Here is a 144,179-nt window from a genome sequence, read left to right on the forward strand (position 1 = left end):
AAAGCCTATTTGTACTTAGAACTGATGACAGGGCTATTCTCTAGGATTTGAAATGATGTGGCTTTTAAAAAATTCATTGGTATCTCCAGAAGGTTTCATTTGAGCAGATGGGATCATCAGATACTAAGCTGAAAAACTAATGATTGGACTAATGAGTTGCATTAATTGGGAGAAAGGCTGGCTGGAAAAAAGAAATGAGGCAAATCTGCCTGATCTGGGCCAGAGCTGCAGGTGTGGGTGATTACGTAAACAAAATGGAGCTGGGGGTCCAGGCCAGCTGAAGAAGAGATGCTGGGGAATCTCCTCACTGCACAGTTCTTATTTTTTATATTAGATTTTCTCGTGCCTTGCAGCATGAGGCAACCCAGTCTTTCCACCTCTCTGTCTAGTGCCACCTTTCTTGCTCCGTTATAAGCCAGTTTCCATGACAGCAACATCTTTCTCAATAGCTCTCTTAGGGTATGTCTACACTACAAAATTATGTCAAATTTATAGAAGTCTGGTTTTTTATAAATCGTTTTTATATAGTCGATTGTGTATGTCCCCACCCAAAATGCTCTAAGTGCATTAAGTGCATTAACTCGGTGGAGTGCTTCATAGAATCATAGAATATCAGGGTTGGAAGGGACCCCAGAAGGTCATCTAGTCCAACCCCCTGCTCAAAGCAGGACCAATTCCCCGTTAAATCATCCCAGCCAGGGCTTTGTCAAGCCTGACCTTAAAAACCTCTAAGGAAGGAGATTCTACCACCTCCCTGGGTAACGCATTCCAGTGTTTCACCACCCTCTTAGTGAAAAAGTTTTAACTAATATCCAATCTAAACCTCCCCCACTGCAACTTGAGACCATTACTCCTCATTCTGTCATCTGCTACCAGTGAGAACAGTCTAGAGCCATCCTCTTTGGAACCCCCTTTCAGGTAGTTGAAAGCAGCTATCAAATCCCCCCTCATTCTTCTCTTCTGCAGGCTAAACAATACCAGCTCCCTCAGCCTCTCCTCATAACTCATGTGTTCCAGTCCCCTAATCATTTTTGTTGCCCTTCGCTGGACTCTCTCCAATTTATCCACATCCTTCTTGAAGTGTGGGGCCCAAAACTGGACACAGTACTCCAGATGAGGCCTCACCAATGTCGAATAGAAAGCTAGCATCCAAAGCTAGCATCGACTTCCAGAGTGTTGCACTGTGGGTAGCTATCCCACAGTTCCCGCAGTCTCCGCTGCCCATTGGAATTCAGGGTTGAGATCCCAATGCCTGATGGGGCAAAAAACATAGTCACGAGTGGTTCTGGGTACATGTCGTGAGGCCCCCCCTTCCCTCCATGAAAGCAACGGCAGACAATTGTTTTGCGCCTTTTTTCCTGAGTTACCTGTGCAGACGCCATACCATGGCAAGCATGGAGCCCGCTCAGCTCACTGTCACCGTATGTCTCCTGGGTGCTGGCAGATGTGGTACTGCATTGCTACACAGCAGCAGCAACCCATTGTCTTCTGGCAGCAGATGGTGCAATAGTCCTGAAAACCATCTTCATCATGTCCAAGGTACTCCTGGCTGCCTCGGTAAGGTCGGTCAGGAGCGTCTGGGCAGACATGGGCACAGGGACTAAATTAGGAGTGACTCAACTAGGTCATTCTCTTTAGTCTTGCAGGCAGTCCTATTGTACCATCTTATGGTGAGCAGGCAGGAGATGAGGATGGCTAGCAGTCCTATTGCACCATCTTCTGCCGAGCAGCCAGGAGATGTGGATGGCTTGCAGTCCTACTGCACCGTCTGCTGCTCGCCAAATATGTAAAAGACAGATGGAGTGGATCAAAAAAAGAAATAGACTAGATTTGTTTTGTATTCATTTGCTCCCCCCTCCCTCCCTCTGTGAAATCAACGGCCAACAATCGTTTTGGTGAGGTCTGTCAGGGGCACCTTGAAAACTTTAATGGACATTCACTCCTGCATGAAATACCAGAGGGAGGGATAGCTTAGTGGGTTGAGCATTAGCCTGCTAAACTCAGGGTTCTGAGTTCAATCCTTGAGGGGGCCAGTCTGTGTGACAGTTGTTTTTGTTTCTCCTTGATGTAAAGCCACCCCCTTTGTTGATTTTAATTCCCTGTAAGCCAACCCTGTAAGCCATGTTGTCAGTCACCCCTCCCTCTGTCAGAGCAACGGCAGACAATCATTCCGCGCCTTTTTTCTGTGCAGACGCCATACCAGGGCAAGCATGGAGCCCGCTCAGATCACTTTGGCAATTAGGAGCACATTAAACACCACGCATGTTATCCAGCAGTATATGCAGCACCAGAACCTGGCAAAGCGAAACCGGGCGAGTAGGCGATGTCAGCGCGGTGACAAGAGTGATGAGGACATGGACACAGACTTCTCTCAAAGCATGGGCCCTGGCAATGTGGGCATCATGGTGCTAAAGGGGCAGGTTCATGCGGTGGAACGCCGATTCTGGGCCCGGGAAACAAGCACAGACTGGTGGGACCGCATAGTGTTGCAGGTCTGGTACGATTCCCAGTGGCTGCGAAACTTTCACATGCATAATGGCACTTTCATGGAACTTTGTGACTTGCTTTCCGCTGCCCTGAAGCGCAAGAATAAAAAGATGAGAGCAGCCCTCACAGTTGAGAAGCGAGTGGCAATAGCCCTATGGAAGCTTGCAATGCCAGACAGCTACCGGTCAGTTGGGAATCAATTTGGAGTGAGCAAATCTACTGTGGGGGCTGCTGCGATGCAAGTAGCCAATGCAATCAAAGATCTGCTGATATCAAGGGTAGTGACTCTGGGAAATGTGCAGGTCATAGTGGATGGCTTTGCTGCAATGGGATTCCCTAACTGTGGTGGGGCTATAGATGGAACCCATATCCCTATCTTGGCACCAGAGCACCAAGCCGGCGAGTACATAAACCGCAAGGGGTACTTTTCAATAGTGCTGCAAGCTCTGGTGGATCACAAGGGACGTTTCACCAAGGGACGTTTCACCAACATCAACGTGGGATGGCCGGGAAAGGTACATGACGCTCACATCTTCAGGAACTCTGGTCTGTTTCAAAAGCTGCAGGAAGGGACTTTATTCCCAGATCAGAAAATAACCATTGGGGAATGTTGAAATGCCTATAGTTATCCTTGGGGACCCAGCCTACCCCTTAATGCCATGGCTCATGAAGCCGTACACAGGCAGCCTGGACAGTAGTCAGGAGCTGTTCAACTACAGGCTGAGCAAGTGCAGAATGGTGGTAGAATGTGCATTTGGACGTTTAAAGGCGCGCTGGCGCAGTTTACTGACTCGCTTAGACCTCAGCAAAATCAATATTCCCACTGTTATTACTGCTTGCTGTGTGCTCCACAATATCTGTGAGAGTAAGGGGGAGATTTTTATGGCGGGGTGGGAGGTTGAGGTAAATCGTCTAGCCGCTGGTTACGCGCAGTCAGACACCAGGGCAGTTAGCAGAGCAAAGCAGGGCACGGTGCGCATCAGAGAAGCTTTGAAAACCAATTTCATGACTACCCAGGCTATGGTGTGAAAGTTCTGTTTGTTTCTCCTTGATGAACCCCCCGCTCCTTGGTTCACTCTACTTCCCTATAAGCTAACCACCCTCCCCTCCTCCCTTCAATCACTGCTTGCAGAGGCAATAAAGTCATTGTTGCTTCACATTCATGCATTCTTTATTAATTCATCACACAAATAGGGGGATAACTGCCAAGGTAGCCCGGGAGGGGTGGTGAAGGAGAGAAGCACTGGGAAGGGTGGTGGAGGAGGGAAGGAGTAGGCCACACAGCACTTTAAAAGTTTAAAACTTTAAAACTTATTGAATGCCAGCCTTCTGTTGCTTGGCCAATCCTCTGGGGTGGAGTGGCTGGGTGGCCGGAGGCCCCCCCACTGCCTTCTTGGGCGTCTGGGTGAGCAGGCTATGGAACTTGGGGAAGGAGTGTGGTTGGTTACACAGGGGCTGTAGTGGCAGTCTGTGCTCCAGCTGCCTTTGCAGCAGCTCAACCATATGCTGGAGCATATTAGTTTGATCCTCCAGCAGCATCAGCATTGAATCCTGCCTCCTCTCATCATGCTGCCGCCACCTTTCAGCTTCAGCCCTCTCTTCAGCCCACCAACTCTCCTCCCAGTCATTTTGTGCTTTCCTGCACTCTGACATTGTCTGCCTCCATGCATTCATCTGTGCTCTGTCAATGTGGGAGGACAGCATGAGCTCAGAGAACATTTCATCGCAAGTGCGTTTTTTTTGCCTTCTAATCCTCACTAGCCTCTGGGAAGGAGAAGACCCTGTGATCCTTGAAATACATGCAGCTGGTGGAGAAAAAAAAAGGGACAGTGGTATTTAAAAAGACATTTTACAGAACAATGGGTACACTCTTTCACAGTAAACCTTGCTGTTAACATTACATACATAGCACATGTGCTTTCATTCCAAGGTCACATTTTGCCTCCCCGCACCGCGTGGCTAGCTTCTCACCCCTCCTACCTCGCCGTGGCTAACAGTGGGGAACATTTCTGTTCAGCCACAGGCAAACAGCCCAGCAGGAACAGGCACCTCTGAATGTCCCCTTAATAAAATTCCCCTATTTCAACCAGGTGACCATGAATGATATCACTCTCCTGAGGATCATAGAATCATAGAATATCACGGTTGGAAGGGACCCCAGAAGGTCATCTAGTCCAACCCCCTGCTCGAAGCAGGACCAATTCCCAGTTAAATCATCCCAGCCAGGGCTTTGTCAAGCCTGACCTTAAAAACCTCTAAGGAAGGAGATTCTACCACCTCCCTAGGTAACGCATTCCAGTGTTTCACCACCCAAATAGTGAAAAAGTTTTAACTAATATCCAATCTAAACCTCCCCCACTGCAACTTGAGACCATTACTCCTCGTTCTGTCATCTGCTACCATTGAGAACAGTCTAGAGCCATCCTCTTTGGAACCCCCTTTCAGGTAGTTGAAAGCAGCTATCAAATCCCCCCTCATTCTTCTCTTCTGCAGACTAAACAATCCCAGATCCCTCAGCCTCTCCTCATAAGTCATGTGTTCCAGACCCCTAATCATTTTTGTTGCCCTTCGCTGGACTCTCTCCAATTTATCCACATCCTTCTTGTAGTGTGGGGCCCAAAACTGGACACAGTACTCCAGATGAGGCCTCACCAATGTCGAATAGAGGGGAACGATCACGTCCCTCGATCTGCTCGCTATGCCCCTACTTATACATCCCAAAATGCCATTGGCCTTCTTGGCAACAAGTTTCAGAGTAACAGCCGTGTTAGTCTGTATTCGCAAAAAGAAAAGGAGTACTTGTGGCACCTTAGAGACTAACCAATTTATTTGAGCATGAGCTTACGTGAGCTACAGCTCACTTCATCGGATGCAACAAGGGCACACTGCTGACTCATATCCAGCTTCTCGTCCACTGTCACCCCTAGGTCCTTTTCCGCAGAACTGCTGCCTAGCCATTCGGCCCCTAGTCTGTAGCGGTGCATTGGATTCTTCCATCCTAAGTGCAGGACCCTGCACTTATCCTTATTGAACCTCATCAGATTTCTTTTGGCCCAATCCTCCAATTTGTCTAGGTCCTTCTGTATCCTATCCCTCCCCTCCAGCGTATCTACCACTCCTCCCAGTTTAGTATCATCCGCAAATTTGCGGAGAGTGCAATCCACACCATCCTCCAGATCATTTATGAAGATATTGAACAAAACCGGCCCCAGGACCGACCCCTGGGGCACTCCACTTGATACCGGCTGCCAACTAGACATGGAGCCATTGATCACTACCCGTTGAGCCCGACAATCTAGCCAGCTTTCTACCCACCTTATAGTGCATTCATCCAGCCCATACTTCCTTAACTTGCTGACAAGAATACTGTGGGAGACCGTGTCAAAAGCTTTGCTAAAGTCAAGAAACAATACATCCACTGCTTTCCCTTCATCCACAGAACCAGTCATCTCATCATAAAAGGCGATTAGATTAGTCAGGCATGACCTTCCCTTGGTGAATCCTTGCTGGCTGTTCCTGATCACTTTCCTCTCATGCAAGTGCTTCAGGATTGATTCTTTGAGGACCTGCTCCATGATTTTTCCAGGGACTGAGGTGAGGCTGACTGGCCTGTAGTTCTCAGGATCCTCCTTCTTCCCTTTTTTAAAGATTGGCACTACATTAGCCTTTTTCCAGTCATCCGGGACTTCCCCCGTTCGCCACGAGTTTTCAAAGATAATGGCCAACGGCTCTGCAATCACAGCCGCCCATTCCTTCAGCACTCTCGGATGCAACTCGTCCGGCCCCATGGACTTGTGCACGTCCAGCTTTTCTAAATAGTCCCTAACCACCTCTATCTCCACAGAGGGCTGGCCATCTCTTCCCCATTTTGTGATGCCCAGCGCAGCAGTCTGGGAGCTGACCTTGTTCGTGAAGACAGAGGCAAAAAAAGCATTGAGTACATTAGCTTTTTCCACCTCCTCTGTCACTAGGTTACCTCCCTCATTCAGTAAGGGGCCCACACTTTCCTTGGCTTTCTTCTTGTTGCCAACATACCTGAAGAAACCCTTCTTGTTACTCTTGTCATCTCTTGCTAGCTGCAGCTTCAGGTGCGATTTGGCCCTCCTGATATCATTCCTACATGCCCGAGCAATATTTTTATACTCTTCCCTGGTCATATGTCCAACCTTCCACTTCTTGTAAGCTTCTTTTTTATGTTTAAGATCCGCTAGGATTTCACCATTAAGCCAAGCTGGTCGCCTGCCATATTTACTATTCTTTCGACTCATTGGGATGGTTTGTCCCTGTAACCTCAACAGGGATTCCTTGAAATACAGCCAGCTCTCCTGGACTCCTTTCCCCTTCATGTTAGTCCCCCAGGGGATCCTGGCCATCCGTTCCCTGAGGGAGTCGAAGTCTGCTTTCCTGAAGTCCAGGGTCCGTATCCTGCTGCTTACCTTTGTTCCCTGCGTCAGGATCCTGAACTCAACCAACTCATGGTCACTGCCTCCCAGATTCCCATCCACTTTTGCTTCCCCTACTAATTCTACCCGGATTTGTGAGCAGCAGGTCAAGAAAAGCGTCCCCCCTAGTTGGCTCCTCTAGCACTTGCGCCAGGAAATTGTCCCCTACGCTTTCCAAAAACTTCCTGGATTGTCTATGCACTGCTGTATTGCTCTCCCAGCAGATATCAGGAAAATTAAAGTCACACATGAGAATCAGGGCATGCAATCTAGTAGCTTCTGTGAGCTGCCGGAAGAAAGCCTCATCTACCTCATCCCCCTGGTCCGGTTGTCTATAGCAGACTCCCACCACTACATCACTCTTGTTGCACACACTTCTAAACTTAATCCAGAGACACTCAGGTTTTTCTACAGTTTTGTACCGGAGCTCTGAGCAGTCATACTGCTCCCTTACATACAGTGCTACTCCCCCACCTTTTCTGCCCTGCCTGAGAGTGGACCAGATGATATGTCTGGGGTGAGAAAGCAGAAGGAGACTCCGCTGGTTGGAAGGCATAAGATGCGATGTCCTGAGGTTGGGAGTTCCACGACCACCACTCCCAAGAGGAGAAGGCGGGTGGTGGTGGTCAGGGACTCTCTCCTCCGGGGGACTGAGTCATCTATCTGCCGCCCTGACCGGGAAAACCGAGAAGTCTGCTGCTTGCCAGGGGTTAAGATTCGCGATGTGACGGAGAGACTGCCGAGACTCATCAAGCCCTCGGATAGCTACCCCTTCCTGCTTCTCCACGTGGGCACCAATGATACTTGAGCGGATCACTGTGGACTACGTGGCTCTGGGAAGAAGGATAAAGGAGTTGGAGGCGCAAGTGGTGTTCTCGTCCATCCTCCCCGTGGAAGGAAAAGGCCTAGGTAGGGACCGTCGAATCGTCGAAGTCAACGAATGGCTACGCAGGTGGTGTCGGAGAGAAGGCTTTTGATTCTTTGACCATGGGATGGTGTTCCATGAAGGAGGAGTGCTGGGCAGAGACGGGCTCCATCTTATGAAGAGAGGGAAGAGCATCTTTGCCAGCAGGCTGGCTAACCTAGTGAGGAGGGCTTTAAACTAGGTTCACCGGGGGAAGGAGACCAAAGCCCTGAGGTAAGTGGGAAAGCGGGATACCGGGAGGAAGCACAGGCTGGAATGTCTGTGAGGGGAGGGCTCCTGCCTCATACTGGGAATGAGGGGCGATCAACAGGTTATCTCGAGTGCTTATATACGAATGCACAAAGCCTTGGAAACAAGCAGGGAGAACTGGAGGTCCTGGTGGTGTCAAGGAACTATGACGTGATTGGAATAACAGAGACTTGTGGGATAACTCACATGACTGGAGTACTGTCATGGATGGTTATAAACTGTTCAGGATAACACAGAAAGATAAAGAACGGATGTTGTTTGAATGCCAGCAAACATACACTGCAATGCTTTGTTGTACAATGATTCCCGAGTACGTGCTTGGAGTGGTAAAGCGTCCTACCATGGTGGACGGAATAAGACTGCCCTCCCCAGAAACCTTTTGCAAAGGCTTTGGGAGTACATCCAGGAGAGCCACATATGCCAGGGTAAATTAATCATTAAACATGCTTGCTTTTAAACCATGTATACTATTTTAAAAGGTATACTCACCAGAGGTCCCTTCTCCACCTGGCGGGTCTGGGAGGCAGCCTTGGGTGGGTTCGGGGGGTACTGGCTCCAGGTCCAGGGTAAGAAACAGTTCCTGGCTGTCGGGAAAACTGGTTTCTCCGCTTGCTTGCTCTAAGCTATCATCTTCCTCGTCCCCAAAACCTGCTTAGGTGTTGCCTCCATCTCCATTGAAGGAGTCAAACAACACAAGCTGGGGTAGTGGCAGCTGAACCCCGTAAAAATGGCATGCAGCTCATCATAGAAGTGGCATGTTTTGGGCTCTGACCTGGAGCGGCCGTTTGCCTCTCTGGTTTTCTGGTAGGCTTGCCTCAGCTCCTTAAGTTTCAAGCTGCACTGCTTTGGATCCCTGTTATGGCCTCTGTCCTTCATGCCCTGGGAGATTTTGACAAATGTTCTGGCATTTTGAAAACTGGAACGGAATTCTGATAGCATGGATTCCTCTCCCCATACAGCAATCAGATCCCGTACCTGCCGTTCGGTCCATGCTGGAGCTCTTTTGCGATTCTGAGACTACATCACGGTCACCTCTGCTGATGAGCTCTGCACTTACCTGCAGCTCGCTACGCTGGCCAAACAGGAAATTGAAATTCAAAAGTTCATGGGCCTTTTCCTGTCTACCTGGCCAGTGCATCTGAGAGTGCTGTCAAGAGCGGTCACAATGGAGCACTCTGGAAGAGCTCCCAGAGGCCAATACCATCTAATTGCATCCACAGTACCCCAAATTCAACCCAGCAAGGCCGATTTCAGTGCTAATCCCCTTTTCAGGGGTGGAGTAAGGAAATCGATTTTAAGAGCCCTTTAAGTCGAAAAAAGGGCTTCATCATGTGGATGGGTGCACGGTTAAATCGATTTAACACTGCTAAATTCAACCTCAACTCCTAGTGTAGACCAGGGCTTATATGTCATCTGTCGTCCTCCTCTTTCCTGTCTTCTGCCAGGTGGTAGCCCGTCAAAGGCTTGTCTAGGAATACAGGGTTTTGATATTCCGGCATCATGTCATGGCAAGTGGAAAATGTTTGTTGATTCCTGCTTTGTCAAAGAGAAGAGGATCTCCAGATTTCTGGGGGAAGGTGGTTTACTAACCTTGCAACAAGTGTGCTTCTTCGAGAGCTTTTGTCCACGTGCCTCATGCGTGAGAGATCAGAATCTCTGAACAGCAGCGTCTGTTGGGCCTGCACCAGGGCCAACATGTCCTTGGGACCCCAGCCAACAGCCCCGATTGCCCCTCATTTCCCTCTTACCACCCATGGCCACAAGATGGCACTCAGCAGGGTTGCCTGCTACCCCATAGCAATACTTTCTTCACGCACTTGTAAATAGTATTATACGCAGGGCTGCCAACACAGCCTATTAGGCTAACCTGGCACTTCCCATGAGAGCTCGTATTTCAGTTGCTTATAACTTTGTCACTCTCTACCCATTTAGGCTGAAATTTTCCATGCTGGAGATCTGCCTCAGGCTGATGATATATGATCTCAGCCAAAATGGTTCAGTAATTTTCGAGAAGGCAGCTAGAGGAAAATACTTTGTTTTGCCCACGTTAAAAAGTTCTGGGGAACTTTTCTTTGAAAAGCTCTACTGCCCCCCTTTTTTGGAGCAGGGATGTGAGGTTTGGACTCGGGGTGGCCTTTCTATCCAGGATGTGCCTTTTGCCATCCCGGTGAAAATCTGCCCAACTTTGGCCAAGTTATAAGCCTTTTGAAAATCACAGTTTGCACATGCTCAGTAAAACTTAGATTTTAGCAGCTAAACTCCCTGAAGATCCCATCCCCACTGAGCATGCTCCAGCCCAGGACTCAGTAGGGCTTCCCCTGCAATTGCAGCTCTGGGCTGTTGCATGAGCACCTGAACTGAGAGCAGAGAGTCTGTCTCTCCTGTTTTCTCAATAAGCCCCCTGCTGGCAAGGAGGGGGATGAAGCTGTCCCATTCAAATGTAGACAGGGCAAACACCAGACCCATTGGAAAAACAGGAGGAGTCTAATAGGGCCAGTAAGCTAAAGGTGGGGGAGGCAGAAACTGGAGCTGGCTGGGAAAGGACTCGGGGACAAGAATCCATGGGGGGGTGTCAAGGTTCCTTCCCCACTCTGAACTCTAGGGTACAGATGTGGGGACCTGCATGAAAACCTCCTAAGCTTACTTTTACCAGCTTAGGTTAAAACTTCCCCAAGGTACAAATTGTTTTACCCTTTGCCCTTGGATTTCCACTGCCACCACCAAACTTTACCTGGGTTCCTGAGAAAACGTAGTTTGGACATGTCTTTCCCCCCAGAATCCTCCCAACCCTTGCACCCCACTTCCTGGGGAAGGTTTGATAAAAATCCTCACCAATTTGCATAGGTGACCACAGACCCAAACCCTTGGATCTTAGAACAATGAAAAAGCATTCAGTTTCCTTACAAGAAGACTTTTAATAGAAGTAAAAAAGGAATCACCTCTGTAAATTCAGGATGGTAGATACCTTACAGGGTAATTAGATTCAAAACATAGAGAATCCCTCTAGGCAAAACCTTAAGTTACAAAAAAGACACACAGACAGGAATATTCATTCTATTCAGCACAGCTATTTTCTCATCCATTTAAAGAAATCATAATCTAACACATACCTAGCTAGATTACTTACTAAATTCTAACACTCCATTCCTGTTCTGTCCCCGGCAAAAGCATCACACAGACAGACACAGACCCTTTGTTTTTCTCCCTCCTCCCAGCTTTTGAAACTATCTTGTCTCCTCATTGGTCATTTTGGTCAGGTGCCAGCAAGGTTACCTTTAGCTTCTTAACCCTTTATAGGTGAGAGGATTTTTCCTCTGCCCAGGAGGGATTTTAAAGGGGTTTACTCTTCCCTTTATATTTATGACAGGGGGATATTGAGATTGGATGAGGAGTCTGGTGAGGAAGACTGGGACTCAGATCCAGTGGGGACAGGAAACATGGTTGGGACAGAGACAAATTGGAGGGGGCAGGGTCAAGAAGGTGTCATGCTTGAAGTAAACAGGCAGAAGGGTCTGTGCCCACTAGAGCCCACACCCCTCCAGAGTCATTAATTGAACCCAAGGTCCCCGAGTGTCACCATTCTCCTGCTGGCAGCTATCTGTGAAACCCACTGGCAAAGTGTCCCACGCCCTTCTAGTGTTGGTACCCAGAGGATGACAACCTACTAGTGCTATCAGTGACCCCATTAGTTTAAGTGGCAGAGGCCCGTGCGGTGGATTTAAAGGTTGCAACCTCGTGGGTGACCCATGTGGGTGTCAATATGATGCCACATGAAGGAACTTCTCTTTTAACAGTTTTCTGTTTTTAGAAAGAGAATTGCACAGGAAAAAGAACCTATATTAAAATAACATTATTAAGGTTACAAAGTCAAGCACTCGAAAGTTAGGAAATGCCAGAAATAAGGCTGCCTGTGCACCCTCAATTTGGTCCCCTGGTGTGCGTGCATTTTTATACAGCCTTTAATTACACAATCACACACTTGTTTTTCCTCAGGACCCCAGACAGCAGAGTTCAAAACATGTGACCAGGCTGGTCACTGCATGGGGACAGTGGAATTGTGGGACAGTTGCCAGAGGACTGTTTGCACTGATACAGACAATGCAGCAGATACACATGCATTGTACTGGTAGAAGAATGATGGTGGAGGACTTCTGCCACTCGCAGATGCCGCCCCCGCAGCTCCCATTGGCTGCAGTTCCCAGCCAATGGGAGCTGTGGTGCTGGGGGCAAGGGCAGCACACGGAGCTTCCCTGATCACCTCTGCAGCTAGGGACCAGACATGCCGGCCGCTTCGAGGAGCAGCGCGGAGCCAGAGCAGGCAGGGAGCCTGCCTTAGCTCCACTGCACAGCCGACCGTACTAGTAGCAGCTGCCCAGTCCCCCTTTTCGACCAGGCATTCCGGTCAAAAACTGGACACCTGGCAATCTTACCACTCAGTGAGGTGGTTTAATTTGACGGGCAAAAGTTCAGAGTTTTGGCAGCAGGGCTCAAAACTGAGTGTGGAGGCATACAAGGCTGCACCAACAGAAGGCAAGTTTTACTAGTAAAACATTCTAGGGTAGGCCACATCTCATGCTTTGCTGCTTCACTTGATCTGCAGTATGTTGTTGAAGGATGAGTTGCTGCCTAGATAACTACATAACATAGTAGTGGGTTGCACACTCTGTTGCCTATGTAGACCGAGCTGCACACTCAGCTGGGCCTTCACCCCCTTCTGGCCAGGCCTTTCGCTCCCGCCTACTCCCCCCATTCAGAACCCCATTGATCTTGGTTAAAATGGGAAAACCAGAAAAGCCTGTTTTTAGTAAAATCAGGCTTTTCTGGGTCTCTCAGAATCAGAAGGGTTCTGCCCACTGATGCCTAGAACATCTCCTGAAATGCTGGAATTGACAGGATGTGGTTTTCAAAAGTTAATGCATTAAAGCCAGACAGACAGAGAAATGCCACTGAGCTGACCATAGGGCCTCATTTTAGTTGGCCAATGATTCTCATGAATAATGTTTGCTTAACAGAGCCGTACAAAGTATATAAACATCCTGCATTGGGGGGGCAGATAAACATTATTACGTATGGATCTAGAGTTGTAAAAAATACATATGGTGTTGTAGTACCTGAGAAACACTATTTGATTTACCTAACATGTATTTTGCAGGGTATTGGTCTGAACTAGGAGACCTAGCTCCTAGTCCCAGCTCTGCCACCACCATAAGCTGAGACCTTGGGCAAGCCATGTCACCTCACTGTGCCTCAGTTTCCCCTTCCACACTTTTTCTTAGCTACTTAGCCTGTAACTTTTCAGAGAGAGGGGAGTGTCTCTTACCACACTTTTGTAACAGGCCTAGCACAATTAGACCCTGATCTTAGCTAGAGCTTCTAGGTGCTCCCCTAAATACAAATAATTAATCAATAATAATGATGCACAATGGAGCAGAGTTAAGGTGGCACATATGGCCCTAATTTAATCATTTCCTGGTTTCTGAGTGCTCAACAATGCAATGTTTATATCTTTTTAACATTGTTTTTCAGTTGCTGTTTGAAAACATTTGCCAAGCACTTGGTGCACAAAAAGCCTCCGTTAAATGTCATATATTTATTATTAATAGTAATGATGCAGGTGCAAGAGCAGACAAACAAGTTTGCCTTTTCAACCTTCCCAGCCACTTCCAGCCAATAAAGAAACAGCAGCTAAAATTAATTCTCGCTTAGCCAGAGATAATTAACCTTTTCGTGACTGAACAAACACCTAACGCTGTGCAAAGTGCCAGGGAGGCCGAAGAGGAGTAGGCTGCCCTCTCATGCACCATGCATATGAGAGATGCACTGGTTCCTGGCAAAGCCAGCCCTCTCGCATGGCTTGCCTGTGCACTGGCGGCTGCATTTCTCAGCTCTGTGATGGTGCATGACAGTGGGGAGTGCTGCATTGGTGGGGCAGATAAACATTATTACATATGGGGCTAGACTGTTATGGCACCATCTGTCCTCAGTAAGGGGCAGCGTGCGTAGCTGCCCGACTCCAGGAATAGAGCTGGTCAGTAAAAGTGGCTCCATGTGTCTTCTCTGCAGCAGTTAACCCGGGTGATTGGCACAAAGACAGAGTGCACAGGGTAATCTAGCCCAGGCGTAAGCACCCTCACAGCAAAGCATTCTCCCCCCACACACACATTACTAGGTCTACACTGTCTCCACACTCCCCCACGGGCATCTGGGGGCACAGGCCAGGGTTCTTTGTGCTGAGCCACTGCAGAATTCTTTCCACACCCCCAGCTGGCACAGCTAGCATGGACTTAATGCACCTCCGAACCCCGGTCAGAGGTTTGTGTGTGTGGAAGTTGGGGCTAAAAGTCAAGGAAGAGCCTGGGTTACCTGTGCAGTGAAGACATTCCAAAGAAATACCAGCCCCCGCTTCATGGAGCACGTTGCTCCGCCCTGTGCGCAAAGCCAGCTGCTCAGCATAGCAAGTAGGAGGGGCAAAGCCAGGGCTCCTCCCACTCCTGGCCCCTTGTCCGCGGGAAGGGGAGCGCATTGTGCAAACGGCCCCAGATGCACGGGGTCACGGGGGCACACCCTGTATTGCATGGGCCTTTGCAGACAGTTACAGAGATCAGATCAATTCAACCCCTCTTTGCAGGGTCTGGTTTATTCGCTCGTTCTAGGGAGGGTAACTCACTTATTTAGCCGCTCACGTTCATGCCCACTCCGGGTCCACAGGTCACTTTCCTCCCCTGTTCAGGAGGTCCCGGCCCTCCTGCCAGGGCTGGGTTGCACTTCGGACAACCCCTCTGTCCCTCTCCCTAACTCTCCTCCTTGGAAGTGGATTTTTGCTTCTCCAGCTGGCCCTTGGCCCAATCAGTCCTTGCACCCTCGGGGGGAGGACACAGCAGGCAAACCTTTTCCTGCTGCTGTCTTCTCCCTGCTACCCACGGCCTGAAGAATCATAGAATCATAGAATATCAGGGTTGGAAGGGACCCCAGAAGGTCATCTAGTCCAACCCCCTGCTCGAAGCAGGACCAATTCCCAGTTAAATCATCCCAGCCAGGGCTTTGTCAAGCCTGACCTTAAAAACCTCTAAGGAAGGAGATTCTACCACCTCCCTAGGTAACGCATTCCAGTGTTTCACCACCCTCTTAGTGAAAAAGTTTTTCCTAATATCCAATCTAAACCTCCCCCACTGCAACTTGAGACCATTACTCCTCGTTCTGTCATCTGCTACCCTTGAGAACAGTCTAGAGCCATCCTCTTTGGAACCCCCTTTCAGGTAGTTGAAAGCAGCTATCAAATCCCCCCTCATTCTTCTCTTCTGCAGGCTAAACAATCCCAGCTCCCTCAGCCTCTCCTCATAACTCATGTGTTCCAGTCCCCTAATCATTTTTGTTGCCCTTCGCTGGACTCTCTCCAATTTATCCACATCCTTCTTGAAGTGTGGGGCCCAAAACTGGACACAGTACTCCAGATGAGGCCTCACCAATGTCGAATAGAGGGGAACGATCACGTCCCTCAATCTGCTTGCTATGCCCCTACTTATACATCCCAAAATGCCATTGGCCTTCTTGGCAACAAGGGCACACTGCTGACTCATATCCAGCTTCTCGTCCACTGTCACCCCTAGGTCCTTTTCCGCAGAACTCCTGCCTAGCCATTCGGTCCCTAGTCTGTAGCGGTGCATTGGGTTCTTCCGTCCTAAGTGCAGGACCCTGCACTTATCCTTATTGAACCTCATCAGATTTCTTTTGGCCCAATCCTCCAATTTGTCTAGGTCTTTCTGTATCCTATCCCTCCCCTCCAGCGTATCTACCACTCCTTCCAGTTTAGTATCATCCGCAAATTTGCTGAGAGTGCAATCCACACCATCCTCCAGATCGTTTATGAAGATATTGAACAAAACCGGCCCCAGGACCGACCCTTGGGGTACTCCACTTGATACCGGCTGCCAACTAGATATGGAGCCATTGATCATTACCCGTTGAGCCCGACAATCTAGCCAGCTTTCTACCCACCTTGTAGTGCATTCATCCAGCCCATACTTCCTTAACTTGCTGACAAGAATACTGTGGGAGACCTTGTCAAAAGCTTTGCTAAAGTCAAGAAACAATACATCCACTGCTTTCCCTTCATCCACAGAACCAGTCATCTCATCATAAAAGGCAATTAGATTAGTCAGGCATGACCTTCCCTTGGTGAATCCATGCTGGCTGTTCCTGATCACTTTCCTCTCATGCAAGTGCTTCAGGATTGATTCTTTGAGGACCTGCTCCATGATTTTTCCAGGGACTGAAGTGAGGCTGACTGGCCTGTAGTTCCCAGGATCCTCCTCCTTCCCTTTTTTAAAGATTGGCACTACATTAGCCTTTTTCCAGTCATCCGGGACTTCCCCCGTTCGCCACGAGTTTTCAAAGATAATGGCCAATGGCTCTGCAATCACAGCTGCCAATTCCTTCAGCACTCTCGGATGCAACTCGTCCGGCCCCATGGACTTGTGCACGTCCAGCTTTTCTAAATAGTCCCTAACCACCTCTATCTCCACAGAGGGCTGGCCATCTCTTCCCCATTTTGTGATGCCCAGCGCAGCAGTCTGGGAGCTGACCTTGTTAGTGAAAACAGAGGCAAAAAAGGCATTGAGTACATTAGCTTTTTCCACATCCTCTGTCACTAGGTTGCCTCCCTCATTCAGTAAGGGGCCCACACATTCCTTGGCTTTCACATTCCTTGGCTTTCTTCTTGTTGCCAACATACCTGAAGAAACCCTTCTTGTTACTCTTGACATCTCTGGCTAGCTGCAGCTCCAGGTGCGATTTGGCCCTCATGATAACGTTCCTACATGCCCGAGCAATATTTTTATACTCTTCCCTGGTCATATGTCCAACCTTCCACTTCTTGTAAGCTTCTTTTTTATGTTTAAGATCCGCTAGGATTTCACCATTAAGCCAAGCTGGTCGCCTGCCATATTTACTATTCAATCGACTCATCGGGATGGTTTGTCCCTGTAACCTCAACAGGGATTCCTTGAAATACAGCCAGCTCTCCTGGACTCCTTTCCCCTTCAAGTTAGTCCCCCAGGGGATCCTGGCCATCCGTTCCCTGAGGGAGTCGAAGTCTGCTTTCCTGAAGTCCAGGGTCCGTATCATTCCGTATCAGGAAGAAACCATCTTCCTCCCTGCAGCGTCGGCAGATGCCTGGCCTGCTGTGTGGGAGGAGGCAGCATTTATTCCCACCCTTTCTCCCTGCTCATTGCTTATTGGTTAGGTGAGAGGGGAGTCCTGCCCTGCCCTCTCCGCAAGGCGCTGGGTGCCAGGCCTTTAAACAGTAACAGGATTCCTACCAATGCCGCTGCTTCCCAATCCCCTTTCCTCTCTACCCACAATTCCTCTGGATCTGGGTAGCTGACCTCCCCAAACTCTCACAAGCCATGTGGCGTCTGCTAGACACAACTACACCGGAAGGGGCAGGCCTGCTCCTCACACCCTGCCTGTGGGCAGTCACACTCCATCTTTGCCTCGTATCAGCACGTCGGTTACTCTGATTCCACAAGGCCAAACAGGCTGCAGCGCTGTGGAGCAGTCCTCTCTTGGAGAGCGCTCGTTCCTTTCGAGCCCTGCAAATGACCTGGACCATGTGTTAATCTCTCTCTCTCAGATCACTCCTACAAGGCTACACCTCCAGGATCTAAGTATAGGGATTATGTGGGTAGTTTATGGAGGTAACATAGTGATCACTAAAATGTGTTCCTCACCAGGGTGGTAATTAGTCTCCTACATCTGTGCTGAGTGCCCACGTTAAAGACAGATATTCGCTCTGTACTGTATTTGCTCCCATTGATACCAGAATCCAAGGGCAGATGCCGCCTCCTCTCTGCCATGGGTATGTGCTGCCTCTATGTCAAATACAGCTGTTGCGTGACTGATGGGCATAAAGCACAGTGCACCCACGCTGGCCTGGGATCAAGGATCTCCAGCAACATTTTGCTCTGGATCCAGACTGCTGCAGGGCTGCCAAGTTAAGAACTGGACAGATTCAGTAATAAAGTGTGTGGCCATTCTAGAGGGACTTTGGAAAGCAAGGCCCATGGGAGCTCTGTTGGGAAGGCCAGCTGGCATATAGAGCCACTTTCCGGATGTGTTGCACTTTCTCAACACCTGCTTACTTAGGGCTTCTCCACACACTCTGCACAACTTCCTTACAGCTACTCCCATCGCAGGTAGGGTGCAGGGGCAGAGAACTGCATGCCCTGCACAACTGGGAAGGGAGTGGGTAGAGCCATGGACTCTGTTTCCTTCCTTCTCCCCATGCACTGGCCAAGAGTGAAAGGAAGTTGCCCTTCCAAGAGTGCGGAAGGGACTTATTTTCCTCCTCTCCTGGAACAGGAGCAGAATTGTGACTCTCAAAGCTGAGCCTAAAGGCTCCATCTAGCCCCACATAATGGCCTCAGAGACATTTGTATATTTTTTCTTGCTCACTAAAATCCTGCGGTGAATGGATCACATCCTCTTTCTAAACATGAGGAATATTCCTGCAAAAGCCAAGTGCTTGAGTTGGACTAGCCCCTATGCTGGTGCAATCTGCATGGCAGACAGTCTAGGCTGCCAGTCACCTTGACATCACGCCATGGGATAACGGCATAAGAACATAAAAACAGCCATACTGGGTCAGACCAAAAGTCCATCTAGCCCAGTGTCCTGTCTTCCCACAGTAGCTAGGTGCCCCAGAGGGAATAAACAGAACAGGGAATCATCAAGTGACCGATCCCTGTCACCCATTCCCAGCTTCTAGCAAACAGAGGCTTGGGACACCATCCCTGCCCATCCTGGCTAACAGCCATTGATGGACCTATCCCTCATGAACTTATCTAGTTCTTTTTTGAATCCTGTTATGGTCTTGGCCTTCACAACATCCTCTGGCAAAGAGTTCCACAGGTTGACTATGTATTGTGTGAAGGAATACTTCCTTTTGTTTGTTTTAAACCTGCTGCCTATTAATTTCAGTTGGTGACCCCTAATTCTTGTGTTATGAGAAGGATTAAATAACACTTCTTTATTTACTTTCTCCTCACCAGTCAAGATTTTATAGACCTCAATCATATACTCCTTAGTCATCTTATTAAAGTCCCAGTCTTATTAATCTGTCCTCATATGGAAGTCGTTCCATACCCCTAATCATTTTTGTTGCCCTTTTCTGAACCTTTTCTAATTCCAGTACATCTTTGAGATGAGGTAACCACATCTGCACGCAGTATTCAAGATGTGGCTGTATCATGGATTGATATAGAGGCAATATGATATTTTCTGTCTTATTATCTATCCCTTGCTTAATGATTCCTAACATTCTGTTCACTTTTTTGACTGCCACTGCACATCGAGTGGATGTTTTCAGAGAACTATCCACAAGGACTCCAAGATCTCTTCCTTGAGTGGTAACAGCTAATTTAGACCCCATCATTTTATATGTGCATTCCTTTGCATTTACCAACATTTAATTTCATTTGCCATTTTGTTGCCCAGTCACCCAGTTTTGTGAGATCCTTTTGTAGCTCTTTGCAATCTGCCTGGATCTTAACTATCTTGAGTAGTTTTGTATCGTCTGCAAATTTTGCCATCTCACTGTTTAGCCCTTTTAACAGATCATTTATAGATATGTTGAATAGGACTGGTCCCTGTACAGACCCCGGGGGGACACCACTATTTACCTCTCTCCATTCTGAGAACTGGCCATTTATTCCTACCCTTTGTTTCCTATCTTTTAGCCAGTTACCAGTCCATGAGAGGACCTTCCCTGTTATCCCAGGACAGCTGATTTTGCTGAAGAGCCTTTGGTGAGGGACCCTGTCAAAGGCTTTCTGAAAATCCAAGTACAGTATCTCCCCTGGATCCCCCTGGGCCATGTGCTTGTTGAGCCCTGTTTGAGATCCAGGGAGCGTCACAGCCAGAGGCTCTGAATATACTGGGAGGGCTCACCCATTAGTGACCTGTCCCATAGAGCCCAGAGCAGGGATGCTTTGCCCTCTGTTTCTGGGAATAGACCATGCCTGCCTTCGTCACCCACCATTGGCCTTTAACTCAGGACATATCACTCAGCACTGAAGATCTGCCTGTTCTGGGGAAACTCCTTGAGAAGGCATTGCCCCAGCTGCAGCAGAGTGCCAAGAGAGTCAAATAAGAACCCCCTGATGGAGGGAGAGGAGACACCCTGACACCACCATCCCCCCAGGGAGAGATTGTGTGGGATCTCCTCCCACCCCGCAGAGGGGACAACTGTGGGTAGGGAGAGGTTATGAGTACTGAGGAGAGACAGGTGGCTGTCTGGAAGGGATGGGGTCTCCAGGAGTTCTGGCTGTTCATCTGAATGCCCACCCTTCTGTGATAGTCCTATTAAAATCACCTACAATCCCATAAGATGCATACAGACACGAGACACATCCTGGCACAGCCCTGCTAGCTGTGGCCTCTCCTCACAACTGGCTCAGCACTAGCGCTGGGTGGGAACCAAATTCTCCATTGGGCAGAAAATTCCTAGTGTTTTGAAAAAAAATTCCATTCCTCAACCGAACAAAAGCAAAACATTTCAACATTTCCAGCAAAACTGAATTAAAAGAAAAAACAAACAAACATTGTGCGTCAGTCGAAGCATTCTGTTCTAATATAAATGGAAATTAAATGTTTTGATTTGTAACTTGTCTACATTTTGTATTATATAACATCAATAAAAAAATGGAACTGGCTTTTCATTTCAGAATGGGAAATCAAAACACTCCAGTGGTTTCTGGTTTTCTTCCTAAACAAAATGTCATTGAAACAGACACGTTTCCACAACGTTTCACTTTGACAAATCTGCATTTTCCGACAGAGAAGCATCACTGGAAAACTTCTGACCAGTTCTACGCAGGCCCCTTTTTTTTTTTAAAGTGCATCTAACCCCCTAAACAGCACAAAACAATGGATGATCTCATCTCCATCTGAACATCACAGCCCTTTGCTTATCAATCAGAGATATGAAAAGTTTGACCAAATCTCTTGTTTATTCCCCTTGTCATCCTGTGAAATCTAAGGACAGGATGCTGCAAAGGCATCTGCATAGGATTCTTATACCCAGACAGATCCCTGCATGCTTTCATGCCCCTAGGTAAGTTCAGCTGCCATTCATCGCTACCCTTTGAAGTCAGCAGTCAATAGGATACCACTCCTTTTTCTAGTTTGTTTCTTTAAATGGCTGAATGTAACCAGCTCTGAGCTTTTCTCTGTGTTCCAGGTTTTGAGCTACTTGGTCCATGTCCCTGCGGTTGTAACTGGGCAAAGGAACATTTGCTCTGCGGTGGAGTTGTACATATTGCAGGTTGCATGCTCTTCCACTCTCTGTTTATGAGGTAAATGAACAAGAAGGCAGAGCTCTGCGGGGCTCTCTAGGGCTCCATGCACATTATGATCCCAATGCAAGATCTGGGCTTTAGAGATTGCAGGCCCATTAGCCAACTGGAAAAACTGAACAGAGACATCTTGGATGGTACAAACTTACCAGGCCACTGATTTTTTTTTGCCAGAGGTCATGGGTCAAATTATGCTCTCATTTATACCAAGATAGTTAAAGAATCACTCCACCGACTTCAACAGGAGTCACTCCAGTTTGTTTTCACTGATGTAACTGACAACAAAATATGGCATATAGTCCTATGAAAAACTGGAATATCACAGGCCAAGAAAACAAATGTCTTCAAAACAGGAAAAAGTAGACCTCCAGCTGTTACTGGTTACTAAGGCTAATCTCATTCCTAGTCAAATAATGGAACAAATATTAAGCATCTAGAACAGTGATACTCAGACAGAGGCTTGTGAGCCACAAGTGGCTCTTTTGTGTGGCATTTTGCAGCACAACTTAAAGCACTGTGATTTAATTATTAACCAATTTAAGTTATTAACCAGTCGGGAGGCTTTTACAATGTTATTAATCAATTGTAGTTGATAAAATAATAATACTTGGTCAGTCATTTCCTGTGAGAATAATATATTGTATTTTATATTTATTATAATATATATTATATTGTATATACATACATACATATAAACTACATATTTCCCATCATACTGTTTAAATATGAATAGTACTGTAGTAAATGAAACAATGAATTCCCACTGTGGTTCTTTTGGGGAATGGTGATTGTTAATTTGGGTCCTGAACCACTGAGGTCTGGGTATCACTGATCTAGGGTAAAATTCACCAAGTGAAATTTCACCTCTGAGCAAAGGGCCAACACAAAGCTTATATGCCACTAAATACCCATTTAAACCCTATTTTGAGGACTTAAGTGGAGCATAAACAATATGCAGACTCTACATAGAGGTGATTTTCCTCCCCCTACAGAATAACAAAACCTTTCTTAATGGACAGCATGGGCGTATGGGTCTGATCCAAATGGATCTGATCCAAAACCTATTAAAAGTCAGTGAAAGCTTTTCCATTGACCTCAATGGGCTTTGAGTCCAGACTATTAAAGAATAAACGATGCTTAAGTATATAGCTCACTCTTGTGTTAACAGTCTGGTACTTGAAGTAAATGTAATATACTTGGATCCATTTTTGCCATTAGTTACACCCATCAAAAGCCATTTTTCTGTGGGGGGTTTCCAGGGTGAAGCTAAGGGAGGAACTGGTTCCCAGGTTTGGATGCAGGGTGTCCCTTAAAAATCTCACTTGAAATGTTTAATTCAGATTAATTCACTTTCAGAAAATGCAAGCTCCTCCAGCTAGGAAAAAATAACTGAACCCTTTGCTATTCAGTGGGAAGGGGTTTCTTTTTATGGGGCAGTGCTGTAAGTAAGTTTGTAAGGGCTTATCTTCACTGCAAAGTAACTTGAGTTTAACTCCCATGTTGCCTTTAACTCAAGTGCTGTCTACACACGAAAACCCTTCGCTCAAGTGTGGTGGTGCTTTGAACAAGTTGGCTGACCCCTCAGGGGTACAGGCTACAGCTCAAGGTAGCACAATTCGTCAGCTGCCAACATGACCACTCTGCAGTGTGGACGCAGGCTAGCTCCACTAGAGTGCCACTAGTCCTCCAGTGCCTTCCCACAATTCCCCCATGTACCAAGAATGGACAGACCAGTACTCACACAATTCACTGGAAAGAATTCCCAGAGCTTCTCCGGTTACTGCAACACAAAGAACCAGGGGATGTGCCCCCAGAAGTCTTAGCGGCATGCCCAAGTCAGCGCAGCACCAGCGTGCGCACAGTAGACCCCATGTTATTCTCACTTGAGCTTGGCCAACTCCAAGGGAGTAACTGGAGCACGGGTAACTGGAGTTAACGCTGCAGTGAAGACAGGCCCTAAGGGGTGATGATGAAAATGAGGTTCTATGAGCAAGCCACGCAGCACCTTGGCTCTCCCCTCTGCCCTGCCCATGCACCCGCAAGTGTCTCTGTGACCTGGCCAGCTTCCTCCACCCAATGTGCGTCTTCCAGTGCTTTGGGCCCATTCCCCTGGAGAAGCAATCTCGATTCCCCCTCAGCCACTCTCATGCCCAAATGCTCTGCAGGGTTTTGCCCCCTTTGTGTCACTGCTTAAACTTCCATCATCTTTTCACTTCTGTCCCCAGAATCTTAGGCTCCTTTAAAGGCAACACTGACAGGACCTGGTGAAAGCTCTCCAGCCCCTTTGTGGTAGGTGTCTCTGCACCCTACTGTGAAGTCTCCAGACTTGCCTGCCTCCCCACGCCCCTCCACTTGCCAACTCAACCCCGTCCCCTCTCATCTCCTTCATTCTCTGTGTCTTCAGTTGTTTTCTCCCCACTCCAACTCATTTCATTTGGCTTTCAACCACACTACCCAAAGGAAATCCTCACTTGGCATTCCCCACTGCTCCCTCGCTCTCCTCAGCGTCTTGACTTGCTCTTCCATTCTCCTGGCCTGCTACGCTCTACCAGAGCTGTTCTCACCAAGGTCTCCAGCATGCTCTTCCACGGCCAGACAAAGGGTCTCTTTCCCCAGGCTCATTCCTCTCAATTACTCTGCTGCCTTTGGCACCCGTCAGCCCTCAAGACACCCTCTTCTGTGACGCTGGCCATGGACACGTCCCACCTCTGTGTAATGAGTTCTTCCACAGCCCCTTTTCCTCCACCCTGCTGGGGTTCCTATGTAGACACAGTGTCTAACCACTGGACTGTAGCCTCACTCTAGAACACCACAGTGTGCTCTGAACAACGTTAATGCATGCTCTGTGTAAAGGACTTCACCACTGAAACAGGGCACACTTGGGATATGCCTATTCTCTGAGCTGGATGCTTAATTTCCAACTGGAGACACACCTGCATTACTGCCGATTGATCTAGTGCACTACAAAATAGAGAGTAGCTGCAATGGCATGAGCCATGGAGGGGCTAAGCCACCCAAGTACGATACCATCTGGAGACCTGGGCAGGTACTTGGGCAACTGGCCCTCCTGCGCTATGCTACAATGCTCAGCACACTAGCTAGCACAGGTGTGTCTCTATGAGCTGGGGACTATTCTTCATCCAAACATCCTCAGGATCCTCATTCCACTGAACACAGCTGCACTTCAGCAATCATGACACCTGGATTACATTTACAAATCAGTGAACCAGACTTGCCTCCTAGGTAACTGCATTGACCAGGGGTGAATTTAGTTCACTGTGGGAACCGGATATGGCTAAATTTGGTTTCGAACCATGCTGAACCTGTGCTGCATGAACTTCACACGGCAGGCGTGGTTAAAATCTGGACACTTACCAGACACACTAGTACAATTTCCAGCAGTGCTTACACAATTTCCTAGTCTGTGTGCAGGGAAACAGGAAATGTGCTTACCTGAAAATGCCCTCGCTCTGAGTACCGAGGGCCACAGATCCACTAACAGGGGTGCTTCTACCAGCTATGAGCAGCGGAGCCAGACCTGGCACTTACTGGCAGCAGGGGTAGGCCCCACCCCTGAAGTTCCTTCGCGGTGAGATCACTTGAACAGATAGCACTGCAGGATGCCAGCAGTGGATGCGGGTGGGCAGGTACCTCCTTGCATCCCTCACAGAATCCAGTAACAATGGCCAAGCACAGCAGCTGGGAGTTTGCACTGCAGCCGTTGTCAGGGACATGGATTTAATGTCGACATTTACATTGTTTCAGTGTCAGTGCCCCCAGCAGAGCCCCCACCACCACCTCGCACACCAGTTAGCCAGGCACAGGGGCATGCATGACAAAGTGGACTGGACAACTCCTCCTCGTGCTCCAGTTTTTGCCTCTGCCATTCTCGTACACTCCTGGATTTTGTTTTATAGCAGCGTCTTCTGTTTCCACGCACACGCCCTCCAAGTACAGTTTTGGGAGCACTGAGCTTTTTCAAGGCCCTGTTGATCGATCCTCCAACACAGCAATGAGCTAACCCCAGTTGTGCACCTCGCCTTTCTGAGCTTGCTTTGCTTAGAAATTGGCTCTTTGGGGGATTAATCAATAACCACATATCCCAGGAAGCTAATTCAGGCAACCTCGAATTACACCAAACATTCTGGAACCAAGTCACATCTCGGTACTGGGGGGAAATGACATTGTGTAAGATGCCGAAACAACAGCCCGGTGAGGTACAATCAAAGCTCCTACTGTTTTAGTGCAGTTTCAACAGAAACGCAGAGAGATCTGGCAGATTGGCTCAAAGAAACACTGAACATTCGAAACAAAGGTCATCATTTTTGGTGTGTGTGTGTAACCTACCAAATGATCATTTAAGAGTCAAAGCAAGTTCAGACACAAATGTGCTGGAACAGAAATAATGCTTGACAGCCACCATGGTGTGAGGACTAAACACAAGGCTTTTCACTCCCATTGAGGAGGGCTGCTGGATTTCTCAAACAAATATCTGCTATTTACAGATGGGCACTTCACTGAAGAGTGATCTCTTTTCGTCTCACATTAAATCTAAGATGTTTAACAAGTGGAGCACAATCATTAACCTCCCCCAAACATGTTCATAACCCAGTTATGGAGCAGCTCCCAGCCTTGGCTCATGAATCAGAATTAGAACAGAAGCGAGGTCCCTCCAAGGGGCTGGGCAGTCTGCCTGTGGGTATGTCTTCATACTCCCAACTCTGACAGCACCTGGCACTAGCCTCAGGGTGGGGAGGAGGAGAAATGGTGAATACAAGTGGTTATGCCACAGCTAATATTCTCACAGCTACCAGATGAAAGAAAGGATAAAGATGGGAACACACCATCATGTTCCCCACCCAGCCTCCCCCACCCTCCACATTTCAGGCATGAAGCAGAAGGGCATCCAGAACTATACTGTGTGCTTCATTGGCCCACCTGTCAAATGTACGTCAGCTTCGCAGTCTTGGTCAGGTGTGATCACCTTGGAAACTCACAGTGAAGTGATGTTAGTCGTTATGAAAGGGTCCTGCAGCCATGCTATCACAGAACTGATTTCTTACTATGGTCGACACACAGCTGAACAGAAAAAAAACCTCGGTCCACTGCAGGTGTTTGACTGCGGCACCCTTTGCAAGGACACATCTGATGTCTGTGAGGCTCACCTGGCTTGGGTCAACTGGGACACACCGTCCACTCCACTGGCAAACCTTTTGCCTGGGACACTGGAGATCTCACTTGGTTCTTTCAGTGGGAATTAATGTGCTTACTGGAATGTCTGCCTGCTGGTCCTGATTTCTGAGAACCGGCATCCACCATGGGCTCCTTGTCACTCACCCAGCCTTGAGCCAGCTCCAGGTTGAGCAGACACTTATGGGATGTCAGAAGATTAGGGCTCATCTCCCTCCCCAGCCATGACCTGGCCTTCCCTTTCCAGAGCACACCACCGGGTGTCCACTCACTTTCTTGAGACAATCCCCTTTCACCTCTTTGTCAGGCCCCGGCACCGCTGCCTAGCTATCTACATACATATAGATCATGTGCTTGTCTCTGTAGCACCTCAGCACTTAGAGGAACCAAGAAGCTGATTGGAAAGAGGGCAGCAGCAAGGAAATAAAATTAAAGAGGAGAGAGGAGGAGGAGAAGTGGAAGAGTACTAGTAGCTGCACTGTGGCAGGCGGGTCAGGTGGGAGGCTGCCAGGCTCTGAGATTCTCTGAGATTCTTGTCTCTGTAGGGTCTTATACCATCCTCATCACTGTCGTATCTGAGTGCTGTCCAGGAACGCACTGAGCAACGTGCCTAAGACCAATAGCTGAGCAGATGATCTCTTAGGCCTATGGCTTCCACCAAGCAGGTCTGGCAAGAGGCCCTGAATGACAGCGTTAGTACCTAGAATGGGCTCCCGTTGCATTTGGTGCTGTACAAATGTATCATGAGAGAGAGTTTCCAGGCCAAAGGGTTTTACACTCTAAACTGGCAGCCTCATCCAAGGGTGGGCAGGGAAGTAAGCATAGAATGGGAATGGACTTGCCAAAAGTCCCCTTGCAGTTCAGTACCAGAGCCAGGAATAGAAGCCGGGTCTCTCCTGGCCCCCAGTCTAACACCCTGTCTGCTAGAACACTTACCTTCTCAGAGCTCATATTGCCGTTGTGGGATTAATATGAAAACCTAGTTACGTCAGATGGAAGGGCTTAGAGCAAATCATTTATCCTGAGATTTATGACTGTACTACACCCTATTTCTTTATTTTCTATTTTCCAATTTCTGCAGAACTACTACTTTTGCCCCATTTGGTTGCACTCAGCACCTCCTTACTGTGACATTTCCAATTAAGTGCGGTATCCACCACACTATTAAAACCCATCACAGCTTCCTGACTAAGAAGTTGGGCTGTTTATTCCTAGAAGGGAAACAACTCACACAAGAGCATTATTATTTCCATTGTATTTCCAGTCACATAGGCCTTATGGTTTGTGATGGATTATTTGGCTGGTTTGTTGTTTATTCCACAGGTAGCAAATATAAGCTTGGCTGAACCCAATTCAGCAAAGTGAAATCTGACTAAACAAGGTTTAGCTAAGCAGAAGCAATCACTGAAATCTGCATTAAGCCAAGCTAAACTGTTTTTCCACAACATTGCATGAATAAACAAGGGAACTAGAATCTGGTTTGTATCTCATTTCCTCTCTCTGAAACAGGTTTACTGGATTTACCTTTGATTTCTTCTCATTTCTTTCCCCAAAAGTAACATTTATAATGGAGATTAGTGGAGCTGAAAGGGTGCTGGATGCAGAGATCTGGATGGATTGGAAACTGAAGAACGTCTCAGGAGGACAGAAAATGCTGACGCACTGGCAGCTTATTAGAATTACAGATGCATAGATAAAGCATGCACTTTTCACTCAATACTTTTTAAAGGGAATTGAAGCCATCTTGTTTAGCGCAGTAGAAACCCAGATTATAATTCTTTCTATGTAAGCAGCTAGTAGTTAAAAAGGAAAGCTATGAACTATAAAGCTAACTCTGCTGAGGAAGTGACACAGGGAAATTGTGTGGCAACAAGCACCAGCTCTGAGTTCAGATATTCAGGCCAGACTACCAACAGATTCCAACCAGTGGTGGCTCCTAGCACAACAGCGTGGTCTGCACTAGAGAAATCAAACCAGTTAAAGCCCCTAGAACACTTTGATTCATGCCCAGCAAAGGGCCCAGCACCTGGCTAGAACAGATACCCTTTCAGGAGGTTCAATAGCTGGTTAAAGACTAAGTGGTTTATTGCCCTTGTGGACTTAGAAAGGCTGAAACCAGTTTATTGAGGCCTCCCGCTACTATCCCAGAATGCACCATCAACCTTGCAAAATTTCCCAGAATGTACTGCCCCTGGAGTTGAACTGGCAGTTGGGAGATGGGTACCCAGAGGCGTAGGCACTGAGTCCCTGGGTTCAAGCAGCCGCTGGGAAAAAATCTTGGATGCTCAGCACCCAGAAGCCAGAGCTTGAGTGTGAAATGTGGTGAGTTCTGTTTTGCTAACAATTTCAGCTCTTGGGTCAGAGAGTTTGTTTATAAATAAAAAGAATGAGGAGTACTTGTGGCACCTGAGAGACTAACAAATTTATTAGGGCATAAGCTTTCGTGGGTAACCACTTCTTCAGATGCATGGAATGGAAATTATGCGTTAATACATTTGTTAGTCTCTAAGGTGCCCCAAGGACTCCTCATTCTTTTTGCTGATACAGACTAACAGGGCTACCACTCTGAAACCTGCTTATAAATAGAGGCAGGATGATTAAGATAACAAAAGGCTTGTCATTAAATTAAATTAAGGATCATTAGATGATCCTGAAAGCATTCCCAGGCATTCCAGTTAAAAGAGAGGAAACAAAGGGTAGGAATAAATGGTCCATTTTCAACATGGAAAGAAGTAAATAGAGGTGTCCCCCAGGGGTTTGTACTGGGACAAGTGCTGTTCAACATATTCATAAATGATCTGCAAAAAGGAGGTAAACAGTGAGGTGGCAAAGTTTGCAGATGGTAGAAAATTACTCAAGATAGTTAAGTCTAAAACAGACTGCAAAGAGTTACAAAGGAATCTCATAAAACTGGGTGGCTTGGCAACAAAATGACAGGTGAAATTCAATGTTAAATGCAAAGTAATGCACATGGCAAAATATAATCCCATCTATGCATACAAAATGAAGGTACCTAAATTAGCTGTTACCCATAAAGAAAGAGTTATTTGCAGCACTATATTTCCAGAGTACTGCAAATATATAAGAATCCTTCTCACTGTGCCTGTATCATCCTGAGCTCATTCTTCAGCTTCAGAAGACTTAAAATTACTTCCAGTCATCAATGGGACAGACACAACTGAATAATGTAGCTGTTCTTCACATGCATCAAGACAATACCAGGGAACTAGATGTAAATAAGGTTGCTGACAGTTATCCAGAAAGCTACAGTGGGACATAATGTCTTTAAACTGGGACGTTAGTGAAGACAACTTGTAAGTGACTGCAATGATTTTAATACACTGTAATTCATAATAATGTAATTATGTTGTTCATAACAATTTAATCATTATTTAAATAGTAAAGATACCAATGATAGACACGTTCAATAATTAGAATATGAAAGAAGTGTATAAATATGCTGAAAATAGCCTTCCCCCAAAACTGGCAGAGTGCCCCCCCCAAACACACACACACCTCTTCAAAAGCACCCGCCAGCAAAAACAAAAGTCAGCGCCTTTGCCCAGAGGGCATTGCAACTGAAAAGGTTTCGAATGGTGAGTGCACAGAACCACTGGTGATCACACCGGTGCAATTACAAGCAGGACTATTCTCTAACAAAGGCTTGGCCAGCAAGTCATTTCACTTCTACTAGCCACAGACGTAAAAGTCACGTGAAGAACAGGAACGTGGCTATTGCCAGAGCTGAGAATGGTCCCGTGGGGTCTCCCTTCCCCAGCTATCCTGGCTGTAAACACAGCAGTCCTTGTGCACACGGAGGGTTCAGTGGTGGATAACAGCGCACTTGTGACCATGCTTTCTCAGATGACCCATTTCCATGGGGTAGACAAGCCCCTAGGCAGCCTTCTCTCGGGGTTCTCTCACACCAGCTGCTGCTCCCCATGCCCTATGTTCCTGTATCACCTCTCGCCTGGCTGATGCCTCCCACCCCGTTGCCAGAGTCCCCTGCGCTAGGTGGACTTCAGGGCAACACTCACTGGGTTTGCTGGGTTTGCTCACTTGGTTGATCACAGAAGGGATGGGAGTGAGCAGCAAAACACCAGCCTATAGGGAGCTAGGACTCCTCCCTGAGGAGGGGCTCTGCCAGGGCACAAAGCGGGAGGCAAAGGGGGAAGGTGGAAACGGAGACAAAACCAAGAGGGGGACATTGGGGAAAGAGAAAAAGAGGAAAGAAGGAAAGCAAGGAAGGGGAGATAGAGAGCAAAGGGACAGTTTGTAAGGGAAATGGGCCAACAGCAGCAGCAGCCAAATGCATCTAGGGCACACCCTTCATTGGGTTAAATGCACGGCAGGTGCCTCTTACATCTCAAGATATACCCCACCCGTACTGCCCAACTACATAACCGCGTGGATCAAACCCAATACAGCCACTTTGTAATACAGCAAATATAGTCACAACAGCCAAGATTTTCAAAATCAGGAGCCTAAAACTAAAAGCTTTCCTGGGGCTCCTGAACGAGAAGCCTTGTTTTCAAATGTGCCAAGTGCCGATCAATCCCATTAGTTCAACGGGCTCTGCCGGGAGCCAAAAACATTTGGTGGCGGCTCAGTCATCCATTACGGAGGTTAACTTTAGGCTTCTGTTTTTGGAAACCTTGGCCAGCATAAAGAATAAATCCAACAAACGCTTCCCAACAGCCACCGACAATCAAGGGGGGACTAGGAACAGAGATGAGATTACTTCTTAATTCAGTCCCTATTATACATTAGTGTAAAGACGTGTTTCTACTTTCCTTGGATCCGTTTCAACTGCAAGGCACATTTTTGCAATAGACCAGCGGTTCTCAAAGTGTGGGTAGGGACCCCATTTTAATGGGGTCACCAGGGATGGCGTTAGACTTGCTGGGGCCTGTGGCTGAAGCCCAAGCCCAAGCCCAAGCCCTGCTGCTTGGGGCTGAAGCTGAAGCCCAAGGACTTCAAACCAGGAAGGGGGGTCAGGCTCCGCCTTCCCCCTCCTCCTGCCTGGAGTCATGCAGTAATTTTGATTGTCGGAATGGGGTCGAGGTGCAATGAAGTTGGAGAACCGCTGCTATGGACTATGCAGTCTCACTATTTAGAATTTTCCAGCTCTCCAAGGCAAAAACCGGCACCTAGTCACCATTCATTTTAAACACAGAGAACTATTTATAAAGCAGTTGAAAATAAACTATTTGGAAATCATTTCAATAGCCACTTCTCAGACAGTCTTTTCAAATCTGGAAACGTACCCCAGAGACGTGCACTTTCAACTCATTATTGAAGTTCAATTCAACTAAAGCTCTCAGAAAGCAGAGTGGGTTTCCCACATTAAAATTATTAGCTGAGTGTTAAATTTTTGTGCCTGATTACACTGTGTAATTGTTTCCGTTTGCCTACACTGATGTGATGGAATATGACAGAACTGTGGAAATGCCAAGAATAATATATTTCATTGGATTGGGAAAAAGATTGTAATGGACAGTTTGCAACTGCAGAATTGGAATTCGTATGATTGGGTCATGTAGCAGTGTAATAATTAGGAGTGAGTCCCCTTCCCTATACAAAAAGAAAAGGAGTACTTGTCGCACCTTAGAGACTAACCAATTTATTTGAGCATAAGCTTTCGTGAGCTACAGCTCACTTCATCGGATGCATACTGTGGAAACTGCAGAAAGAGTGAGTTTGTGTGTGTATGGGGGTGCGGAGTTAGAAAACCTGGATTTCTGCTGGAAATGGCCCACCTTGATTATCATGCACATTGTAGGGAGAGTGGTCACTTTGGATAAGCTATTACCAGCAGGAGAGTGAGTTTGTGTGTGTGGTTTTCGGAGGGGGAGGGGTGAGAAAACCTGGATTTGTGCTGGAAATGGCCCACCTTGATTATCATACACATTGTAAAGAGAGCGGTCACTTTGGATGGGCTATTACCAGCAGGAGAGTGAGTTGGGGGGGGGGGGGGCGGAGGGTGAGAAAACCTGGATTTGTGCTGGAAATGGCCCAACTTGATTATCATACACATTGTAATGAGAGTGATCACTTTAGATAAGCTATTACCAGCAGGAGAGTGGGGTGGGAGGAGTATTGTTTCATGGTCTCTGTGTATATAATGTCTTCTGCAGTTTCCACAGTATGCACCCGATGAAGTGAGCTGTAGCTCATGAAAGCTTATGTTCAAATAAATTGGTTAGTCTCTAAGGTGCCACAAGTACTCCTTTTCTTTTTGCGAATACAGACTAACACGGCTGTTACTCTGAAACCTTCCCTATACACTGACTTCTGCCCTTACATACAGAACATTTCAGTCCCTCCTAATGAGACCCGCTGACCTGAGAACCCCAATTCTAGAGTTAGTGCATCAATTACTTCCCCTCATCCTGCATCTGGCATCGCCACCTGAGGATTTGCATTGTGTTCCTTACCAAAATGGAATTAACAGAATGACAGTAGCAAGCACCCATCCTATTAAACTGTGGCCATAGACCTGAGTTTCTCTGCCCTCTCCAGTTTAATGAAGTTTGTTCTTACACAGTTGCAGAATTGCACATCCACTGACAATACCTATGAGATCTGGAAACAGCAGTCAACCAGACAGGAAAGTGAAAACAAAACTCTTTCCTTATTCTGCCCAGATGTTCATTTTTTCAATGGTCCTTCCAGAATTTTTGTTTTGTTTTTTTGTGTACAGAATCGTTTGCTGATTAGGCAAATATAAAAGAATCTGTTGCATTAGCCACAGAGCAGGTGTGCAGCTGGAATGATATTTAATTAGAAGCACAAGCTAAAGCTGAAGCTGTGAGCCTTTATCATCCCTTTTTTATTTTGATCCATTTCTTGCAGGTCTTTGCCACAGGCAATGCCCATGACCGGAAACATTTGAGAAAGTGAAAGGCTACATATTAAGAAACCCTCAATGGTTAGGGCTAGCAAAGAGACCACAGCAAACAAAGCAAGTATGTCAAATGGTCTGAATACATCAGGGAGGCAGAGGGAACCAGGCAGTTATGGTGCCCACCCTACTGCAGTATGTTTAAGAGGCAACTCCGATACACCATGCAACATTAACGTGTGGGGTGCTAAGTAATGACATGAAAAATAACATGCCCCAAAGTGGCAAACTTTTCTCTGGATGGAAACATCCCTCATTCTCACTGCCATTATTCAACTAAACCCTACAGATGGGCAGCCCAGTTCGAATTAAGTAAGGACTGGCCCAAACCTTTTCCCAGAATTTCAATCAAATCCCTTCCAAGGGGATTAGCACATGCACACACACACCCTTATGCTCTGACCCAATAGAAGGACTCTCTCTGGTCCCATTATTGCTGCAGGTGACCCCAGACAATGGCAAAGAAGAGCCAGGCCACTCGTGAGACTGATGGAATTTTCCAGGGCCTCAACTGCTGCCATGTTGCTCCAGGAACAGTTCCACCACTCCTGGAACAAAAGAGAAGAAGCTTTTGCCAGACTGGTCTCTCTGTACGAGTGAAACCCGACTGCAAGGACGTAAGAGCTGCAAATGCCAGATATTGGCCCTCCACACCATGGTGAATTTCACCCATTGTTATTTAGGCTGAGCCACTTCAGAAATGCATGGATGATTTTGTACCAAAGGGAACTTGCTCCTCTGTGGAGAGGAGGTGGGCACCCGTGGTGCTTGTCTATCACTCAGCCATCCCCAAATCTCAGGGCATTTGTGTCATCCATTCAAATGAGCACAGATGAAATTTACCATAAGAAGAAGCCCGTAACATGCTCAGCCAATTTTTCCTAGACTCCAGAGCCATTTCCAATGGCCTCTGATAACGAGAGACATCACATTGCCAGCAACTGCGGAGGAGCCTATAAAGGCTAGCCTAGGGTTTAGTGTGATGTGATTAATTAGTAGAAGTGGGAGTGATGCAGATTTGCACAGATCAAAGATAGTTTTGTAAGGACTGTGCTTGCTTCTGCCTTGAATTCCCTTGCTTCCACATTCGAGCTGTGCCCAGTCGCTGTGCTGATTAAAAACCTTGCCATTCTATTAGTTAATGGCAAATGAAACATGCTAAAAGCACTCCAACCCTCTCCTCACTTCCTAATCCTACACCAACCGACATCAAATATCTGAAGACAAGTCTTGTCAGGATTCATTGATTTGACAGGATGCAAATTTCATACTCCTTCTCCTGCATGTCCCCCCAGAAAACAGTGAGATGGCAGCCAGGCTGTGTAGGAGGAAAGAAAACGTCAAAAACAAACTGTGAGTAGGACAGAATGCTGCAATTAGTTTACATCAGTGGCTACCTTTTAGAGACCAGTGAAATGGATAGGCCAAGAGATACAAAAATATAATGGGCCTGATCCAAAACTCGTTGAAGTCAATGACTCTGCCTGCTGGACTTCAATGGACTTCAGATAAAGGCCCTACATTCAGGTCTGGAGGTGGAGTGGTTTAAACCTGAGGTGTGAATACACACAGAACCCTGTACACACACCAGTTTAACGTGCTGTAGAGATGACACACTATACAAATGGAAAACACGCTTTTGCTTTTAGTGCAAGTCTCATATTCTCATGAGCTGCTGAATGATGTCTCCTACATTCTTAGTGTAGTGGTCTGAACATAGGGAGAGGAGACAACAACTCCTGGATTCTAATCTGGAATCTGACAGCGATTTCCTTTGTGGACTTTGGCACCTCACTTAATTGCTTTGGTTCAGGATCCCAACCTGTAAACCTGAGCTAATATTCACTCTCTATTTGCAGATGAGTAGCATGGTTTGTAAAGGGTTAGCCACTCCTTACATCCCCCACTTTGTTAAGGTGATGTTAAAGATGCAGTATTACTACTAGGGTTTTGGTTGCATATTACACTTTCCAAAGGGTTAAAAAAAAATATACACCCAAATCTAAGAAACCCAGGGAACAGAGTTAAGGTTGCATTTCTCAAACAAAGCACCTTAACTCTGCCCTTAGTAATACCAGACTGCCATCTTCCCATCATTGCCCATAGAGCAGGGATACTCAGAATGAGGCTCGGAAGCAGCAAGTGGCTCTTTAATGTGACTCCTGCGACACTTTGCAGCACATGATATTAAAACATGGTGTGATTTAATTATTAACGAAGTTAAGTTATTAACCAATCAAGATGCTTTTACAATGTTATTAACCAATTAAGTTATCAACATGCACTGAGTTATACCACTGAGGCCTGAGTTTCACTGAAAGAGTATTGAATACATGAATCCTCCTTGACTTCTCTGCCTTTATCCAAAATGTCCTGTTATCAATATGTGGCCAACCAACTCCTCAACTCCTTTACAGACATGTTGGCATTTCTTTCTCCTACCACTTGGTTTGTCTTTTTAGACTGCAAGCAGGGAGTAGGCCTTCCATTATGTTTTTACAGCACCTAGTACATCGAGGGCATGCCCCAAAACAAATCATTATTAGTGGGAACACAGAGCTTGAGACAAAATGGGCATGTTCACAAGAGCCAGGGGAGAGGTTCTGTTGTTGTATATCAGTGGTTCCCAAACTGGGGTTCATGAACCCCTGGGGGTTCACGAAATGTTACAGGGGGTTCTCGGGAAAATTCCCTAATGGCTGACAAAGCTGTCCATAGGGACCCTCGGCAGCACGGGGCCAGCAGCCCGGAGCCTTGGGGACTTCCAAGAGCTAAGCAGATCAAAGCAAGCCTATCTATCACACTGAAGAGTGATGGGAACACTGAGCCTTGGGGTGGCTCTGGGGGATCAGATTGTTGCTTTGGTGGGTGTGCATGAAAACTCTGTGGGCATGGGGGAGGCAGTTACACCTTGTGTAAAATTAATATGGCTAATATAATGTTATGGTGGTTAAACTATACTGAAGGAATGTGCATTTTCCCAGGACGTGTGCAGTGTATATTGGAGAAGGGGTAAAAGAAATGCAAATAAAACATGGTACTTAATTAAAATCCTATTAGGGCTCCAAAAGGGGCCACAATAGGTTGTGCTTTCTTTTTCAGATCTCTGTGTTTTGGAGCAGGAGATGAAAGTGGAAAGTAATCAGAACTCTAGTGGAAATGGAATATTTCCCTTTTAAGACACTCTCTAAACTGCTAACAGCTTTGGATCCAGAAGCAAGCTAGTAAGCCTCTGTGTGTAAAATGCAAATTACCTAGCTGATGGGCACAAAGGAGCTGCAAATAATGAATACATCTGGTCAGCAAACAAACTACTAGAAGACTCAGATTATGGCCCTCCAGGAAAGGGAGCTGTAAAAACAAGTCAAGCCTGAAAATAAGGGGGACAGGTTAACCTTAAGGGTGGGTGTGTGTGGGGAAAATGGGAACAGGTAATGTGGATAAGGAAATTGGAATCGTGTTTTGCTAAAGGGGGAAATGGGAACAGGGAATAGGGGTAAGGAAATTGGAATCATGTTTTGCTAAGGGCAGGAATGGGAACAGGGACACAGGTGTAAGGCTCTGTGGTGTCAGAGCTGGGAAGGAGGATACTAAGGAAGGAAACTGGAATCATGCTTGCTGGAAGTTCACTCCAATAAACATCGAATTGTTTGCACCTTTGGACTTTGGGTATTGTTGCTCTCTGTTCATGCGAGAAGGACCAGGGAAGTAGGTGGGTGAAGGAATAAGCCCCCTAACAAGGAGATTTTAAACTTCAAGAATCCTTATAAGAAATGGAAAGGGAGGTGGGTATTTTTGGCTGTTTTTAAAATTAAATAGGCTACTAGTGTTGTTTTTAAATTATTATGAAGAACAAGTTTAAGCTTTGTTGTACCGTGCGTTGTTTTCCTGGACTGCTCAAGACCTGAATGCTTGTGTAAGAGGAACTCTTTGAGTTGGCTTCTTAAATATCTTCATGCTGTTTCACATCTGATACTCCTTGATGAAACACAGGAGCCAGAGGCACCAGTACAGGGGGCAACGAGGTTCACGTGGCACCCCAGCGTCAGCGTGACCCCCCACCCTGCAGGTCCTTCCCCTTTTTTTCCTGGCAGTGCCCCCCCCGGTCCCTGGGTTTGCCCCCACACCCATTTTTTCTACTGGTGCCTCTGATAGGAGCCTTGTCTTATAACAAGCTTAATCAAAAGTGATACAAGCTAGAGACAGGGAGAGGATTTCCGTCATCCCCCACTGATCTTCCACAACCCAGGTTAGCAGGCGGCCTTTGCTAACTAAGGATCAGGCTGTTTTCCAAAGGACTGTCCTTCATAACCAGGCAAGACGTTCAAGGAAGCCCTAGAAATAGTGCAGCTGCCTTGTAGCTCCTCAGCCGTAAGAACACCTGCGTGATGTAACAAGCTCTGCGGCAGCATGGAGAACTCTAGCTTCCGGCACGGTGTGGGGTGCTCCTTGCTGGCCAGAGGCAGACGCGACTATGCATTCACACAACAGGAACCGTAGGAGCAAGCATAACAAAAACTAGGCACAGCAGGGAAATATGGCTTGATAAACCTAACAAATTAGAGAGCCTGCAGTGACAGCGGCACATCCTCCCCCAGCGCTCTCAAAGAAAAGCCACTGAACTCCTGCTTGAAAAAAAGAGCCGCCATGCAGCCAGCACAAATCAAAAGCTAGTTTGACTTCTCAGACGTCTTGGATTAAAGGCAAAGCCTTCTACACAAGGCCACATTTGAGTCACGTCCTCCATTCTCCAAAATACAGAATTATTCCTGCATTCCCAGTGTGTCTCCTCAACAGTTCCACATGCCCACCAAAAAAAATTAATCGGAAAACACCAGTGTGATAACTGCACAGTCCTCTGCACCGAGAGTGTTCTCATCACCAGCTGAGCAGACTTGACAGACAGGAGGAGCTGCAAACCACTAGAGCTGAAACTATCCTCAGTGCTTGTCACTCTAGCCACCCAAATCCAAATCCCATTCTCTTCTTGTACACAGACAGAGCTAGAGCAAACTATGAAGGCGACAAGCTTGCATACATCCCCAGCAAAGGAATTTCAAAACTCGTACAGGTTCCAACAGAAAAAGATCATTCTGCCGTGCTAATATAAAGCAGTGGTTTTCAAACTGTGGGTCATGACCTAGTATTGGGTCACGGAATGTAAGGCACTGGGTCGCGGTGGCTCTAGTCAGCACCGCCGACTGGGCCGGTAAAAGTCCCGTCAGCGGTGCTGCCCAGCTAACGCAGGCTAGTCCCTACATGTTCTGACACCGCGCTGCACCCCAGAAGTGGCCAGCAGCAGGTCGAGCTCGTAGGCAGGGGGGCCACAGGGCTCCATGCACTGCCCCCCTGAGCACCAGCTCCACACTCCCATTGGCCAGGAACTGGGAGCTGGGGGAAGGGGTGATGCCCACAGGCAAGAGCTGCGCAGAGCCACTTGCATACCTCCGCCTAGGAGCTGGACCTGCTCCTGGCTGCTTCGAGGGCGCACTGCGGTCCCAGGACAGGCAGGAAGTCTGCCTTAGTACCCGCACCGCACCGCTGACCGGGAGCTGCTTGAGGTAAGCCCATGCCCCAACCATGTGCCTCAATCCCCTGCCCCAGCCCTGAGCCGCCCCAAACCCAGAGCCCCTTCCTGCACCCCAAACCCCTCATCCGCAGCCCCACCCCAGAGCCTGCACCCCCAGTCCAGAGCCCTGACCCCCTCCCACATCCCATCCTCCTGCCCCAGCCCAGAGCCCCCTCCCACATCCTGAACCCCTCATTCCTGGCCCCACCCCACAGTCAATTGGGTCGCGAGAAAAAAAGTTTGAAAACCACTGCTGTAAAGTGTAGTTCTAACCACACATGTGGAAACTGTCCTAATGCAAAATAAAGCTTACCTTTACAATCCCAATAATATAGGGTGGAGTTGTGCTGTCTAAAGAACTTCATACTGTTAAACTAACCCTGTGTAAAAGTACAAACAGGAAACTTTGCACATAAATAACTGTATAGCTAAAGAAAAAAACACCTTGATATACAGCTGTGAGAGACTTCACCTATAATAGACCCTAATCAATAAGCCTAATTAACACATTTATTCATCAAAATATAAATTACCAGGAAACTAATACACTCTCCCTTAACACCTGTTGGACTTTCTAGCACAATGTGACTTTATAGTTTTTAATTTCATCACCCAAGGCACAAAATGCATTATGATTTCCTGGACTATATGCCATTCCTGTATAATGCTGTGGGATGCTGCTGCATGTTAATACACTCACCACTCTGTAAAAAGCCTATTCTGCATACCATTACTATATTATTGCATTTCCCAGTGGTATCTAGGAGAATCAATAAAAAAAAATGTTACAATTGCTTTGCAAAATAACTAAAAAGTTTTCCACTATTTCAGTCAAACTTAATTTTGTCCCCTTGTTTTACTCTGTAATGGAAACACGGGGTTGATTTCACACGCCGATTATTTAATCTGGAGTAAAGATTTTAAAGGGTATTTAGTCGCAAAGGGCTTCAAGGTCTGTCAGAGCTCTACAACTTAGCAAACTAGGGAAAGGTAGTCTAGAGGAAATTACTATGAAGGTGGGTGTGTAACTTGGAAGATCACACTCAGAGTAGTTACCAATAGTTCGCCGTCACGCTCGGAGGAGGACGTAGCTAGTGGGCTCCGGCAGAGTTATTATCTAATATTTGCATCAATGACTGGGATAATGGAGTGTAGAGTATGCGTCTAAATGTAAACCCCCCTTTCCTCCAGGGGTTACTTGGGAGCAGGCAACACTCTCCTATGTGCCTGGTACCTGGTGCAGATGACAGTAAAGGAGATCCTGAGTATCCCCATGGTGATGTTGAATAGGTGGGATTCCTCTTTCCACCCCTCTGCTGCAGTCCTTTTGCTTGTCAAGGAAATTCATCTTGGTGGCACTTTCATCTGGCTGGACCCTGTGCACACTCACAGGCGAGCCTGGGACACCTCCTTGAGCTAATCTGGACAATGGGTCTAACGCAAAAGTGCCAATTATAAACAGCATGCACCCAATATACCCTTAGATTAGAGCTAACACATCTTTATTTAACAATTTAAGAAACGAGGATGTAACAGCCTGAAATTAATTAAAATGTCACAACCAATTTCAATCAGCAAGGGGCACTTCAATAAATCAATTGGTAAGTGAAGTTCGCAGCAGTAAATTAAACTTAACCAACTTGCATTTACGCTGGCACCAGTTACCCCACCCCTGAATGTCAGAGTTACAAACACTGGCTTGCAATAGTCACGAGTGAAGATCTTGAAGCTGGGGACAGTGCTCTGTTGGTCCAGCAAAGCAGTCCAGCCCAGGCAACAAGGGTCAGAGTAATTCTAAGTTAGGATCATTCCAAGCTGCACAACCCCTCTGGAGATAGGAGTTGTTATAACCAGAGGTCAGTAAGTCTGGATCCTGGTTAGCTGATAAATAGGGCCTACCAAATCACAGTCCATTTTGGTCAATTTCACAGGCAGAGGATTTTTTTAAATTATAAAGTTCACAGTTTCAGATATTTAAATCTGAAATGTCAGTGTTGTAACCGTTGGGGTCCCAACCCAAACGAGGATTGTGGGGGGTCGCAAGGCTATTCTAGGGAGGTCACGGTATTACCACTCCCACTTCTGTGCTGCTGCTGGCAGCGGCGCTGCCTTCAGAGCTCGGCTGCCAGTCAGAAGCCGTAGAGCTTCCTGCAGGCAGGGAAGGTTCCCGGAGGTGGGTCTGACCCGACCCTAGGATCGGCCCCTGCAGGGGTAGAGCAAGTTCCGTTCCTCGCCAGCCCAGCTGAGACTAGTATCTGGGGCACAGCACACAGTAAGAGCCCCGAGCCCTGCCCCTACATTAGCCAGATTTCATGGGTGAGATCAGATTTCACAGTCCATGGCGTGTTTTTCACGGCCGTGAATTTGGTTGGGCCCTACCGATAAGACCACTGCATCTCTTCCCAGACTCTTTCACTGTCCCCCTTCCCTTGCAAGCACTTTCTCAAACAACACTAGTGGCGGTTACTCATTCACGCTGCCTTCACTGCCGGTCAGCCTCAGTCAGTTCTGGGCCCCACATACATCGCTCAGACTGAAATCCTCCATGATCACACAGCATTCTTCCTACATGTTACAGATAGGTGCTTAAGGGGCCAGCCACCATTACCTAGCATGATTTGTTGGTCTGTGGCAGACACTGACAAGAACTGCACCTTGTGCTTTATCTGTTCAGATTTTGATCCATAAGCGTTCATGATCGTTTCCTTCTAGGTTGTCAGTGACTTGGAATTAGATCATGCCATTTTTGATGTAGAGTGCCACTCCCTCTCCCCTTTTGCCCATTCAGTCCTTCCTGAATAGGTTATACCCAGTGACTTGAACATTCGAATCATAGAATATCAGGGTTGGAAGGGACCTCAGGAGGTTATCTAGTCCAACCCCCTGCTCAAAGCAGGACCAACCCCAACTAAATCATCCCAGCCAGGGCTTTGTTAAGCCTGACCTTAAAAACCTCTAAGGAAGGAGATTCCACCACCTCCCTAGGTCACCCATTCCAATGCTTCACCACCCTTCTAGTAAAAAAGTTTTCCCTAATATCTAACCTAAACCTCCCCCACGGCAACTTGAGACCATTACTCCTTGTTCTGTCATCTGCTACCACTAAGAACAGTCTAGATCCATCCTCTTTGGAACCCCCTTTCCAGTAGTTGAAAGTGTTGGATCATATTAAAGAAGTTCTGTATTAAAATCACAAATGAGTTTGATTCCCCATAGCTTAAATTCCAGGGTATTACTAATTAAGAGGTCTCTTGGTTTTTGGTACTGTTTCTGTCCCTCTATGTGTGAAACTTGCAAGCTGCTAATTGCATTAGTACATTCTAAGACAGAGTCTGTTCTCAAAGCAATTCACACAGAGAGAGACTCAAAGCTATACTCTTTAACAACAGAAACAGCACCCAGAGACTCCCCCCCTTTTTGTTGTATTAACAATTGTGATTAAAATAGAGATAGAGGATGGATGTGGATGGATGCTTGGTGTGGATAATAACTGAATGATCAGGGAGGTGCCAGCCTAAGAATCCAGTGTCCATCGGCTGAAGAAGGCGTCAAGTGGAAATAATCAGAGGACCACTGGAGGGGAGACTGGAATCCACCCAACAGCCTCAAGAATGGGAGAACCAAAGAACAAGATAACATCTAGCAGCACGGAGCCATCAGGAATGTGCTATCTGCTGATTGATTCAGCAACAGCATGATGAAGCAATTCCCATAGACTGGCATAGGAAGAAATTCCTATAAAAATGGACTCTAGAAAGTGAGAACTTTGGGGTCTGATTCTGCAAACCAACTTCCAGGAGCATCAGATGAGCATCTGACAAGGCCCTGCTCCCTCCTCATGTCCAGGCCACCTGGCCAGTGGCTTGGCATGAGCAACTGTAAGGCTGGTAACTATGATAACAACCTTGCAGAACCTCTGTGTGTGTGTGTGTGTGTGTGTGTGTGTGTGTGAGAGAGAATAAATATGAGATTGAATGGAATGTTATAGCTATAACTGCTTACTATGATAACAACCTTGCAGAACCTGTGTGTGTGTGTTTGTATGAATGAGTGTGTGAATAAATGTGAGATTGAATGGAATGTTATAGCTATAACTAACTGCTTACTGTGATTCTTTCTGTATTCACAATAAATGTGCCGTTTTGCCTTTTTCCCTTTAATAAGATCCTGCTGGTTTTTATTTTATTGGTATAACAAAAGCAGCTATCAAATCCCCCCTCATTCTTCTCTTCTGCAGACGAAATAATCCCAATTCCCTCAGCCTCTCCTCATAAATCATGTGCTCCAGCCCCCTAATCATTTTTGGTGCCCTCTGCTGGATGCTTTCCAATTTTTCCACATCCTTCTTGTACTGTGGGGCCCAAAACTGGACACAGTACTCCAGATGAGGCCTCCCCAATGCCAAAGAGAGGGGAACGATCATGTCCCTCAATCTGCTGGCAATGTTTTTCCTACTTATGCAGCCCAAAATGCCGTTAGCCTTCTTGGCAACAAGGGCACACTGCTGACTTATATCCAGCTTCTCGTCCACTGTAACCTCTAGGTCCTTTTCCACACGAATCAGCCCACCACCTCTCAGTAACATGATGTAGGCCCAGGTGAATTTATACTCATAAATGAGCAATTCCAATTTCTCTTGTTTGTTACCCAGGCTACGGCTACTAGCTTGGGTGTACAGGTAATTAAAGGTTTCAGAGTAACAGCCGTGTTAGTCTGTATTCCCAAAAGGAAAAGGAGTACTTGTGGCACCTTAGAGACTAAATAAATAATAAATTGGTTAGTCTCTAAGGTGCCACAAGTACTCCTTTTCTTTTTAGGTAATTAAAGAATTTCTTCTCCTTGCGGAAGTTATGGCCTTGATTCATTTTGTTCTCAACATCACAGTTTTATGCTAAATGCGTGTTCATCTGCTCTCTCTTTTCGCCCTCCCCTTTTGTTGTTAACTTAATGCTGTCTTGTGTAATCTGGACAGCCCGTTCCCTGGGAGGTGGAAAGTTCTACTCAGATGAGCGCCATCCAGACTTGAAATCTACTTCTCCCCATAGAATGTAGACCACAACACCAAACCCTTTCCCTGACGCTGGTTGCAATTACAGTTCTTTATGTGACCCTCACACAGAACTGCTGGGCTATGTTGGGCATGCAACAAGTGAGTAAAGAATCCATAAGATATGCCAGTGGGATGGCTGCCCGCCTCGCCAACACCCAGGGGAATGAATCAGGGACCTCCAGAGTTAAAAATATGAGAGGCTACATTTTGACCTAAAGCTTCCTAGTCAGGGCCTGCAATAACTTGTATCCTCTGTGGATCAGAAAGGGCAACCTCCATCACACATTCACCAGTGGGTTACACAGGGAACTGAGTGCGCCTGGAAATCCCGTAGGACCCTCTACGAATATGGATTGATTTAGAGTGACCAAGATTTGTCTCCTCTCATCTAGGGGGTAAATAACCCTGCAACCCGTTCTGTGGGATTTGGGCACCTTTTGGCCAATACTTCTGAATGTGGATCTGGTCTAGTGAGAAAGGTAAAGCACTTCCAACCCCACTGTGAACTGCTGTCACAAAAACACATCTGCATTTGGTGAAGCTTACTGATTTTGTAAAATTGCTGCTCCTTCTCCTCCTGCTTATGGAAGCACACACGGCAGCTCTGGCTGTGGTAGTGTTATGTTTCACTTGTATCTTTCACAGAGAGCGAATGCCTCATCTGCAGTGACTTGCCTACTGAACATTAATCACAGTTTGTGGACTGTTCATTTTTCTTTTGTTGCAATTGCACTTTTATTCCATATGGTGTTATGTATTTTCTTCTGCTATATGTGGCAGAGGCATTTGTCATTACACGTCATTATAACTACGTAGGGTAACCACTAACCGCTAATAAATGGTGAATTGAAAACTACACGTCTCTGTATATGACCTGAGAACGGGTGTAGTAAATTAAATGTAAGGAGTCCTCATGAAAGGTGTAAGTTGCAAAATAAACGGCAAAGATCTAGGCTGCTCATTAAGCAGTTCATTGGGCTTGGTTTTATTAACTGAGGAGTTTAAATTCAGTTTAAGTCGCTATGCACCAGGCAGTCAGCTTATCTAACCCTGCAGCACAGACACCCTGCCTCCACCATCTCAGAACTCTTTGCAGAAACATCCAAACCCAGCTTTGCTCAAGAGATCATTTTTGTTAACATGAAAGAACGGAGTCTATACCAAGGGAAAATTTCACTATTCACCTTCCTGCATCCTAGACTGATTGATCTTAGCTGTATAACTGTTCACTGTTATTCTGAGGTCTGTGTGGTCATAGCTTTTAAAGGCCAGAAAGGTTTTAATCACATTTGACCTCCTATATAGCACAGGCCAGAAAATTTCAGAGATGGAGCATATATTTTAGAGAGAGATCGATTCTTGATATAAAGACTTCAAGTGATGGAGAACCTGCCACATCACTAGGTAAGTAGTTCCGTTATCCAAAGCTTCAGCTTTGAGCCACTGGATCTTGCTATGCCTTTATCTGCTAGCTTAAAAGCCCCCTCCTAACAAAAATCTTTTCCCAGTGTGGCTACTCATAAATGGTGATCAAGTCACATCGTAAGCTCAATCTATTTAGATTAATAAGAAGGCAGCTCTTTAGTCTTCTCTTGTAGGACAGGTTTTCCAGAACTCACATCATTCTTGTAGATCTTTTCTGAACTCCTTCCAATTTGTTTACACACATATCAAACAACGTAGTCGTTTAGGGGAATCCATGGCTATAAAAACAGACAATACAATGTATTTGGTATTAAAAAATGAAAGCTAGGTAGCAGTGTGCAAAGGCTACAACTGGCATCGCTAAGTGTTTTGATTGGGTAATTTTGATGGGATGAGGTGGCCACTGCTTTCTGGGTATTACCATTGTGGAGCTTCCCTGGCAACTTATTAAGAAACTTGGGATGCTTTTTCACAAGGGCTGTCCCCATTCCCTGGGATGCTGGAGGTCATCATACATTGGGGGCCTTCATTTCCTGACCCCCCCCAAAGATGTCCTGGCCAGACCAAGTGCGAGAAGGCACTGATGTCACAACCTCCACTGGGTCAAGCTAAATCCCAACCACCATCCAAATGAGAACTTGAAGTTCCTGCTGTCATCCTCTCCTCTCTTGTGTGTCATTTTTCTCCTTCCTTGCCTTATTTTTCCTCTCATTTTGTGTCTCTCTATTAAGAGAGTCAGGCTTTGCCACTGAGAAAACTCCACCTATGGCAGCACTGCTGTGAACTTGTCACAGGACAGGTGACGAGCCGCATACCGGCACAACTTTGCCAAGACTCAGGGTGACCGAATGGACTGTGCGCTGGCCCTGTCATTTCTCAGCTTCAAGCACGAAAACTACAGATACAGAAGACACCTTTGCTCTCTTTCATGATTGTCTTTGTCCCATTGCATATGTTTTGGTTTGGTCTTTAAAGGGAAAAGATTGAACTAGTCAGTTCCCAGACTACTGCACTGGGCAGCACAGCATGGGGAGGAGGTGACCAGCACTCTGTGGAGAAAGAAGTGGTTTGGGACTATTTAGAAAAGCTGGACCAGCACAAGTCTATGGGGCCAGATGCGCTGCATCCGAGAGTGCTAAAGGAGTTGGCAGATGTGATTGCAGAGCCATTGGCCATTATCTTTGAAAACTCATGGCGATTGGGGGAGGTCCTGGATGACTGGAAAAAGGCTAATGTAGTGCCCATCTCTAAAAAAGGGAAGGAGGATGATCCAGGGAACTACAGGCCAGTCAGCCTCACCTCAGTCCCTGGAAAAATCATGGAGCAGGAACTCAAGGAATCAATTCTGAAGCACTTAGAGGGGAAGGAAAGCAATCAGGAACAGTCAGCATGGATTCACCAAGGCCAAGTCATGCCTGACTAATCTAATTGCCTTCTGTGATGAGATAACTGGCTCTGTGGATGAGGGGAAAGCAGTGGATGTCTTATTCCTTGACTTTAGCAAAGCTTTTGATATGGTCTCCCACAGTATTTTTGCCAGCAAGTTAAAGAAGTATGGGCTGGATAAATGGACTATAAGGTGGATAGAAAGCTGGCTAGATTGTCGGGCTCAATCGGTAGTGATCAATGGCTCCATGTCTAGTTGGCAGCTGGTATCAAGCCGAGTGCCCCAAGGGTCAGTCCTGGGGCCGGTTTTGTTCAATATCTTCATTAATGATCTGGAGGATGGCGTGGATTGCACCCTCAGCAAGTTTGCAGATGACACTAAACTGGGAGGAGAGATAGATATGCTGGAGGGTAGGGATATGATACAGAGGGACCTAGACAAATTAGAGGATTGGACCAAAAGAAATCTGATGAGGTTCAACAAGGACAAGTGCAGAGTCCTGCGCTTAGGACAAAGAATCCCATGCACCGCTGCAGACTAGGGATCGAATGGCTAGGCAGCAGTTCTGCAGAAAAGGACCTAGGGGTTACAGTGGACGAGAAGCTGGATATGAGTCAGCCTTCTTGGCAACAAGGGCACACTGTTAAGGGCATTTTGGGCTGTATAAGTAGGGGCATTGCCAGCAGATCGAGGGATGTGATTGTTCTCCTCTATTCAACATTGGTGAGGCCTCATCTGGAGTACTGTGTCCAGTTTTGGGCCCCACACTACAAGAAGGATGTGGAAAAATTGGACAACGTCCAGCGCAGGACAACAAAAATTATTAGGGGGCTGGAGCACATGACTTATGAGGAGAGGCTGAGGGAATTGGGATTGTTTAGTCTGCAGAAGAGAAGAATGAGGGGGGATTTGATAGCTGCCTTCAACTACCTGAAAGGGGATTCCGAAGAGGATGGATCTAGACTGTTCTCAGTGGTAGCAGATGACAAAACAAGGAGTAGTGGTCTCAAGTTACAGTGGGGGAAGTTTAGGTTTGATATTAGGAAAAACTTTTTCACTAGGAGGGTGGTGAAGCACTGGAATGGGTTACCTAGGGAGGTGGTGGAATCTTCTTTCTTAGAGGTTTTTAAGGTAAGGCCTGACAAAGCCCTGGCTGGGATGATTTAGTTGGGGATTGATCCTGCTTTGAGCAGGGGGTTGAACTAGATGACCTGCTGAGGTCCCTTCCAACCCTGATATTTATGATTCTATGATGCAAACACACAACCCACAATGAACAGTTTGTTGTAATAGTAAACAATCATTTTATAAGACCTCCAAGTCTTTTCAGCCTGGCACAATCCCCCATGCCCTCAACATCACAATCAAGAGTCAAATTGCCTTTTAGGAACACAGAAACTGTACGGTAACATTCATGACTACAGCATTAGTCCCTTCTGTTTATTTCCTAAAATAAGATAAATATAATCAGAGAAATACTACATTTCCACATCTATTCGGTCAGATATAGTGGAAGAAAGAAAACAGAGCTTCTTCCACAAACTGCTTGAGGCAGCCTATGGACAGGCATAATGTCCCAGTCTGGAGCGGTACATTCCATTTTAGACACCTTGGTAACAGATATATTGACAGGCTGAGAGCAAAGAAAGGCTACAAACATGATTGAGGGTTGGAGAGAGCAACTTCTGTGGAGAGAGGAAGAAAGCTACATATGCACAACCTGACACTGAGACAACAGAGAACTTAGAGGTGTATGAAGAGTTGAAGGGGTGACTACCAGGAAGGGAGAGGAAGCATATAGAATAGTATAAAGAATTTAACGGGGTGGCGGGGGGGAGAGAAAAATTAAGAAATCACAATTTACCAAGGATCACGGCAGATACTCCATCATTGGAAATTTGTAAACATCAAGATTGGATTTTTTCTAAAAGACATGCTCTCGTTCAACCAGGAATTAATTCAGGGGTGTTCTCTGGCATGTGTTACGCAGGAGGTCAGACTAGAGATGATCACAATGGTCCCTTCTGGCCTGGGAATCTATGCAAAATTCTGGGTGGATATCAGGAAAAAACAATCTTACCAGTTAGGTCTCTTGGGCTTAAGGGAAGTGGTGGAAGCCCTGTTGTGCTTGAGACATTTAACACACAAATGGACAAAACCAGAAAATATAGTCTAGTGAACAATCCTGATAAAATGATGGACTATCTGATCTACTCATTTTCTCTCTGATCTGTATGGTTCTTGTGTTTTAGGCGCACTTTAGAAGAGTTATTTTCACATATTGACTTGGACACCTGAGAAAGGTGCAAAGTAGCCTCGATACATGCATGCAACATCTCATTAAAAGAAATCCATCTCTGATTAGCAGAGAAGAGCGGTACTAAAATTCTTTACCTTCTCCCCTCAGAATCTCTGCAGTTTAGCAAACATTTACCCATGAAAAATCCCTGCTCAAGTTTAGGTCACTTCTAAAATCTTTAGGTTTTATAAGAAAGAGCGAGGTAGCTAGACAGACATCTATATGTTCAGGAGGTTTAAGGGTCTTGTTCACCAAACTTTGACTCAATGAATGTACAAATAGTACCACAGAGCTGCAACTGACTTTGCTCATCGGGGTCACAAAGACCATCCATGAAGGACAGGCCTGAATTATCTAAAGCACTTACCTTGTAATTCACTTGGAATCACTTGGCCTTTTGCACTTGCACTGACAGCAAAATCAGAATGAAATGAAAATAGAGAAACTGTTAAGTGCCCCTGCAATCCATCACATAAAAGCATAAACCAAAGACAAGCACAGGTAATTAATAAAGGTCTGGTGTGTGAGTGTAATCCATGCATATGCACCATGGAGCTCTGTCTCCTGTATCAAGATCTATTAGTCTACTACTGCCTCTTTGCTCATGGGTATGGTCCTTTAGCTCAGGCAACAGAGACTCATGCTTTTAGATCAAGTGGTCCTATGTTCCATCCCCACTGATGACCCAGTCAGAAGGCTTTGTCACATGTGCTGTACACAGGCTGCACTGAGAGAAATTGTACCTGAGGGGAGACAGGGTGCAGGAGGGAATCCTTGGCCAGCATAGTTGGCTCAACCCCCTCCTTCCGAATAGGGGTTGTGGTGGAGAAGAAGAGGGTGGTTGAGTGCACTGTGCCCTGGCAATCCCTCACTGTCATAATGGCTCCTTGGGAGCTCTTACAAGCTGATATAGTAGAGCAGTCCAGGGGCTGCTCTAAGTTATACTGGGGCCAAAAATTGACACCTCTGCCACTCCCACCCCCACTGAAGTGCACTAAGATCAACATTGGTGCCTCTGAGATTTGATCCCAACATAAGTAAAGGTTGCAGAAAAATAAAAAAGTATGTAGAGGAGATTATCAAATATCTATAAATCTGCTTTACAGTCTCAGTAGAGAAAGTGCTATTGACCATCCCTCCTTGCTTACTAATGTAAAAGGACTATGGATAATAGCTACCATCTGTTGCGTGAGCAATTTGCATTCCCTAGACCCGATTCTTGAAGCGTTCACACACACCCACGTGAGCTGTGGGTCCCTTTGCCTTCAGTAAGACTACTCCTATGAGCCAAGACTTTAGGGTCAGGCCCCCATTACTACAGTAAGCATGTAGAGTTGCTGTGCCCCTTTATGAGGAAGTTGGTGAGTGCTTGGAATAAAAACAATTCTATAGCTGTACGAGGCATCCATTCATAATAGCAACCACATTAATTTTAGCAAGATACTGATAAAGTGGCATAAGGAGGGGAGGGCTCACTCCCAATGCAAACTATGCCTGGGAGAAACAGACAAGAGAAGTTGTCTCCTTTCTCTTTAAACTTTTCAAAGACTATATTTTTGATTGATTTGATAAGTTTCAAAAAAATCAAAACCATCTGCCTAGGCCACTTTGTATAACCCCAGCCTTCTGGCAATAATAGTCATCCAAGCTCAGTCTAACCACAGATACAGCACAAAGGAAAGAGATCATCATCATCATCATCACCACTCCCATAACCACATTGGTCATTGGGGCACCACCACTGATGAGCAATCAACCAATTGTCTCCACGCCTGATGATTGTGCGTCAGATCTTGAGTCTCCATGAAGTCCATTCCTGGCCATTCTTTTATGTTGTCAATCCATCTCTTCTTCTATCTACCTCTTCTTCTCTTCCCCTGTACTGTCCCTTGGAGGATGATCTTGGATAGGCCACATGATCTTGTTACATGGCCATACTACTTCAGCTTGTGCTTCTTCACGGTCTTCATGAGACCCAGCACATCGGGTGATAATGTTTCAGACCTCTTCATTAGTGACATGGTCGAAGTAGGAGATGCCCAGGATTTTACAGAAGTATCTCATTGGGGGGGAGGGATAGCTCAGTGGTTTGAGCATTGGCCTGCTAAACCCAGGGTTGTGAGTTCAATCCTTGAGGGGGCCATTTAGGGATCTGGGGCAAAAATTGGGGATTGGTCCTGCTTTGAGCAGGGGGTTGGACTAGATGACCTCCTGAGGTCCCTTCCAACCCTGATATTCTATGATACTACCTGTATTTTCCGTTCAAGTTCTGCCGTAAGGGTCCATGGTCTCACATGCATACAGAAAAATGGAGATGATCAATGCATGCAGCAATTTCAGTTTGGATTACACGGAGATGTTCTTATTCCTCCAAATTGGCTTTAGCTTTGCCACTGCTGCTTGTGCAGTTTTTGCCAGAATTTCTGCCTCGGATCCTTCATCAGTAATGATTGCCACCAAATACTTGAACTGTTTCATTGTCTCCAGCTCTCGTCCACTGACAATGATATGTGAGTGGATCCCTTCGCATTTGTTTGTCATCAGCTTGGTTTTCTCTGCACTGATTTCCATGCCATTTTTTGTGGAGGTTTCATCAAATCATTTCACAGGGTTGGCAAGTTCATCTTCACTGCCTGCCAGGCCATCAATGTCATCAGTGAACCAAAGATTTGAGATTGTTTGCCTCCCAGTGCTGACTGTGCATGTGTAATCTTCTAGGGCAGCAGTCATTTTGCGTTCCAAGTAGACATTGAACATCACCATAGCCACATGGACTGTAAGGGCATTGAGACAAATAGGGACGTTGAAAGAACTCATGAACAAAATGGAACAATACACCTGGTACCTCCTAGGAATCTCTGAGTTCTAATGGGAGAACTTTGGAGAGGCATTAATGGAAGAAGGCCATGTACTCTATTACAGTGGAGAAGACAAACATGTCAATGGCGTAGGATTTCTTGTGCATAAAGATATCAAGAATTCAGTATTAGGATGCCGCCCAATGTCCAGCAGGCTTATTTCCATCTGTCTAAAGACAGTACCGTTTAATATCACAGTGGTACAAGTCTACAACAGACTATGATGATGTGCAAATTGAAGATTTTTACAATCAGCTCCACGACATTATTGATAAGGTGCACAAGAAAGATATCCTGATTGTACAGGGAGACTGGAATGCTAAAGTGGGTTCTGATGCACATGCAGATTGGTGAGATTATTGTAGCCTTTTCTGTAATGCAGTAACCAATGAGAGAGGATTGAGACTTTTGGAGTTTGCTAGTTATAACAATCTAGTTCTTGCAAATACATTAGGAGCACATAAAGCATCTAGATGATGGCATGCACCTAATGGTCTACATCACAGCCAGATCGACTACAACATGGTGCAAAACCGATTTCATTCTAGGATTAACAGAGCTAAAACAAGAAGCTTTCAAGCAGTGATCGGCAGAAAATTTGCCCTGCTGCTTGTGCTAGAAGAAAACGTAGAAACAATGACCAAAAATTTCAGCACTGTAATGAATGAGACAGTAATAGACATCCTTGGGAAACATGGTAAGAAGACAAAACCATGGGTCACAAATGAAATACTACAAATGTGTGACATTAGAAGAGAATTTAAGAGCCAAGAACAGCACTGAGGGAGCTGAGAGCAGTTGGCAGAAAGATCAAGAAAGGAATGAAGGTGGCCAAGGAGATATGGATTAAAAACAAAAGGGGAAAGAGATAATATTTGACAAATAGCTAAATCATAGCAAAAAGGGGAATAATGAGTAGATTAAGATGGCAATAAGTGATTAGCAAAGGTCAAAAAGAAAAACAAAAACAAAACTCAGTCATTGGGAACTGGGGATTCAAGGCAACATTTCTCATTTCCACTTATTATGCAAAATCCAAGATCCTACGCATGCAGCTCAAAACAGAAACAAATGGGGATAAAATTAATAGTCAACAAAGCAACACAGGTCTGTAATTATCCAGACTGCAGCCTTTTAAAGGACCTTCTGTAGCTTCTGCTGGGAGCTTAATTTCTACTGGAGATTCAGCCAACTTCTGCCAAGTGATTCTCCCATCTGCCTGAAGCTGAAAAGCCTCTAATGGAGGAATTCCTTTTTCTTTCCAATTAGAGCTTGGTTAGCTTTCAGAGGAGATTTCTCTTTCTCAAAGAGTAGCTCTGATAAGGCCCATTGGGCTTGCTCTCTATTTTCTTGCACTTAAAAAATAATTTTCTTTCCAGTTGTTTGCAAACATGCTGACGTTCTTTTGTCTCTAAACAAAACGAAACATTCTCTGTCAGTTTCTTGCATTGGTGCTAGCCCAGGGGCAAGGAAAACCACTCTTTTCCCAGAGGTAGTTGAACATCTTTGTCCCCCTTGAAATACGACATGCTTGGGAATTGAGTTGGACACCGTGCCAACAAATCAGCAGTTCCGGTGATGTTGATCTTGAGGATTTCCTAATGCCTGCCAGCATATGAGCTCTATGTTTGCCAAGTGAAACATATCATCAAACAGATATCTCTAGTGCCCTTACTTCCTGGAGTCTTCTGTTCTAGTCCTTTCCCTGGTCATCAGAAGCCTTGCTTTGTAGCTGTGCACAGAGAAGTCATTTTTAGTATCCTTCTGATCCTGGTGGGAAAACTTTCTCAAAGAGGATGTGTGAAGAGCATGGAAGATATCTGTATTATTTTTATGAACATTGTGTGCATCTCTATTTGATAATGGAGTCACTGCATGTTCATATGGCTCATATCTCCTGTAGGGAAGTCTAGAGCAGGGGCCAAACCCAGGTGGACTGGCTGAGGAGAAACGATTGATGAATAGCAATGCTGTGATCTGGAGATTTGGTCTAAAATGGGGGTGAAACATGGGATTCCACTCTGAGAGAAGTGTAGGTGCCAAATATGTTATGGCAAAGGGTTGTTGGGATTTTTAGCCATTTTGTTTTTGTCACTGTCTTTTACCCTCCGTTTTGGTGCACTGTCTTCATGCTTGGTTTGGAGCCCTTTTTGTGGAGTCCAGTTTTTGACTGGTTAATGTTTATGTAATCCTGCCCAGCAGCAACTGAGCAAAGCACCCAATTTTGTGTGCAGGTCGCGGAGTCCTGCTCGGTGCACCAGAGGTTGGTCCTGGCAGAAGTCACCAGAATCAGAGACCTCCTGGACTACGACTGGGGAAATTGGCTGGATCTCATGATGCTCGCTCAGCACAGGGGGCTCTCCACCCTTTGTACTCCCTGGTGCCTACTTCAGGAGGTGAAGGCAGCCTCAATGCCCACTGCTAGGGTTTACCTCAACTGGGTCATGTGGGAAGGTACTCCCTGCCCACGATGCACCCCGGGTCCTCTGGACCTTTTCATCGGGCCCCAGGGACCACAAGCCAGCTACATGACTTGCAGCTGGTTCACTTCCGGACTGCACCAAGGAAACATCTGTACATGCTCATGCTCCACATCCTGCATTTCCTCACCCTCCTGTCCCACCCCGACATGAAGTGGTGAGACCTATTGCCCCCTATTGAGGGTGAGGAGCCCCAGTCGGCCAGCCTATACTCCACCTTGGTCCCACGGCCCACTGGGCATATCAGCTGGTGGCTCCTCTACAGAGCTGTGGGCATGGCATGTACTTGGTGGGTTCACCTCCGTCCCCGACGCCTGTCCCTTTTGCGGCATAAGGGAGACCCTGGCACACGTATATCTGGAGTGCGCTAGGTTGCAGCCCATAGACATCCTTTAATGTTTTTGGCTGAATTTTTCCATTCACCTTCTTATATACGCACACCCTATCCATGGCTCCACAAAGTCGCGGGACCTCCTTGTCAATCTCCTCCTAGCGCTGGCCAAAGTGGCCATTTACAAGACGAGGGAGAGGGGGTTTCCTGCAACTGTGAGGCCTATTTCCGATCCTCCTTCCATTCACGCATCCCGGCAGAGTTCCTCTGGGCAGCGTCCGCTGGCTCCCTTGACACTTTAGAGGAGCAGTGGGCACTGTCCAAAATTCTCTGTTCATTGTTCCATTAAAAAGAAAAAAAAAGAGCAAAGGTGGGCAGCTCAGACAAAAGACAGGAAGGGTCACATGATCCTAAGTAATTCGCCTAGTAACAGGACATGACATAAGTGACTGAAACAGTGTGACAGGTTGCTGTCCACCCAGGAAGCAGCCCATGTTCCTGCGTTCAGGTCATGCGGTTCTTCGAGAGAACATCAACCACCTACCATCCAGTGATGGTTACCTGTTCCAGACATCTGTGGTTCCTGATCCCTGGTGGCATGGTCCTTGGAGTTTCCTGATCCTGGTTCCCTTTACCTGCAGGAGATATAGAAATGAGCTGATCCCATCCAACTTATGGTCATCTAATTGTAACGTTGAAACTATTTGCTTATTAGCCCATTTATCCTTGTTGGGCCTGGTCTTAATGCCTGTTGTGTTTGGTAAACCACCAAGCTGTTTTCCACCTGTTTCATATCTGTTTTAGATCTGTTCCATACCTGCCTTATGTCTGTTTTACCCTCCCTGTTAATAAACCCTATCTTAGTTTATCCTTTAAAAGTGCTTCAGGTTTTTTTTTTTATTGCGGCTATAGGTGATAGACCCGAGTTCGGGGGACTCGAGCTTGATTTTGAGAGCAGGGGTCCCTAAACATCTCTCTTTAATTTTCTTCTGGTAACATGGACTGACGGTGTGAGGGGTCAAAGGTACAGCTAACCACAACAGGTGGCTCTAACATCACACCCTGAAGGTGGTCATAGCATCTGGACGGGAGGTCTGACTGAAATATCTTAACAGGCGTGATGTTGAAAACACTGTGGTATATGAAAAGGACGGGTAAAAAAGCTGAATTCAAACTTCCAACTACACTCATAAGTAGAGCTGATGAACATTTTCTCATGAAAACTTTTTTCTTTTATATAATGAAAAACAGGATTTTGACCAAAATGACCAGTTTTGTGGCAGCCCATCTGCAAACCCTCTGTGCACTTCAACCAAGAACAGGGTGAGCAGAGCCATTCTGGGGGCGAGCAGACCAAAGTCCCTAAATCCACAGGACCTGGTGAGCTAGGCTCAGGAGCACCAGAGCCAGTGCCCCTGTGCCAAGGTGCCAAACCATATCCAGAGCACCAATTTCTAAAGAGAAAGAAAAGCCAATCCTGTATCCACCTAATGTAGGATGTCGGCAGGGGACTGAGTCTTTAGAAGGAGGTAAAGTCTCCAAAGACTCAGGCCCAGCTTGTTCTAGCCCAAAATGAACAAGAGACCTAAAGATGCCTCGCCTTCGCCCAACTCACCAAGTCCACAGACGTTTCAAAGTCAGACACACCTGCTGTTCGGCCATCCAGAACCCAAGACAGAGTCCAAAAAAGGATGGATCCCAAAACCCTGATGAGTCAAACCAAAACCCAAAAAGGAGGCTGCCTTCATCACCTCCAGCAGAGGAATCAGACCCATCTCATCAGAGAAAGAAACCAAAGAGCAATGCACAGAAGCCAAGAAGCAAATACTCTTCAACTGTCATCCTTTTCTTTCTCTGAAGATGGGGGAAAACATCCTGCTCAAACCCAGAAGAGCTGAAGCTCAAGGGAGACTCTCCCACACACAAATTGGACACAAGGTTCTCAAAGATGTAGATATCCTCATTCTGAAGCCTACCCTTGCTGTTTATGACCACAGATGAGCCAATCTGCAGTTGTGTTTAACCCCACTCTGGACAGTCTAGTGGCAATTTTCTGGATGAAATTCCTGAGGTGGTCCCCCATGTGGCCATGCAGAATTAATCTCTCTCCTCCCGATCTGTGCATCTCAGCAATTGATGTGGTGATTATAGCTTTGCCCTCAAATGGCTGCAATTCTGTACAGGGAACCACATCCTCAGGAAGACCCAGAAACTGCTGACATTTGCCATATCAGCCCTGACAAGTGACTTGACACCAGTGCACATGAAAGAAACACCAGTAAAACTTCTTAAAACACCATGGTGATGGAAGCAGATGGAAAATGCTACTGCCTGAATTAAGATACTTGAATCCTCCCAGAATAGCAGTCCTGGGGCAAATGATTTGCAGGGAAAGATCCCAATCTGACAAATTGCAATTCACCCCCATGTGGGCACACAGCCTAAAGAAAGTCTGTCCACTTGCACAGAGCAGTTTGAAGTGATGCGATGTTGGGAATACACAGTGTGCCTGGTCCAAGGAATAGATCAAGAGCATGCCAAGCAAGATTGAAACGGTAAAGAATACGTTTGTTCGATGATAATTAAATTTACAAAGATGTTACCCTGTCTAATCAGTCACCTGTCACATTTATATTAAAGCTACTTGTACTTGGATCCAAGTTATAACAACTTTTCCATGTTTCAGGGAATTTAAAAAACAGCCCTTGAAAGAAGGTGGAGTCTTGCAATTTTTAGGATGAATTCAAGGTGGATAGGCCTATATTCCAATGGAATTAATTTTTTCATTTAAACTTCATCTGCCTTTTACCAAAGGTAAAGCAATCATCTTTTTTCTAGTAAAGCTGCAAGCCTTTTCTATTTTTTATTGGGAAGCATTCATGATTGCTCTGTTGTTAACACTAGAATGGTTTTAGGATAGCATTTGCTTTCCACCATAGTTCTCTAGACTTCTCCATCAGTTTATTAGAATAGGCTTTTTCTCCCTATCTTTTATTACTGCAAATCAATATTTATCGAATATATTGTTACAAGTCCCTTTGTAAATCTGGATTTGTTCCTGAAGTTACCAACTTTCAAATGTTGCCCAGAGCCTGCAGAGGGTTCATGCTAACTTTTGGACAGCCTATCTTAAGAGGTTCTCTTTTTAAATAGCAAAATTAAATTAGAAATAAAAAATTGAAGAGCTGAATAAAGATCAAAGGAGGAAGAGTATTAAAGTTAATCTTCCTGAAGTCCGCTGCTCAGCCATATAAAATTAAGTCTCATGCAATTTAATGATTCAGAGTTTCACATTTTTCCGAGTATTAAAATCCATTCAAAAAAATAAAATAATCATTTCCAATGGCTCTGTCTTAAGAGATTCAACCAGCTAAAAGAAAAAAGGAGCATGCAGCAGAGTTAAAAATGACAAAATATTTTAAAAGATGAAACCAAAATGGACTGCCCTGTTGCAAAACAATTACAACACACATTGGTGGATTTAAGTATGCAAATTGGGTTCTATCCTGCCAAGGGGCAGAGAAGGAGAAGAGCACGACACCGAGTCACTGACAGGGCTACCGAGCATGGCACACTGTCACGATCCAATCAGACCAATAAAGCGGAGCAGGCCAGTAAGGATCCTACATGCAGAATGTGTCATGAGTCTGGCTGGGAGAAACACTGTGTTCATTTCTGAACCATTTTTGCATTAGTGTCTGGTCCAGCCCAGAATCAGAGAAATTAGAGGAGGGCCAGACCTAGTCATGCAGGTTTCTTCCTTACAGCGCATTCCCTAACACTTGCTTCAACTTTCATCAAACTGCTCCAAGCAATCCAGGCTCCAGCACCGCCCTGTGAGAGCCAATAGATCTCACTGTCAGGAGATTTTCAACCTAAATATTCCTTTTCCAAAGTTCACCCCATTACTTTTCCACTCTATTCCTACATGCTATCCAAAACAGCTCCTTGCTGCCCTTGGCATATAGGCTGTTGTTAATAATAATCTACAAATATTTAATTTAAATTACCCCAATCATGCTAGGCACCCCAAAGAGTTCATGTCAATAGACAAACAACAGCATGGAAAAAGCAGCAACATGGTGAGCAGTGGAATTCTGCCTTGACTGAGAGTGGAATAAACTGTTGATATGTGATTTTCTAATGGTGATCATCATCCATGGCTGAACTGCTGTCCATAAGATCCAAACCACTAGAAAGCTTCTAAGAACTAATTATGTTGCTAGATGCTCTTACACGTTGACATGAAGCCAGGCTTCTTCTGCTCCTTTTAATTTAGTTCTTAATTTCATAATACAAAGTTACAAAAAAAAACAGATACAATTATAGAATTTCAAAATACATCTAAAAATAGGAAAGGGACAAGCCAACAATTAGTACAGCCCCTAATCCAGTTCTATGAAGCCCATACTAATTATGTAGTAAAGCACCCCAGTTTACTTAAACAGTCTAAAACGGGGGAGGGTGCAGAAATGTTCACTATAGAAAAAACTTAGATATCAAGAACAGCTCAAATATAAGACTGTACAATATGCTACAGTATTAGCAAGCTTACTGCAATAACTTTGGGATGCAGCATTCCAGAATCTGTTCCATTCCGTATGGAATTAGTGCCATAGAAACAACAGAGAACAGAATAGAGGTGGACCTGAAAACAAACAGGCCAGATCAGAATTCTGGTGTAAGAGTTTCCCAACAAGACGTTCCTCCATCAACTTAAGCACTTGAGTAGCCTACTTGGACTTCAGCAGGTCTGTTTGGGCACTTATAGTTAAGCATCCCACAGTATTCTTGTCAGCAAGTTAAGGAAGTATGGGCTGGGTGAATGCACTATAAGGTGGGTAGAAAGCTGGCTAGATTGTCGGGCTCAACGGGTAGTGATCAATGGCTCCATGTCTAGTTGGCAGCCGGTATCAAGTGGAGTGCCCCAAGGGTCGGTCCTGGGGCCGGTTTTGTTCAATATCTTCATAAATGATCTGGAGGATGGTGTGGATTGCACTCTCAGCAAATTTGCGGATGATACTAAACTGGGAGGAGTGGTAGATACGCTGGAGGGGAGGGATAGGATACAGAAGGACCTAGACAAATTGGAGGATTGGGCCAAAAGAAATCTGATGAGGTTCAATAAGGATAAGTGCAGGGTCCTGCACTTAGGACGGAAGAACCCAATGCACAGCTACAGACTAGGGACCGAATGGCTAGGCATCAGTTCTGCGGAAAATTACCTAGGGGTGACAGTGGACGAGAAGCTGGATATGAGTCAGCAGTGTGCCCTTGTTGCCAAGAAGGCCAATGGCATTTTGGGATGTATAAGTAGGGGCATAGCGAGCAGATCGAGGGACGTGATCGTTCCCCTCTATTCGACATTGGTGAGGCCTCATCTGGAGTACTGTGTCCAGTTTTGGGCCCCACACTTCAAGAAGGATGTGGATAAATTGGAGAGAGTCCAGCGAAGGGCAACAAAAATGATTAGGGGACTGAAACACATGAGTTATGAGGAGAGGCTGAGGGAGCTGGGATTGTTTAGCCTGCAGAAGAGAAGAATGAGGGGGGATTTGATAGCTGCTTTCAACTACCTGAAAGGGGGTTCCAAAGAGGATGGCTCTAGACTGTTCTCAATGGTAGCAGATGACAGAACGAGGCGTAATGGTCTCAAGTTGCAGTGGGGGAGGTTTAGATTGGATATTAGGAAAAACTTTTTCACTAAGAGGGTGGTGAAACACTGGAATGCGTTACCAAGGGAGGTGGTAGAATCTCCTTCCTTAGAGGTTTTTAAGGTCAGGCTTGACAAAGCCCTGGCTGGGATGATTTAACTGGGAATTGGTCCTGCTTCGAGCAGGGGGTTGGACTAGATGACCTTCTGGGGTCCCTTCCAACCCTGATATTCTATGATTCTATGCACTTAAGCGCTTTGTTGGATTGGGGGCCACAGTCATAACCCAGATCAAGCAAGTTCTCCAAGTCTTGGTTCTACTATTTATTATACACTACTCTCTGCCCATTCACCCATGTCTCCTCCCACCCTACCAAGGAGAATCATAGAATATCAGGGTTGGAAGGGACATCAGGAGGTCATCTAGTCCAACCCCCTGCTCAAAGCAGGACCAATCCCCAACTAAATCATCCCAGCCAGGACTTTGTCAAGCCTGACCTTAAAAACTTCTAAGGAAGGAGATTCCACCACCTCCCTAGGTAACTCATTCCAGTGTTTCACCACCCTCCTAGTGAAAAAGTTTTTCCTAATAGCCAACCTAAACCTCCCTCACTGCAACTTGAGACCATTACTCCTCCTTCTGTCGTCAGCTACCACTGAGAACAGTCTAGAGCCATCCTCTTTGGAACCCCCTTTCAGGTAGTTGAAAGCAGCTATCAAATTCCCGCTCATTCTTCTTTTCCGCAGACTAAACAATCCCAGTTCCCTCAGCCTCTCCTCATAAGTCATGTGTTCCAGTCCCCTAATCATTTTTGTTGCCCTTCGCTGGACTCTTTCCAATTTTTCCACATCCTTCTTGTAGTGTGGGGCCCAAAACTGGACACGGTACTCCAGATGAGGCCTCACCAATGTCAAATAGAGGGGAATGATCACGTCCCTCGATCTGCTGGCAATGTCCCTACATATACATTCCAAAATGCCATTGGCCTTCTTAGCAACAAGGGCCCACTGTTGACTCATATCCAGCTTCTCGTCCACTGTAATCCCTAGGTCCTTTTCTGCAGAACTGTTGCCGAGCCATTCGGTCCCTACTCTGTAGCAGTGCATGGGATTCTTCCATCCTAAGTGCAGGACTCTGCACTTGTCCTTGGTGAACCTCATCAGATTTCTTTTGGCCCAATCCTCTAATTTGTCTAGGGCCCTCTGTATCCTATCCCTACCCTCCAGTGTATCTACCTCTCCTCCCAGTTTAGTGTCATCAGCAAACTTGCTGAGGGTGCAATCCACACCATCCTCCAGATCATTTATGAAGATATTGAACAAAACTGGCCCCAGGACTGACCCTTGGGGTACTCCACTTCATACCGGCTGCCAACTAGACATGGAGCTATTGATCACTACCTGTTGAGCCCGACAATCTAGCCAACTTTCTATCTACCTTGTAGTCCATTCATCCAGCCCATACTTCTTTAACTTGCTGGCAAGAATACTGTGGGAGACCATGTCAAAAGCTTTGCTAAAGTCAAGGAATAACACGTCCACCGCTTTCCCCTCATCCACAGAGCCAGTTATCTCATCATAGAAGGCAAATAGATTAGTCAGGCATGACTTGCCCTTGGTGAATCCATGCTGACTGTTCCTGATCACTTTCCTCTCCTCTAAGTGCTTCAGGATTGATTCCTTGAGGACCTGCTCCATGATTTTTCCAGGGACTGAGGTGAGGCTGACTGGCCTGTAGTTCCCAGGATCCTCCTTCTTCCCTTTTTTAAAGATGGGCACTACATTAGCCTTTTTCCAGTTGTCCGGGACTTGCCTGGATCGCCATGAGTTTTCAAAGATAATGGCCAATGGCTCTGCAATCACATCCGCCAACTCCTTTAGCACTCTCGAATGCAGCGCATCCGGCCCCATGGACTTGTGCTGATCCAGCTTTTCTAAATAGTCCCGAACCACTTCTTTCTCCACAGAGGGCTGGTCACCTCCTCCCCATGCTATGCTGCCCAGTACAGTAGTCTGGGAGCTGACCTTGTTCGTGAAGACAGAGGCAAAAAAAGCATTGAGTACATTAGCTTTTTCCACATCCTCTGTCACGAGGTTGCCTCCCTCATTCAGTAAGGGACCCACACTTTCCTTGACTTTCTTCTTGTTGCTAACATAGCCGAAGAAACCCTTCTTGTTACTCTTAACATCTCTTGCTAGCTGCAACACCAGGTGTGATTTGGCCTTCCTGATTTCACTCCTGCATCCCCGAGCAATATTTTTACACCCTTCCCTGGTCATTTGTCCAATCTTCCACTTCTTGTAAGCTTCTTTTTTGTGTTCAAGATCAGCAAGGATTTCACTGTTAAGCCAAGCTGGTCGCCTGCCATACTTACTATTCTTTCGACACATTGGGGTGGTTTGTCCCTGTAACCTCAATAAGGATTCTTTAAAATACAGCTAGCTCTCCTGGAATCCTTTCCCCCTCATGTTATTCTCCTAGGGGATCCTGCCCATCAGTTCCCTGAGGGAGTCAAAGTCTGCTTTTCTGAAGTCCGGGGTTCGTATTCTGCCGCTCTCCTTTCTTCCCTGTGTCAGGATCCTGAACTCGACCATCTCATGGTCACTGCCTCCCAGGTTCCCATCCACTTTTGCTTCCCCTACTAATTCTTCCTGGTTTGTGAGCAGCAGGTCAAGAAGAGCTCTGCCCCTAGTTGGTTCCTCCAGCACCTGCACCAGGAAATTGTCCCCTACCCTTTCCAAAAACTTCCTGGATTGTCTGTGCACCTCTGTATTGCTCTCCCAGCAGATATCAGGGTGATTGAAGTCTCCCATGAGAACCAGGGCATGCGATCTAGTAACTTCCATGAGTTGCCGGAAAAAGCCTCGTCCACCTCATCCCCCTGGTCCGGTGGTCTATAGCAGACTACCACCACGACATCACCCTTGTTGCTCACACTTCTAAACTTAATCCAGAGACACTCAGGTTTTTCTGCAGTTTCATACTTGAGCTCTGAGCAGTCATACTGCTCCCTTACAAATAGTGCAACTCTCCCATCTTTTCTGCCCTGCCTGTCATAGAATCATAGAATCATAGAATATCAGGGTTGGAAGGGACCCCAGAAGGTCATCTAGTCCAACCCCCTGCTCAAAGCAGGACCAATTCCCAGTTAAATCATCTCAGCCAGGGCTTTGTCAAGCCTGACCTTAAAAACCTCTAAGGAAGGAGATTCTACCACCTCCCTAGGTAACGCATTCCAGTGTTTCACCACCCTCTTAGTGAAAAAGATTTTCCTAATATCCAATCTAAACCTCCCCCACTGCAACTTGAGACCATTACTCCTCGTTCTGTCATCTGCTACCATTGAGAACAGTCTAGAGCCATCCTCTTTGGAACCCCCTTTCAGGTAGTTGAAAGCAGCTATCAAATCCCCCCTCATTCTTCTCTTCTGCAGGCTAAACAATCCCAGCTCCCTCAGCCTCTCCTCATAACTCATGTGTTCCAGTCCCCTCATCATTTTTGTTGCCCTTCGCTGGACTCTCTCCAATTTATCCACATCCTTCTTGAAGTGTGGGGCCCAAAACTGGACACAGTACTCCAGATGAGGCCTCACCAATGTCGAATAGAGGGGAACGATCACGTCCCTCGATCTGCTCGCTATGCCCTTACTTATACATCCCAAAATGCCATTGGCCTTCTTGGCAACAAGGGCACACTGCTGACTCATATCCAGCTTCTCGTCCACTGTCACCCCTAGGTCCTTTTCCACAGAACTGATGCCTAGCCATTCGGTCCCTAGTCTGTAGCTGTGCATTGGGTTCTTCCGTCCTAAGTGCAGGACCCTGCACTTATCCTTATTGAACCTCATCAGATTCCTTTTGGCCCAATCTTCCAATTGGTCTAGGTTCTTCTGTATCCTATCCCTCCCCTCCAGCGTATCTACCACTCCTCCCAGTTTAGTATCATCCGCAAATTTGCTGAGAGTGCAATCCACACCATCCTCCAGATCATTTATGAAGATATTGAATAAAACCGGCCCCAGGACCTTCCTGAACAGTTTATATCCATCCATGACAGTACTCCAGTCATGTGAGCTATCCCACCAAGTCTCCGTTATTCCAATCACATCATAATTCCTTGACAGTGCCAGGCCTTCCAGTTCTCCCTGCTTGTTTCCCAGGTTTCTTGGATTTGTGTCTAGGCACTTGAGATAACTCACTGATTGTCCCTCTTTCTCAGTATGAGGCAGGACCCCTGCCCTCTCGCGCGCTCCTGCTCATGCTTCCTCCCGGTATCCCACTTCCCCACTTACCTCAGGGCTTTGGTCTCCTTCCCCCAGTGAACCTAGTTTAAAGCCCTCCTCACTAGATTAGCCAGCCTGCTTACGAAGATGCTCTTCCCTCTCTTCATTAGGTGGAGCCCATATCTGCCTAGCACTCCTCCTTCTTGGAACACCATCCCATGGTCAAAGAATCCAAAGCCTTCTCTCCGACACCACCTGCGTAGCCATTTGTTGGCTTCCACGATTCAACGGTCTCTACCCAAGCCTTTTCCTTCCACGGGGAGGATGGACGAGAAGACCACTTGCGCCTCAAACTCATTTATCCTTCTTCCCAGAGCCACGTAGTCTGCAGTGATCCGCTCAAGGTCATTCTTGGCAGTATCATTGGTGCCCACGTGGAGAAGCAGGAAGGGGTAGCGATCCGAGGTCTTGATGAGTCTCGGCAGTCTCTCTGTCACATCGTGAATCCTCGCTCCTGGCAAGCAGCAGACTTCTCGGTTTTCCCGGTCAGGGCGGCAGATAGATGACTCAGTCCCCCTGAGGAGAGAGTCCCCAACCACCACCACCCGCCTCCTTCTCTTGGGAGTGGTGGTTGTGGAACCCCCAACCCTAGGACAGTGCATCTCAGGCCTTCCAATCGGCGGAGTCTCTGTATGCCATACAACAGGATGAGGCAGCAGGCTCCTTGAGAGCAAGCCTCCCCCCACTGAAGACAAAGGGCAATTCAGCCTTTTGTGTCATACCTGCTGACTCTAGCACCCAAAGGAACATTTTATGACTCTTCGCTCCCACTGAATCACAAGTGGAATGACATTTTATGGATATTTATTCAAGAACAGGTTGCATTTTGGCATGCTGAATTCCTCCTAGAGCTCCCCTGGGACAGTCCAGCTAACATGGGTCTATGCCTTAAGGGCACAATGAAGACTTGTGGGCTTGATCCTGCACCATTAAAGCCAATGGGATTTTTGCCATCGACTTCAGTGACAGCATGATTAGGCCCGAAAAAAGGCCAAGAAAAACACAAATAGTAGTAAATGCAAAGCAAACACTTGACTGAATACCAGGCCTCATGCCAAAACCTATTGTGTGATGAACTTCTTGTCACACCAATAGATAAGCTATTGTCTATAGTGAGAAAGTGAGGGAGGGGACGGTGCGATATGGTTCGGTCGCATTACAACTGTTCTATCTGCACCAGCAAAATTTTACATCACGTGACATGTTGCAATCAGTTAGATTGCAAATTATAATTCCAGGTTGTGACGTGCTGTGGTGGACAATGTACATGGGCAATACAGTCCCTCTGCTAACAGGCTGGCTTCTGAGAGATGGTTGGAAGTTTTCAAACAGAACGTTCTTCCATCTGAAAATGCCAATTGGTCAAAACTGAAATGTTCATCAGGAACATGTCAATTCTGATGGAATTTCAGCACCCCAGGGAGGCTTCAAAGGGAAACCTGCCTGGTTCCCTGCCAGCTTGCTCACCTCGCACCCCCCTGGTGCTGGGGACCCTGAGCTTCTGGCTCCTCTGCAGCCTGCCAAGAAGGCCACTGAAAATCCAGGACTGGAATTATCAAAAAAAAAAAAATCTGTTTTGATTCCCTCCCAACCCACCCCCCAAACATTAATTTCCCATTCTGTAGGAAATGTCATATTTCCAACTCTTCATTCAGAATGGGAACACATTTCTTTTTCAGAAACCTGCCATTCCTGGTGGACAGAAATTCCAGTTCCAGCCCAGCTCTATGGCTTAGAGAGTCCTCAATGCTCTCTGGCCCTCACTGTTGCCCATAGTGCAATGAGCAGTGTCACGCTGTCTGGAGTGGCTCACGACCATGAGTGCCTACTTGAGAGCAGACTGTAGAAACAGGGCAGACACCTCAAGATGGCGGTTTGTTCTATAATTAGATTTCATCAAGCCAGTGACAAATATGAACTCCTGGATCACTGTAACAGTCCCACCATGGAGCCACAGGCAGTCCCCTTAGACTCTCCAGTCTATCTTGCCACCCAGACAAACTGGACTTCGTGATAAACGGCCGCAAACCAAAAATCATAGAATCATAGAATCATAGAATATCAGGGTTGGAAGGGACCCCAGAAGGTCATCTAGTCCAACCCCCTGCTCAAAGCAGGACCAATTCCCAGTTAAATCATCCCAGCCAGGGCTTTGTCAAGCCTGACCTTAAAAACCTCTAAGGAAGGAGATTCTACCACCTCCCTAGGTAACGCATTCCAGTGTTTCACCACCCTCTTAGTGAAAAAGTTTTTCCTAATATCCAATCTAAACCTCCCCCACTGCAACTTGAGACCATTACTCCTCGTTCTGTCATCTGCTACCATTGAGAACAGTCTAGAGCCATCCTCTTTGGAACCCCCTTTCAGGTAGTTGAAAGCAGCTATCAAATCCCCCCTCATTCTTCTCTTCTGCAGGCTAAACAATCCCAGCTCCCTCAGCCTCTCCTCATAACTCATGTGTTCCAGTCCCCTCATCATTTTTGTTGTCCTTCGCTGGACTCTCTCCAATTTATCCACATCCTTCTTGAAGTGTGGGGCCCAAAACTGGACACAGTACTCCAGATGAGGCCTCACCAATGTCGAATAGAGGGGAACGATCACGTCCCTCGATCTGCTCGCTATGCCCCTACTTATACATCCCAAAATGCCATTGGCCTTCTTGGCAACAAGGGCACACTGCTGACTCATATCCAGCTTCTCGTCCACTGTCACCCCTAGGTCCTTTTCCGCAGAACTGATGCCTAGCCATTCGGTCCCTAGTCTGTAGCTGTGCATTGGGTTCTTCCGTCCTAAGTGCAGGACCCTGCACTTATCCTTATTGAACCTCATCAGATTCCTTTTGGCCCAATCTTCCAATTGGTCTAGGTCCTTCTGTATCCTATCCCTCCCCTCCAGCGTATCTACCACTCCTCCCAGTTTAGTATCATCCGCAAATTTGCTGAGAGTGCAATCCACACCATCCTCCAGATCATTTATGAAGATATTGAATAAAACCGGCCCCAGGACCGACCCTTGGGGCACTCCACTTGATACCGGCTGCCAACTAGACATGGAGCCATTGATCACTACCCGTTGAGCCCGACAATCTAGCCAGCTTTCTACCCACCTTATAGTGCATTCATCCAGCCCATACTTCCTTAACTTGCTGACAAGAATACTATGGGAGACCATGTCAAATCACACCCCACCAGGTCAGTCCCAAAAGATTAGTCACTTTCCCCAGATCAATTGGTACTTCAGACCTTACACCCTGGCAGTCAATTCTGTCGTAAACTAACTAAAGATTTACTAATTAAGAAAAAATGTTATTGAGAGGTTAAAACAGGTAAAATATATTAGCCGGTGAGCCACAGTTTGTAAGTCCAAATGGTGGCAATGATGTACTGTACTGAACTGCCTGTTTCTCAAAAGTCTTTTCAAGGTAGCCAGATTGTCTCTGGGGATCTCTGCTTTGCATCCAGAACACTTCCCTGTAGGAGTCCAAACAGTTCAGAGATAAAGCCTCTTTCTTTGAATCCATATTTATAGCTTTTCTGATGGAAAACAAGCTGACAGTCTCTCTACCCACATGTGCTTTTCCTTTGCTGATGGTGTGGGAGTAATGCACTTAGTCTTTTGACCTCCGACCATGATACATAATGGCCATTTGCTTTGAAATGGTCCTTATGTTAGGTCCTTCATTAGCATTCCACAAGATTTCTTTGATGGGTTACTTAGTTATATGGGCATACGCCACGGAAGTGTTGCCTGTTACATTATAACAGGAACAGATAAGTGAAAACAATACAAGTAACATTCCACTAGTTTTCATGAAGTTTAAACATCTGCATACACACTTATACATTTAACACTTGAGTCTGTCCTAACACACAAGTGACTGGGCCTGGGATTCTGACCTGAGCTGGCACCTGGTTTGCCAGCGGCACAGCTGTTAAAAGGTTAAATTTGATCATGAGAGTTTTAAGGATTAGAGAGTAGTCGCAATGGGTGAATCACAGTCATACAAGGGTCTTGGGAGAAAAGATCTTGAGAATTTGTGCCTGCAAAGGAGGTTGTCCTTTAAGAAGAAAACCTCAGATCAGGAACGGAGAACATCGCTCAAAAATCAGGGCCTGACCCCCCCCCCCCACCCAAATGTGCAATTTTCTCCTGGACGGAAATTCCAGTTCCTGTCCAACTCTCCTACTTACAGGTTCCTCGAGTCTTTCTTCATAAATCAGCGCATCTGCCTTTCTAAAATTGACCAAAAGAATCAACTACTTCTCCTTTAGAATAAATGAGCTGCAAAAGCATCCCAGGTTGGAAACAGACAGTGAAAGATCATCCCACTTTGCTCTCTCACACCCCCTTACATTGTCTACTGCTCTGCTAGCAGTTCATTAGCCTCATGATGGCCTCACCAGCAAAAAACGAAAAATGGTTAAGGCTGCTGCCATGTGTTGTATACTAATACTACCCAGGCTCTTCCTTGAACACTTTTCCCCTCGACAAGAATGGTGCAAGAACCCTGAAAGGAGCAGCACTGCATTACTCAAAAGAGCAACCCGTCTCCCACAGAAACCAGAACTTCAGCTGTAGCCAAAGAAAGCCACAAAAGACACAAAGACCTCTCAGCAAAGACACACTGAAGTTACACCGGGTTCTACAACATGACTGGAACTCTTAGGCTAAGACATTTGGAGTTAAGACTCCCATCAGCCCCTAATTTTCCTACTTCCCCCTTCCCACACATGGACACGCACCCACACCTGGTGTGTTCTGGTATTGCTGCTCATGCCAAGGGCCAGATCAGGCGTAGAAACTATAACAAATGCCCCTTCTCCTGGACTCATGTGGTTAGATCAGAATCTCAGCTTTTGTGGGGGAAAAGTAACTTCCTAGCTCTCCCTGTTGCAAAGAAAAGCTTGAAAAAGTATGAGCGAAGAGCAGTGACCTGGGCCTGAATCTGCAGATGTCCTGAGCCAATCCTTTGGAGGGACATGGACAGCCCTATGATGCATCTCTATGGAGCTTTAACGCCAAGACCCACTGCTCTCGGGGCCACCACCAACACCACCATCATTCCCAAGGGAGAGCTTGCTGCTGCTTCTGAGAGGACTGAGGGAGTGGGGGGCAAAAAAGGTCTCATACCCCTGCCTCTCTGGGAAGTGACGTGGCAGAGGACCCTTGTCAAGGTGTCTGTAGGGTCCCGAGTTGTCTCAATGTCACTCTGCTCATATGGTCTCCTGTAAGGGCCTCGGAGGATGGAGTGATGTTACAACCACACATAGCTATTATAGAGCATTAAGAAAAGAGTGAAGTCCCCAACGCTGAATTTCTTTGCTGTTGTGCATGTAAATGGAGCCCTTACTGCTATTTTTTACACAATAAGGGTCATTGGAAGCTCTGCTCTTAAAAAGCAGGTGTTGAATGTGGGGAGGAACAGATTTGCACTCCCCCCCGCCCCCCCCCCCCCCACGCTCTGGAGGGCAGTCGGTCAGGAGTGATGAGGAGAACAAGGGATTGGAATGTGGGAATCATAAGCAAAGCCCAGACGATGGATCTGCTGTTCCATAAGCTGGGAGAAGGATGGAGACACTGACTTCCCAGCATAAAGAGTCCCGTGAGGTGCAGCAGCCCAATGACACCTGGCCTGATCCAGCCTTCAACAAGGGCTGGTGAACAGGAGACTGAAGACAAGGGGTGTGTGCTCTGTCACACTGTGGTCCCCAAAGGGGTGATGCCTGAGGTGCCCGGGTCACAAAGCAATACCACAACCAGGGGCTACTGGCCAGGCTGGCACAGGTCAGAGGTGGAGCAAGGACTGTTTTGCCAGGGACTCCTGGGAAGTGTTTGAGGGCATGTTGGGAACAATTGCTATCTGACACCCAAACCAGGCAGAATGCGTCAATCGGCAACTCTTCTCCCTCCTGCTCTGTGGGTGAGGAGGCAAAGAAGGCTCTGTGCGGGGAGGGTTGCAGAGACTGGGAGGCACTGGGAGAAGTTAGCAGAGTGCTTTGGGGGCCCAGCAGTGGATGACTCACACAGGGCCCTAGCTGCTGAAGTGCCTTCAGTGCTTGCCCTTGAGCCATGGGACGCACGGTGCTAACACACACAGTACCTGACATGCTTGCTGCTCCTGCCCCACCCCAGTGACATGGGAATGGCAGCCATTAGCTAAGGCTGGCACCTCTTCATATAGCAAGGGAAAAAAACTTCAGTGAACTTAAAAATCAGGTCTGGCAGCTCCCGCTTGCAATGCTTCACCAGTTACATCCGTAAGCCCCGGTGGTGAGGACCACCTCCAACAGGGGTCGATGACGTGGGCCATGTGATGCAAGCCGAAGAGTCTTATGCAGGTTGTGCTATTGCTGCTGGATAAGACAAATGGGACACAAAAACGATCCCAGGTGCTGAACATCAGCCAAACCCAGCTACCCCTCCCCCTTTCCCTTCCAGCAAACCCTAGTGGGAGTGGCAGGGGGCTGGAGTAGCTGGGTGACTCCTTCATAACCAATGCAGCACTTACACATCAGTTCCCACAGAAATCCTCTCCTGGAAGTGGCTGGGGACTGATTCTCTGTGAGCTCCCTGACAGCCCAAATTCCCATAGCATTCCCAACATTGCCATCTGCTGGGCTACTGGAGATGAGCCACCCGAATGCTCTCCAGTCAGTGCTGTTTCCAGCCAGATCAAAATGCCAATACAGAGCCTTCTAATCCACATCTTTGACCCTGGTCTTCTGTGGTGTCCCTCCATATCCCTGGAGGCAAGAAAGAGCCAAGATATAACCCCTGAAAATAGGGCTTAAAATAGAAAGACTAATAGACCTAATATATTAGAGAGACAAGGTGGGTGAGATCATATGTTTTACTGGACCAACTTCTGCTGGTGATAGAGGCAGGCTTTAGATCTTGTCTTGAAGAAGAGCTCTGTATAAGCTCAAAAGCTCGTCTCTCTCACCAACAGAAGTTGGTCCAATAAAAGATATCTCCTCCCCCGCCTTGTCTCTCTAATATCCTGGGACTAACAGGCTCCAACACTGCTACTCACACATGATGACAGAAGCCACACTCTTTGCACAGTAAAGAGAATGAGGAGGACTTGTGGCACCTTAGAGACTAACACACGTATCTGGGCATAAGCTTTCGTTGGCTAAAATCCACTTCATCGGATGAATGCAGGGGAAAATACAGTAGGAAGATAGATATATACACACAGAGAACACGAAAAAATGGGTGTTGCCATATCCACTATAACGAGAGTGATCAGTTAAGGTGAGCTATTATCAGCAGGAGACATTATTATCTAAGGTGAGCTACTGGAGTACTGTCATGGATGGTTATAAACTGTTCAGGAAGGACAGGCAGGGCAGAAAAGGTGGGGGAGTAGCACTGTATGTAAGGGAGCAGTATGACTGCTCAGAACTCCGGTATGAAACTGCAGAAAAACCTGAGCATCTCTGGATTAAGTTTAGAAGTGTGAGCAACAAGACTGATGTAGTGGTGGGAGTCTGCTATAGACCACCGGACCAGGGGGATGAGGTGGATGAGGCTTTCTTCCGGCAACTCACAGAAGCTACTAGATCGCACGCCCTGATTCTCATGGGTGACTTTAATTTTCCTGATATCTGCTGGGAGAGCAATACAGCGGTGCACAGGCAATCCAGGAAGTTTTTGGAAAGGGTAGGGGACAATTTCCTGGTGCAAGTGCTAGAGGAGCCAACTAGGGGGGAGCTTTTCTTGACCTGCTGCTCACAAACCGGGAAGAATTAGTGGGGGAAGCAAAAGTGGATGGGAATTTGGGAGGCAGTGACCATGAGTTGGTTGAGTTCAGGATCCTGAAACAGGGAAGAAAGGTAAGCAGCAGGATACGGACCCTGGACTTCAGGAAAGCAGACTTCGACTCCCTTAGGGAATGGATGGGTGGGATCCCCTGGGGGACTAACATGAAGGGGAAAGGAGTCCAGGAGAGCTGGCTGTGTTTCAAGGAATCCCTGTTGAGGTTACAGGGACAAACCATCCTGATGTGTCGAAAGAATAGTAAATATGGCAGGCGACCAACTTGGCTTAATGGTGAAATCCTAGCGGATCTTAAACATAAAAAAGAAGCTTACAAGAAGTGGAAGTTTGGACATATGACCAAAGAAGAGTATAAAAATATTGCTCTGGCATGTAGGAATGAAATCAGAAGGGCCAAATCGCACCTGGAGCTGCAGCTAGCAAGAGATGTTAAGAGTAACAGGAAGGGTTTCTTCAGGTATGTTGGCAACAAGAAGAAAGCCAAGGAAAGTGTGGGCCCCTTAATGAATGAGGGAGGCAACCTAGTGACACAGGATGTGGAAAAAGCTAATGTACTCAATGCTTTTTTTGCCTCTGTCTTCACTAACAAGGTCAGCTCCCAGACTGCTGTGCTGGGCATCACAGCATGGGGCATAGATGGCCAGTCCTCTGTGGAGAAAGAGGTGGTTAGGGACTATTTAGAAAAGCTGGACGTGCACAAGTCCATGGGGCCGGACGAGTTGCATCCAAGAGTGCTAAAGGAATTGGCGGCTGTGATTGCAGAGCCATTGGCCATTATCTTTGAAAACTCGTGGCGAACAGGGGAAGTCCCAGATGACTGGAAAAAGGCTAATGTAGTGCCCATCTTTAAAAAAGGGAAGGAGGAGGATCCTGGGAACTACAGGCCAGTCAGCCTCACCTCAGTCCCTGGAAAAATCATGGAGCAGGTCCTCAGAGAATCAATCCTGAAGCACTTGCATGAGAGGAAAGTGATCAGGAACAGTCAGCATGGATTCACCAAGGGAAGGTAATGCCTGACTAATCTAATCGCCTTCCATGATGAGATTACTGGTTCTGTGGATGAAGGGAAAGCAGTGGATGTATTGTTTCTTGACTTTAGCAAAGCTTTTGACACGGTCTCCCATGGTATTCTTGTCAGCAAGTTAAAGAAGTATGGGCTGGATGAATGGACTACAAGGTAGATAGAAAGTTGGCTAGATTGTCGGGCTCAACGGGTAGTGATCAATGGCTCCATATCTAGTTGGCAGCCGGTATCAAGTGGAGTGCCCCAAGGGTCGGTCCTGGGGCCGGTTTTGTTCAATATCTTCATAAATGATCTGGAGGATGGTGTGGATTGCACTCTCAGCAAATTTGCGGATGATACTAAACTAGGAGGAGTGGTAGATACGCTGGAGGGCAGGGATAGGATACAGAGGGACCTAGACAAATTGGAGGATTGGGCCAAAAGAAATCTGATGAGGTTCAATAAGGATAAGTGCAGGGTCCTGCACTTAGGATGGAAGAATCCAATGCACCGTTACAGACTAGGGACCGAATGGCTAGGCAGCAGTTCTGCGGAAAAGGACCTAGGGGTGACAGTGGACGAGAAGCTGGATATGAGTCAGCAGTGTGCCCTTGTTGCCAAGAAGGCCAATGGCATTTTGGGATGTATAAGTAGGGGCATACCGAGCAGATCGAGGGACGTGATCGTTCCCCTCTATTCGACATTGGTGAGGCCTCATCTGGAGTACTGTGTCCAGTTTTGGGCTCCACACTACAAGAAGGATGTGGATAAATTGGAGAGAGTCCAGCGAAGGGCAACAAAAATGATTAGGGGTCTGGAACACATGACTTATGAGGAGAGGCTGAGGGAACTGGGATTGTTTAGTCTGCAGAAGAGAAGAATGACTGGGGATTTGAGAGCTGCTTTCAACTACCTGAGAGGTGGTTCCAGAGAGGATGGTTCTAGACTATTCTCAGTGGTAGAAGAGGACAGGACAAGGAGTAATGGTCTCAAGTTGCAGTGGGGGAGGTTTAGGTTGGATATTAGGAAAAACTTTTTCACTAGGAGGGTGGTGAAACACTGGAATGGGTTACCTAGGGAGGTGGTAGAATTTCCTTCCTTAGAAGTTTTTAAGGTCAGGCTTGACAAAGCCCTGGCTGGGATGATTTAATTGGGGATTGGTCCTGCTTTGAGCAGGGGGTTGGACTAGATGACCCCCTAGGTCCCTTCCAACCCTGGTATTCTATGATTCTATTATTCTATTATCAGCAGTGTGACAGCTCTGACAGGAATCATGGTAGCTATACCAGCAGTTTTGTAGGCCACAAAAATAAACTAATGCCAGCAATACTTAGCACTTTCCATCATCCCAGGGCTTTACAGACATCAACTAATTAATGTTGAAACATGCACAGAAAAGCATAAGTCCCAGACAGATATATTTCTTCCAGATTTATCACAGACAATACTAATCCAGAGGCAACAATTTATAACATTCATAGCCAAGTTATCAGCTATAGCACCATTCTGCGCCCTTTGATGTGAATGCACAACTCTCCTTAGGTTCAATGCTATAAGGGCATCCCTATGTGATTTGCCATCATCCAGAGTCAGATGTAGGTTTAAAAATTATGACATGGCAGATAATTCTCTCAAGGTACTTTTTAAATTAAAATTGGATGTTTTTTCTATAAGATGTGCTCTAGTTCAAACAGCAATTATTTCCGGGACTTCCTATGTGACACAGGAGGGCAGACTAGATGAGATTACAGTGGATCCTTCTGGGCTTAAAATTTATGAATCCGTGATCTAGTCATCCCAGAGGACTCATTGCCACTAGATATTGCTGAGGGCAAAAACTTAGCAAAATTCAAGAAAAGGATTGGACATTTACACAGGAAACAAGAATATCCAGGTTTCAGAGTAGCAGCCGTGTCAGTCTGTATTCGCAAAAAGAAAAGGAGTACTAGTGGCACCTTAGAGACTAACCAATTTATTTGAGCATAAGCTTTCGTGAGCTACAGCTCCCTTCATCGGATGAATATCCAGAGTGACAATAGCAAAGTTTTTTTTTTAAAGTGCCCAGGGAGTTTGGAAAGGGATAGAAACTCATGTTTCAGGTCAAAAGTCAACGGCTAACTATCCAAAATTTTCATTTTAATTCAACATTAAGGTGGAGAAATCAAGCATTTAAAAGTCAAGAAATGAAATGTTAAGGTTGAAAGCTTAACTTCATGCCTTGAAAACATGGTCCCGTCTTCATTCAGGGCCTCCAAAGAGCTTAACAACATCCTCCAGGAAAGAGAGGGAGGCCAGATGTGCTGACACTGCTGGTTTAAACGAAAGAAAAACTTTAATGGTTCTGAAGCAGAAAGGACAAAGCTAACAGAGCTTCTCCTTCTCTCTTCAGTTTACTTTTGGATAAAGACAAATCAATACACACTTTAAGACTTACCTCAGAAAGATCAGCATTATTTAAGGTCAGAGCACAACACCCACACAGTCTGAGGAGGAGACGTTCCTTTGTTGTGGGGGGGCGGTCAATCCAAGCCCTGAGGCAAGAACAGTTGACAATAGAGAGTGTTCTGGCTAGGAGGGGCGGTTTTGATCTCAGTTAAGTTAGAGATGCAGGATGAACAATAATTTCCTCAGACAGGTTCATTATGCAGTACATAATTGATCATTCCATTCTTGAACTCTTTTTCTTGCAGACAATCAGATACTTTCTTGGCTCTAATTTCTCTCTCTCTCTTTTTGTGGGGAGAGGGGAGGGAAACTCATTTCCTTTCCAAGCATCCCTCAGGAAGCTTTCTTAACCAAGACAGCGTTTCATTAATGAAAGATGCATTGTATTTGGCTGTTCAAATTCACTCCACCTCTGCCATCCACCTGGTGGAAACATTTCCCTCTTTGCTTCACGGACATTGTGCAAGACTTAGCAGCCAGCTATAACCATTGGGATATTTTTTCACACTGACGTCCACTCTTGTGAGTAAATAGTGTGCTAGCATCCCTTCAACTGACCAAAATCACATCCAACTGTCATTCTGCACCGGCTGAGCTGATAGCTGAATCATTCAGTGGCTGGTGTATGGCTTCATGAGCCAGGGGATCAAGGGGTACACTTGGACCACAGGATCACTACTGGTATTTCAACATTGCCAAGGGGAATACACCCATCAAGAAAGAAAGTCCCTGCTTGAAAAGTCCTATGTTCTTAAAGATGCCTGTCATGCATCTTCCCTGACCAGCCCACACTGATGCCAGTCAAGCGTTCCTGGTGATCTGCTGACACTTGCATAATCATAGAAAAGTAGCCCTTCCTGTTGGTGTACTCTGTTGCAAGGTGGACTGGTGCCAAAATAGGAATGCGTGCACCATCTATTACTTCCCCCCCACAGTTCGAAAGCCCCATTGCTGCAAATCCATGCACTATGTCTGCACATTGCAAGAGTCACGGTCCTGCATCTAGCCAGACCATTTGTCATGCACATAATGCACATCTAGATTAGGAAGGGGACAAATAAATACATTTTGCTCCTTGATCAAACACTGCTGAGTAGCTGTAAGTACTCAGCAAACACAAATGGAATTGTATGTCCTCACAGATCACATGCCACCGCTAGGGTGGCATCGTTTTGAAGATGGTGAGATGGGAGAGTCCATCAATGCACAGAGCTGCCGGCATGTGTAACCAATTCATGATCTGCCAGCTTCTAAATGGACCAGTCTGAGAAACGGGTGATAACATGGGCTGGGCTCCATCTGAAGCTGTAAGATACCGCCTACCTCATGAGGCTGAGTGCCGGGACGGTCTCCAGTTATGTTTCTGATTGTCACAGCCCTGCCTACCTGAAAGTGCACCTTCCACCCCTGGGGAGGGCTTCTGAGCTCAGTCTCCAGCAGGGTCACAGCATTTGCTAACCCCACTGTTCCACTAGGCTGTTGACAAGTTGTTGGGGGAAGAGGGAGCTGAAGGGGATCCCAATACCCAGCCTTGGGTAGACTTAGAATGCAGCTTTCCAAGCCCTTCCCAATAGCCCACTAGAGCGAGCGGGGTGGGTGGGGGAAGCAGGCAGCCATAGGAGCCTCACCATGCACTGACGAGCTTAGGCAACTCTCGAGCACGGAGCTTGGCTACTACAGTGCTACGTTCGGTGGCCCACCAGCTTTGTCCTTGCCTCAGCCATCTGACAGGGTCAGCAGTACACAGCCCGGAGTCACCAGCACAATTCGACAGTGCATGGGGAACGCTGTGTGTATCTACACATAGAACATGTCGGGGGGGGCGGGGGTTGGCTCATACATCAAAACGCCGGGACAGTTCTTTTGTATGTACTTGAATGCTCTGTAGAGTGTTTTCTATGGTATTTAGCCATACCTCCCTCTCCCAATCCTTCCACCGCTAGCAGCCAGGATATTCATAAACCAGGCCTGTTCTGAGCTCAATGTCAGCCAAATATAAATTCATTTAGAAACTGCTGCCTCTGTGTATGATCCCACCTTTGTCCCATCCCTCCTGTACAGAGCATAAATACAATCTGTGTCACATGAGCCACCCCTGGGTGCTAAGCTAGTTCAGAAGGAGAACAGCACTTCTGAAATAAACAGGCTTCCCTCTAATCTTCGCAAATTGGCTTGCCTGAATCTCTAGTTTCATGAATAGAAATATTTTTCAATCTTAATCTTAGGATCACTCACGACCATGACAGGAAAATATCTGAGTTGCTTTATATTTGGGACAAAGTACGACTTAAGCATGAGAAAGTCTTGCAGTAAAGTATGCTGAGCCATTAAGATCAATTATTTCTTATGTCCCTTGAATATACTAGGTTCTGTCCCTGGGCTAATGGCTCATATCCTGTTTGTTCTATTCAAGCCAAACTCTTAGCTGTAAGGGTAACTCCACAGTGGTATTTTCGTGCATTTTGTTCATTAAGATTATAAAACTTCTTCTCAGTGCTCTACTGTGTGGGTGGACAAATTATGGATACAGCTGATGACACAAGATTCTGGTGCAATGTAACGAAGACAAGAGTCTGCAGAAGTTAAAAAAGACAGATAATATTGAGCAACTCTTGCTAGCTTTAAAGCACATTAGCTGCAATGGTAAACAGAGCAATAAGCAATATGTAGTGTAATTAGGTTTGCCAAGTTGGGATCAATTGCTGAAATCTCCCCAGGTATCAGGAATATGCTGCAACCTTGGCTTTAGGTTATAGCTAATCTTATCTAAAAGGGACCCACTGACAATTCAACTTCAGAGTATTTGGGGTAAGCAAGAGGAACAGCATCCCCATGTCATTTTTAGGCAGCATAAGAGGCTAATATGGGAAAACTGAAGTAGCTGAAGCCTGGAAACGCTCTTCAAATATGCCTCAATGACACACAGAGCCATAGGTACAGGCAAAGGAAACAGACACGTTCTTCACTGATGAAATGACCAAAGGATTTAAAGATACAACAGGACTGAAATGTGGTCAGGTAACCTCCATGGTAAACTTTTAGGGGACAATGAAGTAAGTTTATCTGTTATGGTCCAATCCAGGTGGCCCTCGTTAGTCAAATGTGTGTGCACATGCCCATTTCTCCACCTGCGTCATGTCCCATCACAAATGATACAAAATCATCTTGCTCCATGCATATACCACAATGGTGAGCAACCTTGTAGAGACGGATAGAGCTGCTGGACTGGGGAGCTCAGACATCTGTTTTGATCGACTTTCACCATTAGTGTTGAGCTGGCTGAGGAGGGATAGAGACCTGTGTTGTCCTATCAGCCCGGCATGTTAGAGATGCTGCACCAGCCGCTCCTCAAACCCCTGCAAGAATTCATGTGAGTTGGGAGTCAGCTCTTTAACCGTCCCCACAGACCCATGAGGAACAGTCGGGGAATGAGGGGCAAGCAGTATGTGACCAGTGGAGCCTCTCCCCTCATATACAGGTGACTTGGTCCCTGGCTGGGTAAGCAGGTGCCCAGCCCTTAACTCCTGGATGATGATCCATTCCCCAGAAGCCAGGTCAGCTGTGGGGTTGGATTAGAGGCTGCGTGTGAGCAATAATGGAGCAGTGCCGGGGTGAGAATCAAGTGCTGCTACTCTTGCCTTTCTGCTCAGGAGGGTGATGGGTCACCAGCTGGGGAAGTTCCCTGGCAATTGGGGAACAGTATCATGGGGCATGGGGCTGTAGTTAGGAGGCTTCCCAGCCTGAATCCATCTAGATTTGGTGGCAGTGTCCTTCCCAAAGGCAGAAACACCCCTTCCATGGAGTCTCTGGGCATCCCCAAATCCTCCCAAATTCCCCTCCCCGCTCTTTAGGGAGGACCTTCTGAAATGATCCATGCCTCAAGGTGGGAGATCAGGTCAGAGAGAGATTTCCCTCTGCTGCTCCTTCTGGGGCCAGTCACAGCAGCTGAACCAAAAGATGCAGGCCCAGCAGCACTCTGGCAACACCGAGGGTCCCAGGACGGAGCAGCCAGGTAACAGATTCCAACGAGGACAGGAGCTGTTGTGACCTGGGACCGCGCTGGAATTCAAGTAATTCCAAACTGGAAGGGTTACTTGGCCCCACTGCCCGTCCTGAGGTTTTGTCATCTCTGACACCCAACAGATCAAACGGCACTTGCACCTTACCAAGCCCTGTCCTGCCTTTCAGGCTGGGGGTGGCTGCAGTCTCACAGAGGTTTGCACCTTGGACAGCCTGATGAAGGGGCTGGGCAGGTGAATACTCTAAGTCCTGGGACATCAGCCCAGACGTGTAGAGCTCAAAAAGAGTTAAGGACCTCTCATTTGCTATGTGCCAATGTCTCCCAATATTTCTGAACCACCAGGAAGAGAAGGGTCCATGGCACTTGAGAACAACTGGGGACCTGCAGGGAAGGTAACTGATCCTGGTGACTGCACAGGTTGCCTGAGTCTCTCTCCCAGTAAGATCCATGCACCTGAGTCCTGTCAACAGATGACATCCAAGCTGGCTGACCATCACTTTCTCAGACACTGGAAATTAACATAAAATCAACCTCCACTCAGCTGAGGCGATAAGACTTACAACATCAACCCTGCTAACGATTTCACGGCTCAAAGCCTTCCAGGAAGAAGGTGAAGGATCGCCGTACCTACCCAAAGTGCACTCGCTTGGGTCGGCCTTCAACGGTGCATGGCTGGGTTGCCCGGGGGGATTGTAGTCTTCCCTTTTTTGCCAGTCCTAGCAAGTTTTCCTTTCATTAGCGCTTTGCAGCTGGCTGCTTCCCGGGAACTAGCAGGAGCTAGCGCCGCGAAGGCCATGGTCCTGAAGCACCTGCAGTAGCTGCTCCTGAGCTGTGACACACCTGGCATGCTGCCATGTAGCCAGAGATGTCAGGTGGCCCCCAGCACTTCAGAGACCCCACGGGCCAGGACAGTGACACATACTCTGTGCTTTCACTCGACCTTTAGCCAAAGATTTGAAAGAAAACACACCAACATTACGCGTGAATTCCCTCCCATCCCTGGGAGTCTCTGCAGGGCTCATGCTGCATGGATATGAGTCAACAGTGTGCGCTTGTTGTCAAGAAGGCCAACGGCATTTGGGGCTGTATAAGTAGGAGCATTACCAGAAGATCGAGGGACATGATTGTTCTCCTCTATTTGACATTGGTGAGGCCTCATCTGGAGTACTGTGTCCAGTTTTGGGCCCCACACAACAAGAAGGATGTGGAAAAATTGGAAAGCGTCCAGCAGAGGTCAACAGAAATGACTAGGGGGCTGGAGCACATCATTTATGAGGAGCAGCTGAGGGAACTGGGATTATTTAGTCTGCAGAAGAGAAGAGTGAGGGAGGATTTGATAGCTGCTTTCAGCTACCTGAAAGGGGGCTCCAAAGAGGATGGATCTAGACTGTTCTCAGTGGTAGCTGATGACAGAACAAGGAGTAATGGTCTCAAGTTGCAGTGGGGGAGGTTTAGGTTGGATATTAGGAAAAGCTTTTTCACTAGGAGGGTGGTGAATGGGTTACCTAGGGAGGTGGTGGAATCTCCTTCCTTAGACGTTTTTAAGGTCAGGCTTGACAAAGCCCTGGCTGGGATGATTTAGTTGGGGTTGGTCCTGCTTTGAGCAGGGGGTTGGACTAGATGACCTCCTGAGGTCCTTTCCAACCCTGATATTCTATGATTCTATGATTCGATAAGCATCTCCAACCACAGCACTGCAATGTCATCACCAGGTGTATGAATCCCGCTCCTGGTTTAAGACAGAAGCAGCCTAAGCTTCTCACGCTGAGACAGGGCACTGCAAGCTGAGCCCCTTGGACAGAGCGATGGGTCTTTTACGGGTTAGGGATGTGGTAATGGATACACCTGGGTGCAAAGCTGGTTTCCTTTGAAAGTTACTGCCAGTCTCGTGTAAATAAAGAACAGCGGGCACCAGTGTCAGGAATGAGAAACAAAGGCAATGCAGACTGGTGGCTAGAAAAGGGTTAAATTGGGAGCATTGTGAAAGAAGTGGCAAAAGCAAATGAAGCTGGACTGAGCTGAACTGAGAACAGGTAAATACATAAGAGGCAGCTCTGGGATTGGGTTGGTAAATCCCCACCCTCCTGCGTTCAGCACATGGGGACTTCATTTTATGTTATCAAACAGCAGGAAAATTATCGTCACTGGGTCTGACACAGAGAAATTGAAAAGTGGGTACTTCAGCCCGGGGAGAGCAGGAACGTGATCTTGAGAAGCTGTAAAGTCTAAGGAAGACTACAAATAGATTAAAAGCTGGCTATATCCGTCGTTCTCTGCACTTGAGGATGTGTTGTGAGAACTTAAGAACGGGGTCTGCAAGAATATTTTCTTGTCCAGAAGGGAAGCTGGTGTGAATAGTAGCCTTAGAGGCTGAAAAATAAGCCCAGAGGATGCTATTACCACGTAGACACAAACATGGACTCAGATGGACCACTCCCATGAGAACAGCTCTTTGTGTGCCTAAGTCCCTGCAGGATTTGGCCCAAGATTCATAGAAGACCTAGTCATTAAAGCGCAACCCTGGCCCTGCTGCATCCTGCACAGCCTGCCCTGAGTGCCTAGCACAGGGGCCCCACACATCAGGGTGCCGGCTCTTTCCCACTGACTCAGTCAACAAGGACAATCAAGGTTAGCCACCAAGAAGCTGTCCATAGAAGAGCTGATTGACTCCGTTTGATTTTTTTTCCTCCTCCCCCAGATTTTCAATTCACAAAAAATTTCAAGATGAACTTTTTGTCCTGATTCAGGACAGAAAATTTTTTTGAAATCTCAAAAATTCTTTTGGGACAGGAAAACCATGAGCCACCCCACTCTAGTCCCTGGGGTCCATCACGACAAAAGTCCCCCATGACAACCAGAAGCAATACTCTTCCACAACCCACACTCAGTTCCCCCAAGAGACATCTTCTCCTGGGAAAAAAACAGCTTGGAGACCCCATAAAGCTACAGTAACTCCTGGGCTCTAGCCCAGGGAACCACATGGGTAATCTCTGCTGTGAGGCCAGGAGATGAATGGATCTGGAAATTAAACTCTCTCTCACCTCTAGAAGTGGATCCTTCAGGGGGTGCTGTGGGTGAGCATACACCGCCATGGCTTGGACTAAAAGATCCAGGGTTTACAAGCCAATACATTTACCGCAGAGAGGAGATTTTGAAATAGTCCTTATTTTAACATAATTGTCTGTATACACAGAACTCATGATGTTGAAGGATGAGATAAAGGTCACATCAGCTTAAGTTTGAACTTGCTGCATTATTCTCAAGAGAAACAGCAACTACTGAATAACAGGCCCATCCCTAACACATGCTACTGAAAAGGTGATACCACTGCAGCAGGTCATCAGTATGTGGCATAAATTTTATAGGGAAAAAAACATTTTATGAATGTTTCCAACATGTTTTTATAACGCTCTTGCAACTCTTCCCAGCATTCCCCACTCAGCTGAAAAACCAGAAGAAAATGCTTTAGTTACCATGAGACCAACTCTACTCAGGGGTGAGAAGAACATTTGAAAGTTACTGATAAATATAAAACATCCCTAAAAAAAAGAACCAAAACAACTTCTCTGCATAAGAATGCCATGGCTTTAAAGTCCAACATTTTGGGAGCTTATGAGCCTAGAAACATTTGAAAGATAGGAATCTCACCTTTCCAATGGAACGAGGATCCCATGTACCCATTCAAAAAGGACCACAAGGCATCAGACCTTAAACCTGCCTCTGGACAATGCTCTCTTCAGGGCAGGGACCATTTCTCATCATGTGTCCAGACCACATATTGCCCAAGGAGGCCCAAACTCATCTGGGACTTCATGCACTAGTGTAATGGAAATGAATAATCTCTCATCCAGGGCTAATACCACCTATCCTGGGCCTCAGACCAGTGCTGGTTGTGTGGTGGGCGAACATTACAATTCCACATTGTGGCAAAAGAAGGAAAGATTTCATGCAAGGTGTTTTGTTAGCAATGTTTGAGAAAGTCCTGCTGCCAATGGGGGAAAGGGGAAAAGGGCACCACAGGTGCCCAGAGCGGCATGTGAAATGCCATTTTGGCCATGGCTCTGCAATTCAACACACAGCTCTCGCCTCCATAGCACATACACGCTCATGCACAGAGAGAGCATTCGATCCATAAACACAAAACTGCATGAATACCGGTAACTTTGTTTTCTCTTCCACATTTTGTCATAACAAATCCGCGCCCATCGAAAAACAAGACAATCATCCTTGCCAGCACAGATTCATTTTATTATTGATTCTTCACTGCTGAGGGGACAAACCTGGCTCTGAGATTTAAATCTACTTAATTCAATTGCTTTTCTATTGCTGCTGGATGAGATGAAAATTGAAGCTTGTCTTGTTTATGACTCACACAGGCTGCTCTGAGTTAGTAGCTTGAAAACCTTATTTTCCTTAACAGCAACGGGGAAACCTGACACAGGCTGCAACAAATCTGAATCTTAACCAAAGCTCTGACTGTTAAATCCAATTGTGCACTCCCCAGGAGACCAGCAAGCAACAACCAACCACCGTACCTCCCCTGAACAGAGCCCACCCTCTCTCTAAGGCCACCCAACATTCCCCTTCCAGCCCATGTCTCTCACTACAATATACCACTAACTGTCCCCTCTTCTTCAAGTCCCCTCTCTTTGATGATCCCTGGGAAGAGGCAGATCTGCTAGCCTCACTCCTGTATCTTGGACTCTTAACACCTTGCAGCTTCTACCCTGGTCCCACCATCTGCCTTAAGATCTGAAAGAGATGGGAGGTGGCCAGTGAAGATGGGAAGTCCCACCTGAATGCTGCTTCCTTCCACACACAAGTTCTCTTCTCTGCAAGCCTCCAGTGAAGTCTCTCTCCAACCCTTACTTCACATGCCTTGTCCGTGGTAGAGCTGGGAGGGACACTGTCATAAATATAAAGGGAAGGGTACACACCTTTAAAATCCCTCCTGGCCAGAGGAAAAACCCTTTCCTCTGTAAAGGGTTAAGAAGCTAGGATAACCTCGCTGGCACCTGACCAAAATGACCAATGAGGAGACAAGATACTTTCAAAGCTGGAGGGGGCGGGGGGGGGGGAGAGAAACAAAGGCTCTCTCTGTCTGTGTGATGCTTTTGCCGGGAACAGAAAAGGAATGGAGTCTTAGAATTTAGTAAGTAATCTAGCTAGATATGCGTTAGATTCTGTTTTGTTTAAATGGCTAATAAAATAAGCTGTGCTGAATGGAATGTATATTCCTGTTTTTGTGTCTTTTTGTAACTTAAGGTTTTGCCTAGAGGGATTCTTTATGTTTTGAATCTGATTGCCCTGTAAGGTATTTACCATCCTGATTTTACAGAGGTGATTCTTTTACTTTTTTTCTTCAATTAAAATTCTTCTTTTAAGAACCTGATTGCTTGTTCATTATTCTTAAGATCCAAGGGTTTGGGTCTGTGTTCACCTATGCAAATTGGTGAGGATTTTTATCAAGCCTTCCCCAGAAAAGGGGGTGTAGGGTTTGGGGAGGAAAGACATTTCCAAGCGGGCTCTTTCCCTGTTATATATTTGTTAGACACTTGGTGGTGGCAGCAATAAAGTCCAGGGGCAAAAGAAAAAATAGTTTGTACCTTGGGGAAGTTTTAACCTAAGCTGGTAAAAATAAGCTTAGGGGGTTTTCATGCAGGTCCCCACATGAACTCTAGGTACCCTAGAGTTCAGAGTGGGGAAGGAACCTTGACAGACGCCAAAACAATGGGTGTTACCATACAAACTGTAACAATTTCATGTTCTCTGTGTTTATAAAATCTCCCCACTATATTTTCCACTGTATGTATCTGATGAAGTGAGCTGTAGCTCATGAAAGCTTATGCTCTAATAGATTTGTTAGTCTCTAAGGTGCCATTCCTTTTCTTTTTACAGATATAGACTAACATGGCTGCTACTCTGAAACCATTCTAAAGAGAAGTGATACAGTGATATACATGCAGGTAACTAGAATCCTTTGTCAAGTGCTAAATGTTTTTCAGAACTCCATGTTTCTCTCATCCTAGCTGAAGGTCTCTTTGAAGTTGAAATTACTTTAATTCTAATATGTCAATGCAGGCAATATACAGTGACTGTTCCTACAAAATGTGCACATCCTAGTACTTTAGGTACCTCGTCTCCCTCAACCTCAGCTGTTACATCTTTTCTTACATTGTGAACCCTTTGGGACAGGGACAGTCATTTATGATATATTTGCGCACAGTACCTAGTGTCATGGGAACCAGACTTATTTGGTATCTAGACACTGTCACAACTCAAATGCTTAATAACGACACATTTGCATAGCTCTTTGCAGCAAATCTTCCAAGTCCTGGGCAAACCCATCTATTTTAGATCATCATTATAAGCTTAGCACTATGGAATAGTAACATCTGCCCAAATCAATAATGTCAAAAGATGGACATAATTAACACACTATAATTGCAATTCTCCCAAGAATCGGCTTTGGCACACTGTTTGCTGTAGCTTGGAACAGAGCTATTCCAGTGGGCTCAGATTCCTATCTAAACCACTGTCGTTTATGTGAGAATGTTTGAAATTACTGCAGTAAGGTAATGCAATTTGTTTCTTTAAAAAAAAGTGTTCCACTACTCTGAAGTTTGATGTGTGTGGAATTCCAAGCACAGACCCATATTTTAATCGCTGATTGCTGTTGTTAATACGAGCTAAATCAAAATCTCAAATCCAAACATCCCTAAACATTGGAAGTTTTGAAATCTTGATTCAGTTCTGAATTTTGCTGCTTGGGATCACAGCTAATAAAAACTAAATCTTCATCTAAAACCTGAATGGAATATTTTTTAAGATTCTGAAAACTGGGGCTTGCCTCAACTTTTGCGGGGGTTGATTTTCAGATGCCTTTGTGATCTCATGTGTGGACAATAACTCAACCAAGAGACAGGCTGTTCTGCAATTAATTCTGTCTCAGTTGAATACAGGACACACTATCCTGGAAATCTCAAAAATCTCCTATATTCTCTCTCAAAGATCTGATCTCACTGAAATTCCAAGAAATTAGGAGAAATGCAGGTCAGTTCTTGGCTCTCTCACCTCGTGGTGCATCTAGCTTGTATCTATTTTCATAGAATCATAGAATCATAGAATATCAGGGTTGGAAGGGACCCCAGAAGGTCATCTAGTCCAACCCCCTGCTCAAAGCAGGACCAATTCCCAGTTAAATCATCCCAGCCAGGGCTTTGTCAAGCCTGACCTGAAAAACCTCTAAGGAAGGAGATTCTACCACCTCCCTAGGTAACGCATTCCAGTGCTTCACCACCCTCTTAGTGAAAAAGTTTTTCCTAATATCCAATCTAAACCTCCCCCACTGCAACTTGAGACCATTACTCCTCGTTCTGTCATCTGCTACCATTGAGAACAGTCTAGAGCCATCCTCTTTGGAACCCCCTTTCAGGTAGTTGAAAGCAGCTATCAAATCCCCCCTCATTCTTCTCTTCTGCAGGCTAAACAATCCCAGCTCCCTCAGCCTCTCCTCATAACTCATGTGTTCCAGTCCCCTAATCATTTTTGTTGCCCTTCGCTGGACTCTCTCCAATTTATCCACATCCTTCTTGAAGTGTGGGGCCCAAAACTGGACACAATACTCCAGATGAGGCCTCACCAATGTCGAATAGAGGGGAACGATCACGTCCCTCGATCTGCTCGCTATGCCCCTACTTATACATCCCAAAATGCCATTGGCCTTCTTGGCAACAAGGGCACACTGCTGACTCATATCCAGCTTCTCGTCCACTGTCACCCCTAGGTCCTTTTCTGCAGAACTGCTGCCTAGCCATTCGGTCCCTAGTCTGTAGCTGTGCATTGGGTTCTTCCGTCCTAAGTGCAGGACCCTGCACTTATCCTTATTGAACCTCATCAGATTCCTTTTGGCCCAATCTTCCAATTGGTCTAGGTCCTTCTGTATCCTATCCCTCCCCTCCAGCGTATCTACCACTCCTCCCAGTTTAGTATCATCCGCAAATTTGCTGAGAGTGCAATCCACACCATCCTCCAGATCATTTATGAAGATATTGAATAAAACCGGCCCCAGGACCGACCCTTGGGGCACTCCACTTGATACCGGCTGCCAACTAGACATGGAGCCATTGATCACTACCCGTTGAGCCCGACAATTTAGCCAGCTTTCTACCCACCTTATAGTGCATTCATCCAGCCCATACTTCCTTAACTTGCTGACAAGAATACTATGGGAGACCGTGTCAAAAGCTTTGCTAAAGTCAAGAAACAATACATCCACTGCTTTCCCTTCATCCACAGAACCAGTAATCTCATCATAAAAGGCGATTAGATTAGTCAGGCATGACCTTCCCTTGGTGAATCCATGCTGGCTGTTCCTGATCACTTTCCTCTCATGCAAGTGCTTCAGGATTGATTCTTTGAGGACCTGCTCCATGATTTTTCCAGGGACTGAGGTGAGGCTGACTGGCCTGTAGTTCCCAGGATCTTCCTTCTTCCCTTTTTGACTTGTTCTGTTCTCTTAATATACAATGAAGATCATTCCGAATCATAAGTCTATTGCTGGTAATTTGAGTACGAAACAAAATGGACACATACCTTTGATTACTTATCTAAGCTGAACCAGTATGACACAACTTGTCCTCTCCACTCATGCTTTCCCCTGAGATGGGATGGAATCCTACTGGATTCCTTAACTACACAGTTGCAGCTGGTTCAACCCTCCTGACTCTCCAATGTTGCTCACTGGATAATTGATGGATGATGTTCAGGAAGCCAATATTTGGCTTGTAAGCACAGACACAGGCTAAGTATACGCTGCCATGGTAAAGCTGTGTGTCTTCATACTGCTCCAATAGGGAGTCTTCATTTCCTTTCAAGAGAAGAAAAATTGTTTGATTTATTTCAAATAAAAGCTTTACCCTATGGATATGTCAATAGTTATTCTTCAAATGGCTTTCCACCCACCAAAAGTTATACTGATTTCAATTTGGGATTTGCACTGCCTGCGTTACAAAACCCTTCCAACTGAAAATGCCCATTGGAAAGTTTTGGACAAGCCCAGAGCTTTCTCTACTGAGTCCACAAGTTTTATAACATAGCCATCTGCTCTTTATTTACTTCTCCTGTCCCGGTTACTTTATCACTACCAAACTTTACAGCCCCTTTTCAATGGAGGAGAGAGAGATTCCCCTTCACATCTACCATTTTGAACAAGTCAGCTGATGGCTGCATCTCCATGCCTATCACTTAAGTGATACAAAGGCACAATAGCAGCTCCCTGGAAAATGGTGGGGCAAGAGGAGCATGTCCAGTTCCATTTCCTCTATTCCTCTCCTAGACTCGACTCATGTCTCCCGGTTGATCTTGTTCCCTTAAGTGTCATATCTGATCTTGAAACCTCATTCACCTGAATCTAATACAAGTAAATCTGCTTCCCCTACTCTGGGCAGAACAGGGTGGGGCTGTGGGTGGGGCCGTGGGGGAAAGGGGCAGAATGGGGGTGGGATGCAGGCAGAAGGGGTGGGAAGCCCCCCCCCACTTGTTCTGGCCCAGGGCCCCACGAAACCTTTATCCACCTCTGCTTTTCACTGCGGGGTGCAGCTACACATTGCCACCAGCGGTGTGTAGCAGACATAGCCTTGGAGTGCCTTTAAATGCATTTTCCAGTATTTGCCATGTAAATCTGCCAGTACCCAAGACCTTTTTATCCCCATTACGGCTGATAATGCTTTGTACATTTGTCTTTATTAGTGGCGCCCTTAGGGAGGAAATGCAGCTCCAAACATTCTCCATCGTTATTCACTGGGTGGTCATATATGCAGTGAGTGCTTCACAGAAACAGCTAGCACTCCCTTACAGTGCAAGCCTAAGACCAGACACAAGTGTCAGTAACAAACAATGAGGAGTTTCAGAATAGCAGCCGTGTTAGTCTGTATCCACAAAAAAAAAAAAAAAAAAAAAAGGACGACTTGTGGCACCTTAGAGACTAATAAATTTATTTGAGCATAAGCTTTCATGAGCTACAGCTCACTTCATCGGATGCATACAGTGGAAAATACAGTGGGGAGATTTATATACACAGAGAACATGAAACAATGGGTGTTATCATACACACTGTAACAAGAGTGATCAGGTAAGGTGAGCTATTACCAGCAGGAGGAGGGGGGGAACCTTTTGTCGTGATAATCAAGGTGGGCCATTTCCAGCAGTTGACAAGAATGTGTGAGGAACAGTGTGGGGGGGATAAACATGGGGAAATGTTTGTGTACAAAGTAAAACTATTTCCCCATGTTTATTTCCCCACCCCGCACTGTTCAGCACATGTTCTTGTCAACTGCCGGAAATGGCCCACCTTGATTATCATGACAAAAGGTCCCTCCCCTTCCCCCCCCCCGGCTCTCCTGCTGGTAATAGCTCACCTTACCTGATCACTCTCGTTACAGTGTGTAGGTAACACCCATTGTTTCATGTTCTCGGTGTATATAAATCTCCCCACTGCATGCATCCCATGAAGTGAGCTGTAGCTCACGAAAGCTTATGCTCAAACAATGAGTAACAGGAAAAAGGATGAAAAATGAGGATGGTTGGGCGGGTGGTCAGGGAGACCTGGGAGACCTGGATGCAGTTCCCTGCTCTGCCACAGAATTCCTGTGTGACCCTGGGCACAAACTCTCTGTGCCTCAGGTCCCCAAACATAAAAAGAGGATAATAGACCTGCCCTGCCTCACAGGGCTGCTGTGAGGGTAAACACATTAACAAGTATAAGGCTCTCAGGTAGTATATTAATGGGGACCATAGAAGACACTACGATAAACAGAAGACAGACAATACTCCCAGACTGAGGTTTGTTTGTTTTTTAAACTGTCAGGATAAGAGAACATTTTTAATACCAAAATCATAGTATAAATGTTAGCAAACCCAATTTATTTTTAAAAAATTAATAGTAAGTTTAAAATTATGCATTGTCATATTTCAGGGGTTTTTTTTTTCCTGAATGTAGAACAGTTATATATCAGTGAAAAATAATAGAGGTTAATTATGTGAAATTCACTTTAGTACTATTCCCTATAAATTTCAGCTACATGCCTTCCTTGATTCCTATGGACTAAAAAGTTTAATTAATAAAGTACACAGTTATCAGAGTGCTTCCAGAAAACTCATTTTAGCATGAATTTCAAGATAGGGTTTGGCTCCCCCTGGGTAACATTAATTCACTTTTTTTTACCTTACCTCTGGAAGCAGATCAGGGAAAGGAAAGATATAGAATCCTAAAGAGCCACATTAACAGAGCTTGCAGTGCAAAGTGTGATCTCTGCATAAATAAATGCAGTGTAGATTTTGACAAGCACCAAGACAAGAATGGAAGCACTGAAAACAAGTAACAAAAGTCTATGGCGAACAGGGTTGGGTGGGAATGAAAATACAAGTAGTTTCACCAGGATCTCAAATTAGCACAAATTTTATTATATTCAATATTAAATTAACAAAATATCTCTTATGTTCAGTAAATATTTCTTTGTTGATGGCCAATTATTATATTTTTCAGGAAGGTTACAAGTCAATTTTTATTATTCACTCAAATTCTATATTATTCACAAACAAAAATTTTGTTTCAACATTCTTTAAGGTTGCTCTCATCAGAGTAAACCATAAAAATAGGAAATACAAATTTAAGGATTAAAAAGGTTTAGAAGGTTGCAAAGCTGAGCACTCTCCAGCTAGGAAATGTGAGAATGAACATTTCCCAGGCAATCTTAATTCAGCCCCCTTTTGTGCGGTTGCAATATGACACCACCTTTACTAACATTGAATGAAGTTTTTTGTTCCCTTCATCTTTCAATAGAAATAAAATCTTTTATATATGTACTATTTAAGTAACAGAGCACTTGCACATTTGCGGTCTTAAATGTGTATTTTATTGCTAAAATCAACACCGTTTTTAATGCAACTTCTAAAGGACTTTTTTTTTTTAATTGTACAACAGAAAACTAAGTCAGGACTCAGCTAGAATTTTGCACTTTTTGAAAAGGTAAATATTCATGAAGACAGAGTCCTCAGTTGGGAAGAAACAGGGAAACAATCTACATGAAAAGGAGCTGGAATTTTGGGTTTTCTTTTCATGTCCCCCTTTTGAAGAAAGTAACGAACAATTACCATTTGAAAAGAAACCGTAGAACTTTATCCCAGTACAAGCCCAAAGGAGCACAGCTGGAGCTCCTCCAAATCCAGTCTGCTCTGTCCCCGCTCCTCCTGGGACCCTGCATGATGGTCGGCTGAAGGAGACCAGTTATCAAAGTCAGCTGTTGCCATGACAACCAGGGCACTAGGGATTCTCCCCAAGTATGCAAATGAACTGGAGGGAGGGAGTGGTGAATGGCTGATTATCTCTGATGTCACAATGTTACTGCTCAGGCAGCCACAAAAGGGCGGGAAACAGACTGCGGGGGGTAGAGGGGGAGGTGTCAGGTTTTGCCAAATTTCCTGAAGAAACAGCATACAAAAATACACATTGGAGATCAGCCACTAATTAATACTTGTGTGGAATAAAATTTGGTTCAAATTCCCCATAGTATTTTTACAAAAAAGGGTTACATACAAAAAAAAAAAAAAAAGATACTGAGGTACAGACCCTGTAAAACCAACACCGCCCTGGTTAACTGTGGCCTTACTACAGCACACTGTGTTTTATATAAGTCAAAGACCACTGAAATATGAGTCACAAATTAAACAGGAGTTGGACCTTCTCACTAATATAGTTTAATTAGATTATTATTAAGGTGGCAGTTTAAGTATGGTGCTGCCTACAGTCTGTTGTTTTTGTCTGAGAATATGGCGTGACCCCGGGGCCTCTTGATGCCAACCAGCAGAGAGGTTGCAGCACTCCTCTGGGTCTGGTGTTTACATTCTAGTTCAAAGAGTATCCCTGTGAAGTCTCTAATGAAAGCCTGTGTCATGCTGGTCATCAACATCCTGGTGAAACACATGTATGGATGTTGTGTGAGGTGTTATGTATATACACAAAATTAACGTTCTTCAGGTCTGTGACTCGGGCCTGGTCCTCAGAAAAGGCAAAAGGCAGGTTCTCTTTCAGGCAAGAAATCATTATCTGTCTACATGTAAATTAAGTTTTGAGTGGTTCACACTGGGCCTTCACTCACTCATTAGCCAAAAGCTAATGAAAGACTGGGAAATCTTCAGTGAGAAAACTAACAGGAAAAGGTAAACAGCAGGAGTTATCCTGTGTATGGGCTAAGACAATAAACTTTTAAAGCTGTACCTGAGGTACAGATGAATCCCTAGGTATTCCTTCAGTCTGAGGATAACCTGTCAGCTGGCTTGATCTTATGAGAAGGGGTCTCAACCAAACTGGCTGAAAATGCTGGGGAAAGAATTTGGGGTAAGGTTTCTTGAAGGAGATAGCACAATGCCTTGTTAGTTATGTTCCATCTCTAACATGCTTTGGTTTTACATGTAACCTTTTGTTTCTGATTTTCTTACTCACAATCACTTGAATCGCTGTGCTTTGATAATAAGCGGAGTCACGTTTTCACTATAACCAAAGTGCTGTGTGGTCAGCAGAGCTGTGGTCTAAGGTGTAACCAATACACTGGTGTGGACGGTTCCCTTGGGGACAGCTGGCCTGGTAATTCCGGGAGAGTGTTCAGTGGAACAGGGGCTGGATACTACAGCGAGCACTTGGGGGTTGGTGAATGCAAGTCACTAACCTGTACAGAGAGCACAAGGAGGCCTGGAAGGCAGAGCTTGTGTGGCCAGAGGCTGGTGGATTCAGGGAGCTGATCCACCGCAGGCCCGGGCAAGACTCCCTCAGGCTAAGGGCAAGTTGTGGTGAGGTGCCTCACTCCCTGGGTACCCTAGGAATGTCAGATATGGCAATCATAGTAAAACTGAAATTGAATTGATTCTGTCAGTTCAGCTGCCTAGCCAGGATAAGTCGAATGTATCAATTAAATAATACAGCTCTCAAGTAATATAGCAGTTCCTTATGGTATCTCATGCCAAGAAACAGTTCGAGTACCCAGGTCAGGAAAGTGGCTAGTGGTGATCAGATTCATTATCTATGTCGTTCTAGATGTTCTAAGATTAACTGTAATCTGCAGAAATTCACCCTATTGCTAAAAAGTTAAGCAATGCTAGTGACAACGAAGAGTTTTACATGAACGTCTCTGTATTGCATCCAGGCTCTCTAGGCACACACTGTGACGGAGTTTTGGCACGGGCAGTCTGAAAAATGTGGGAGAAAGTTCTGGCATCAAAATCATGTAAAAACTAGAATTTTAGGAGCAGCATTTGCTGCAGTCTTTGGCGCTCCCCTATAGGGAAAGTGACTAGTAAGAGTGCTAAGCTGATGAATGAACATACAAACTCAGCGTCCAGAAGGAAAATCTCTGTTTTGGGCCAGGACATGTAAATATTTAAAATAAATCAGCTTCCCAAATAGCAGATCCCCTGGGAAATCTCAGTTTAAAAGTCAAGGCAGAAGAGCCTTCAACTGGGCTGGTATACTCTGAAATGGCAAACCTGGGAAACTCAAGAAAAAGATCAAATTGACTGTGTTCAAAAACCCTTAGGAGGAAACCAACACTAGCCACAATCTAGATAATTTGAAAGCTATTTAATTGGTATCGCCAGCTACACAGGAAGAGCTTTGGATCCTGCTGTCTGTCTTTGAAATTAGTCTCACGACACATTTGCCCAAACAAGCATGTGCACTCACGTCACTGTCTGAGTAGGAGCAGGGCAGGTAACGAGTCGACAGGAAAGGGCTGAAAGGTGATGCACACCCCTTATAAAGCTCTTCCATACGCGGGGCAGGCCAGAGCACTATACTTCCTGCAAAGACACTCCTCCTGAGATGCCCATAAATAGTGAAACACTTGCAAAAGGAAAAAGGCCCCAAGTCAGACGCCTCCTTTAGGGGTCACCATTTTCTTGGTATCCTCCTCCTAGACTGGAAGCTCCTCCCGGCAGGGAAGCTCTTCATTTCTGCATCTCGCTGAGTGCCCAGCACACCCCATAATACCTGAAAGTGATGAATCAAAGAGTACGATGAGGTTCTGGAACAGCCTTTCAACAGGAAGTGGAAGCGACCTATCTGGTCTGATAATGCAGCTTGATAGGATTATGAACAGGATTATAAGAGGAGAATCACCTTTGATGGGGGGGACTGGACCCAGTGACCCAGGAGGTCCCTTCCAATGCTATGTTCTTTCAATACAATTGTCAGAACAATAAGCGTTAAAATGTTTAAAATGCTTTTAAAAATGGACCGGACTAACACTGTCATGCCTGGCACTGTGCAGGCTCAGAGTTCATCTCTTACTCCCCACACAGGTAGGGGCTAGACAGGAAGCCGGCTGAGGCTCAGGCTGGATATGGAGCATCCTGCAGCCCTTTCCAGTAGTTGTCCATGCTTGAGTGAAGGCCCTGAAGGAATCCAAAAAGAAACTCTCACCCATCTCCTCCCCAAAGGTTCATCTGCTGTTGTGTTTCAGGTTCCTGGGGGCCTTGAATCCTTGTGCTAAGTATCCGTATTAAGGATCCAGATCCAGGCACTACACTTTGGGCAAGTTCTGAATGTTGTGGCTTTTGGCTCATCTCCACTATTAACATAAAGAATGAGCAGCTGTTATGACATATTGCCCAGGCACGTACTCCCCAGCTGTCCTGCTCCCATATGCACAGGGCCTGAGGAGCAACTGAATTGCTCAGGGGCTGCCTCTGCTTAATTCGTTCCTGAAACAGGAAAGGCCTTTCAGGGCCATCACATGACAGAAGTTCTGAGTCAAAGATTTTCTGGGAGAGACAATTCAAAGAGCAAGAAAGGGTGGGACACAAGAGGCTCCCTCCCCACAAGACAACACATGATGTGGGCAACAGAGTGAAATCAACAATTTTCCATTTGTTAGGCTTCAAGTTTCTGGTTTGTTTCTCTCCTGCCTGAAGCATCTCATGGTCAGCGGAGCAGTCACAAGGCTGGCCCAAATGGGGGCATGGGAAAGAATCCATCAGGCTCTCCAACGTACCAGTCCCAGCGTAGGTGGTACATATTCATTACACAGTCGGTGTCTTACCAGATTCACCTTCTGGCTTTTCCCCAATCTCTCTAATTTCTCCTCGCAGCTGCACCCAGAGAATAAAATCAAATTCACAGCCACAAAGTTGGGAATAGCTGCTGGCATCCCAAAGCTGACAGCAGCTTCCAAGTGAGCAGATGGCCACATGGAATCTCTCCTATGGCAGAGGTTTAAACTACTCCAGTTAATAGCTGTGTAGTCCCGCAGAATCCTATTGTCCTATAACTTTTCTTTAAGACAGGCAACAGTCCTACGTGGCTAAAAAAATAAGGTTGCGGAAAAACATGTGGTTATTTAATCCTCCTGTGATGATTGGTTTTTTAGCCTGGCTGTATTACAAATATTTGGAGAACATTGGCTCTGCCTTGCTTCAAGTGCCACATGGACTATGCAACTGGAACTGAAGAGTCTTGGTATTAAAAATACCTCCCTGCAGAGATATTTGCATGTGGTTTACAAAACTGCTGCATTGCATCTTTTCTTACCATATCCAGGCAGCAGCACATGAAGGAGCCTTGTAAATGTTTGATTACGTCAGGCACATGTCACATTTGCAACAACTGCAGACTACCTTGATCGAAAAGCAGCTGTGAAATGTCCCTGCGAAAGGTGCAAAACAATATTCACCTGTATTTTACACACACAAAAACTATTCAAAATGGATGAGCAACACTGAAGATATTGAGACCCACAAGCTATATTTTAACTTGTGGATTTGAGGGTTATGTTCATTTCCTCCAAAGAATCTGTCCTTTTTGTTATAAATGTAACAAGAATAGAACGACATGAATTTACAGCAACCAAACATACAGTGCAGGCAGAGATGGTTACAGACAGCATTAGGTACAGGTTAACTATTACCACTGAATCTGAAATATAAGACAGAGAATTTATTCCAGCTTTGGAACAGCAGTATCAGGATAAGGTTCCATTCATTCTTTACAGCTTGACGCTGCTCATAATGGTTCCTCGCTGCACTTGAACATACATATTAGCTCCTTGGTGGTAACCTTTAAGGCAGTGAACAGAGCTAAGAAGAGTTAGGAAAAGCCTGAAGCAACTTACCATCCAAGCCATGATAGGAAACTCAATCTAGTCAAATCCTGCCTGGCCAGCATTCCTTACACTCAGCTGTCACAACCAGTGTTCAAACCAGTCCAAGAAGCTGGAACCCAGACTACAATGGCAAGAGGCAAAAACCAAGGAAAGGCAGCTGATTAAGGGAGGCCTTACACAAAGTGGTGGGAAAGCCCTGAGTCTACCAGGACTGAAGGGACAAGTGAAATGGTAGATCTAATCATCACACGAGACTAAGGTGGTGTTCTCTTACCCACATTACATATTCAGCAGGATTCAGTGTTAACTCCATAAAGCTACCCTCACCAGCTACCATAGGTACAGGGCAGCAGGCAAATGCCAGCCAGCAGAAAGGACAGCATAAACAGCCAGACATCTGGTGGGACACACTAAAAACAAATATCCCCTTCTTCACAGCTAAGGCAAATGACCTGCCCCCGACTTTGTCTTCGGCTTGCTTTGTCTAAAATCCATTGCTCTCATCTGGAGAGACCAATCCTCTTATGGCCAAGTCTAGTGGTTCAGGAGAGGAGTCTTTGCAGAGCATTTAACAAATGCAAATATTTTTATATACCTATTTGTATAGACATATACACGCGCATGTGCCACATTCTGCTGAGGTTTGACTTTGGCTGCAGCCTGGCAGAATTTTCCCCTGGCACCACCACCCCTTGGCTGTGGCTTAAACCACTATTATGGCAGCACACTTTATAGCATTTGACACCAAGACCCTACATGGCTTGTGTCCCACAAGGTCACTTCTCATCAAGATGGCTGATGCCAGTTCAAAGTCAGTCAACTTCTTTTCATGCACGTTTTAAATTTCTGTCATCTATATCTATATTGAAACATGCTTCTTATGCCACAACCCTTCAGAAAGTGGAGTTAAACAAGATGAGTAGTAGTACTTGCCAACAGTAAGCACCCAAAAATCATGAGGCAGGCCCCAAAAATCATGAAAGGTGTTTTTTGTTTTGTTTTAGATAATGAATTTTGGGTTCCTTATTTACCTCACGGTTTAAGCCTTTAGAGGTCATATTTTCAAGCTTATGTCTGCAACCATGGTTGTTAGAAACTTACCTCTCCTAATGAAAACTGAGATTCTCGTGTGATCACATGATTCCAGGTACTGGGGCTTTACGAAAGAAACCAAATATCAGTGAGACTCATGATGAAACCACAAGAATGGGCGACACTGGGTAATGTTTTTAACTAACTTCCCAAGACAATAACATTCTCCCAAAATTTATTTCCTGAATCTTTTCTGTAGGAGCTGGAAAGAAAATTGGCTTGGATGGCCAGAGGAAGGTTTATCATTTCTGTTCATTAATTAATTTCTTTACCCAGGAAATCTACCGTCTACATCTCTTTGTGCAGCAAAGATCCAAAGTGATTTGACAAACCAGCAGCACATGACAAATGGAAACAAACTACCATGTTTTGCTTGAGCTGTTATATACAAAATTGTTCTCTAATTGCAAGGTGTGATGTTGTGAGGTTCATCATCAAAGGTCAACTACTTGAGCAGCATGATTGTGCCACAATTATATCTTACAGCAATAAGAAGGTAAAACTGTGTTGGAACAAACCAATACAAGACACTTCTGAAATGATTTCATGGGCTGCATTTGTCAGATCATGGCACATGTAATTGCTAGAACGTAATCACTCGATTATAGCTCAGCAGTAGCTTGGTAACTCTTGCTCACAATTCACTGTCATAATAAGTAGCATAGAAGTTCAGAATGGGTTGCAAAGTGGCATCTCCATCATTTTCTGCCACCTACTGTCCCCAAAGGCCTCTGCTCAGAGCAGTTATTTTGGTCCTCTCTCTCTCTCTCTGCCCTGCTGCTGCTCTGTGGGAAGATTATTATTCTGGGGGGAGCTGGGCACCTCAGTACAGACTGGACTGAATTCTCTGTCTTATATTTCAGATTCAGTGGTAACAGTTAACCAGACAGACAGGCCTCAAAAGAGTTTACAGCCTTTTAGAGGACATACAGGCTTTGCCCTCATTGAGATTAGAATAGAATTGTTCACCAAGGCCAGTGCACAGCATGCTGCAAGGTTTTGCAACTGGTGTTTTTTAAATGTTTGATTCATTTCTTTTTAAGGCATCACAGCAGAAGTGGGCCTTGCAGAAGAAAGGTTTCCCTTATTGTTGTGCTGGATGGTCCAGAGAAACACTAGCCATCTTCATGGCAAACCTGTCGCTTTCAGTCCATCTAGGCAAACATGCAACACCCTGCTGTTGGTTCTTTAGCTCTCCAAATTTCATTATTTGTTCATTCTACTCAATTTCAGACTAGTTTGTATCAGAGGCTCTTTTTATTATGAAACAGCTGACTGTTCTAGTTTATAGTCTTTTTCCCCTGAAAAGCAGCTGTGTAGTAAGAAAAGCAACATTAATTTGCAAAGACATGGTGGATGAAGCCATATCTTTTATTGGACCAACTTCTGCTGGTGAGAGAGACGAGCTTTGAGCCACACGGAGCTCTTCTTCAGGGCTGGGAAAGGCACTCCCAGCACCACAGGGATGTCTAGTTGGCAGCTGGTATCAAGTGGAGTGCCCCAAGGGTTGGTCCTGGGGCCGGTTTTGTTCAATATCTTCATAAATGATCTGGAGGATGGTGTGGATTGCACCCTCAGCAAGTTTGCAGATGACATTAAATTGGGAGGAGTGGTAGATACGCTGGAGGGTAGGGATAGGATACAGAGGGACCTAGACAAATTGGAGGATTGGACCAAAAGAAATCTGATGAAGTTCAACAAGGACAAGTGCAGAGTCCTGCACTTAGGATGGAAGAATCCCATGCACCGCTACAGACTAGGGACCAAATCGCTCGGCAACAGTTCTGCAGAAAAGGACCTAGGGGTTACAGTGGACAAGAAGCTGGATATGAGTCAACAGTGTGCCCTTGTTGCCAAGAAGGCCAATGGCATTTTGGGATGTATAAGTAGGGGAATTGCCAGCAGATCGAGGGACGTGATCGTTCCCCTCTATTCGACACTGGTGAGGCCTCATCTGTAGTACTGTGTCCAGTTTTGGGCCCCACACTACAAGAAGGATGTGGAAAAATTGGAAAGAGTCCAGCGGAGGGCAACAAAAATTATTAGGGGACTGGAACACATGACTTATGAGGATCGACTGAGGGAACTGGGGATGTTTAGTCTACGGCAGAGAAGAACAAGGGGGGATTTGATAGCTGCTTTCAACTACCTGAAAGGGGGTTCCAAAGAGGATGGTTCTAGACTGTTCTCAGTGGTAGCAGATAACAGAACAAGGAGTAATGGTCTCAAGTTGCAGTGGGGGAGATTTAGGTTGGATATTAGGAAAAACTTTTTCACTAGGAGGCTGGTAAAACAATGGAATGCGTTACCTAGAGAGGTGGTGGAATCTCCTTCCTTAGAAGTTTTTAAGGTCAGGCTTGACAAAGCCCGGGCTGGGATGATTTAATTGGGGATCGGTGCTGCTTTGAGCAGGGGGTTGGACTAGATGACCTCCTGAGGTCCCTTCCAATCCTGATATTCTGTGATTCTATGATCACAGCAAAACACAAGGTGGAACAGATTGTAGGTAGTTAGTACATATTGTAAGGGACCATTCATGGTAGAGTAGCCGTTAACATCTCTGCAGTCATAAGACAAACAGAAGGGGTTAGTGTGCTTGTTGTAATAAGCCATAAATCCAGTGTCTCTGTTCAGTCCATGATATTGAGTGTCTCACAGAGTTATAAATTTAAACTCCCAGGCTTGTCTTTTGAAAGTGTCATGCCCAGTTTCCACAGCACTATGTTTTATTTGGAGCAGGGTCAGATCAGGGACTCCTCAGTAGAAGTAGGCGAATAACTGACTTTTTGTTTGGCTGGCAGTCCCCAACAACCAGGGGGGAAAATGCCTCATGTTGAACTGAATTCAAAAATTCCAAAAAGTTTCAGTGTGCTGAAAAAGTCCATTTCAGGTCAAATGAAAAATGTCATTCAATCTGAAATGCTTTGTTTACAGGCATTTTTAAATGAGTAGAATCTCAAAACAGCCAGAGGAGGCAGCAAGGGTAGTGGCAGATGACACAGCCTTCTTATACCTTTTAGCCCACTGGTTAGGGAGCTCACCTGGGATGTGGGGGAGACAGGTTCAGTTCCCCACTCAGCCTGATGTTGTACTTAGGTCTCCCCTCTCCCAGGAGGGTGCCCTACCCACCACGCTATAGTCATTTTCTCCCTCTGTCAATTCCTGACTATTCAAGTGTTACAAAGTAGAAAAGCTTCGAAGGGGGAGACTGAGCTAGACGTACTCCAGGGTATTCTATAGCCCAGACGTTAGGGCGCTCTCCAGAGAGGTTCAGAAGGTGATGTAAGAGGAACTTAAAATGAGGGACTATAGCAGGAGTTCTCTGGATCTCTGCTCAAGCACATGGAGTCTATGGTTTTTCAACACACAGTCCAAACTACAATCCATACTCAATGGAGACCCCCAACCGGAAAGAAATCTTTCTGAACCCCCACTTCTGGTCTTCAAACAAACCCCTCAACCATCATCACCTCTCCAAACTCATCAGAAGTAAGCTCCCCACACACCAACTCAAAGCAGCACCAGACCCTGCCATAACAACAGATGCAAAACCTCCACTGACACAATGATCAATATCCCCCACAACACACCTTTCAGGATCAAAGGGTCCTACACATGCCTATCACAACATGTGGTGTACTTCATCCAGTGCACTAAATGTCCCAAAAACAACTATTTGGGTGAAACCAGACAAATCACTATGCTCTCGAATGAACACACACAGGAAAATAATAAAAATCACTCTATATCTGACCTATCAGTGCTCATCCTCAAAGGAAACCTGCATCACATTTTCAAAAGACAAGCCTGGGAAGCTTAAATTCATAGCTTTGCTAGACACCAAAAATCATGGACTGAACACACACACTTTCACAACAACCTATAACCTACTAAGCCCCCTATGACTGCAGAGATGGTATATGTGCTAACTACTTATGCTTAACAATCGGTTCCACCTTGCGTTTTGCTTTGACGCTGGGAGTTCCTTTCCCAGACCAGAAGAAGAGCTCAGTGTAGCTCAGAAGCTCGTCTCTCTCACCAACAGAAGCTGGTCCAATAAAAGTTATCACCTCCCCCACCTGTCTCACTAATATCCTGGGACCAACACAGCTACAGCTACAACTACACTGCTTAGTGCAAACTTCATAACCTCACAGGTGATCTCCAAATACTGCAGAAGGCAGAGCTCAGGCTCAGAAGCTGGCACACTCCCCTGTGAATCAGCATCGAGCCAACATCTCAGCAAGCTCTTCACTGAAGGAGTTCCCACCTTCCAGGTGAGCCGTAAAACTGAGGTCCCTAGAGTAGACGTGTCAATTCGGGAATCCTGAAGCCTACATTCCTACTAGAATCATAGAATATCTGGGTTGGAAGGGACCTCAGGAGGTCATCTAGTCCAACCCCCTGCTCAAAGCAGGACCAACCCCAACTAAATCATCCCAGCCAGGGCTTTGTCAAGCCGGACCTTAAAAACCTCTAAGGATGGAGATTCCACCGCCTCCCTAGGTAACCCATTCCAGTGAGCAGTTACATGCTGGCTACCAAAATTCCCCCTACCGCACAGGGGCATGTGCAGAAATTTAACTTTTACCCCTTTTGGGGGGGCATGTTCTGTGCCTCCCCACCCCCTACTCTGGCAGGAGCTCAGTCTTCATTCCCGCCTGCCCTCTCCCCCCACTGCAGCAGGAGCTTGCTCTCCTCCCCACAGCCCCAGGAGTGGGAGGAGCTTTCTCTCCCCATCACTGCTGCTCCCTGGAGTTCTGTGGATGGAGGAGTTCTGTGCCCCTGACAATTATTGGGGGAGCATCACCCTGCCCGACCCCCCTTGTACATACCTACACAGCATCAGGGTAATCAGGTGTTCTTCACTTCCTGTCCTAAACTGTTCTCTCATGTTGCTAAGCCCTAATTTTCAGTATTGGCCACCTGATTCCTTCAGAGCGCTTTGGGATCCTCATGGCTAAAAGGTGCTATATAAAAATGCTAGCTCGAGTTACTAAAATAGACAAACCTAGGAGCCTGAAAACTAATTTCTCTCCCGTTCCCCAGCACAGGTAAGGGGCTGAAACAGGATTTGTTCCAAGTGCCTTGGAAATCTGATAACCTAGTTTTAAAGCTGAAAAACACCCAAGTAAGCATCAGACAGAGGCACAAACTCACACGCAGAGGAAAATCCTTGCAGTGTTCAAACCATAGGGACAACGTACACATCCGTAATGCAGAGTCAGCAGCACATTAGCAATACAGTGCACGCACCCACACCAACACTCCTGGCTTCATTTAATACTTCATGAGTCCTGCTTGGGAAAACAGATAAAGGTTTGAGCAAGTCACTAATTCAGAATGGCAGTGTCCTTTTAACAGCAGCATGCACAAGAGACCACAAAATGGTGACAGTGTGGGTCAGGGGAACTGAACAATGGACAGGGAGTTGGGTTCTATTCCCAGCACTGTCATTGGCCAGCTGGTTGACCTTGGGCAAGTCATTTCCCCCTCTGTGCCTCAGTTTCCCCCAAAACAAAATAGGGATGACTTTCCATTGTAAAGCGCTTTGAGTAAGAGTGGAGTATTGTGCATCACTAAAAGGAATACATTTAATAGCTGCAAACGTAAAACCAATTTGCCATGTACATTGTGGGGCTTGAACTTACAGTTGACAAGAATACAAGTACTAAGATTTTAAAAGGTTAAGCCACTGAGAAGAGTGACTTGGTATGGCATTGCTGTCAGAATACAGCCCAGTCCATATACCATGTTTGCTATCCCATCTCCTTTAGCCTGGCTTCTCGCTCTTCTAGACTTCACATGAACATGTCCACAGTTGCAAGTGAATAATTTATTTGTACTAGAGAACAATTTTTTTTCCAATTTAATTTGTGAGGGAACAAATCCAGCCCTTTGTGACTTAATTTACTACCCACTTTTACTCATAGTGCTTTTGGGAACCTCAGAAGGCAGGGGCAACACACAGTAGAGGTCAAATAATTAGTTTCAGTGCGCTGAAAAAGTCCATTTCAGGTCAAATGAAAAGAAGAAAAGAAAAGAAAAAAGGCAGCGGGAATGCAAATAGAGTTTGTTCAGCATTCTGTGCAGCAATTAAATTCTATCATTTGGAATTTGTTTTACCAGCCATTATTTAAAGATTTCAGTCACACACAGACGGTGCCAGGCTAGACAAAGAGCATATGAACAGGGAGATGAAGGAGGGTAGCTAACTTTGATATAAAAAGCAAGATCATCAGATAGTGACTTCAATTAAAGATGATCCGGGAATCATAGAATCCTAGACCTGTATCTAATCCAGCCCCCCCACTGAAGCAGGACCAAGTAAACTTGGACCATCCCTGGCAGGTGTTTGTCCAACCTGTTCTTAAAACCCTCCAATGACCAGGATTCCAGATTCACTAGGTAACCTGTTCTGTGCGGGTCCACTGCACTGGAAGAGCATGCTGGGGAGAGCCAGGCTCTGTGTTTTCTCCATCTGGCAGCCTCAAAGGGGCTTTTAGTAGGCAGGATGGGGAAGAATGGGAGAGGAGAAGGGATGTGCCACTGAAGATCCACCCGCCGTCTCCTACCCTATGCACACAGGAACCCACCCCCTGCCCTCAATGCAGTGCCCATTTAACGGAGGCTCTGCACAGCAACGGAGGGCTTGGGCCAGAGTTTAAAGGTGCACCAGGAACATGTGTGGCTGCTCATATTTAGTACTTGGCAGTAAGGTTTCTACACATAAGCTGGGGAGGAAGTTGGCTGGGGACCTAGCTGCTGGAAAGCTCCCAGAACTGTGTGTTCGGTGTATTACAGGCTATTTTTATTGCCACTCACTGATCAAGGACTTACAACTGATGTCTCCACCTTAACCCTCCTCTACCAGAAAGGAACCTTAAATGATGGAGAGGCCCAAAACTCCCTAATGCCCTATTTCTTGAGGCCCAAGTGAATCCATGGAGACCCCCCACCCCTGCCACTGTAACTGTCTTTCAGGGTATGCAGGGGGTCAGTGGCCTGCTACCAAAGCCCCACCACCACCACATCCCCAGAGTATTCAGGAGGAGAATGGTAGGGCCTGTGTTCAGTGTCCTATGCCATAGGCATCAGCACACCAAGAATGTTGTCTGGGGGAGTTCTCCAGATAAGGCCGGGGCCTGAGGGCTGGGGTCACCTGTGCTTCTCCTGAGGAACTTTACGCTATTTTCTTCTCATGAAGAGAGGCTGGAGCGGGGCAAGCAGCAGCACCATTGAGAATGGCTGCAGACTCGCACACACCCCTCTCCCTGGGCACACGTTCCAGATTCAATCACACGAGACCCTCCAAAAGCCCCATCTCTCCCTGTCACAGAGGCTAAGTGGCTGGGGCGGTACTCCAGGCCAGGTAAAGAAACACATGGAGTCAGCATGAGAACCTCTCCCACCAGAGGAAAAGGGTCCAGAACAGAAACTGAGCTACCATGTTTCCAAGCCACATGGAATAAAGCTCACATACCAAGCTCTGCAGCTGGCTCCCAACCCTCTTTTCAGGGCTTTCCCAGCCATACTCACCATCTCCAGGGGTTCCTGCTTACTTCCTGCAGCTGCCGGTGCCTCAGGTTCGCAGAGATTGTTCCTGGGCTGCACCTGAGATGGCATCAAGGCTGGGCTCATGAGGCTCTACCAGGCCTCAATCGTCAGACAACCACCAGCATCCACTCCCTTCCTTCCTTCGGGATGGATATTTGCGCATTACTGCATTTCCTAGTCATGGGAAGACCGAGTGAGAGAGCAAACGCACACTATGGGCCCCTGCAAACACACGCCCCCAAGGTAGCAGATATTGGAGTTCTACTGAGAGAAATACAGATAGGTCTACCTGTGGGCAATTAATAGAGAGTGCACAGTCTACTGGCATACAGGAATATGCAGCATGGTTCATAGCTTAGTCGGTTCAATATGCTGCATCAAGGCCAGTCCCATCCATAAAGTTAAGCACTTGCAGGATGAAGGACTTAAAAATAAACCAACCGAAAGGTCACCCCCCTCCCCTCTCTACTCTTCTCAGCCAAAGCCCAGAGAACAGATGAAAGACTGCTCCTCAAGGAAAACACAACAAAGATCAAAAGAGCATCTTGGGGTGGCTGGCCTGCCAGGCACACATTCCCTCCTTCTCTAACCTGACAGTTTCTCCCCACACCGCTTAGCTCTCACTACAACCTCAATCCTCTCCCCCCATTCCCCTTTTTCTACCTATAGCTTCTGCCCTCCACATGCAGATTGCCCCTCTCAGTCCCCAGCTCCCTGCTCTGTACCCCGCTGCCAAGCATGGTGTTCAGTGGGGCACAGCTGGCTGCTGAGAGAAGCAGCTGGCAGGGAGCAGTAGAGGAGCCAGGACAGGGTGTGCAAACCCAGGAGTGTCCCAGGCAAACCCCACTGCTGCGGGGATTGCAGGGGAACGTCTCCAAACCTCCGGTTAAGGCTGCACTGCGGTAGGTTCTTTACTTGAACTAAAGAAGTGTCCTATTTCCTGGAGATAGCTCTGTTGGCTAACTGGAGGCAGGAAACCCTGCGCCCAGCATGGGGAGGGATCCTTCCAAGGAAACCCCTTCAGCCAGCTCGCTGTTCCTGCAAAGGCTCAGAATCCCCACCTGAGCAAAAGCAGCACATGAAAGAGCCTAACGGCAGACCGCCACTAAAAAGCCACACCAAGGCACAATAAAAAACCCAGCCCGGAGGCAACCTGTAGGGTCCCTGAAGAAATGACTGGAGATAGGTAGCGTCTCTGCCTATCCAAAACAGCCCGAACTCTCACAACAGGAAAGCAACAGCAAAAAGAGATCTGCCTAATACTTCACTCTTATCGAGTGCTTTTCAACCCCAGATCTCACCTCAAGTACGAGGGCACTTTGTAATGCATTATCCCATTTTACAGATTGGGAAACCGAGGGACCAAAGTGAGTTGGGCTGACAAATTGACCCTAATTGTGAGCTCAGCTGTATAAAATATGTAAGCATTCATAAGACGTCCCGATGACCTATAACAAAGGCTGATGGGAAAAGACACGAAAGAGAGAAGACAGACTGAATTAGTCTAAACAAAAAAGCCTCCTGATACAACATGAAGACTATGTTAAGCTCATGCCCGGTAAACAGGAAAACGGGGGTCTGGAAATCAGAGAACTAAAACCAACAGGTTGAAAACTAGGTGAGATTGGTGGACAAGAAAAGGCGGGGCTGGGCTACTCCAACCAGCACTCCCTTTCTATGTCCTTACAGAAAGGGACTTTGTGGGTCAAAGGGTGGAAGAACAAACGAAGGCTACTGGAGTGAGCTTCATCATCCTGGCTGCCACCCCCACCATCTGCTGGGAGCCCAGGCCTTCGCCATCCTGAGCTTGACAGAGGTTCTGGCCATACCGGGCCAAAGAAAGGGATTCACCCATACTAACTCCAGCTGAATCAGACTTAAACAGCCTCAGCAGCTCAACTCACTTCTTCTCTTTTCCCCCAAAGGACAGTTATCATCGCCTTTGATAGGGTGTCAAACAGGGAGGTTTTCCTTCTGAAACTCTCTCCAGACGAAGGGAAAGGAAACAAGGGATGCTGTTAAAATGAAAACCTGACTTCAGAGTTTACAGTTGAAATGCTTCATCTGTTTTTCCTTCTTTTCTGTCCCTTCAATAAAAGGTTAAAGGATTTTTAACAGTGTGTTGCCCTGGCTGAAGTCTCTGTATACCAAACCCTGAACTTTTTTCAACACTCTTCAATGTTGGACAGTGACTGGCTTATGGTAACACCTCTGACCCATCTAAATGTATTCCATCTAAATTACACAACAGTCGCTCAAGGTCACCCAGCAGGGCAGAGGCAAAGCCAGAAATAGAATCCGAGTCTCCTGAGTACAAGCCGAGTGCCCTAGCTATTAGACCACACTGCCTTACTGCCCCAGGCAAATTCTGGTCATTTCCTGACTTACCCATTTAGTTATTTTTTATTGGTATGACTGTAGTACCTACGTGCGCTAGTCCAGGACCAAAACCCCATTGTGCTGGTTGCAGCACTAACCCAGAACAAAAGCAAAGAAGAAAGTGCCTGCCCCAAAGAGCTTACAACCTAAGAGCAGCGATGGGCCTGCACCAAAACCCCAGATCCAAACGCCACCAGCAGCTGGGGCACCTTGGATGCCGATCCAAGCATTGTGGCTCTGGCCCATTTCTAATAGAGAGATAGTCAGAATTTCCTTTTTTCTATTTGTCATCATTGAGGTTCCCATGGAATTTTTCGCAAGCATCAGGCCCTGGTGTCCTGGCAGGTTTCCTTCTGGATAACCCCACCATACTGGAATTGCTCACGCAGTTATAATAATCCTACGGTTCTTGGTTTCCATGTGCCAGAGCAGAAATGTTGCTTTGCTGTAGCAGTTCCTTGGCTGCATTCTTGCTCTCTCAATCATCCTTCTCATTTCTAATTCCCAGAAAGTATTTGGAGTCTTGATTCAGCTTGAAGTTCTGATAATACAGACAGATTAACCCTGCCCTCTGACAAATCATCTTCCCTGCTCCTTCAACTAGCATGCATCAGAAATATTGGGCTGGGAATAGCACAATTGCAGTGCTATTCTAAGTATCAGACGGGTCATACCAAATGGACCGAAGGTAAAAAATCCATTGCCATCGACATACTACACTGGCTATGGTGAGAGATTGTGCCACACACTCTCAAAGAAACTGAGGAACCACCTGATCAGCATCCTGTACAGCAGACAGGAGAAGATCAAGAATGAGCCCTCAAAACTGGAGACTCTCACATAAAACCAACCTTCCACACAAACTCCCACGTGGCTGGACTTTACAAAAGCGAGACAAGCCATTTACAATGCACACTTTGCTTCTCTACAGAGGAAAAAGGACAGTACACTATCTAAACTCCTACATGCCACAGGGGGCTACAACAGTAGTACCCTTAACTCACTCAACAATATTGTTAATCTATCCAACCACACACCTAACCCAGCAGAAGAGTCTGTCCTATCTCAGGGACTCTCTTTCTGCCCAACCACCCCCACGCACATGATACTGTTCTGCAGTGATCTGGAAGCCTACTTTTGCTGTCTCTAACTCAAGGAATATTTTCAAATACACCACTGAACAGCGCACTGACCCACAGGACTCCTCCTACCAACACTACAAGAAGAATAATTCTGTGTGGCCTCCTCCTGATGGTCAAAATGACAGACTGGATTTCTACATAGAGTGCTTCCGCAGACATGCACAGGCTGAAATTGTGAACAAACAGCATCATCTGCCCCATAACCTCAGCCGTAAAGAACGCAACGCCACCCACAGCCTCAGAAACAACTCTGACGTTATAATCAAAGGGGCTGACAAAGAAGGTGCTGTAGTCATCATGAACAGGTTGGATTATGAACAGGAGGCTGCCAGACAACTCTCCAATACCACATTCAACAGGCCACTATCCTCTGATCCCACTGAGGGGTACCAAAAGAAACTACACCATCTGTACAAACTCCCTGCTATAGCATGGGAACAAATCTACACAGACACACCCCCAACCAGGGGTATTCTATCTGCTACCCAATATCCATAAACGTGGAAATCCTGGACGCCCCATCGTCTCAGACATTGGCACCCTGACAGCAGGATTATCTGGCTATTTGGACTCTCTCCTCAAACCCTATGCTACCAGCACTCCTAGCTATCTTTGCAATGCCACCAACTTCCTGAGGAAACTACAATGCATTGATGATCTTCCTGAAAACACCATCCTGGCCAGCATGAATGCAGAACTCTTTACACCAATATTCCACACGAGGATGGACTACAAGCTGTCAGGAACAGTATCCCTGATGAGGCCACGGCACACCTGGTGGCCAAGCTTTGTGACTTTGTCCTCACCCACAACCATTTCAGATTTGGGGACAACTTATACCTTCAAGTCAGCGGCACTGCTAGGGGTACCCCGCATGGCTCCACAGTATGCCAACATTTTCATGGCTGACTTAGAACAACGCTTCCTCAACTCTCGTCCCCTAGTGCCCCTACTCTACTTGCACTACATTGACGACATCTTCATCATATGGACTCACGGGAAGGAGGCCCTTGAAGAATTCCACCTGGATTTCAACAATTTCCACTCCACCATCAACCACTTCCTGGACAAATAAGTAATGGTCATATAAATACCACCTTATATCGGAAACCTACTGACCACTATACTTACCTACATGCCTCCAGCTTCCATCCAGGATACATCGCACGATCCATTGTCTTCAGTCAAGTCCTAAGATACAACCGCATTTGCTCCAATCCCTCAGACAGAGACAAACACCTACAAGATCTTTATCAAGCATTCTTAAAACTACAATACCCATCTGGGGAAGTGAGAAAACAGATTGACAGAGCGAGACAGGTACCCAGAAGTCATGTACTACAGGACAGGCCCAACAAGGAAAACAACAGAACACCACCGGCCATCACGTACTGCCCTCAGCTAAAACCTCTCCAGCACATCATCAATGATCTACAACCTATCCTGGAAAATGATCCCTCACTCTCACAGACCTTGGGACGCAGGCCAGTCCTCGCTTACAGACAGCCCCCCAACCTGAAGCAAATACTCACCAGCAACCACACACCACACAACAGAACCACTAACCCAGGAACCTATCCCTGTAACAAACCCCGTTGCCTTCTCTGTCTCCATATCTACTCTAGCATCAGAGGACCCAACCACAGCAGCCACAACATCAGGGGCTCATTCACCTGCACATCTACTGATGTGATATATGCCATCATGTGCCAGCAATGCCCCTCTGCCATGTACATTGGCCAAACAGGACAGTCTCTACGTAAAAGAATAAATGGACACAAATTGGACATCAGGAACGGTAACATACAAAAGCCAGTAGGAGAACACTTCAATCCCCTGGACATTCAATAACAGATTTAAAAGTAGCCATCCTTCAACAAAAAAACTTCAAAAACAGACTTCAAAGAGAAACTGCAGAGCTACAATTCATTTGCAAATTTAATACCATTCATTTGGGCTTGAATAGGGACTGGGAGCAGCTGAATCACTACAAAAGCAATTTTCCCTCTCTTTGTATTGACACGTCCTCATCAGCCATTGGGAGCGGGCCACATCCACCCTGACTGAATTGGCCTTGTTAACACTGGTTCTCCACTTGTAAGGTAACTCCCCTCTCTTCATGTGTCAGTATATTTATACCTGTATCTGTAATTTTCACTCCATGCATCTGAAGAAGTAGGTTTTTTACCCACGAAAACTTATGCCCAAATAAATCTGTTAGTCTTTAAGGTGCCACCGGACTCCTTGTTGTTTTAGTGCTATTCTAGGGTATCCTTAGTTCAAATGACTGGGATTAGTGGGAGAACAGAAGTTGAAAAAGGTACCACATTCCTATAGAAAACTGGGAAGTGTTAAAAAATACATCTGAAAAAAAAAACCCATAAAAATTGATGTGTGTATCTAAACATTTAACTCCAAGTAGCCCTTTTGCTATAGGAGTTGATTCACCTCTAGCTCACAATGCGGCAGCCTGGTATCAGGAAGTGGTGTGCCTCCTCAACTCCAGCTGAAGCCAGTAGGAATTCACAGCACTCACATATGAGAGGCTGGATAGCTCCTTTCTAAAGAGCTGCTGCCCTCTACAGGCAATTTTTGGTTAACCTAATCTCTATTTAACTTTTATTTCCTATTCTTGCCAATTACCAAGATATCTGATTATAGAGGCATAGGTTATAAAGCCAAAAGGGATCATTGTGATCATCTAGGCTGAGCCCCTGCACAACACAGGCCATAGGACTTCCCTGAATTAATTACTGTTTGAACTACAGTACATCTTTTAGAAAAACATCCAACCTTGATTTAAAAATTGAGAGTGGTACAGAATCCGCCAGAGCCTTGCTAAGTAATTCCAATGGTTAAGTACCTTCATGTGAAACGTTTGTGCCTTATTTCTAGTCTGAATTTGTCTAGCAACAGTTTCCAGCCTTTGGTTCTTGATATGCAAACTTCTGTTCCTCACATAGATACTTATAGACTGTGCTCAAGTCACCTTGATGCTTTTGTCTTTCGAATCAGGCAGTTGCTCCTGCTCATTCTATACACATCCAGGTAATGAATCACAATGTCACACTGGATTGGGAGGGCACTGATCTATTTAGGGAGCAGATACGGAGCAGACACACACTTCTTATACCTAAAATCAGCAACAAGATTGCAAGAGAAAGTAACAGTCTGTAGCATAAAGGGGTATATACGAAAATATTTACAGCCAGCAGGAGTCCAATGAATGCAGAGCTTGGCTATAGCATTTTGAAGCGTTGCCCAGATCTGACAGCAACATTTTAAAGCAGACTCACTTTACCCTAAAAGCACGGCCCAAAGCCTGGATTATTTGGCTATGTAATACAGAGACCTTTTCAGATTCTAACAGCTCACTCATTGCTATGAAACAGTCCTGCAACTGGGCTTTCTTAGAAGTGATAGGAAGAAAAGAGTAAGTCACCCAAACACGCAGGCCCTGGGACAAATCAATGGCCCTGTGATAGGGCCTTCAGTGCCTGGGCAGCCTAGTGGCTAGATCGTTGGTTGCAGGGGCTGAAGGGGGGAACCTGACCTCTCCTTCTCCCTCAGGTCCTGGTCCAGGATCCTGTGTCGCTCACCCCTAAACAGGGGAGATGGACCTCTCCCAGCCATGAGGAGGGCTTCAGGGCCTGTTTTCCTGGGCTTCTCTCTATGCAAGTCCTTTTAGTTTGGGGCGTGGCCCCGCTAGTCCAGTTTTCCCACAACTGGGGCTAGTCTTCAGGCTCCCCTTAGCAGGGGAAGACTTACTTGCCTCCAGTGGCTGCGTTGGCAGGTTGCTGGTCTGTGCCTTCAGGCAGGCACACAGAGAGCTCCTGCCTCTTCACCAGTCAGCCCCCGGCTGAGCCAGGCTCCCTTCTTTTCTCCCCCCTCCAGGCCTGGCATTGGCTGCAGGTATAATGGAGCGGGGCTAGCTGAACCCACAGGTGTTCTTTTACCCATTGTGCCTGGCTGCAGTCTCTCTGCTCTTTCATAGGTCCTAACAGTTCAGCAAGACAGACTTGCTCCTCAAAGCAGGAGTTCCCAATCAAGAGAACAGCCACACATCCCCAGGGGCCTTACTCAGATCAAGCGAGCACATGGCTTAGTATTAATGCAATAATTGAGAAGCAAGTCCAAAGGGATTTTCAAATTCAGAAATTAATGGGGGAACAAGAATCATTAGCATTCAACCGTGTGCCGGCACTAGATCAGTTCATCAGCTAGCACTGTTCTTTAGAGCTCTCATTACCAGATTGTTAGTGTTTTTTTAGGGGCTGGCCTGTTGTAACTCCAATTTTGTATTCCCAATCCACCCAGTCCATCTCTCTGAATCTGACACCACAGGCAATGAAGCACATTTTATTTATTATTGTCTAAGAGCTCCATATCCAGTATTATGTGGTGTTTTAGCAGGAAGTTTGTCCCCAAGTCTCAGACGGCAGAAATCAGACTTTAGTCTCAGATTCTAAGGCCAGAAGGGACCATCATGATGGTCTAGTCTGACTCCTGCCCACCGTAGGCCACAGAATCTCACCTATCCACTCCTGTGTACTAGACCCCTAACCTTATGGAGGGAGCAGAGAATTCCCTCCTCCTAAGTCTCCTGACCCTGTGGCTTGCATGTGTTTGTAAAGCATGTTGAGTCCTTCAGACTATAAGATTAAATCTACTGTGTGGCCTTCCCCTCCCTCATTACCTGGGTAATTACCAGCTAATATCTGGGTTAGGCGTGGGGCCCAAAGCCTTTTATTCCACCCAGCTCTGCATGGGAGAGGGGCAACAGAAAGGCCCCCTGCAACCCTATCTCCCTGAAATTGAGGGTAAAAACCTTCCCAGGCCTTTTTGCTATAGAACTCTAAGGATTTCATACTGCTGCCCATCACCATAGTATTTGGGTTCCTTCCACGTAAAATCCACAGCAGTAACAGACTTCTCCCTGAAAAGGGAGAGGGGGCCAAAAACTCTACAGGCCTTGGGGGTTTTGCTTTTTTGGGGGCTTGGGAACAAGGGGAGTGTTAGAACTCTGAGCATGGCTTGTGGTGGAAAGGGTCTCACATTACTCTCTGAAACGCTCCCCCAGCTCCTGACACTACCGGCCATTTAACCATCTTGGGCTGAGATGCCCAAGGGTCCACTGGGGTTACAGTGATGTCTCACTCAGCGTTCCATGGGGCATTTAAATTCCTAAGTGTTAAAAAGCAAGACTGGGAGCTATAGTTCCTATCCTTGTATGGAAGAAGCAACAGGCAGGTTGTCAACTTCTCAGATGTTCCTTGTAAGGCATTGCTGGGGTGGGGGAGAGCAGACTCAGCTTAGCTAGTGAAAAGCAAGGAGGGACATGGCCCTGGAGCCTTTGGGAAAGTGATGGACAGCTGTTAAGCTACTTCCCCTGCTGCACCATCAAACAGCTCAGGGTAAGACAGGAGACCTTGTGGCCTATTGAATGGATTGGGATCCCATGGGTAAGACGCCCCACAGGGAGGAGCAGAGGGCTCCAGGCACTTGAGAGGAAGGATGAGAGGGGGCTGAAAAATCTTAAGATCCCTGAACGCTGAAGTCTGCCTATTGGCCTCCACCACCAACTCAACATTGGCCTGTCTGTGGAGACTTGGTTGTCCCCTGAAGCCTCTGTCACTCTTACAGCATCATTGTTACTCTGTTTCATACAACATCTTCTAAAGACATGTACCACAGAACTCTTTAGAGAGCAGCAGCTACAGAAAGATGTCATAGGTAGGGACCACTGCCACGCCGGGCACAGAGCAGCTGAGGTGTGCAATTCTCAAGACACAGAAGGGTTTTCCAGTGACATTTGAAGAGAGATGGAAACACATGCGTGGCGGGGGGTCAAACAAGGTGGGAATGGAGGAAGTGAAGGGACAAAGGGCAGCTAGTGAGGATTAGGAAGAGAGGAGATAAGAGCACATGGGGAGTTTGGAGGGCTAAGAGTGGATATGGAGAGGGAAGCATGAGACACCAGTTAGAGTAAGATGAAAAATGCAATATCTACACTGGAAGACAATTTAAACCTGTCCGATGCTATGGTGATGGTTACAGTGAAGCAGGGACAGTCTAAGAGTTCTTCACTCAAACGCCACCAGAGCCTGATCTTGCAGTTGTTCAGACAGTGGGCTCCCAGAAAGGGGCTGGGGTGGATTGCGTCTGCCCTCTCTGGGCTTTCTGATATTTATTGCTGGCCGGTTTCTCCGCTCTAGACACACTTGGCTGCCTTGCAGTTCAATCGTTTTCACCCCCACTCTGCTGGGATAGCAATCATTTAGCATCCTCCAAGAAGCTTTTCATCTGAATTTGATGAATAGAGCTTGCTGATTTCTCCACTGTTACTTCTCCCTTTTTGATCTTGAGGGATTTTAACTTGCTTATTGATTGCTTGTCCAAACCTTCTGGCTTCAGTTTTAATGGGATTCTGGGGCCCCTTGCCTTGAGGCAGAGGGTGGGCTAAGGTCACTCATTCAAGCTGGCCACTGTCTTGACCCCATTTTTACACAACAATGTCCTGTTGTCGATTTGCTGGGCTAACAAGCTGTTACAGTCAAAAAAATCAAACCAGGTTCAGAGCACAAATGTTTAACACTTTGGCTCCTGCATTCCACTGCCGTGGTACAGGGTAGAAGTTTCTCTGTGGGAACGAACCTAACAAGAATGGATTAACAATGGATTAACCATCACTTAACTGCAGAACATGCCAGAGGGGACAAATGTACCTGAGAAGCTGGACCATGGCCCAGTTGATTCTCTGTAACGTACCGAGAGTATGGGACAGTATCTGAGGTGTATTGGCCTACGCATGCAGCAATTCTCCAAGAGGGACATATTTTTGGTTTACCATACCCATCCTGCACACAGCCACATCAGATACCATTTGAAAGCTTAGTTTATGTACTGTGACGGGGCAAGGCCAGATGGCTATAGAAAAGTAGTGAGAGATAGATATATTAGCTCCAGGCTAAACAAATCCCTGGTACCAGGATAAGTTAAATGGCAGCTGCTCCAGATCAATTAAGACACCTGGGGTCAATTAAGAACTTTCCAGAAGGCAGGGAGAACACTAGGTTGATTAATCACTGAGACTGGGAGACAACAGAGACCGTGCAAGGGAGGATAGCTTCTCCTCACCTCCCTCGCTGGCTTATGATGAAAATGGCTCAATAGACTGTGACCCTTGTCTCTAGAGAGAGAAGGGTTACGTGGAGGGTCACAGTGAGCCTCTGAGGCTAGCGAAATCCACCAGGAAATGTGGGACCCACGGAGACAAGGACAGAGCTTTGTCACAGTATGTATAGATGAGGTTTGATGTGGAACTGTTAAGTGGTGCCATAAGTCTGTAGGTGAGGTGAAACAATGGAACCGACATGAGAAAGTGTCACCTTTTGCACAGTTGCAGAAACACTGCAACATGACTATGACTACCGTTTTTACGGTTTAAGTTAAACACCTTAAGGTGGTGTTTACTGCTCAAAGCCACCAACTGACAATGTATTGAAAGGTTTGTTATTGGTTTTGCATGAGCAATTTTTTTTTAAGCAATGCTGAAGCTGAATATTGTCATCTCTAATACCGGCAAATATCAACATTTTGCAATATACTAAACATGAAATGATTTCATATTGCATTTTCTTAACTGTCAAAGTATCTCACATGTGATAATACTTGTCTATATTTTCAATTGAAATTCACTGATGAGATCCGTCTCACACTGAAAGTTGTGCACCAGTAGCAATGGATTGCGTGCTTATAGTTGTATTGCATAGTGGGTAGATATAAATATGCGTGAATTCCTAATGTTATGCTTCTCTGTGCTACTCCACAGTATTCTTGTCAGCAAGTTAAAGAAGTATGGGCTGAATGAATGGACTATAAGGTGGATAGAAAGTTGGCTAGATTGTCAGGCTCAACGGGTAGTGATCAATGGCTCCACGTCTAGTTGGCAGCCGGTATCAAGTGGAGTGCCCCAAGGGTCAGTCCTCAGGCCAGTTTTGTTCAATATCTTCATTAATGATCTGGAAGATGGTGTGGATTGCACCCTCAGCAAGTTTGCAGATGACACTAAACTGGGAGGAGAGGTAGATACGCTGGAGGGTAGGGACAGGATATAGAGGGACCTAGACAAATTAGAGGATTGGGCCAAAAGAAATCTGATGAGGTTCAACAAGGACAAGTGCAGAGTCCTGCACTTAGGACGGAAGAATCCCATGCACCGCTACAGACTAGGGACTGAATGGCTAGGCAGCAGTTCTGCAGAAAAGGACCTAGGGGTTACAATGGTCGAGAAGCTGGATATGAGTCAACAGTGTGCCCTTGTTGCCAAGAAGGCCAATGGCATTTTGGGATGTGTAAGTAGGGGCATTGCCAGCAGATCGAGGGACATGATCGTTCCCCTCTATTCGACATTAGTGAGGCCTCATCTGGAGTAGTGTGTCCAGTTTTGGGCCCCACACTACAAGAAGGATGTGGAAAAATTGGACAATGTCCAGCGCAGGGCAACAAAAATTATTAGGGGACTGGAACACATGACTTATGAGGAGAGGCTGAGGGAACTGGGATTGTTTAGTCTGCAGAAGAGAAGAATGAGAGGGGATTTGATAGCTGCTTTCAACTACCTGAAACGGGGTTCCAAAGAGGATGGATCTAGACAGTTCTCAGTGGTAGCAGATGACAGAACAAGGAGTTATCGTCTCAAGTTGCAGTGGGGGAGGTTTAGGTTGGATAGTAGGAAAAACTTTTTCACTAGGAGAGTGGTGAAACACTGGAATGCGTTACCTAGACAGGTGGTGGAATCTCCTTCCTGTGAAGTTTTTAAGGTCAGGCTTGACAAAGCCCTGGCTGGGATGATTTAGTTGGGGATTGGTCCTGATTTGAGCAGAGGGTTGGACTAGATGACCTCCTGAGGTCCCTTCCAACCCTGATACTCTATGATTCTATTTGTAAGCTTTTGTATGTACAATGTAGCATCTAGTCTTTCTGGTAGACTGTTTTAATTTGTAATTGTTTCCTCATGCAGTAATAGCCTTTTAAAAAGCTAGTTTCTAAAATATTTAATTCACAAATCTGTATACTTGTACAAAACAAAAAAATGTGGTGGTAATGCTAACAATGTACTTTGGGAATTTTACCTCTGCAGGGAAGTTACAGTATATGAAGACATGGAGGATACATGCTCCTTAAAGCTTACGTCAAAGAGAAAAAGTCTCTCCACAAGTTTTGAAAAATGTGTTAATTTGCCAAGAAAATCAAAAAGAAAGAATGAAAAAAAAAACTGTCAAAAGCCAACAGTGCTGGGCAGAATTCTGTCATGCTGGCAACAGAGGCCAAGAGAGATTAATTTTTTTGGTGGCTACAGGAAAAAATTTCCTGTTTGGATGATGTGCCACCAATACTTTCTCACAAGGACTGCTTTCAGCAATAAATAAGCATGTCAAATTTGGCACACATCAGAGCTGTATTGAACTCATGAATGAAAACTGACTCTGAATCCAATCAGAGAGCATGATATTCACCTGCTTCTACAGCCATCAGAACAAGTACATCCTCTAGCGATTGGTCTTGTTGCATTGTTTGCTTGAGAAACCCCAAGAGACAAGAAATTTCATAAAATAGAAACATTTGAGAGAGCAACCAACCTAAGGGAGGCAGCACTTCAAAAGAAAAGATGACAACATGTTGTATCTGTGGAAGACTTGGCCCTGGTCTACATGATGAATTTAGGTTGATTTTAGCAGCATTACATCGATTTAACCCTACACCCGTCCACACAATGAAGCCATTTTTGTCGACTTAATGGGCTTTTAAAATCGATTTCTGTACTCCTCCCTGATGAGGGGATTAGTGCTGAAATCGACATCACCGGGGCAAATTTGGGGTAGTGCATATGCAATTCAACAGTATTGGCCTCCGGGAGCTATCCCAGAGTGCTCCATTGTGACCGCTCTGGACAGTGCTCTCAACTTGGATGTACTGGCCAGGTAGACAGGAAATGCCCTGAGAACTTTTGAATTTCATTTCCTGTTTGGCCAGCATGGCAAGCTGATCAGCACAGGTGACCGTGCAGATCTCATCAGCAGACCTCATCAGCAGAGCTGACCATGGAGTCCCAGAATCGCAAAATAGCTCCAGCATGGACCGAATGGGAGGTACTGGATCTGATCACTGTATGGGGAGACTAATCCGTGCTATCAGAACTCTATTCCAAAAGATGAAATGCCAAAGTATTTGAAAAAAATCTCCAAGGGCATGAAGGACAGAGGCTATAACAGGGACCCGCAGCAGTGCCATGTGAAACTTAAGGAGCTCAGGCAAGCGTACCAAAAAACCCAAGAGGCAAATATCTGCTCAGGGTCAGGGCCTCAGACATGCCGCTTCTGTGATGAGCTGCATGCAATTCTAGGGAATGCCCCAACAACTACCCCACACTTGTACATGGACTCCTGCAAGGGAGTCTCATGCAACAGGGATGAGGATTTTGGGGATGAGGAGGACAATGAGGAGGGGGAGGTTGAAGATAGCACACACCAGGCAAGCAGAGAAACCATTCTCCCAGACAGCCAGGAACTGTTTATCACCCTGGAGCCAATACCCTCCCAACCCGGGCTCCCGGACCTTGAAGGTGGAGAAGGCACATCTGGTGAGTGTACCTTTGTAAATATAATACATGGTTTATAAGCAAGTGTGTTTAATGATTAATTTGCCCTGAAGACTTGGGATGCATTCACGGCCAGTGCAGCTACTGGAAAAGTCTGTTAACGTGTCTGGGGATAGAGCAGAAATCCTCCAGGGACATGTCCATGAAGCTCTCCTGAAGGTATTCCCAAAGCCTTTGCAAAAGGTTTCTGGGGAGGGCAGCCTTATTGCGTTCTCCATGGTAGGACACTTTACCACGGCAGGCCTGTAGAATATAGTCTGGAATCATTGCATAAGAGCATGGCAGCGTGTGGTCCCGGTGTTTGCTGGCATTCACGCAACATCCATTCTTTATCTCTCTGTGTTATCCTCAGGAGAGTGATATCATTCATGGTCATCTGGTTGAAATAGGGGAATTTTATTAAGGGGACATTCAGAGGTGGCCGTTCCTGCGGGGCTCTTTGCCTATGGCTGAAAAGAAATCATCCCCGCTGTTAGCCACGCAGTGGGGAGAGGGGTGAAGTGATCATCCCAGAGAATTGGGCAGGGGGAGGGGTTAGCTGGGTTTGTGCTGCACGTTAAAGCAAAAACATCAGCTTCTCCTTTTAAATGGCCAGTGTGTCTTTTTCAATTTTACTCTCCCTTTTTCCTCCCACAGCTGCAAATGTTTCAACACTGCCACTAGCATCTCCGTGCCAGAGGCTAGCGTAGATAAGACAACGCAAAAAAAACGCACTCACGATGAAATGTTCTCTGAGCTCATGCAGTCCACCCAAACTGAAAGAGCCCAGCAGAATGCATGGAGGCAGACAATGGCAGAGTCCAGGAAAGCACAAAATGAACACAAGGACAGGAGGGACGCACAAGAGGATAGATGGCTGGAGCAACAGGAGAGGTGGCGGCCGCATGATGAAAGGAGGCAGGATGCAATGCTGAGGGTACTGGAGGATCAAACTGATATGCTCCAGCATATGGCTGAGGTGCAGGAAAGGCACACAGACGACCACTGCAGCCCCTGTGCGATCAACTGCCCTCCTCCCCATGTTCCATAGTCTCCTCACCCAGATGCCCAAGAACACAGGGGCGAGGAGGCGGCACTCCGGGCACCCAACCACTCCACCCCAGAGGATTGTCCAAGCAACAGAAGGCTGGAATTCAATAAGTTTTGAAGTGCAGTGTGGCCTTGTCCTTCCCTCCTCCTGCACCCCTCCTGGGCTACTTGGCAGGTATCCCCCTATTTGTGTGACAAATTAAGACAGAATGCATGAATTTGAAACAATGATGACTTTATTGCCTCTGCAAAAGGTGATTGAAGGTGGGAGGGGAGGGCGGTTGGCTTACAGGGAAGTAGAGTGAACCAAGGGGTGGGTTTTTATCAAGGAGAAACAAACAGAACTGTCACACCGTAGCCTGGTCAGCCATGAAACTGGTTTTCAAAGCTTCTCTGATGCGCAGAGCAACCTGCTGTGCTCTTCTAACTGCCCTGGTGTCTAGCTGCGCGTAATCAGCGGCCAGGCGATTTGCCTCAACTTTCCACCGCGCCATAAACATCTCCCCCTTACTCTCACAGATATTGTGGAGCCCACAGCAAGCAGTAATAACAGTGGGAATATTGGTTTTGCTGAGGTCTAACCGAGTCAGTAAACTGCGCCAGCGCGCTTTTAAACACCCAAATACACACTCTACCACCATTCTGCACTTGCTCAGCCTATAGTTGAACAGCTCCTGACTACTGTCCAGGGTGCCTGTGTATGGCTTCATGATCCATGGCATTAAGGGGTAGGCTGGGTCCCCAAGCATAACTATAGGCATTTCAACATCCCCAACAGTTATTTTCTGGTCTGGAAAGTAAGTCCCTTGCTGCAGCTGTTGAAACAGACCAGAGTTCCTGAAGATGCGAGAGTCATGCACCTTTCCCAGCCATCCCACGTTGATGTTGGTGAAACGTCCCTTGTGATCCACCAGTGCTTGCAGCACCATTGAGAAGTACCCCTTTCAGTTTATGTACCGACTGCCTTGGTGCTCCAGTCCCAAGATAGGGATATGCGTTCCATCTATCGCCCCACCACAGTTAGGGAATCGCATTGCAGCAAAACCATCCACTATGACCTGCACATTTCCCAGAGTCACTACCCCTGATAGCAGCAGCTCAGTGATCACATTGGCTACTTGGATCACCGCAGCCCCCACAGTAGATTTGCCTACTCCAAATTGATTCCCGACTGACCGGTAGCTGTCTGGCATTGCAAGCTTCCAGAGGGTTATCGCCACTCACTTGTGAACTGTGAGGGCTGCTCTCATTTTGGTATTCTTGGGCTTCAGGGCAGGAGAAAGCAAGTCACAAAGTTCCATGAAAGTGCCCTTACGCATGCGAAAGTTTCACAGCCACTGGGAATCATCCCAGACCTGCAACACTATGTGGTCCCACCAGTCTGTGCTTGTTTCACTGGCCCAGAATCGGTGTTCCATGGCATGAGCCTGCCCCATTGCCACCAGAACAGCCAAACTGCTGGGGCCCATGCTTTGAGAGAAGTCTGTGTCCATATGCTCATCACTCTCGTCACCGCACTGCCATCGCCTGCTTTTGCAGGTTCTAGTTCTGCATATACTGCCTGATAATGTGTGAGGTGTTTACAATGCTCATAACTGCCGCAGTGATCTGAGCGGGCTCCATGCATGGCATGGTATGGTGTCTGCAGGAGAGCAGAGTTGCAGGGGAAGCAGCGATTGGATGACCAGTTTTGCAGACCTACTGCACAGTCTGCTGCCAGGACACAACAGCTGAGCGGGCTGCATGCTTGCCGTTGTATGGCAAGACAAGAGCAGGAGAGCAGAGTGGCAGTGGAAGCGGCCCTGCGAGACCACCAGAAGAGCAGGAGAGCAGAGTGGCAGCGGAAGCGGTGGATGACGATGGTCATATACAGGACCTGCGAGGTGGATTCATAGCAGCAGGAGAGCAGAGTGACAGTGGAAGCGGTCGTTCGATGACAATGGTTTGCAGCCCTACTGCACCATCTGCTGAAAGCAGTATGGCGCCCGCATGGAAAAAAGGCGCAAAATGATTGTCTGCCATTGCTTTCACGGAGGGAGGGGCGACTGATGACATGTACCCAAAACCACCCGCGACAATGTTTTTGCCCCATCAGGCATTGGGAGCTTAACCCAGAATTCCAATGGGCGGCGGAGACTGTGGGAACTGTGGGATAGCTACCCACAGTGCAACACTCCGGAAGTCGACGCTAGCCTCGGTACTGTGGACGCACTCCGCCGACTTAATGTGCTTAGTGGGGACACACAATTGACTGTATTAAATCGCTTTCTAAAAAAATTGACTTCCATAAATTCGACCTAATTTTGTAGCGTAGACATACCTTTGGTTGCTAAGGATGCAGTTTATCACTCAACATGCCGCTCTTCCTACTTGAGTAAAGCAAATCATCTAGTTACACTGCACCAATAGTCACCTTATGACATTGCATATTATCAGCTGATTGAAGAGATAAACAACAGTACAAGATGTCTCTTCTCTTATCCAAGCTGCTACGAAGATATAAAGCCCTACTTCCCTCAGATGTAGCAACTGCAAGCTATTCCAGTAGCAAATTACAGGCAAGATCAGAAAAACATTATGGTTCCACAATTTCATTCCATGCACAGCATGGACAAGGCAAGTCTACCATTGTTTTATGCATTTCAACAACATTACCTGATGCTATCCACGCTGCTAGTAATCTGAAGCAGGAACTTAAGTCGTCCAAATGTTTTGTGGAAGATCTAGCAAGTGATCCTGATTTCAAATGAACGAGTGGTTTTATACAATGCCGCTTCAATCCTTTGGTCTGGAATAGCCAAAATGAAAGCCTCAGAATATTATCCAAAGCCAGGTCACTGACACAGGTCAGCTACTTTATTACCCTAACCAGTGCAGCAATTTGTCCTTTGTTTGATAAAGAAGCATATAATTCAGCAGGCAATGAGTATCATCCTTCAGAAGACGTTCAAAGTGCAGAGTTCATAGTATTTAGCACCCTCATATATAAGCCTTGATGCACAGCAAGCCCATGAGATTGGGTCTCACAAACGTACTACCACTTTCATGGATTCTGCATCACTTACAATGAGCTGAGGAAGTTCACCACTGGTGCTGCAGAAACTGAAGTAGAAAGACTCCTAGGAGGTGTGTTTATTCCAAATGGAATGGTGCCACTTCATGCCGGTGGAAATCTCATCCATGAAGGAGAGGATAATATAGACATCAACCCAGAGACCATTGATGGAAAGAACACTTCGCATTCAATGGCTAGAGTGATATTGAAGAACAGTCTGCAGACAGTTCAGCATCACAAGAAATATCACTGAAGCACGGGAAAGAAAAGTCACTCTCCCCAGGCAATCTTCCCTGCACAGAACCATGTACATGCCAAGGCAATGAAGACTGTGTCAACCCACGCAACCTCAAGAGAGATCATAATGAGGAAGGATGATAAAAATGTTGACTAGAAATGTCATCAGCCCTATTACATTTCAATGATACCTGTACACATTTATTATATTTTGTTTTACATGTTAGCATGTTGTGATGCTTTGAGGTCACAAATAAATCAATTTTTTGTGTCTTGAAATAATACAGAGTCTCATTAAGCTAAAAAAAGCAAATATTTCAAAGTGGTTATTTTAATATGTTGATGGTGTCATTATTTATCCCATTTCTATGGTAATGGCACCACTTGACAGCTCTACATCATACTTCCTCATAAAAGTAGGCATAATAAGCTTTCAAATTATGTATGATGTGCATATGTGTAGAGAAGGCATATTAACTCAACCAAATCAATGGTGTCTGCCATTCACCTACATGTAGGTAATGCTCTAATTCATCATGGATCCAGTTGGTTGTCCCCTCCAATATAGACTCAGTAATTTGTGGATGCTGAGATCTGGATGCTGTAACAAATGCAGAAATTAATAGCACTGCCTGTTGCTGAAAGTGAGAAATGTAAGTGCTTATAGAACATTCTCCTTCTACACTATCTACCTACTTTGGTACAGGGCAAATGATGATTGTTCACCAATGTGTGTTCCATGCTAAAATGTCCAAGTGTACACGTTCCTTTTCCGGAACTTTCTAGTTAGCCTTTGCTTTGGCTAAGTGAGAATTTTAAACATCTGTCTCTAGTTCACCTTGACAACTCACCCATCGTTTTCTGGACTCAACCTATAATGTTTTTGCTAAAATTAAGTTTTTACAGCTGTTGTGTTCTCTTCTCCTCCTAATTTTGTTATTCTGTTCAAAAGCAGTTTGCCAATTGGCACGATTTTCACAAACAGTGCAGGCCTCCTTTTTAAGTTAGGTTTCAGAGGAACAGCCGTGTTAGTCTGTATTCGCAAAAAGAAAAGGAGTACTTGTGGCACCTTAGAGACTAACCAATTTATTTGAGCATGAGCTTTCGTGAGCTACAGCTCACTTCATCAGATGTTTACCGTGGAAACTGCAGCAGACTTTATATACACACAGAAATCATGAAACAATACCTCCTCCCACCCCACTGTCCTGCTGGTAATAGCTTATCTAAAGTGATCAACAGGTGGGCCATTTCCAGCACAAATCCAGGTTTTCTCACCCTCCACCCCCCCACACAAATTCACTCTCCTGCTGGTGCTAGCCCATCCAAAGTGACAACTCTTTACATAATCAAGTCGGGCTATTTCCTGCATAGATCAAGGTTTTCTCACATCCCCCCCACCCCCATACACACACAAACTCACTCTCCTGCTGGTAATAGCTCATCTAAACTGACCATTCTCCAGGTTTAAATCCAAGTTAAACCAGAACATCTGGGGGGGGGGGTAGGAAAAAACAAGAGGAAACAGGCTACCTTGCATAATGACTTAGCCACTCCCAGTCTCTATTTAAGCCTAAATTAATAGTATCCAATTTGCAAATGAATTCCAATTCAGCAGTTTCTCGCTGGAGTCTGGATTTGAAGTTTTTTTGTTTTAAGATAGCGACCTTCATGTCTGTGATTGCGTGACCAGAGAGATTGAAGTGTTCTCCGACTGGTTTATGAATGTTATAATTCTTGACATCTGATTTGTGTCCATTTATTCTTTTACGTAGAGACTGTCCAGTTTGACCAATGTACATGGCAGAGGGGCATTGCTGGCACATGATGGCATAGATCACATTGGTGGATGTGCAGGTGAACGAGCCTCTGATAGTGTGGCTGATGTTATTAGGCCCTGTGATGGTGTCCCCTGAATAGATATGTGGGCACAATTGGCAACGGGCTTTGTTGCAAGGATAAGTTCCTGGGTTAGTGGTTCTGTTGTGTGGTATGTGGTTGTTGGTGAGTATTTGCTTCAGGTTGCGGGGCTGTCTGTAGGCAAGGACTGGCCTGTCTCCCAAGACTTGTGAGAGTGTTGGGTCATCCTTTAGGATAGGTTGTAGATCCTTAATAATGCGTTGGAGGGGTTTTAGTTGGGGGCTGAAGGTGACGGCTAGTGGCGTTCTGTTATTTTCTTTGTTAGGCCTGTCCTGTAGTAGGTAACTTCTGGGAACTCTTCTGGCTCTATCAATCTGTTTCTTTACTTCTGCAGGTGGGTATTGTAGTTGTAAGAAAGCTTGACAGAGATCTTGTAGGTGTTTGTCTCTGTCTGAGGGGTTGGAGCAAATGCGGTTGTATCGCAGAGCTTGGCTGTAGACGATGGATCGTGTGGTGTGGTCAGGGTGAAAGCTGGAGGCATGCAGGTAGGAATAGCGGTCAGTAGGTTTACGGTATAGGGTGGTGTTTATGTGGCCATTGTTTATTAGCACTGTAGTGTCCAGGAAGTGGATCTCTTGTGTGGACTGGACCAGGCTGAGGTTGGTGGTGGGATGGAAATTGTTGAAATCATGGTGGAATTCCTCAAGGGCTTCTTTTCCATGGGTCCAGATGATGAAGATGTCATCAATATAGCGCAAGTAGAGTAGGGGCTTTAGGGGACGAGAGCTGAGGAAGCGTTGTTCTAAATCAGCCATAAAAATGTTGGCATACTGTGGGGCCATGCGGGTACCCATAGCAGTGCCGCTGATCTGAAGGTATACATTGTCCCCAAATGTGAAATAGTTATGGGTAAGGACAAAGTCACAAAGTTCAGCCACCAGGTTAGCCGTGACATTATCGGGGATAGTGTTCTTGACGGCTTGTAGTCCATCTTTGTGTGGAATGTTGGTGTAGAGGGCTTCTACATCCATAGTAGCCAGGATGGTGTTATCAGGAAGATCACCGATGGATTGAAGTTTCCTCAGGAAGTCAGTGGTGTCTCGAAGGTAGCTGGGAGTGCTGGTAGCGTAGGGCCTGAGGAGGGAGTCTACATAGCCAGACAATCCTGCTGTCAGGGTGCCAATGCCTGAGATGATGGGGCGCCCAGGATTTCCAGGTTTATGGATCTTGGGTAGTAGATAGAATATCCCAGGTCGGGGTTCCAGGGGTGTGTCTGTGCGGATTTGATCTTGTGCTTTTTCAGGAAGTTTCTTGAGCAAATGCTGTAGTTGCTTTTGGTAACTCTCAGTGGGATCATAGGGTAATGGCTTGTAGAAACTCGTGTTGGAGAGCTGCCGAGCAGCCTCTTGTTCATATTCCGACCTATTCATGATGACAACAGCACCTCCTTTGTCAGCCTTTTTGATTATGATGTCAGAGTTGTTTCTGAGGCTGTGGATGGCATTGCGTTCCGCATGGCTGAGGTTATGGGGCAAGTGATGCTGCTTTTCCACAATTTCAGCCCGTGCACGTCGGCGGAAGCACTCTATGTAGAAGTCCAGTCTGCTGTTTCGACCTTCAGGAGGAGTCCATCTAGAATCCCTCTTTCTGTAGTGTTGGCAGGGAGACCTCTGTGGATTAGTATGTTGTTCAGAGGTATTTTGGAAATATTCCTTGAGACGGAGACGTCGAAAATAGGATTCTAGGTCACCACAGAACTGTATCATGTTCGTGGGGGTGGAGGGGCAGAAGGAGAGGCCCCGAGATAGAACAGCTGCTTCTGCTGGGCTGAGAGTATAGTTGGATAGGTTAACAATATTGCTAGGATTTCTGTGTGTATATAAAGTCTGCTGCAGTTTCCACGGTAAACATCTGATGAAGTGAGCTGTAGCTCACGAAAGCTCATGCTCAAATAAATTGGTTAGTCTCTAAGGTGCCACAAGTACTCCTTTTCTTTTTAAGTTAGTTATTCATATAAGTTAGGTGTTAAACTACCCTTCTTGAAATACTCAGTGATTTTATTTATATCAAAAGCTTGATAGAATCTTATCTGCCTACATCATCAGAAACCAAAGCAAACTTTCAGGCAAGATATCTTGTACTCCGGTTACTGTTTAGATTACTATGTCTCTTTACTGCGTGTTTCTATGGCATCTAACACAATGGAGCCCTAACTCCTAATTAAGTCTCTTTTACTCAATGCCTCATGCACAAATTACTGCTTTTAGCTTTCCGGCAGGTCCTCTGGGATTTCAGATTCCAAGAAAGCAGCTCTCAGGGTCCAGTGCACAACAAGTTAGTTGAAAACCCAAGGGACGAGGGCTCAGAAGGAACTCACCTGTGTGTCTGTTTCAAACCACCATTGCAATAGCATCTAATGAATTGCACTGCGTAGGACACCACCAAGGTCACGAGACACACTCCAAACTGAATTTGAGTGCAAGACTAGAGCAGTAAGGGAAAGCTTTCAGTTAAATTCTTTGCAGGCATACACTAAGTGGACAGCTAAAATCAAGTATAGGAAAGAGTCTTGTCTGGAAGGTAAAAAAAATTGCTCCTGGGGGTAGCAGCAGAGGAAGGAGGTAGAACATAACCAGAAGCTCTTCTACTGGGTCCCAGTACTAAGAGGAGGAAGACAAGACTTAAGGGAGCAAGTGACTTCCAGATTGAGGGCTCTTCATTGGTCCTATCCATATCTTCTCCAAACAGCTTAACACCCTTGGGAGGAAGGGCTGCTAGTTTAGACTTTGCACCTACATCTGCGCCAGAGCTTTGATTCCAGTTACAACAGCACTCGAAAGCAGCGTCCAGTGGGTCTGACAATAGCCCAGGCATTATCCAAAATGCATCATGCATGTAGGAGGCTATCAGAGTAGGTTCTACTAGGATGCCCACAGCTGCTTAGTTTGGATCTAGATAAGCAGGCTGGGAGGACTGCAACAGGCTTGACACTCTCATCCAATCCTTTCCAAAGGGACTTAAATGCAGAAGCCAAAAAAGACAGCCATGGTAACAAACTCAGACAAAAGCAGGAGTGAATAGGGGAGCAAGACAAATGAGGTGAGTTCTCTCCCCTAAGCTCCAGAATACTGGTACAAGTACTGCGTGTAACTGACTCTGCCTCTGAGATAGTAGATGGAATCACAGAGCCACTGCTGTTGCTGGGATAGGATGGGAGAAAAGCAACATTCAACAAGCATGTGAAATGACCACATAGTGCATAAGCGAGGAGTTATTTCTTCCTGATACAGCATTACCCAACTAGGCAGTACACTACTGCTGAGGCCCAAAAGAAAGCAGCAGTTGTCTGATTCATTAACATGAGGTGCCGATGGGTTCTCTAAGTTTATTTTAACATAGCCCCAGTGTTTGGGCCTCTAAGATGTTAAAGAAACAACTCTCAGCTAGGAAGGCCTTACTACCTCTTAATAGATGCTTCAGGCAGATGCTGCAGTGATACACTGAAGGGAACTTTTGAGGTCTCCAGAGAGTACTTTGTTAAGCTTGGCTACCAGAGACTGTATGAAGCTGGGGTGTTTTCCCTGTTGCTGATGGAATTCTCCTCCTCACTGAATATTGTTAGAGCGTTCTTGACTTATTCCTGAGCTCATCAAAATACTTCTGAAGAGCAAATCAATAAAGAGTCTTAGGAAAGGACTATATTGCCCCAAATAGCTGGTGCTTCCAAAATATTTTGGTGGTGGGGGGGAATACTCCTAATCTTCCCCTTATTGACAAGTGTGTTATTCCTGCTCCTATTTCAACTTATTTCATTCCAACCCTGGCCTATCAGTGCACACGCTGGATTTTTCAGGAAAAAGAACAAGCCCTCAGATACTCAGCTGATAGTCCAAATGATACTGTCTCCCTTCCTTTGTTGTTTGAAGACTTGAAGACATTTGTTTAAATGGGAAACTAAATATGACACCTGCCCCATTAAATTACATTCTTTGCAAGCTCACACAACACACACTACCGTGGATATATTGTGTGGCAGCTCATTACTGAAGGATTGGCAGCATATCACTGAGGTACTGGTTCCACCTTAGATGCACTAGGACAGGGGTTCTCAATGCCTGGGGGTACGCAGAGGTCTTCCAAGAGGTACATCAACTCATCTAGAGATGTGCCTAGTTTTACAACATGCTACATAAAAAGCACTAGCAAAGTCAGTACCAACTACAATTTCATAGTCACTGAAATGTAAGTACAATGTTTATAGTCCAATTGATTTATGATTATATGGTAAAAATGAGAAAGTCCGTCATTTTTAAATAATACTGCGCTGACACTTTTTTCTATTTTTATGTCTCATTTTATTTTTAAGTGAGGTGAAACTTGGCGGTACACAAGACAAATCAGACTCCTGAGAGTGGTACAGGAATCTGGAAAGGTTGAGAGCCACTGCACTAGGCCATCACTCATGAAAGTAATGGGGACCCGACTACGGTGTATGCTAGAGTCACCAAAACCAGAGGAATTGTTTCTGTTTTCCTGTTGATGAAATACGCAGCAATTCTCGCAAGAGAGAGTGAACCTCATGTTGCAAGAGTGCAAGTATCATTGAAATCTCACTTAAAACTTGCTCCTCTTCTGCACATGAAGAAACAATGGTAATAGTGATGTCATGGCTATGGGGTTAGCCACAGCTCTGGCCTCAGAGCATCCCATCAGGTATTAAAACTCTAATGCTTACCCATCTTGGGGTGCAATCTCCGTTCTCCCATTCTTAGACCAGCATATGCTTACAACACCCCATCGATGCCAACTGCTTATTACTGGTCAGTCCCCACACGGGGATTTAGGTGCCTGCTTGATCCTCCGTTCAGGAGCCAGCTACCAGTCGTAGCGACCAACCACCTTCTTAAAACAATTTCATTTATTAGCAAGTGGATCAAAGCATTTGAGAAAATTTTGAAACAAAAAGCCTACACGCATCTTTAGTCTCATCTAATCTTATGCTTCATGACAAGCTATATTAGATGGGTTTTCCTTGAAAGCTACAGGAAACAACATTTACTCTTAGGAATTCCAGGAACGCTTGGGACCCAGGCTGGTCACAGTTTGTGTCTAAATGTCTGTCCCAGTCTATTTTCCCTCTTTAAGAGAAGCTGGTATTTTCTCCAACTCCACACTCCATGTGAGAGTCAGGGCCCCCAGTTACCACACTGCTTATGGGTCTGTTACAGGCCACAGTGTGAGAAGTCTTCCTTTGCTTGAAACTGTTTTTTCATGATTGGCCAGCATGGGCATCTCAGAGAATAACCCCACCATGGTGACTCCACTGTTTGGCAGCTAAGCCCATTCAGCCTCTATGGCTTGCAATCACAGGTCTTTTGACTGTACCCACCTGTGTGTGGAAGGAAGTGTACTGAAACTGTGTAATCCCCATGTTGGGGACACTGGGGCATGGCCACTAGGTAACTCGAGGGGGTGGAAGACCACGAGTGTCGATGAAGCCCCCTCGCACTAGGCCCAAGTGTCCTTGGGCCCCCACCCCACCTGGAGGCACTCGCAGCAGCTCTGCGTACTAGGCCCAAGTGTCCTTGGCCCCCCCACCTGGAGGCACACACAGCAGTTATGCTGAGGATTTGCAACAATATGTTGTAGAGTCAGCCTGCCTGAAACTAAGCAAGGCCGAACAGGGCAGATATGGAAGAACAATGCTGAATAAAGCAGCTTTATGTATGGTTTAACAAATGATACAGAGAACAAGGGAACTAGCTGGGAACTGGATTGGCTGGCTATATGGATACTTAGGGCAGCTTGCTATTGGATAAGTATGCTGGAAAAAAGGGGTGTATAAAAGCCTGTGTAACTTCCTGCTCTGGGTGCAGGATTTGAGATCTTATTCTCCCTGTACCTTTTTGCAGCTGCAAATAAACCTTTCTGCTTCTCCACCCTGTTGTGATTACGGGGTGTAGCACACCGGGTAGCGAACCAACTTCAGCTGTTGTTTAGCCTCTCGGCACTGGGTGCCAGCAACAGCTTTTGGTGACTCTGGTGGGACGACGAGGCTACTATTTAGCCTTGCCTGGACCCCTCCTGGAGGTCGAGGATTGCGGCGAGAACCGACGCCCAGCGCGCACCGGTGAGTTCATCGGGCGCCTCGGAGGAAACGCTATTTGATCAACCCTGGAGGGCACAAAGGTGCAACGCATTCATATAGTGGAGAAGCAGCTGCGGACGACGGTGAGGAACCGGTCCCTTGGACTATAGGGGAGGAACCTTTTGAAATCTGGATTGTATGCTCTGTTGGAACCTGGGGACGCCCAGAGTTACCCTGTAGGTATGGGACAGGGACAGAGCTCGGGGGTTAGGGCACGGTGTACACCCCTAGAATGCATTCCAGCAAACTGGAAGGTATTTGGTGCGGATCTGATGACTAAGAACCAATTAAAACGATTCTGTACAGTTGACAACATGGGGAGTAGATGGCCAGCCCTCTGTGGAGAAAGAGGTGGTTAAGGACTATTTAGAAAAGTTGGACGTGCACAAATCCATGGGGCCGGACGAGTTGCATCCAAGAGTGCTAAAGGAATTGGTGGCTGTGATTGCAGAGCCATTGGCCATTATCTTTGAAAACTCGTGGCGAATGGGGGAAGTCCCAGATGACTGGAAAAAGGCTAATGTAGTGCCAATCTTTAAAAAAGGGAAGAAGGAGGATCCTGGAAACTACAGGCCAGTCAGCCTCATCTCAGTCCCCGGAAAAATCATGGAGCAGGTCCTCAAGGAATCAATCCTGAAGCACTTACATGAGAGGAAAGTGATCAGGAACAGTCAGCATGGATTCACCAAGGGAAGGTCATGCCTGACTAATCTAATCGCCTTCTATGATGAGATTACTGGTTCTGTGGATGAAGGGAAAGCAGTGGATGTATTGTTTCTTGACTTTAGCAAAGCTTTTGACACGGTCTCCCACAGTATTCTTGCCAGCAAGTTAAAGAAGTACGGGCTGGATGAATGCACTATAAGGTGGGTAGAAAGTTGGCTAGATTGTCGGGCTCAACGGGTAGTGATCAATGGCTCCATGTCTAGTTGGCAGCCGGTATCATGTGGAGTGCCCCAGGGGTCGGTCCTGGGGCCGGTTTTGTTCAATATCTTCATAAATGATCTGGAGGATGGTGTGGATTGCACCCTCAGCAAGTTTGCGGAGATACTAAACTGGGAGGAGTGGTTGATACGCTGGAGGGCAGGGATAGGATACAGAGGGACCTAGACAAATTGGAGGATTGGGCCAAAAGAAATCTGATGAGGTTCAATAAGGGTAAGTGCAGGGTCCTGCACTTAGGACGGAAGAACCCAATGCACAGCTACAGACTAGGGACCGAATGGCTAGGCAGCAGTTCTGCAGAGAAGGACCTAGGGGTTACAGTGGACGAGAAGCTGGATATGAGTCAGCAGTGTGCCCTTGTTGCCAAGAAGGCCAATGGCCTTTTGGGATGTATAAGTAGAGGCATAGCGAGCAGATCGAGGGATGTGATCGTCCCCCTCTATTCGACATTGGTGAGGCCTCATCTGGAGTACTGTGTCCAGTTTTGGGCCCCACACTACAAGAAGGATGTGGATAAATTGGAGAGATTCCAGCAAAGGGCAACAAAAATGATTAGGGGTCTGGAACACGACTTATGAGGAGAGGCTGAGGGAACTGGATTGTTTAGTCTGCAGAAGAGAAGAATGAGAGGGGATTTGATAGCTGCTTTCAACTACCTGAGAGGTGGTTCCAGAGAGGATGGTTCTAGACTATTCTCAGTGGTAGAAGAGGACAGGATAAGGAGTAATGGTCTCAAGTTGCAGTGGGGGAGGTTTAGGTTGGATATTAGGAAAAACTTCTTCACTAGGAGGGTGGTGAAACACTGGAATGCGTTACCTAGGGAGGTGGTAGAATCTCCTTCCTTAGAAGTTTTTAAGGTCAGGCTTGACAAAGCCCTGGCTGGGATGATTTAATTGGGGATTGGTCCTGCTTTGAGCAGGGGGTTGGACTAGATGACCTCCTGAGGTCTCTTCCAACCCTGATATTCTATGATTCTATGACTGGCCTCAATATCAACAAGAGGACCAGGAGTGGTGGCCACCAGGAGGGTCAATTAATTACAACACAATCCTTCAGTTACTCCTGTTCTGTCAGAGAACAAGGAAATGGAATGAACATACGTATGCTTTGAGTACATTAGCTTTTTCCACATCCTCTGTCACTAGGTTGCCTCCCTCATTCAGTAAGGGGCCCACACATTCCTTGGCTTTCTTCTTGTTGCCAACATACCTGAAGAAACCCTTCTTGTTACTCTTGACATCTCTGGCTAGCTGCAGCTCCAGGTGCGATTTGGCCCTCCTGATAACATTCCTACATGCCCGAGCAATATTTTTATACTCTTCCCTGGTCATATGTCCAACCTTCCACTTCTTGTAAGCTTCTTTTGAATGTTTAAGATCCGCTAGGATTTCACCATTAAGCCAAGCTGGTCGCCTGCCATATTTACTATTCTTTCGACTCATCGGGATGGTTTGTCCCTGTAACCTCAACAGGGATTCCTTGAAATACAGCCAGCTCTCCTGGACTCCTTTCCCCTTCAAGTTAGTCCCCCAGGGGATCCTGGCCATCCGTTCCCTGAGGGAGTCGAAGTCTGCTTTCCTGAAGTCCAGGGTCCGTATCCTGCTGCTTACCTTTGTTCCCTGCGTCAGGATCCTGAACTCAACCAACTCATGGTCACTGCCTCTCAGATTCCCATCCACTTTTGCTTCCCCCACTAATTCTACCCGGTTTGTGAGCAGCAGGTCAAGAAAAGCACCCCCCCAGTTGGCTCCTCTAGCACTTGCGCCAGGAAATTGTCCCCTACGCTTTCCAAAAACTTCCTGGATTGTCTATGCACCGCTGTATTGCTCTCCCAGCAGATATCAGGAAAATTAAAGTCACCCATGAGAATCAGGGCTTGCGATCTAGTAGCTTCCGTGAGCTGCCGGAAGAAAGCCTCATCCACCTCATCCCCCTGGTCCGGTGGTCTATAGCAGACTCCCACCACTACATCACTCTTGTTGCACACACTTCTAAACTTAATCCAGAGACACTCAGGTTTTTCTGCAGTTTCGTACCGGAGCTCTGAGCAGTCATACTGCTCCCTTACATACAGTGCTACTCCCCCACCTTTTCTGCCCTGCCTGTCCTTCCTGAACAGTTTATAACCATCCATGACAGTACTCCAGTCATACGAGTTATCCCACCAAGTCTCTGTTATTCCGATCACGTCATAGTTCCTTGACATCACCAGGACCTCCAGTTCTCCCTGCTTGTTTCCAAGGCTTTGTGCATTTGTATATAAGCACTTGAGATAACCTGTTGATCGCCCCTCATTGCCAGTATGAGGCAGGAGCCCTCCCCTCACAGACATTCCTGCCTGTGCTTCCTCCCGGTATCCCGCTTTCCCACTTACCTCAGGGCTTTGGTCTCCTTCCCCCGGTGAACCTAGTTTAAAGCCCTCCTCACTAGGTTAGCCAGCCTGCTGGCAAAGATGCTCTTCCCTCTCTTCGTAAGATGGAGCCCGTCTCTACCCAGCACTCCTCCTTCATGGAACACCATCCCATGGTCAAAGAAACCAAAGCCTTCTCTCCGACACCATCTGCGTAGCCATTCGTTGACTTCCACGATTCGACGCTCCCTACCTAGGCCTTTTCCTTCCACGGGGAGGATGGACGAGAACACCACTTGCGCCTCCAACTCCTTTATTCTTCTTCCTAGAGCCACATAGTCCGCAGTGATCCGCTCAAGGTCATTCTTGGCAGTATCATTGGTGCCCACGTGGAGAAGCAGGAAGGGGTAGCGATCCAAGGGCTTGATGAGTCTCGGCAGTCTCTCCGTCACATCACGAATCTTAGCCCCTGGCAAGCAGCAGACTTCTCGGTTTTCCCGGTCAGGGCGGCAGATAGATGATTCAGTCCCCCGGAGGAGAGAGTCCCCGACCACCACCACCCGCCTTCTCCTCTTGGGGGTGGTGGTCGTGGAACCCCCAACCTCAGGACAGCGCATCTCATGCCTTCCAACCAGCGGAGTCTCCTTCTGCTTTCTCGCCCCAGACATATCATCTGGTCCACTCTCCGCAACGATACCTGGGGAGAGAACATGAAAGCGGTTAGTTACCTGTGTCTGTGTTACTGGAACCCGGACATTCCGCTTACCTCTTCTGGAGGTCACATGTTGCCAAGCTTCTTCACTGGTCTCTTGGCTCCTCTGTGCAACCTGCTCTATATCTGTAGAGCTTTGTGCCCCTAGAAGCCTATCCTGAGTTTCGTCCAGGAAATCCTCAGTTTCCCGTATGCAACGCAGGGTTGTTATCTGTTGCTCCAGACCTTCAATCTTCTCTTCCAATATGGAGACCAGCTTGCACTTTGTACAGACAAAGTCGCTTCTGTCCTGTGGAAGAAAGACAAACATGGCACATCCAGTGCAGGTCACAACAGCTGAACCCCCCCCTTCCATATCACCTTCCTACTATGAGCTTCCTCAGAGCAGTTTGCAAGACGTAAGCCTCACTGGGCTCCCTCCAGGCGAACTCCCAGGCAAACTCCTGCTGTGTGCTGCTCTGCTGTCCCCGCCGCTCAGCTGGTTCTCCGCCGCTCAGCTGGTTCGCGAAGCTCTGGCTATTTTTAAACAGCCAGGCTTCCCTGTCGCAAACAAACAGACACCCTACTGCCCGCCCCCTGCAGGCTAGCAGCCAATCAGACACTCACTCAGGCTCTCACACTGCCCCCCCAGCAAACACACGCTCGGATACTTCCTCAGCAAGCAAACAAACACAGACTCGGATACTTACCAGTCCCAGGCAAACTCCTGCTGTGTGCTGCTCTGCTGTCCCCGCTGCTCAGCTGGTTCTCCGCCGCTCAGCTGGTTCGCGAAGCTCTGGCTAGTTTTAAACAGCCAGGCTTCCCTGTCGCAAACAAACAGACACCCTACTGCCCGCCCCCTGCAGGCTAGCAGCCAATCAGACACTCACTCAGGCTCTCACACTGCCCCCCCAGCAAACACACGCTCGGATACTTCCTCAGCAAGCAAACAAACACAGACTCGGATACTTCCCAGTCCCAGGCAAACTCCTGCTGTGTGCTGCTCTGCTGTCCCCGCTGCTCAGCTGGTTCTCCGCCGCTCTGATATTCTATGATTCTATGATTCTATGCGCATTTGTTTCTGACTTTATGTACTCGACCAGATATTTTACAGTGCTGTAATCTGACTCCGACTGGTTCGGTAGCAGCTAATGGTAGTCCCTAGATCCCCACCCCCACTGTAATGGCAGAGCCGGTGTCCCCTTCGGCCCCTACACTCACACCTTTTAAGTCCCTAATGGTTGGCCTATACCCCTTAATCACCGAAACTAAAGTCGCCCCGTCTGGATCAGACAGGCGTCCGGCCACGACTATGCAGGTTTATACTCATGTGCCCTTTAATCCTGTGGATTTGGCTGCTTTCAAAGCACAGGCAGGAGAGTTTTCCACCAACCCAAGCAGGTTTATATCAGTCTTTGAGGGGTGCCTCAGTAGTCACAAGCCGGATTGGGACAACTGTAATATCCTCCTGAGAAGCCTATTGTCTGAGGTTGAAAGACAACAGGTTGTGTCCAAGGCAAGGGAGGAGGCGCAGAAACGGTACGACCGGATCGTATTAATGTCCCTGACCCAGATGCACAAGTCCCCCGAGCAGACCCCAGGTGGGATCCAAATGATCATGGGGATTTGACCCGCCTTACCTCCTATAAGGAGTTGCTTTTGCATGGACTCCGTCACTCGGCTGTCCGACATAATAATTGGGCAAAGCCATATGAAGTAATGCAGGATTTAAAAGAAAGCCCAGGGGCCTTTCTACAGCGTATTCGGGACACAATTCGACAGAACACTAATGCAGACCCCGATGATCAGGCAACTGAGTCAATTATTAAGGGAATTTTTACAAGCAGAGCAGCCCCTTATATTAAGAGAAAGTTACAGAAAAAGGAGGATTTAATGGGCATGACCATGGCACAAATCTTAGAGACTGCAAACCGAGCTTATAGTCTGAGAAAGACAGAGAAAGAGAGAAAGCAAGTGAGACTGATGGTAACAGCGGTACAGGCCGGCACTAAGGGAAGTGGCCGGGGAGGAAGGAGCCGTGGACATGAACGTCTGGGCTCGCAGGAGAAACGACTGGGTCGCAACCAGTGTGCCTTGTGTCGACAAGAGGAACACTGGAAAAATGAGTGCCCAAAGAGGAAAGAAAAGGGGGGTGCCTCTATGATAGCGATGGCAGAGCAGGAATAGGAGTGTCAGGGGAGACGGACCACCCTACCCCCGGAACACCAAGTAAAGATGCGGGTGGTAAGCTCAGAAATAGATTTTTTAGTGGACTCTGAAGCGGCCTGAACTGCCGTAAATCAACCCCTTCAGTTGCCAGTAGCAGATTCCCTTACTGTGGTGGGAGCCACAGGTAAAGACACCAAGTACCCAGTGTATGCCCCAGCGGAATGTGCTTTGGGAAACAGAACTATATCCCACAAGCTGGTATACCTCCCTGAGTGTCCAACACCTCTGCTGGGACGGGATCTGCTTTGTCACCTCGGTGCCACCCCGCATTTTACTGAGGATGAAATAACCCTTACCTTAGCCCCTGAGAATGCATGGATCATGACCCTTGCAGTTGAGCCCTCAGCCATGCAAGCCCCAGAATGGAGCCCGTGGGAAGACCAGGTGTACCCCCTCGTGTGCGCATCGGGAATCCCAGGAAAGGCCACCCACCAGACCCCCATTACTATTCAGCTCATACCAGGGAAAGGCCGAGTGCAAGTAAAACAGTATCCAATCAAGAGGGAAGCCAGAGAAGGTTTACAGGAAACTAGAGATTGATTCCTAATGTATGGTATTCTCCGGGAATGTCAGTCAGCCTGGAACACTCCCATTCTACCCGTACAGAAGCCTAATGGCACGTATCAGCTGGTACAGGACCTAAGGGCAGTCAATTAACGGGTTAAGACTCTGCACCCTCTTGTCCCTAACCCGTATACCTTATTGGCTTCTATAGGGGGACAGTATACCCATTTTTCAGTCCTCGATCTGAAAGATGTTTTCTTTACCATCCCAGTTGCCACCCCGTCACAGGAGATCTTCTCCTTCGAGTGGGAGGACCGAAAAAGGGTTAAAAAGCAACTTTGCTGGACAGTGTTGGCCCAGGGATTTAAAAACTCCCCCACCCTCTTTGGCCAGGCTCTGGCCAGGGACCTAGAGGAGTGGGATAATGAGGAGGCCCTCCTTCTGCAGTATGTAGATGATTTGTTAATTGCCACTGTGGGCCAAACCCCCTGCCTTAAAGCCACCGTGAGCCTCCTGAATTTTATTGGACTCCGGGGATATCGGGTAGCACGGAGTAAGGCTCAAATCGCCCTCCCAGAGGTACGGTACCTCGGGTTTCACATACAGCAAGGGGAGTGTCAGCTTTCAAGCTGAAGAAAGGAAGCTATCTGTCCAGTTCCTACCCCAAGTAATCGTAAGCGGCTCAGGGCATTTCTGGGTATGGCAGGCTTTTGCAGGATATGGAGCCCAAAGTTTGGACTGTGGGCTAAACCCCTGTACGACTGTGTAAAAGGAGCAGATCATGACCCCTTCTATTGGGCCCCAGAGGCTGACAGGGCATTTAAAATCTTGAAAAGGAAGTTGATGGAAGCCCCGGCTATGGGCCTGCCGGATCTCTCTAAGCCGTTTCAGTTGTATGTACATGAACGAAAGGGGGTGGCCCTAGGAGTGCTCACACAGCTGTTAGGAGCATGGAGACATCCCGTGGCTTATTTTTCTAAGCAACTGGATCAGGTTGCAAAGGGTTGGTCGGCATGTTTATGGGTGGTTGCAACTACTGCCCTAGTGCTTGAGGAAGCCGAGAAGCTAACATTGGGAGGGGTTATGCAAATCTATACTCCCCATATAGTCCGAGCCTTATTGGATGCAAAGGGAGGGCTTTGGCTCACCCAGGCTTGGATTGTTCAGTACCAAGCTAAGCTGTTAGAGAACTCTGAAGTCACCCTACAGCCTTGCCCCTCCCTTAACCCAGCCACTCTCTTGCCAGAAACAGAGGAACAGAAACATGACTGTTTAGAGATCATAGATGCCCAGTACTCCAGCAGTCTGGATTTAAAGGAATTACTCCTCCCAAATGCAGATTATGAGTGGTACACTGATGGTAGCAGTACTGTAATAGATGGGCAAAGGAGGGCGGGTTATGCTGTTGTGACCCTCCATGACACTGTGGAAGCTGAAGGTTTGCCTGCTGGGACCTCTGCCCAGCTTGCCGAACTAATAGCCCTGACCCGTGCACTTGAACTGTCAAAAGGAAAGCGGGTCAACATTTTTACTGATTCAATGTATGCTTTTGGTGTGCTGCATGCTCATGCTGGCCTATGGAAGCAAAGGGGAATGCTGACAGCCCAAGGCTCCCCAGTCAAGTACGGGCCCCAAATCCTCCAGCTCCCAGAAGCCGTACAACTTCCCTCGGAAGTGGCAGTGGTACACTGTAAAGCCCATCAAAAGGAGGATCAAGATGTGGCCAGAGGTAACGCCCAGGCAGATAGAGAGGCTAAGCATGCTGCCACCCTGCCATCCCCTCAGGCTGAGAACGCCCATATGCATGCCCTTATCCCATCAGTAGGGGAGCTTCCAACCCCTCAGTACTCTGGGGAGGAGAGATAGCTAACTGAAAAACTCGGTCTCCGGGAAAAAGAGGGATGGCTCCATTCCCTGGAAAGGAAGGTCCTCTTACCAAAGGGCCTGATCCGGCCAGTGCTGCAGAAACTGCATCAAACCACTCATGCTGGCAGGGAAGCACTTATCCAGCTAATGGGAAAATACTTTATCACTTCCGGACTCCAACCCCTGGCTGCCCAGGTACAAGCGGACTGCTTAGTCTGCCAAAAGAATAACCCCCGACTGGGACATCCTGTGCCACCAGCTGACCTAGAACCCACTCCAGGCCCCGGACAAGTGTGGCAAATAGACTTTACTGAGTTTTCCCCGGACCCAAGCGTTCAAATATCTCCTTGTCATAGTGGATTGGTTCAGCGGATGGCCAGAAGACTTCCCATGCTGTAATTGCACTGCCAGAACAGTGGCCCCCAAGTTTGTTAAGGAGATCATTCCTCGCTTTGGACTCCCCCCGTGGATGGAATCTGACAACGGGACACACTTCACGTCAAAAATCATTCAAAGCATCTTACATGCCTTACAGATCCCCTGGAAACTCCATACGCCCTGGAGACCGCAAGCCAGTGGTGTAGTGGAGCGTATCAATCAGACCCTTAAACGGCATCTCTCAAAAGTGCGCCAAGAAGCCTCACTGCAATGGCCTGATGCTTTGCCCCTCATCCTACTCCGTATCCGCGTTCTCCCAAAGGGTAGATTAGGGTTTAGTCCCTTTGAAATTATGTTTGGAAGGCCATGGCCTATGAATGGCACCCTGGTTCTGTCAGGGGAATGGGAGCTTGGTAATGGTTTTTTGTCACAGTATATGTGTTCCCTGTCTGCTGTTCTCTTCTCTCTTCACAGGTACACCAAGGATTCCCAGCCTCTCCCCTTGGACTCTCCCGTCCACTTCTTACAGCCCGGTGACTCCGTGCTTGTTTGCACCTGGAAAGACGAGCCTCTCCAGGAAAAGTGGAAAGGACCCTATACCGTCCTGCTGATCTCCCATACAGCGGCAAAGATCGAGGAACACAAGAACTGGATCCATCACTCTCGTCTGAAGGCAGTACCTGCCCCCTCGTCAGCAGAACAGTGGACCGTCCAACCTGATGACTCCTCATCTAGTGACGATCTCGGGCTAAAGCTACTGTTTGAAAAACACAAATAGCAGGCACCTTAATGCTAAAATTTGCCCAACCAGGTACTAGAGACCCTGGGTTGGGAAGACTCTGGTGATAATTAATTGGGTAACATTGTTATTCTTTGTATTGGTATTTCCAAACTGTGCATATCAGGAGCATAACTCCTTTGTCTTGCTTGCGCACCATGTTGCTACTTTAACAAACCAGACTGATTGCTGGGTATGTGCTCCAACTCCACTGTCCCCCAAAACGGGAATGCCCCTTGACATGCTGCCCTTGACCCTAGCAGAATTAGCCGCCACCAAAGAGCAGGAAAGAATGGACTCGCCGTTCTGGAATAAGACCTCTTTACAGCAAGCCACCTATCAGGACCAGGAGTATTCAGTTGCAGTACTCACTGAGGGAGTGTTATGTTTTACCCGAAACCAGTCTGATCACTGTGGTCGTCCTGTGGGAAAAAGCTCCTGTGTTATTACACAGTGGGCTGATGGGTATTGGATAAAGACCAAATGGGGAGGCCAACAGTGTGGGTGTAATGGTTCCTCCCCTTTTAGGGAAACTCTTACAAATACTCTTACCACAAAAGAAAGGTTTGGAAATATAACTTGCCGTCCAGTTAATATCTCCAATGTAGCAAGCCAATGGTGGGTTTGTAGTGGTCCCTATGGCGAGTGTAATTTGAACGGCACAATTAGAAACGCCCCCACTTGTACCCAATCAGGAGGATGGGATGCCCCCTTAGGGGCATATGAACTGTTTGGAAAGGCAGCCAAAGCAGCATTAAATATCCCAGGAATCCCCTTAAGAAACAGTCCTTACTGGGCCCTACAGGGTCACAATTTTGTATGTGGCCAAAAGGCTTACAAGGTGCTGCCAGCCAATTGGACAGGTAGCTGTTATATAGCTCATGGAGTTCCTCATCTGTCAATAACTGCCACACTGCCCAAAGGAAAGATTAGAAATGCCTGAGACACCCCTGCTGAGTCACGAGAAAAGACCCTGCGGCGACTGACTACGGCATTGGAGAGCAATATGAAGAATTCCCTCACAACCGAGAAGCTTGTAGGGTGCTCTGTACTGGGAATAGCGCCACTGTTTACCGGGCCAGCCACGGCACGCATTGGCCGCATTACTGTAAGGCTGCAAATGGTACTTGAGAAAGTTGCCTTAGAGTTGAAGGACTCAGTTAGTGATTTAGGGTCAGCAGTAAAAACGTTAAATAAAGAGGTACAGCAGCTCAGGACGTTTTCCCTCCAAAACAGGCTGGCTTTGGACTATCTCTTGGCATCCCAAGGAGGGGTTGGTGCCCTCGTCGGTCCCCGATGTTGTGTATATGTAAATGATAGCAGTTATGAGATCTATGAAAAGGTGGTAAAGGCTGAGGCCCATGCCCGAGCCGGAGCACAGGTTGCCTATACTGCCCCAGAGAGCGATTGGTTGCAAACCTTGTTTTTAGGCTGGGGTTTGTCATCTTGGCTTGGTGGTTTATTTAGCCAGTTATTGAAACTCCTCTTTCCTGGATTGCTTGTATTACTGGTATTATGCTGTGCAGTATCATGTGGTAGGGCCCTTTTGCAGAAGTTAATAAGTCATTCTCTTCAGGGCTATCACAAAGTGCTTATGCAAAGTCCTATTGTAAAGAAATAAGTAGCCCAACTGAGAAAACTCAGAGCCAAGGTTGTTGAGTGTTCTCAAAGGAGGGAGTTGTTGGGGACACTGGGGCATGGCCACTAGGTAACTCGAAGGCATGGAAGACCACGAGTGTCGATGAAGCCCCCTCGCACTAGGCCCAAGTGTCCTTGCTCCCCCACCCCCCCCAACTGGAGGCACTCGCAGCAGCTCTGCGTACTATGCCCAAGTGTCCTTGGCCCCCCCCGCCTGGAGGCACTCACAGCAGTTATGCTGAGGATCTGCAAAAATAAGTCGCAGAGTCAGACTGCCTGAAACTAAGCAAGGCAGAACAGGGCAGATATGGAAGAACAATGCTGAATAAAGCAGCTTTATGTATGGTTTAACAAAT

Source organism: Lepidochelys kempii, chromosome 5 (genome assembly GCF_965140285.1).
Source record: "Lepidochelys kempii isolate rLepKem1 chromosome 5, rLepKem1.hap1, whole genome shotgun sequence".
Lineage (NCBI taxonomy): Eukaryota > Metazoa > Chordata > Testudines > Cheloniidae > Lepidochelys > Lepidochelys kempii.